The sequence below is a fragment of the Eschrichtius robustus genome, chromosome 18 (assembly GCF_028021215.1).
Source record: "Eschrichtius robustus isolate mEscRob2 chromosome 18, mEscRob2.pri, whole genome shotgun sequence".
Classification (NCBI taxonomy): domain Eukaryota; kingdom Metazoa; phylum Chordata; class Mammalia; order Artiodactyla; family Eschrichtiidae; genus Eschrichtius; species Eschrichtius robustus.
In genome coordinates, this window is record NC_090841.1 from 21,739,431 (window position 1) to 21,883,609 (window position 144,179).

Genomic DNA, 144,179 nt, shown 5'->3' on the forward strand with positions numbered 1-144,179 from the left:
CATTACTCCTCTGCAAAGAAGGAACAGTGAGGGCGGGAGGAGGGCCAGGAATGTTGTTCTGGCTGAAGCCCCTGCACCAGGAACTAGAGACGCCCCCTCACAAACACGCTCCCTCCTCTCATGGAGAGGACAGCCCAGCGGGGAAAAGGAAAAGGAAGTATACAACGATGGAGGCAAGATCATTGCTTTACAGAGTAAGGGGGTCTCTGGGATAAGGCCAGAAGGATGAGCGGGGGCCCTGCCAGCTGGGCAGGTTGCGGAGGGCTCAGATGCATGAAGGCTCAGAGCCTGATATAAAGCGGGTGAGTGCAAGATGAGGGCGGACGTGGGGAAGCGACCAAGGTGGACTTCCCCCTCCTGGCTCTCTAAGGACCAGCTTCCTTCACCTCCATGACTTTTGCACTCAAGGAATAAGGAAATGAGCACAGGACCCAGGAGGTAGATGCTCCAAGGGCAAAGGCCGGCTTGCTCATGTGCCTGCGGCGGCCTCGTACATGTAGGTGCTCTGCAAGTATTTGTTCTTTGAACTCACATCACATCCCTCCAGCAGCTCTCTGCCCCGCCTGCAGCAGGCCACTTTTCCTTTGAGCCTGTTTCTTTTAGCTGCAGAGACCCCAATCCGAGTCACCTTCCCACTTCCTCAGCCTCTGCTGTGAACATTCCAGAACTGATGTTTGCATAAGCCTGATGCTCTCAGAAGCACGGCCCTCTGTAAATACAGTTTTATTATTAGAAGACGATGAATTTTTAAAATGCCAATTCCAGCCTTTTCATTGTGACAGAGTGTAACTCAAGTCTGCATATACTTTGTTCTTTCTTCATCAGAAACCTTGCAGGTCTCAGCTCTGGGCTGAGGACACGACTCTGGGCAGCAGTCAAGGCCACAAGTACCCAGGGGAGACGGGGTGGTCCTGTGAGTGATGGAGCTTGCCCAGTCAGAGCACGGCCGCCCGGCTCCTAGGAATGTTCAGGAATATAGGTCCAGCCATAGCTTGTCAACATTTTCAGCCTTATACTAATTTTTCCTTTCATGATTCCAATTGGAGGACTTGTCCTAATTAAGGTTTATGCCTTATAGCACTGATTCTTAGCCAAATAGGGTTGGGGGCACACAGGGCAGAGCCTGTGGCGTCACACCAGTCTTGGTTCAAATCCTGATTCCATCGCTTATTGGCTGTGTGATTTTGGCAAATCATTTAATCTTTCTGGACCTCATCTGCAAAAGAGGAATGTTCATAATCCCTATTTCAAAGGATGACTGTGAGAGACCACAGGTAAAGCACGTAGCACCCTCTTCTGAAAGAGCAAAACCCCAGATAGAGGTTTCTCTGCCCCCCAACGCCTCCTGCTCCCAACAGAGAACCCAGGGGAAATGGAAAGCCAAGTGGGCATCTCTTGGGGAGAGAAAAATAAGAGCAGAATCAGCCAGCATCTGGGGCACTTCCTTAATACTCAGCGGGTTGCTGATCTAACTGGGAAACAATTTGCCACACACCTAACTGGCCTCCCTTACTGATGGGATCAAATAAGCTTGCAGGGCAAAGTGTGAGGCATGGAGGCCTCTTAAGCCCTTGGCATTGACCCTCGGGCCCTGCAGGGGTATAAAGCGGTTCCTTCTCTTGGATGAAGACTATTTCCCTGCCTCCTCCTGGACTTGACCGGAGAGCTTGATGTGACTCACTTTCATGGCATTTATTATTCTACCCCGTTTCTCACTGTCTGCAGGCAGGTCTCTTCCCCATTAGAAGGCAAGCCAGTGGGAGGTAGGTTGGACGGCGGGCAGAATCTTCGTCTCCTTCATCCTTGTATCTCCTCTTCCTCCACCAACTTGCCCAGTGGCTGCCAAGTAGTGCTAAAAAAACCCAAAACCCGAACCAAACAACTCTCCTAATGAAGGACTGAGCCAAGACCACCACAGTGCCACAGTGCCTAAATTCTCTGCTAATCCCATGCTAGCTTTTATCCATTGATAGTTTTCACGTCCTTTTCCACTTTAAAGCTCTCAGTGATATCAATTATTGCCTCCACCATAAGACTGTTGTCTGTCTCCTCCTTTACCTTACAGATTCTTTGGGGGCCTGTACAACTTTGAACATGAAACTTTGGAAATAATGGACTGTGGAGAATAGGAACTAGGTCTTTAAAAAAAATTTTTTTGAGGGAAAATTCACATAATATAATTAGCTATCTTAAAGTGTACAATTCAGCAACATTTAGTACATTCACATGGTTGTGCAACCACCACCTATATCTAGTTCCAAAAGAGTTTCATCATCCAAAAGGAAATCCCTGGGACTTCCCTGGTGGTGCAGTGGTTAAGAATCGGCCTGCCAATGCAGGGGACACGGGTTCCATCCCTGGTCTGGGAAGATCCCACGTGCCGCAGAGCAACTAAGCCCGTGAGCCACAACTACTGAAGCCCACATGCCGCAACTACTGAAGCCCACGTGCCGCAGCTACTGAAGCCCGCGCACCTAGAGCCCGTGCTCTGCAACAAGAGAAGCCACCACAATGAGAAGTCCAGCACCACAACGATGAGTAGCCCCCGCTCACTGCAACTAGAGAAAGTCCGTGTGCAGCAATGAAGACCCAACGCAGCCAAAAATAAATGAATTAATTAAATTTTTAAAAAGAGAGACAGCTTTGCTTTAAAAAACAAAAACAAAAAAAACCAGAAGGAAATCCTGTACCCATCAAACAGTCACTCCCTGTACCTCCTCCCCACCAGCCCCTGGCATCAATCAATCTGCATTTTGTCTCTATAGTAGATTTACCTATGCTGGATATTTCATTTAAAGGCAATCAGATAACATGTGGCCTTTTGTGTCTGGCTTCTTCCATGTTTTCAAGGTTCATCCACGTCGTAGTAGGCATCAGCACTTTACTCCTTTGTATAGCTGAGTAATATTCTATTGTGTATACATTTGTTTATCCATTCATTCGTTGAAGGATATTTTAGTTGTTTCGACCTTTTGGCTATGACGACTAACACTGCTACGAATATTTGTGGGGAACTGGGTTTTTTTAAACCATTGTATTCTCGGCACAATGGCCCTGCCATAAATATTTATTAAAATCGTTGGATGGATTTCAAAAATGGTTGTGAAAAAACAGGCCAATGTAATAGAATTTAAGGTGGAAGCTTAAAGGGTCCTGTTACCTCGTCTCCAGCTCCAAGGAAAACAGCTCACGCTGTTCAGCGCTTGGCAAATGTAATGGGTGCTGACAGCGATGACGAGACGGGCGGTAGCCATGAAGAGGAAACTCCGGATGATCGTTATAGACCTGGTCCTGGCGGTAGCGCCGGGTTCATGGACTCATAGATTAATTCATTATGGCCACACTGGATAACTTAAAGATCCGTGGCCGGTGTCTTAGATGTTCCTCAGCTCCTGCAGAAATCCAGAGAAAGAAATCAGAAGTTCTGAGATTGGACAAGAACTTGGTATTTGCCCACCTCTGCACCAAGGAGCGGCGGAAGCACCGTCCCGAGAGTGGAGCCGTGACATGCCGGGACGCCAGAGTGACAAAGGGACAGGCCTGTTGGCGGGACGGTGGGCCGGGGCTGGCTCCTTTGAGGGAGGAGAGCAAACTGACCCGGAGCCCAAGAGAAAAGGCTGTGCCAGGCCGGAGAGAACAGCGATATGGTTGTACATCAAAGAGCAATCACATCGTGGAAAGAAAAATGGCTCCTACAGCGGCCTTGTCAGTGGCACCTGAGCAAATCGTCAGTAACTATTTCAAGGTGTCGGTGTGAATATAAAGTATGTCCTGAATTATGGCACATTTGGAAGAATCATGAATGGTACAGTTTTGTTGTTAGGGTGCCACTTCCCAGTTGTGTGGTGAAGAGCTTGAAATAGCCAATGATCCACATTCATTCATTCATTCATTCGTGCATTCAGCAAACATCTACGGCATAACGTCCACACGCAGGGCACTGTGCTCGGTACTCCAGGATGGCTGTCAGGAGCTCATTCATCAGTGAGCAGAGGCAATTTGGTCTTAAAGGCTGAATAGAAATTTACCAGGATGGGCACGGGCTGGGGAGGGGAAGGCATAGGCCTGAAAATCTAACTTTGAGGAAGATGAAAAAATACGTCCCAGAGACAAGGTTTTTCAAGTTCAGATAATGCAATTATCACTTTGAAAATCTTTGGGATGATCTATCATCGGGCAAATATCTGAAGAAAGTGATTTTGGAGTAAAATATCTTTCTTACTCATAATTTAGTAGACAGTGGTTACCTGCCAACGTTCAAAAGGAACTGAAGTGATTTACAATAAAAACTCCTTATTCTCAGTGTGAGAGAAAGCCCGCTATCTGCGGTTTTTAGCAGACGCTGTGGCCCTCGGGGTTCCCGCAGGCAACCCACCTCTACCTGCCCCGGCTCCGGCTCTGCCCGAGGGCTTTCCAGAAAATGGAAATGCTAGGAGGCAATGCCCCAGCAGCCCCAGGCCAATGACAGAAGAGGGTTGAAGGATAAATACTCCAACCTCCTCAGGTAGGACATTCTCCATGGTCTTCGGAGGCCCCCCTTTCCTGGCAGGATTGAATCCCAACCTCATGCCTCTGTATTGCCTTCCTTCCCTTCCCTTCCTCATTTCTCCGCCTACTCACAGCGCTTCCTGGGATCACCTCCCGAATTTGCATTCAAAACTTTGTCTCAGGGTCTGTTTCAGGAGGAACCCAGCTGTTGCAGGTTGAACTGTGTTTCCCAAAAAGACGTGCGGAAGCTTTAACCTTCCCTCCGGACCTGTGCACCGTGACCTCATTTGGAAATAGGATACTTTGTAATTGAATCAAGTTAGGACGAGGTCTTCTTGGATTAGACTGGGCCCTAATCCATTATGACTGGCGTCCCTATAAGAGAGTCATAGACAGGTGCAGGGAGAAGGCCACGTGAAGGTGGAGGCAGCATTGGAGGGATGTGTCTACAAGCCAGCGAACATCAGGGATCGCCAGCAACGTCCAGAAGCCAGGAGAGGGGCATGGAAAGGATTCTCTCCCTCAGGACCTCCAAAAGGAACCAGTCCTGCCGATACCTGGATTTTGGACTTCTGGCCTCAAGAACTGTGAGTGAATAAATTCCTGTTCCTGTAAGCCACCCAGTTTGTGGTCCTTTGTTATGGGTTCCCTAGGAAACAAATACACCAACCTATGACAAATGTGAATGTTTCATTCTTTTGAATTTTCCAAGAGTCTGGGGTTCTTTGACCATGTGCTTCTGAGACCCTTACTGCCAGGGTCCACATTGTCCCTGCTCTGGGGTCAGACTGTGACGACAGGAGGGAACAGGCAGAAAGGACGGGAGGAGGAGGCTAGTGGACTCTGCTGGAGTCTCCTGGGTGGTCACAGCCAGTGAACATAACAGTGTGACCAGGTTTAACAAACAGGAGGGATTGGAAAAGCCTGATGCTTCTGTAACATTTACAGATCTTTTCTATACTCCCCCACAAAACCCTACACTCACATGTAACTGAGCTCGTACAGCTGTTAAATGCTACAGTATGCTGTTTGCCATCATTAGACAGATCACAGCACTAATTAAATACTGGCAGGGGAGTTCATATAACTGTAAAACTTGTTTATGTCAGACTATACATTCCAAATCTCTTGACTGTTTACATTTCTATTCCATTTCCAAGGAAGGAAGGAAGGAAGGGAGGGAGGGAGGGAGGAAGAAAAGAAAAGAAAAGGAAAGAAAAGAAAAGAAAAGAAAAGTAAAGAAAAGAAAGGAAGGAAGGAAGGAAGGAAGGAAGAAAGAAAGAAAGAAAGAAAGAGAAAGAGAGGAAGAAAAAGAAAGGAAGAAAGAAAGAAAAAGACAGAAACTCACTGACCTCTTTTGGAAATTATCTTAATCCTTTATCAAAACCCAATTCCAGTTTTCAAACCTTCAACGGTCTCTGTCTTCTTTTATCTACCTTTATTGAGCCAGCTGCCTCTTCCTTAACTTGCATTCAGTCCTTTTCTGTAAGAAATAAATCTGCTTTTAAGTGTTTGCCCTTGAGCCCTGAAGACAGAGGAAGGACAGAGGAAAATCAGCACAGCCTGATAAATACGCTGCAAGCCCTCTCCTGAGGCTGGGGAGACGCTTCATGCGTGTCTTTGGAACCTTGGAGTTTTCCTCCTGGTCTTTTATCCCCTAGGCCAGAGACATCAGGTACCCAAAGCAAAACCCAGTGCGGGCCTGTGGCTGGAAGTGGCCGTAGCAATTTGGAATCTCTTTTAAGGATTCCCTCCCGCTATTCAGCAGACAAGCGTTGCCATGGTAAGTCTCCGGGGGCATTTTCAACCAGACAGAGACATTCCAACATGTGAAGATGGTTGGTTAGGAAAATCTATCTTGACAAATAGTTGGCGTTTTAATTTGAGGCAGAGTCAGAAGAAACTCTGCCTAGGGCTCCGAGTGACCCTTTGAGCAGGAGAATGCAAGTGATCAAAGTAATCTGAAATGTCTGTAATCAGACTACCAGCTGCGGAGAGCAGGGCCCGGAAGCCCTTTTGGGGAGGTCTCTCCATAAGAAAGAGGCCCGGCTAGTGAGATAGCCTATGAGTGCTGATAAGAGCAGAAGTCAATGGTGTTGATTCCTCCTGGAAAGGGAGACGGGCGCTCTTTTCTTTTACACTCTTACTCACTTATTCACTCTCCCCATCTCCCTCCTAGAATCTTCCTGCCTTTCCGGGTTCCATTTCTCTTAGGCCACATCCCATATTGGATTTTGAATTCATTTGAACCTGGAGTTCAATCCCAGCTGTGTGACCTTGTTCCTTAACCTCTCTGGGCCGCAGTTTCCTCATTTGTTAAATGGAGCTAGTACGGTGGAGGATACTTGTAAACAGTGAATGGGATGGCATCTGTACCTGGGTTAGCACAAAAGCAGCACAGAGCTACCCAATAAACATTGGTTCCTTCCCCTCTTATAACTTTTTTTTTCTTTGTATTCTTTGTGTAAAGAAGAGTGACCACGAATTAGAGAGAGAGAGATGCCATCCTTCAGTTCAGTGGGTGTTTGGCTAAAGCAAAAGCATCTTATGGTAGCTACTGTTCAAATGGAGAGACCCTCACAGGATAAAGGCACGATATCCCAAGAGAGCTGGAACAGGACCAGCAGAAGTATCAATTAATCAACAAAATCTTGCTATGCCACTTCTAGTAAGTCCAGACTGCTGGGGGTAGGGGTAGGAGGAGATGCAAAAGTGTGTCCAATAGCACACTATGAATGTAGTTAATGCCACTGAACTGTACACTTAAAAAATAGTTACAATGGTAAATTTCACGTTATGTGTCTTATCACAGTTTTTTTTAAAAAGTGTCACTAGTGATTTCCTGAGGATTTTATTCCAAAGTGGAAAAAAATAATAATGCAATTAATGCATTAAACGAAGAAATAAATCCATTTAGGATTTATTCATTAATAACAACCAAGGCATCCTTAACCGGGGTGAACTCTGCAAAGAGAAAAACACTCTAAATTTTGAAAGGCCAGTGAGAGAATGAAGAGTCGTTAAAATCCCAAAGATTGCAAACCACCTTTCAGATCCCCTTGAGTTAGGATCTGAGGCACACTCAACACTGGCAAGTCTTTAGGCTGCCTTTAAACACATTTGCTTTTCTCACTAAACATCTCCATATTCTACCCCTGAAGGTAAATTGATCTCCGTGGAATGGCAAAGTTGTTAAACAACTGTGTCTGAGATGTAGTTGTTTTTTGTCGGGGCCGGAAAACCTTTGAGGGCGTCTCCTGCTCTCTAGGCCCCCAGTTCAGGGAACACATCCTCCTCCCCCAAGAAGGTTGCTTCTCACCTACTGGGTGGGCTCTAGGAGGGGCTCGGAAAAGTTCTGTTGTAAAGGTGGCTTGAAGGGTTGCATTAAATTACCACTTAGAATGGCAAGTGCAGTCAATTATTTAATGAATCTTCCACTGCAGGGTTTTGGGCTTTTGTTTTCTTCAAATTAAAAGTGAAGTGGGGGGCTTCCCTAGTGGCTCAGTGGTTAAGAATCCACCTGCCAATGCAGGGGACACGGGTTCGAGCCCTCGTCCCGGAAGATCCCACATGCCACGGAGCAACTAAGCCCGTGAGCCACAGCTACTGAGCCTATGCTCTAGAGCCCACGAGCCACAACTACTGAGCCCGTGTGCCACAACTACTGAAGCCTGTGCTCTAGAGCCCGTGCTCCGCAACAAGAGAAGCCACCGCAACGAGAAGCCCGCGCACCGCAATGAAGAGTGGCCCCCGCTCGATGCAACTAGAGAAAAGCCCGCGCCCAGCAACAAAGAGCCAATGCAGCCAAAAATAAATAAATAATATAAATAAGTTTACTTTAAAAAAATGAAGGGGAAAAAAAGCAATTTCAGTGAGACTCTGCTTGACAGTTTTTCAAGCCTGTGGAGTTTCATTTCCAGCTCTACCCCCAGAAGATAAGCATGTCAATCATGCACAGGTGTCTGCAGTCAGGAGGGGGCTTCTGCTGTTCTGGGAGTGAATGGGACCAGAGGTGTGAGGCCACTCACGGGCTGCAGAAAGGGACAGTAAACACTGAACTTGTGGGGCAAGGTTGAGCCTGCTCTGGCCTCTGGCTCAGGGGCTCCCCTTTTTCTTTAACTTTTTATTTTATATTGGAGTATAGTTGATTAACAATATTGTGTTAGTTTCACGTGTACAGCAGAGTGATTCAGTTATACGTGTATCTATTCTTTTTGAAATTCTTTTCCCATTTAGCTTGTTACATAATACTGAGCAGAGTTTCCTGTGCTATATAGTAGGTCCTTGTTGGTTATCCATTTTAACTATAGCAGTGTGTACATGTCAATCCCAAACTCTCCAACTATCCCTCCCCACCAACCCTTCCCTCCTGGTAACTATAAGTTGGTTCTCTAGGTCTGTGAACCTGTTTCTGTTTTGTAAATAAGTTCATTTGTATCATTTTTTTTAGATTCCGCATATAAGCGATATCATATGCTATTTGTCTTTCTCTGTCTGACTTATTTCACTCAGTATGACAATCTCTAGGTCCATCCATGTTGCTGCAAATGGCATTATTTCATTCTTTTTTTTTGACTGAGTAGTATTCCACTGTCTATATGTACCACATCTTCTTTATCCATTCATCTGTCGATGGACATTTAGGTTGCTTCCATGTCTTGGTTATTGTAACCAGCGCTGCAATGAACATTGGGGTGCAAGTATCCTTTCGGACCATGTTTTTCTTTGGATATATGCCCAGCAGCGGGATTGCTGGGTCATATGGTAGTTCTATTTTTAGTTTTTTAAGGAACCTCCATACTGTTCTCCATAGTGGCTGCACCAATTTACATTCCCAGCAACAGTGTAAGAGGGTTCCCTTCTCTCCACACACATGGGCTCCCTTGATGGGGGAAGGAAATAGTATTTCTCAAAGTCCTTACAAATGATAAGTGCTTTGTATGCCTTATCTTTCTGAGTCCCCACATCAACCCTGCATAGTAGGTACAATGCTGTGCATCTCATACAAGTGGAAAATGGCTCAGATCAAGTAAATAACTTACACAAGTTAACCCAGATGGTAAACTTGTGTAAGTAGGACTCCAGAGACCTCCCCACTTCCATCAAACCACAAGCTCCATTCAGCACCCTCGGAGGAGGAACCACAGCAGCTCGGGAGAGAGGAGGTTTGCAGCTGGGGTGGAGCAAAGAGGGGCTGGAAAGAAGCAATGAAATGCAGTGCTGCTAAAAAAAAACAAAAACAAAAAAATAGCGGCAAAAACCCAGTCATGGCCAAGTCCTGGGGGACTTTGAGTGCTGGAGGGAGGCTCACTGCCCATGTTGAGTCATTAATGGGGAGCCATTGAGGACCGTGAGGAAGGGAGTGCCAATACCAGATCTTTAGGAAGGTTCCTCCAGCCTCGATCTTGGGGACACACCCAAATGGAAGGACCCCCTACATACGAACGAGTTCTGTTCTGAGAGCACGTTCATAAGTCCAACTTGTTTGTAAGTCCAACAAAGTTAGCCTAGGTTCCCAACTAACACAATCGGCTATATAGTACTGTACTGTAATAGGTTTATAATACTTTTCACACAAATAATACATAAAAAACAAACACAAAAAATAAAGTTTTAATCTTACAGTACAGTACCTTGAAAAGTACAGTAGTACCAGCTACATCACTGCTGTTTTTTTAAAAATAAATTTATTTCTTTTATTTATTTATTTTTGGCTGCATTGGGTCTTCGTTGCAGTATGCAGGCTTCTTATTGCGGTGGCTTCTCTTGTTGCGGAGCACGGGCTCTAGGCGCGCGGGCTACAGTAGTTGTGGCACACGGGCTCAGTAGTTGTGGCTCACAGGCTCTAGAACAGAGTCTCAGTAGTTGTGGCGCATGGGCTTCGTTGCCCCACGGCATGTAGGATCTTCCCGGACCAGGGCTCGAACCCGTGTCCCCTGCATCGGCAGGTGGATTCTTAACCACTGCGCCACCAGGGAAGTCCCTCACTGCTGTTTTTAAGCTTGCTTCTGGACATCCTGGGCTTGAAATAAAGATACTGTACTACTGTACTCTATACAGTACTGTACAGTAGAGTACACAAAAGCACAACCACTTGTAGAGGATGCACATACGTGACAACGTACACCAGACACGTGAACTAACTTACGTGACTGGACATGCAAACGCACGTTCGCATCTTTGAAAGTTCACAACTCGGAGGTTCATACGTAGGGGACTTACTGTATTAGATGGTGATGTCGGCCTCAGGGTTAGACTCTCCCTGTGTTCTGAGCAGGTACACTTTCTCCCTTCCTGTGCACATCTCCTCGTGGAGGAGGCGGCAGAGCGAGGTGGTCGAGAGCTCTGCTAAGCTCTGCCTCTTTGCAGCTGTGTGTCTGGGGCAAATTACTTTCCCTCTCCGAGCTGAGTTTCCTCTTCTGTAAAATAAGCATAATACTATGCTCCTCAGAGGGTGGCTGTGAAAGACACAGGAGAAAAAGGTTATGCATCACATGGCAGAGTGTTACACATCTGTGAATGACACTCATTATTATCACTATTAGGACACATCAAAGTGCCCTGCTTCTTCAGTGCAAGCAGGTCTGACCAGAATCAAAACTGTGAAGAAAGGGCAATTAGCCTTTGGTCTCCTTTTATCTGTACCCACAATTCCCAAGCTGCAAAAACTCATTTGGTGGCAAAACCAGCCCTGAAGTCAAGGGAACCTAGTGACAGAATGTATCTCACTTAGTGTGGGACATACCATTTTACTGCTGAAGTGCCTGTGTGCTTGACGATGTGAGGCTTGGCTACGGTGCCCACCTGTTTGGTCATACAATAGTCTGGCAGTTGCTATGAAGGTATTTTAAAGATGCAATTAACACCTGCTATTAACTGACTTTCAATAAAGAAGATTAGCCTCAAATGTAGGTGGGCCTCTGTATTAGTTTGCTCGGGCTGCTGTAACAAAATACCATAGACTGGGGGGCTTAAACAACAGACATTTATTTCTCACAGTTCTGGAGGCTGGAAGTCCAAGATCAAGGTGTTATCAGGTTTGGTTTTTTCTGAGGTCTCTCTCCTTGGCTTGAAAACCTTCTCTCTGTGTCCTCACAAGGCTTTTTCTCTGCGTGCCCCCTCCCTGGTGTCACTTCCTCTTCTTATAAGGACCAGTCATGTTGGATTAGGGCCCCACTCTATGACTTCATTTAACCTTAATTACCTCTTTAGAGACCCTATCTCCAAATATAATCACATCTGAGGTTAGGATTCTAACGTGTATTCTGGGAGGACAAAATTCAGTCTGTAACAGTCTCATTCAATGAGCTGAAGGTCTTAAGAGCAAAAACTGGGATTTCCTGGAGAAGAAATTTTGCTTCCAGACTATAACACAGAAATCCTGCCTGAGTTCCCAGCCTTCTGTCCTGCCCTACAGGTTTTGGACTTGCGAGCTCCCACAATCACCAATTCCTTGTATCAAATCTCTTTATACACAGCATATATATGTGGTATATAATATATGATCCAGAATGGCTAAAGAACATGTGATATACACACACACACATACATATACACAATGGAATATTACTCAGCCATAAAAAAGAATGAAATAATGCCATTTGCAGCAACATGGATGGACCCAGAGGTTATCATACTAGGTGAAGTAAATCAGAGAAAGGTAAATTTCATATGATATCACTTGTATGTGGAATCTAAAATATGACACAAATGGACTTATTTACAAAACAGAAACACATTCACAGACATAGAAAACAAATGTATGCTTACCAAAGGGGAAAGGGAGGGAGTGATAAATGAGGAGTCCGGGATTAGCAGATACAAACCACTATATATAAAATAGATAAACAACAAGGTCCTACGATATAGCACAGGGAACTAGATTCAATATCTTGTAATAACCTATCACGGAAAAGAATATGAAAAAGAATAGATATACATGTATAACTGACTTTGCTGTACACCTGAAACTAACACAACATTGTAAATCAACTATACTTTGGTTTAAAAAACTATGATCTATAATAGGATACATATATCACATGTGGTATATAAAGGATGAGTGCTGTGCACGCCTGACTTCTGGCTTCTCCGTCAGGGCTCTCCGTGCCATGCCGTCCGGCAGCTGAAGGTCCAGGACCCGAGGCCTCAGGGCACCCACTCCTGGAGTGGAGTAGGATTGAAGAGAAGATGGGGGTAACGTAGGTTCTCCAGAGTAGCTCGCTGAATGTAAGTCCTTATTCCGTAGGCACTGGCCCTTTGAACGTGAGCCCCATTCGACGACGTGGAAACTCTTTCCTTTCATTTCCCTCGATAACATGTTTTCTCAGTCTTTAGTGATCAGTCCTTCCTGCCACCTCGTCTTGTCCATTTTCCTTATAAATGATCTCACTCGTGACCCTGAGCTACTAATTAAGTCAGTTAAACACCGTGAGTTTTCTGCCTCCAGCGATGCTATAGAAATCGGGGGTTTTGCCGGTAAGTGACGAATCTGTCTGAATATATTAATTACTGCACGACCTGTTAGAGCTTTGAGAACATCCTAAGAGCACTCTAAGAATACCTTGATAATAAAACATCTCCCTGCCGCCCCCTCTGTGACTCGCCTCTTCGTGGTCGGGAGAATATCTCGCACCAAAAGAAAGCCTCCATCTGTGTAAGGCACTCCAATAGGCACTCAAAACAAGCACTCAGACACAGAGACCGTGTGAATGTGCTTGCATATTTGTATCTGTGAGGGCTGGCCAGGTTATACTGCAGTAAAACAGCCCCCCAAACCCAGCAGCTTAAAAAACAAGTTTCTCTCTTGTTCATGCTACTTATCCCTAGGGGCTCTGTTCTGGGTCATGCTCACATTGGGAGGAATTCGCTGGAATGAATTAGGCCTCCTTCACAGTGACATCAGGGCAGCTGTGGGTCAGAGTCACATGCCAATGAGGCAGAAGAGCGGAGCCTGGAGGTGCTAGGGCACCAGAAAGAGCACCTTTGGGGACAGACAGGCTTGGGTTCAAGTTCCAGCTCCAGCACGTCCCTTGCGTGCGACCTCGGACATGTTCTTTTTTTTTTTTTTTTTTTTTAATGTTTTAAACAACAGATTTATTGAGGTATAATTTACATGCCTTAAAAGTCACCTAATGTAAGTGTACTGTATAGGTTAATGATTGTAGTACATTTACAGTTGTATGATCATCGCCACAATCTAGTTTTAAAACATTTCCACCACCCCCAAAAGTCTACTCGTGCCCTTTTGCAGTTAATCCCAGCTCCTACCACCAGCTCTTGGCAACCACCAATTTATCTTGTCTCTATAAATTTGCCTTTTCGAGACATTTCCTATAAATATACTTATACAGTATATAAACTATTGCATCTGGCTTCTTTCGCTTAGCATACAGTTCAGGGGGTTCATCCGTACCGTGACATATATTGGTGCCTCTCCTCTTTTTGTTGCTGCGTTGCTTCATTTCATGGATGCATATATTTTGTTTATCCATGCACCAGCTGATGGACATTTGGATAATTTCCACTTTGGGGATGTTATGAATAATGCTTCTATGAACATTAGTGCACATGTCTTTTTGTGAATGTATGTTTTCATTTCTCTTGGAGAGAGTCTTAGGATTGGGATTGCTGGGTCAGAGGGTAATTTATGTTAACTATGAGAAACTGCCAAAATGTTTCACAAAGTGGCTATGCCATTTCAGTTCCTATCAATAACGCAAGAGGGTTCCAGTTCTCCACATCTTTGCCAACACGTTATTGTTTGTCTTTTTAATTATAGCCATGCTAATAGATGAGAATTTATTAGTGATTTTTGTATATTTCATTGTGACTTCATTTTCTATTTTCCTAATGAGACTGAATATCTTCCATCTTCTTATGTAGTTACTAGCCATTCATATATCTCATTTTTCTTTTCTTCTTTCTTTCTTTCTTTCGTCTATTCAAATCTTTTTTTTAACATCTTTATTGGCGTATAATTGCTTTATAATGGTGTGTTAGTTTCTGCTTTATAACAAAGTGAATCAGCTATACATACACATATATCCCCATATCTCCCCCCTCTTGCGTCTCCCTCCCACCCTCCCTATCCCACCCCTCTAGGTGGTCACAAAGCACCAAGCTGATCTCCCTGTGCTATGCAGCTGCTTCCCACTAGCTATCTATTTTACATTTGGTAGTGTATATATGTCCGTGCCACTCTCTCACTTCGTCCCAGCTTCCCCTTCCCCCTCCCCGTGTCCTCAAGTCCATTCTCTACGTCTGCATCTTTATTCCTGTCCTGCCCCTAGGTTCTTCAAAACCATTTTTTTTTTTAGATTCCATATATATGTGTTAGCATATGGTATTAGTTTTTCTCTTTCTGACTTACTTCACTCTGTATGACAGACTCTAGGTCCATCCACCTCACTACAAGTAACTCAATTTCATTTCTTTTTATGGCTGAGTAATATTCCATTGTATATATGTGCCACATCTTCTTTATCCATTCATCTGTCGATGGACACTTAGGTTGCTTCCATGTCCTGGCTATTGTAAATAGAGCTGCAATGAACATTGGGGTACATGACTCTTTTTGAATTATGGTTTTCTCAGGGTATATGCCCAGTAGTGGGATTGCTGGGTCGTATGGTAGTTCTATTTTTAGTTTTTTAAGGAACCTCCATACTGTTCTCCATCGTGGCTGTATCAATTTACATTCCCACCAACAGTGCAAGAGGGTTCCCTTTTCTCCACACCCTCTCCAGCATTTATGGTTTGTAGATTTTTTGATGATGGCCATTCGGACTAGTGTGAGATGATACCTCATTGTAGTCTTGATTTGCATTTCTCTAATGATTAGTGATGTTGAGCATTCTTTCATGTGTTTGTTGGCAATCTGTATATCTTCTTTGGAGAAACGGACATGTTCTTTATTTTCTCTGAACCTCAGTTCTTCTGTCCAGTGGGATTAACCACATCTCCTAAGGCTGATGTGAAGATTTAGGAGGCGATACTTGGAAAGCGGAAAAGCACTGAGCTCCATGCTTGGCAGGGAACAAGTGCTCAGTCAACATGAGCATGCTTTTATCCTTTCTGCGGCTCCGATTTCCTCTGAGGCCACCTCCACACACACAGAGACGCACCACCACCACCCCCGGGCAATGAGAAAATCCCGAGTTTTATAAAAATACCATTCTTACCTTAGGAGCCTTTAGACTGGTGTTTTCCAACTTTTTTGATCACAGCCCCCAGTCAGAAAAACATCTGAATAAAACAATGTGTGGGCTGGTGGGGGGAAAATGGGTACAAGCACTGAACTGCACCTCACCAGGGAGAACGTGCAGGAATCACAAACCCAACACCCCTCTCCTGTGTATCCAGAGAAACTCCTTTGCAGGTGTGCCAAGAAGATGAAGGAGAAGGTTCGTAGCAGCACTGTTTGCAAACACCCAATCTGGAACCACCCCCATGTCTACCAGCCCTGGGGCAGAACATGGATCTTGATGCACTCATAGGAGGAAAAGTATGCAGCGCTGAAAATGAATGAATTCCACCAATGGGAATAATCCAGCAAATACTGAGTGGAAGAAGCAGATCCCAGAAGAGCTGTTACGAAGAACTCAGAGACAGGCCAAACTAAACTCTATCTTTCCTGATGTATACATGGGTGCAAAAATTATAAAGAAAGCAAGGGGGTGATTATCATAAAAGTCAGGATAGGATAGCGGCTGCCTCTGTCGGGGAGGAGGGGGAATGAGGGGAGGAGGGTCATTCAGATGGTTTCTAGAAAGCACGGCTCTGTCCTAGTTCTTAACCGTAGTGATGGGAATTCAGGATTTTGCTTTACTAGTCTTTAAAATATATAAATTGTATACATGCTGCTGGGAGTTTAATATATTTCCCAATAAAAATAAAGATTAAAAAGAAACCAAAAATACTTTTTTAGGTCTTACCCCAGTACACACATTTATAGACCTGTGTGTGTGTGTATATACTAGAACAAAAATTTTCCAAAGAAATCTACCTTTATTACGTGAGGTGTAGTCATGTGTTTATTTTATTCAATTTGGTTCTTTTTTTTTTTTTCTTTTTTGGCCGCTCCACCCGGCTTGAGGGATTTTAGTTCCCATAACAGGGATCAAACCCATGCCCCCTGTGGTGGAAGGGTGGAGTCATAACCACTGGACCGCCAGTGAATTCCCTCAATTCTATTTTTTAATGCTAGTTGTAAACTACTCAACTGATTTTAGACACCCCTAGTGGATCATGACCTATAGTTTAAGAACACTGCCTTAGACTAATGATAAATACCAACATCCCACCCTGCTTAGATCAGAAAGGTTATTTGAAATATTTGGCAAAGCGCAATGTGGCAAAGCCAGACCTTGTTCTTGGAAGAGGTTTATTGCTTTTGATCAGCCATTTGCAATTCAATGGCAAAGCTTTTCCTCTGGGGAGCCGGTACAATAAGTGATTGCGGGTTATTGTACTGCAGCATCAGGCACCCTCATCCCCTGATTCAAACAGCCGAGAAAAAAAAAAAAAAAAGGCTGGACGCGACAGTTTGGGGGCTGTGTTTCTGGCGTGGAATAACAATGTTTCTGAGAGACAAACTAAAGTGTATCATCAGGAAATGGGCAGTGGAAACTATTTACAGATGCAGCAGGGAGTGAGAATTGCTGTAGGCATCTCTAAAGGAAGAAGGATGCTGAGATGAAAATCGCATTGTAACACAGCCTCCCACGGAAGAGTGTTTTGTTCAGGTGCTGTCCTGCTGTGGTCGGCAAATTATGTGGAGGGAGTGACTTGGGGGTGAAGGTGGTGCTGGCCCGCCCGATAAGAGAGCAGCAGATAACAGAGCAGCAGATAACAGAGCAGTGTTTGCTGGACAACCAGCAAACACTCCTTTAGTGTTTTAATTACTCCAAATGTTCCTTTCCAGTGCTTCAGAGCCACCATTGCTTTCACCGGTTGAGTGGGACCCTGGGCAGAAGAAGCCAAATCCCCCAACTCAGATCCATGTGAATTGCACATATGCTCTAAGGAGACCAGACGCCTCTGGCCTCATGCCTTTCGGGATCCCTAGAGTGAAGGCCTTGTTGCCCTCTGACTTTCCTGTACCTCCCAAGTTCAGAAACGGTGACTCCCTCACAGGCCAGAGCGGAAGCCTATGGAATGCTGTCTCCAGGGAGACAAAACCCCATCTAGCAAAAGCCCATATGGACTATTTCAAATGGCCTCTGCCTTGGGCTGGTCCCAGGTCCTTCTCTGGAGAGTGAGCAGAGGACGTTAGGCTCTGGCTGCTTGTAAGTACTTTGGGACACATTCCCTTCAAGCCTTGAAAAGATAAGTGGATAAAGCATCCAGGTGTTATTGCCAGGAGAGGTCAGAGCTACATGCTGCCCTGTTCCTGCAGGGAACTACAAGAAGGCAGAACACAGATTCTGGTAAATACCTGGCAGGTAGATAGTGTCAGGACCTGTGACATGAGCTGCCAGGAGGCAAGGACATCACTTGGGCTCCAGAGGGTCCTGCAGTGATGCCAGGGCACCCAGTCATAGGGGTGTCCATCTAATCACTGGGGTGGGTTGCACTAAGACAACGGCAGGAATGCGAGAAAATGAGAAAGGAGAAATGACGAACTCTCACATTCCCCTGCGTTCTTGACAATCACTGAATATTTAGCCAGCATAATAAAACTTGGGGTCCCCTGTCCCTTTCATTCCAGCATTCCTCTTCTGAAGCAGGAAGGAGAAATGGTCTGCATTCTTGGCGCTTTACAAATCCATTATCATCTTACACGCAGAGAAGCAGACCAGCCCCAGGTACAATCAGCCCGTATATTCTTGGCCTTCCTTCTGCATCAGGGTTTACAGCAAGGTAGAAAATTAGGAACCTCTCCCCTTTGAAAGAACCCACAAGGGAGGTTGGCTATGATGACATGAAATGTGTCCCCTTTGTCCCCAGAAAACTGTTAATACTTCTTTGTGTTGTGGATAAGAGCCTGCGATATTGCAGCTCTGTGTGTGTGTGTGTGTGTTTGCATGCACATGTGTTTGCTCACACAACACAGAGAAGAGAGAGAACAAGCTTCTGAGAAAGACCAGAAAGGGATGGAAACACAGTCTATGAAGCAAATGTTGACATGATCAAGACCAGGTATCACCTTCAGGGAGCAGCTTTTATTTCATGGGGTCCTCTTCCCAGTAACCGTGGCTCTTGGCTCTTAGCCCAGCCTGTTGATCAGTAGTGCCTGCTTCTAACCTACTTTGTAGAGAAGATGCATATATACATTTTAGGTAGCCCCTAAAAGGAAAATCAAGGTTCGAGAGGCTGAATATGCCATAAAAGCTTTGTGAAACAAAGACTATGTTTCACAGTAAGTACACACTTCGTGGTAACAACAGAAATTAAGCTGCGGTGGGTTTTTCCTATCCTACTTGTAAATGCGCCCAGAGGGTAATAAGCCATGAACACATCCAATAACTCTAATAATTGAATAATGAATAAGCATTGAGTCAAGACAGACGGTATGAGGGCGCGACGCCAACAGGCAGAAGCAGCACCTCCCCAAGTGGCACAAAGGCAGGTTGCGACAGATCAAAGAGGAAGTATTAGGACAACCCTCTGTATGTAGATTTCCTGTCCTTGGCATTTGTCCAAGACACGTGGTGCAAACGACCTCCTAAATGCACACCTAGCACACACCTCCGACCTCCTTGCAGCTCTAAATGAGCCTGCTGAAACCGTGGTTGTTCTGGTGCGGGCTTAAGATAGCCACTGGCAGCTGCAGGGCGATTGCCTGGAGTACTTAGACCATCACAAAATTGCATGGATTCTGACTTCAGCATCAATCAGCTTCTTCCCTGAGGGGGAAAAAAAAATGTGTGCAGTGGGGGGCAGGGAATTAGGTTATTGAGTTGGAAGAATTAACATAATGGAAGGAAATGAGGAGCTACAGAAAGTGCACGAATTCACTGCCACATATAACTCACTCCTGGAAACATTTTTTTTTTTTTCTTTATGATCCCTGGAGGATTTGACCCAGTGATTTGGGGGCACTTGGGAGGCGCCATTTAAATCTCAGGTAAGGGAAGAGTGGAGCTCCTTCACTGAAGAAAGACCTACAGGTACCAGAGGAGTAAGGAAGGAAGGGCTGGTGCGTGTAATGAAATTCGTAGCTCACACTTCTTGGGGGAGCTCAAGTTGGGGCCACTGCCGAATTACAGGGGCAGTCTCCCTCTCCCAGGAGCTCTCATCGGGGAAGCCATGGCCACCTTTAACAGAAACACCCAGAACTTGCCTCTGGCCATGCTCCTTTGGACCCTGGGAGATGGGGAGGGGCATGGGGCCAGCAAATCGCTGTACATTCTATTCACGTTATTAGCACGTCCTTCAAAGAAGTGACAAAGTGCTAGGATATCAGTAGAAATGGAAGATACGGTCTCTTTCAGCCCACGATGTAAAACTACACCATGAAAAACAGTTCTATGAGCACGCATATATTGATCCAACAGTTCTCTGTATTCATATTACGCCTTTAGCATAGTACTCTGTGCACAGGTCCTCTGTTGAAGGTTGTGTGATGATTGGAGGACAGAGGAGGAGGGGGAGAGGGAGAGGAGGAGGAGGAGTTGCTGCTGAGGATGGCTTGGAATCGTCTGGTGCAATCTTTTCTGTAACAAGGATGGATTAAGTGATCTAGACTACTCCTTGTAATCTACGAGAAACCACTTTGCTTTCCTATTCAGTCCAAAAATTCTATAAACGTGAGTATTGTACCTTTCAGGATTGTGCACATAACAGTCGAATAATAAATACCTATGGACTGATTTTACGAATCCATTTCATAGACTTAAGTGGAAGGACCTGTTCCACCATCAGACAGCTTGTCAACAGTGGCGTGCAAACAGAAATGGACCAGGCTGGGTCCCAGATACAGAACAGGCCCTTGAATAATGAGGCCTTTGGATTGCATTGCTAAATTCACCTTTTCTGCTGAGAGGGGAAGCGTAAGGAAGCACCACAGTGGTGATGTTAGGGATATCAGAGCCATCTCTTCTCTTGAAAAGGAAGAATCACATACAACCACTGAACCACTAGGAGACTGAAAAATGAGCTTTTGTTTTTCCTAAAGAGCTTCAACTTCTTGTTCTCTCTGTCAGTGGAAGTGAGGAAATTTTGAGTGCTACTATCTATTATTCATTCATTCATTCAATGATTTTTTTTTTTTTTTTTTTTACTGAATATCTGCTAGGTACTGTACGTCATCAATGCCAAGCCAATGTAGAAACTGTCAGTGTCCTCAGGGAGCTTGCAATCTAGTAAGAGCCTAAGAAGTCTTCATATTTTACTACAATGCAAGGCAGAATAAGTTAAATGCCCTGAGAGAAATGCAAATAAAGGCTAGTAGGAGTTCTGAGGTGGTAGAGACATGGCGAGAGAAGAATCTATCATCTCCATGATTAATGAGAATGGGGAGAGGCAAGTGGCCCATCAAAACGCTGACTGCCTGGCCTCCTGAAGCCCACTGAGATTGCAGATACAGGGGTGTGTGTCGGCCTTCCTGCCTGCAATCCCTTTCTCTCTCCATCTTGACTCATTATTTGCTGCCTCTTTAAGAAATAGAGTGATTTTGGCCGTCTGCTTGGTGTTTCAGGATCTAGAAGCCTGAAACTACTTCAAGTGGCCCTAACATATGTGCAGTCAGGAGACTAAACCTCTGATTACAGGTCAACGGTGCAAAAGGAGAACAGGGTAACATGATTATACGCTGGCATTTCTGCAGTGTCCAATCTGAAAAGTGCTGGCTGTTTTCTAGGTTATCTACACTATGAGCACTCAGGGTGAAATGTCCCAGTATTATCAAGAAATAGCATCATTGCAAGCCCTGCTATTACATACACTAAAAATATCAAGTCTCATGGTTGGCCGAGAGGAAGAAAAATTATCAACTCTGCTTACAGAAACACACACACACACCTATCAAGGTTTCTCAGTGCCACCTTTGTTTATATTCCTGACTTCTGGTTTTTGCCATTAACCCCAGAAACTTCTTGATGAATTTTTGTTAACAAACCTCAAAGATTGCAGTCTTTATGACAATATGGGTGCTAGGGCCTCTTATGGGATTAAATGGCTGCTTTACCTTGCAATGGTTCATGATCTAGACTTGTTAGAAAGAGCTCTCTGGTGTTGGTGTCTGCTAGGATTTCCTTTTTTACAAGAGAGAGAAAATCAATCTGAGAGGTTACTGTCAACACTGACGTTAAAACGCCAGTGGAGGGTGAAAAATAACAAATAATGCTGAGTACAATTTTCCTCCTCAGATGTCCTGATGGGCCTCAAGAATACACAGCACTCACCCTTCTAATCAAGGATGAGCAGATCGTAGGGCAGTAAATAATATCCAGGAAAGGCATTTTCCCCCTTGATTTTCTTAGTTATATTGATACAAATAATCATACACTCAATGTAGAAAAATAGAAAACACAGATATTAAAAAGAGATAACCAACCAACATTCTATCACCCAGAGAAGATGACTGTAAATATTTTGGTGTATATCCATTGCTATAGATTGAATGTTTATGTCTCAAATATAAATTCCTCTGTTGATATCCTAACCTCCAATGTCATGGTATTTGGAGGCAGGGCCTTTGGCAGGTGATTAGGTCACGAGGGCAAAGCCCTCATGAATGAGATTAGTGCCCTTACAAAAGAAACCTCAGAGAGCTCCCTCTTCCCTTCCGCCATGTAAGGAGACAGTATGTAAAAGACCGCCATCTACGAATCAGGAAGTGGGTCCTTAGCAGACACCAAATGTGCCCATGCCTTGATCTTGGACTTCCCAGCCTCCAGAACTATGAGAAAAAAAATTCTGTTGTCCATAAGCCACCTTGTCTGTGGTATTCTATTATAGCAGCCCAAACGAACTAAGACATCATCAAAACTTTTTCACATATCTGTGTGCGGTTATTTTTAATGGAATTAAATCTAAATTTAATATTTTGTGACCTACTTTTTCCCCTTAATGTATCATGAATATCTTTACACACACACACACATGTGCACACATCATCAGCTTATTATTTTTAATGGTTAAATAATATTCTACTCTCAAGATGGACTGTAATTCATCTATTCAATCCTGGATATCATTGGACATTTAGGCTGCTTGCAGGTTTTCACTTTTAAAAGAAGACCCTAATGAATATCCCTGTACATATATTTGCATACTTGTCTGTTACTTACTTAAGGATAAAGTCCTTAGAATGGAATTACTAGGTATCTTTCCCTTTTTTAAGCATTTGCTAAATATTTCCAAACTGTACGCCAGGATGTGTACCGACTTACACGTTTAGCAACAGTGTCTGAGTCTTTTTCCCTAGGTGCATGAGAGGCACCTTTTAAAATCCTGTGTATCATCTTTGCCCTTGAACTCCCAACCAGGACACACTCCTTTCCTGACTGCAGCTTACAGAAAGAGCTCTGTACCACTCGTGTGCACCAGACAAAGAAAGATGGGCAGGCAGCCATAAACTGGAGGAACAGCTGAGATGGGCTGTCAGGACATAGTGAAATTTTGCCCAAGAGAAAGAAAGAAAAGAGTGAGGTGTCAGCCTCAGAGATATGTGGCTTGGTTCCCTCTTCCCTTCCTTTTGGTGTTAAAAGCAGCAATACTTTCTGTTTACACAGCAAGTTTTCAGCTTTCAACCCTTTTCCAGATTCAAGTATAATTGATATCTGTGCGCTTTGACACAGATGATCGTGGCAAGTCCTCCCCGCTACCTGATTTGGTGCAGGTGTGATTATCCGCCTCACTATGGATCAGGACACTTGCCTAAGTGGCAGGGTAGAGTGTTGAACCTCTGGTCTCCAGTCTAGAGCTCCCTTTAAATATTTCCCTCTTTCACTTAATATTTAAGAGATTGGAATAAATACATTATTAACCCCAGGACCTGTGGTAGAAATTGCCTTTTTGACATAATTCCTGCTATCAACTTTTGCTATGCTTTGACTTTCTCCTAAAGAAGGGTGCAGCACAAATAAAGAAAAACTGAAATCTGGTCCCAGCTATTTTGCAGATGCCATGAAATGAGCTGCATTAATGGAACTTACTTATTGTGTGAGTGACTCTCTGGGGTCATGGTGACTGACTCGTAAGGAGGTACCAATGTTTGGACAGTGCTCTAAGGGGCCCCGTCATGGTCAGTTTTATCTGTCAACTTGGCTAGGTCATGGTACTCAGATATTTGGTCGAACACAACTCTACATAATTCTGTGAAAGTATTTTTTGATGAGCTTAACATTTAAATCAGTAGACTTTGAGTAAAGCAAATTACCCTCCATAATGTGGGCAGGCTTCATCCAATTAGTTGAAGGCCTTAATAGAAAAAACTGATTTCCCCTTAAGAAGAGGAAGTTCTGCCTCCAGACTGCCTGTGGACTTGAACTGCAGTGTTGGCTCTTCCCTGGGCCTCTAGGCTGCTGGCCTGCCCTGCAGATTTTGAACTCGCCAGCATCCATGATGTGTGCACCAATTCCTTAAAATAAATTCCAACCCCCCAGCCCCTGCTCTCTCTCTCTCTCTAATACATAGAGATTATATATAATTATAGCTATATGTAATAGAGAGAGATAATATATAACATATTATATATGTATATAATATGTATACATATTATATATGTAATATTACATTATATATATATATATATATATATATATATATATAAAATCTCCTGCTGGTTCTGTTTCTCTAGAGAACCCTAATACAGGTCCATTGCCAACTTGTGACATAACTTTCTGGTCAGGGTTTCTACCTACTCTAGTGTCACTTTCAAATCCAAGAAGCAAGCACAGGTGAACTCCATTCCTTCCCACTTTTCAAAGACATGTTCAAAGACGAATGAGGACGATAATAATAATAGCATCACAGAAGCTGTGCCGAGTTCATAACCCAACACTAGGAGGCTGGCCCTGGCGTCCCCACTGACAGAGAGGAACCTAAGGCCTGGCAAAGCCGGGCCACCTGCTTCCATCCTTGTAAATGTGACTCCAGTGAAATAATAGATAACGAGTAATGAATAAGCAGCTGGGGCGGCAGGCCTGGGGGTCAGATCCAGGCTCCCCTGACTTGCCTGACCCTCAAGTTCAGACTTTTGATCTCTAGGCCATTCTGCTGTGTTAAAAGTGGTTTGGCATTTGAAAAAATATTCAGCCTCAACTGGGCACGAGCAGGGCTCTAAATTCTCTTCCCTTCTGAGCAAGTGAAAACTGCCCAGAGACTGTTTCAGGTTCTGAACACACAAAATGAGGTTCAGGCAGGAAAGAGAGTCTTTCCCTGAGCAAGGTCGTCAGAGCTGTGAGTTTCTCCAGTTCGAGAATGATTTTGATGCTCAACATCTGCCAACGATCGTCTCCGTAGCTCTGTCTTCATCTCCAGCTCTGATCTCTCTCTGAGGCCATCGCATGCAGAGCTGGGCTCCAGCCCTGCTTAACTCGCCCTGACTCAACTCTTCCCAGGCTCCCAGTGTCCCCATGCGGGCTGCCTTGTGGCCAGGGAGCCCTTGGCTGAAAATATCTCCAGCACACTCCCCAGACCTGCTGCTCTCTTTCCCTCCTCACTGCCACATTCTCCTTGCTTCATCCTCTTCCTTTGCAGGTAGAAAGATCTGGAGGCAGGAGCCAAGGGGAGGAGAAGAGGAGGAAGAGGACCAAGGCTATTCCTTTCCTCTCTTCTTCCCTTGCAAATCCAGACACAGTCAAAACATAATAAGCATCTTTCAGCCACGTGAATAGATGCTGCAGTAACTGTCACAAGAAAACATCAAGATGTTTTAACACTCAAGGGGATAGACCTGTAAGAAAGCCCCGTCCACCGCTGTTTGGAGTCACAGACGGGAAAATGACAATACGACAAGAGGGACCGTGTTCCTATTTAGTTGGAGGCAGATTACAATGTGAAAAACACCATTTGCCTTTCACTGATGACACTTTAAGCGTTATGGAAGCATGTTCACCCAGAAAATAGTCAATATTTTACAGTGTTCTTTCTTATTTTCCTAGGAAAGACATACAGAATCATTCTGCCTCTTTATTTCTCCTCTTTTCTCCCTCCCCTCACCCTCCGCAATGCCAGAAGCAGCTGCTGTTGCCTTGGCAACATTACAGAATAAACTTGTTGCTTTTGGACCATCTGTACCCAACCTGGGCTATGTCGAGGTGGTCTGTTTCCTTTTCCTGTTCATCACCTACCAAAAGCCAGACTTCATAATTCAGATGCTAACCTTCCTCAACAATTATGTGAGGGCTAACTTCTCACGCCCATCTCAGAGTTAGAAGGGCTGGTTTATTCCTTTGAATTCAGGTCTTTCCCAAAGGACCCTTAATAAAATATATGCTTGTTACTAGGGAGATGGGACCCATCAACACACTACAATGTCATTAGTCAGTGTTCTTGCAGAAAACAGAATCTCAATGGACAGCACAGGGCCACCACATGTAAAACAAGTGTTAAAGTAAGATGCTTTTTTCCCCCTCACTATAGACATATTTTTAGTAATTTAAACTATTTGTCCTTATTCCAAGAGAGACAGTGATTATAAAAATATTTGCATCTTAAAACAGATTTGAAAAATACAATATTCCAAAATTACCAATAATCCTGCTACCCACACACATTGTTACTATTTTTGAACATTTTTTTCTCTTGTGCTATATGTTTCTTCAAAAAATAAGATGGATTTGTTTTATAAATACAATTTTATATTCTGATTTTCCTAACTTAATATACATTGGGCATTTTTGCACATTGTAAAAACTGTTTGAAACATGATGTCTTTCTCTCTCCTTTTCCCCATCCCTCTCTCTCTAAGCACTGTTTTATTTATTTATTAAAGAACCTGGTCATTTTTCCTGTAGAGTTTCCTATGCCCTGGATTTTGCTAATTGGATCTCCATGTTGTCATTTATCATGTTCCTCTGTCCCCTGTATTTCCTGAAAATCAGTAGCTACATCTCAAAGATTGATCAGATTCATGTTGTTACTTTGGTAAGAATGCTTTGTTGTGACTTCCCAGGAGGTACCCAATACCTCGCTGTCTTTCTGTGATGTCAGCAGCCAATGATGATCACTGCCCAGATCCATTACTTCATTAGGAATTTCAAAAAGGTGAATATTCTCATTTTACCATTATTTCTTCATACGTTAACTGCTATAAAGAGATACTTCTACTCATTGACTATTTAATTACACTGAGGTACAGTTCATCGAAGAAAGGCAGGATAAATACCTTATTTATTGCCTTTATTTGCCAGTTATCAAAATAATGAATTAAGTGCCAGGCACCATGCAAAGGGAACTAATTAGTTTTTCTGGTATCATTATGAATGTGTGGATTTAAACATATTTGATGTGTTTCAGTCCATTGCAGTTATTATTCTTAATCACGCTCCAACTGTCCCATCTTCAGGCAGTGGGAGCCTCTTCACGTTGCTTTCTGAATCCTGAAAAAGATCCTCGCATTTTTTTTTCTAGTACTTTTTAAAAAATTGCATCCTTACTTTCTGTTGTTATGGGATGTTCCAGGCTCATCTTAAGCATTTTCTGCTCCAGATCTAGAACTAGCCATTTCTTTAAAGAGATCTAGTTTGTTTGCTTTTAAGTGGGAAATTTTATATAGAATCTGGGTTTTAAGGTATTCATTTTTGAGGTCTTTTCTGTGGACAGAATTAAGAAACTTTGCTTTTGCTTTCCACTGTCCCTCCTCATCCTCCTCCTCTCCTTCTTCTCCTCTGCCTGCTCCTTAACATAAAATATACCATTGCAATGATTGCCATTTGAATTCGAGATTACAGTATTTTTTCTAACCTCATCAATCTTACACCTGTGGCTCCTTTCCCTTACATCAATGACACCAACATAATTACTCATTTGCTTCATTAACCATACACACACATCAAATTACCACAAAACTAATGGTTCAAAGCAACAATAAACACTAATTATGTCACAGTTTCTATGGATCAGCAAATCAGAAGCAGCTTAGCTGCACGGTCTGGGTCTGAGTCTCTCGTGAGATTGCAGACAAGATGTTAGCCAGGGCCACAGTCATATGAAGGTACGAATGGGGCTGGGAGATCTGCTTCCAAGGGGACCTACTGACATGGCTACCAAGTTGATGCTGGGTGTTGAAAGAAGACTTCAGTGGGTCTCAGAGGGCTGCTGGAGGGTCCAGATGGCATGATTTCTGGCTTCCCCCAAAGTGAGCTATTCAAGAATGCAAGGTGTAAATGGCAATGCCTTTGGTAATCTAGCCTCAAAAATCACACAGTGTCATGTCTACCACATTCTATTGTTATAAGTGAATCATTGTGTATGGCTCATATTCAAAGGGAGAAGAATTAGTCTCTACCCACTGAAAGGAGAATGTCAAAGAATTTGCAGGCATATTTCTTTTCACTCTCTGGCTGCAACTTAATTTACATTATAAATGTAAAATACACTCACCCCTACCGAAGACTCCCCCAAAGTCTTATTCTCTTACAGCATCAGCTTGAAGTCCATGATCTTGGTACTAAATCAGGTACAAGTGCAGAGAAGACTCCTCAGGTGTCCTAGAGAACAGCTTCTCGAGTACAGTTCCTCACAATCTGAAGGCCTATGATCTAAAAAGAAAAGTTAATTGCCACCTACACACACACACACAACATCCAATGGTAGGGTAAGCACGGGATAACTACCATGGACTATCACCCCACCACCACTACCATCATTCAAAATAAAGGAAAATAGGAGACACACAGAAGCAAAAGATAGGAAAATCCATCAGGGCAAATGTTGAAAGTTCCTTGTTTAGGACTCCAGGTCTGAAAATGAGTCTCCATAGCTTTAAGCTCCAGCCTCTGAGCTCTTGTTTCCACCCTGTAGATCATCCTCTCTTTTTCATAAAAGGTAGCCCATGTTTTCTACTGAAGAGTATTCTCAGCTTGCTTCCTACCAGTAGAAGCTTCAGGGTCCAAAGGCCTCTTATCATTTTATACTAATTCTGCCCCTTTCAATCCAATCCATGTGGTACTTCTGCCAGTTTACTTCTCTTAAAAACTTTATGGATCTCCTATGATTCTGGTTGTAGCCCACTCAGACAAAACCACATTCACAAACTCTTCCAAAATAGGCCCTTCTTGATCTTGGGCTTCTATTCACAGTCTTTTTGAGGCCCTTTAGGCTTTCATTAATACTCTCAGCTTCTGTCCACGGCCCAATTCCAAAGCCGCTCATAAATTTTAGGGTTTTGTCATGGCAGCACCCCAGTCCTGGTATAAATTCTGTATTCGCTATCTATTTCTACATGACAAATTATCCCAAAACTTAGTGGCTTAAAGTAACACTAAACAACTATTATGTCACAGTTTCTGTGAGTTAGGAACTCGAGAGCAGCTCAGTTAGGTAGTTCTGGTGGGAAGTTTCTTATAGGTTGCAGTAAAGAATTTGACCAGAGTTGCAGTTACCTGAAGGCTTGACCAAGGGTGAAGGATCTGCTTCCAAAGTACCTCATCTGCATGGTTGGCAAGTTGGTACTGGCTGTTAGCATGAGACATTAGTTCCTTTCCATATGGGCCTCTCCAGAGGGCTAGTTGAATGTCTTCATGGCATGAAGTCCGGCCCCAGAGCAAGTGATCCAAGAGAACAATGGGGAAACTGGAATTCCTTTGATGATCTAGCTTCAAAAATCACACATCATCATTTCCACACTTCATCAGAAGTAAGTCATCAAGTCTGGTTCACATTCAAGGGGAGAGAGATTAGGCTCCACTTTCTGAAGGTGGTGATATATTTTTAAACCACTACAGACACTACCACCAGCAATACATTTGTTAAAGGTAGTTAAATTTTTTGAACTTCTTCTTGTCTTTGGTGTACATTTTACTATGGATTTATAGTCATCTTACTGTGTTCCAAAGTAACTTAAAATTGTCTTTTCTGTGTGCATATGCCACCAACTTGTAAAATAGTTGATTTGTTTTATTTTGGTTTTGACTTTTGAGGATTTCTTTTTTATTTTTGTTTTATAATTTTATAAAATAATTTCAAAGTTTTGAAGTCCAACTAAAGAACAAGATATATTCAGATAAGTCTAGCTTTATTTTTGCCTCCTCTATCCTCTTCCCTTCTCGCCCCATAAGTAACTTTGTTAGTTTTTAATTCATTCTTCCATTTTTAAAACATAAATAATAAATAGATAGTCCCCATTCTAAGATAAATATTTTCATGTTATGCACAAAATTCTTCACATTACTTTTTTTTTTTAAATACATTTATTTATTTATTTGTTGTGTTTTTTGGGGGGTGCTGTGTGGGGTCTTTGTTCTGTGCGCGGGCTTTCTCTAGTTGCAGCGAGTGATGTGCGGGCTTCTCATTGTCGTGGCTTCTCTTGTTGCAGAGCACGGGCTCTAGACCGCAGGCTCAGTAGTCGTGGCACACGGGCTTAGTTGCTCCGCGGCATGTGGGAATCTTCCCGGGCCAGGGATCGAACCCATGTCCCCTGTATTGGCAGGCAGATTCCCACCCACTGCGCCACCAGGGAAGCCCCTCACATTACTTTTTTTTTAATCTACCAAGATAACATGAATTCATTGCTTAGCAGTATTTGAAGATAACTGTCATTTCTTTTTATGGTTAATTGTCACCATTTTATAAATGTATATAGTTTATTCAACCAGTCCCCTATGGAGGGATAATGTGGAGGTTTCTAGTCTTGTACTATTACAAATAGTGCCACAGTGAATAGCTTTATGCATACGTCTTTCTATATTTTTTCCAGAAACCTATTTTTACAGCTATAATTTATTCCATGCTGTGGCTAGATGTACCTTAAATTACTTAAGTCTACTTAAATAATTTTGGACACATAGGTTCTTTCTATTATTTCCAGTAGTATAAGTGATACAACAATGAACATCCTCATACTTAAATATTTGTTGACATTTCTGTTTATATCATAAGAACAGATTTCTAGATATTTAGTTAGTAGGTCAAAGTTTATGAACGTTCTTAGGCAGTTAATGCATATTGTCAAATTGTTTTCAAGAAAAGGGTACAACAAGTATACGCTCTCAGAGGCAGTAAATCTCAGTATCTGACACTGCAGAAATCTGGGGTCAAATCCTACCTTTACCGTTTACTAGTTAAGTAACCGTGGACAAGTTAATATTCCTGAGCCACAGCTTTCTTGTCTGGAAATGAGAAGAATATCTGATGGGGTTATTGTGAAAAGGAAAATAAGATATTTGACTGTAGATATACTTGACTACAAAGGCCAACTATTTAGCATAGTGCCTGATATCTACCAAGCATTTAAATGTTTATTATTATTATTCACATCACCAGCAGAGGACAATGTCCTTCTCAATGAAGATTCATCAGCCCTGGTTATTATTGTTTAAAAATAAAAAGTGCCAATTTGACACATAAAAGATGCCATCTTGTTTTAATGCATTTCTTTGATTTCTAGTTCTATGGAACATCTATCATTTATTTATGAATTTTTAAATTTCTTCTTCTGTGTACTCTGTTTATATCCTCTGTCTATCTTGTTTTATATAATTTTAGTTCTTTAAAATGATATACAAGAGTTCTTTATTAGGAATACAAATCTTTTGTTGTCATAATTGCTGCAAATATATCCCTCAATATTTTGGGTGCTTTCAATGTCAGTTGTCAGACATTATTTTGACATAGAGTTTAACATTTTATGTAACCAAGTATTTTCCTTTGTGATTACTTCAATACACTTTTAAAATCTTTATGAATACTTCACTACTTCAAAGTTCAATTATATGCTCATCCACATGTTATTTCAGTATAATTGGGGCATATACCTTACATACAGAAAAGTGCATTGATCATAAGTTCACAGCCTAAAGAATTTCCACCCAACAGATATATCCATTGTATTGTTTTCTAGGGCTGCCATAACAAAGTACCACAAACTGGGTGGCTTAAACAGCATAAATCTATTGTCTTGACAGTGCTGGAGACATTTTAGAAGTCTGATGTCAAAGGGTCAGCAGGGTTGGTTCCTCCTGGAGGCTATGAGGGAGAATCTGTTCCATGCCTCTCCCTTGGCTTCTGGTGGTTTGCTGGTCATCTCTGGTGTTCCTGAGCTTATAGATGTACTGCCCCAATCTCTGCCTTCACGTTCACGTGGCATCCTCCCTGTGGGTATACCTCTATATCAAAATTCTCCCTTTTTATGTGAGCACTAGTCATATTGGATTAAAGCCCACACGAATGACCTCATGTTAACTTGACGACCTCTGTAATGACCCTATTTCCAAATAAGGTCACATTCTGAGGCACTGGGGATTAGGGCTTCAGAATATCTGTTTTTAGGAAAACAATTCAATCCACAATATTCATGAAACTAGAACACAGATCAAGAAACAGAATCTACCTAGCTTTCTAAAACCTACCTCATGTCCCCTTCAGTCATAACCCCTTGCCAAGGTTACCACTCTCCCAGTCTCCTGCACCGTGGATAACCTATTCTATGTTCTTGAACTTCATATAAATGGAATCACACATGTATTCTTTTGCACCTGGCTTCTCTACCTCAAAACTGTATCTGTGAGATCCATCCATGTTATTACATTGTTGCATGTAGCAATAGTTTCTTCTATTTTTTTATGTAGTATTTAACAAAAGAAGGGAAAAAAATAATGTAATTTATCCATTTTATTTTTGATAGATACTTAGGTTGTTTCCAGTTTTTACCCATTGTGACTACAGTTGCTATGAAACTATATTATGAATACATTGCAATGAAAATCCTAGTACCAGTCTTTTGCTAAGCACACGCTCACACCTCTGTTGGGTATATGGAGTGAGTGGGCTTTCTGGGTCATTGGGTACCCATATGTTTGGCTTTACTAGATGCTTCCAAGCAGCTTTCCAAAGTGGTTTCCAGCAGTGCATGAGAATTTTGGTTGTTCCATTTGCTCACCAGAACTTTGGGTTGACTTGGACAAAAATTTTTTTGATGAGATGATGACAATGACGATGACAATAGCTTCTCATTAAAGTTATTATGAAAACCAGTCACTGGGCTGGTTGTTTTACTTATATTATCTCACTTCATCTTTAAACTACTTTACAAGGGAGTCATCAGCTTCATTTTTACAGACAAACAAAACTAAGCATCAGTAAGATTACATAATTTACCCAAAGTAACAGTAAGTAGCAACGTAGGCTTTCAATCCAAATTTGTCTAATTACCAATCTCTGAGACTTTCTGGTCCAGATAAAATGTAAATCTGGTTGCTATGGAGGTGAAGGGGAAGCCTTGGGCACCGTAGTGCAGCATGAGAGGATTGGTGTGGCTACCACAGAGGGGCCAACTTAGTGGCAAGAGGCGAACACAGCTCTAAATCTCTACACGAAGGCTAGTTTGTGCCACCCTGTTTTGCAGACATTAACCATGAGCATTTGTTATCAGGGTTATAGCTTCAGACATTTCCCGATGGATGATTATTTTGAGGACTGACTCCGAGAACAGATGGGTATGCTTAATATTCGAAAGTAGAGTGATGTAAACCAGTTTGGGGGTAGAGAGTAGGACAAAAGGTCAGGTCTGGGATTAAGGAAAAGCATCCATAACAGCAGGTCTGTGGCACTGTTCTCACCACTGATGTCAATACGCACTCCTTAGCCCTTCAGCCCGCACTCCCAGACCCAGTGTCCAGGTAATACCAGGAACACCCACCCTTAAGAACATAGCAAGAGTCAAGTCTGCTCTTATCATGTCCTCTGCTTTTGTGACCCTGGATGGTAGGGTGGATATTCATGGGGAAAAATATTTCACGGAACAGGAAGGAAAAACATTCTGAAGATAATCACTCTTCCACCAAAGACACTCAGTAGACTCAAGTATTGAAAGGCTGCTTTGAATCAGGCACTGTGCCGGGTTCTTCCAGATACATCATCTTAGTCTTCACAATAACCTTGAGAGGGAAATAATTTGCTATTATCCCCACGTTACAGGTGTGGGAACTGAGCCTAAGTGAGGTTTTAAGACACCTGTCTGAGGTTCCCCAGAGGTAGAAACAAACAGCATAATAGTTCCATTCTAACAAAGGATGTAGAAAGAAAAAGTTCGGACCTTCTGAATTATGAACTAGGGGAGTATGGTCACTTTTATTTATTTCTTTTAAGGAAGGCAATAAAAGAATACTGAATGTTTTCTTGCTGAACTGCTGAAAGCTTGTTCTGGAAAATGAAAACTTTAGAAAGAGAATTCTGGTATTGTAGGTCAGCAACTCTTATTTATGAACCATATTATGAATGGGTCCAGGGACTCATATCCTATACAAGCATCACACAGATGAGGTTCTAATCAGTTCAAATGTTGTCATCTTCTAACTTTGTGCCAGCTCAATTATTCTAGAAAGTACAAAGTTTCCATTTCAATTGGTGCTTGGCTTATTTGTTTCTGAACACATTGGTTTGGTTTTAAACTCAAGTGAAAACGAACACACCTGGGCTTTGCCCTGGTTTCAGGAAAACTGTGCATTTTTTCCCCCTGTACTTTAATCAGTAGTTGGTTTAATTGCCTGACCAGGTCACAGATGTAGGTGTCCCAGGTGTGCGTATGCTTTGCCTACATTACAACCCAAGTACTGTAGCCAGAGTGGAGCGAGAGCCAATCAGGAAGAAGCAATGGGCTCACACTCTGCGTGTAATTCACACCCAAGACTGATGCTCACCGAGGCTCACTGCGTCTGGGCTGGCTTCCCAGCGGAGAAACAACCAAAGAGAATGAGAAACACAGCACATGCAATTCTCCTGCTTTAGTCCCAAAGACTGACTAAGCCATCAGAGGTTGTTCCCCGCAAACCCTAAGACTCCTCATGTACTGCTCAGGAGCCTTTCCTCCAGAACCAGTGGGTGGGCTTAGCACCTCTACCAGCCCAGTTCTGGAGAGAGAGGGAGTGCGGGCTGAGGACTGGAATGCCCTCTGCCTGCTCCAGCACAGAAATGTGCTGCTGGCGTTCGCAGAGACAAGCAAATGATGTTGTATGTGTGCTCTCAATCTCTATTTTAACGTCTCCAACAATCTAGTGGTTCATTAGCAATTTGCTGCCCACCAATATGCAAATGAATGACAAGCAAAAGCCCTCCGCAGCTGTAATTATTTTGCTGATTTACAAGCCACTCTCCTCTCTGTGTAGGTTTTTCTGTGTGTGTGCATTCATGCATCAGGGATTTCATTATTTTTAGAAGCATACTCTGTACACTTTTATGCTTTAATATTTTCAGGCCTCAGTAATTACAGTATTATAGATATACATACATTTTTCCCCCCTCAACTCCAAACGCATTTATTTGTCAGGAATGCTTTTTCTCTGATAAAGAGTGGAGAGTAAGATTTATCAAGGAGCTGAAATCCAAACTGCAGAGAGAGTCAGAGCACAAGATTGAAAGATGCACGTTTCTGCTGTTGCCAAACCCTTATCTGGAATCGGAGGAGTCTTGTAATATTTGATTTTCTCCCAAGCAGCTCTGGTGAATCAAGCCGCGATCTGCATTATCCATCTGCTTACTTTGGAGCAGGGTGTTTTGGCGGGTTAAATGCTTTACGTTTTTGCCAGTGCATTAAGAAAGCCTCTCGTGTTAAATTAAGTCAATTAATAAATGGAGACACATTAAGCAATCAATTTTGTCAGCCTATCTCCCCAGCATTATGTATGGTTGGCTGTAATCACAAGATAAATGCAATGTGCTGATCTATGGTAATGTTCAATAATACATTCTCCGCCAGGCTCAATTCATCAGGGAGTTTCGGTAGGGGAGGCATTTGTTATTGGCTGTCTCTGCACCTCAAGGATAACATTTCTGTCCTTTTGATTGGCCGCCTCACTGCTGCAAGATTCTAACCGTCTTATTTTGATGATGAATATGAAGGCACACTAAGCCGGGCTGGAGCGTACTGTCTCAGAGGCTGCGCTCCTTCCAGAGCCCAAGGACTTACAGCTTCCTCCGCTGCCTTCCTGTGTCAACAACCCCCCCCCCAAAAAAAAGTTGTGATGCTTTTCTTCACCCAGTGCTTTGGGGCTGTGTTAGATCTCATTCACCTCCGCTTTCAGCATTACAAGGCTAAACGGGTGTTCTCTGCCGCTGGGCAACTTGTCTGCGTTGTAAACCCCACGCACAACCTAAAGGTGAGTGGCTCTCTCTCTCGTTTGATGTTCCCGAGGCTTGGGTTCAAGTCCATCCTCCGGGGGCGTCTGTGACCCTCCCGCGAGTGCGGGGAACTCGCGGCAAAGGCTGGTCCGCTGGCGCCAGGACGGTGTTGGGTACCCGGAGCCGGTGCCTCGGCGCATTCTCCCTCTCTTGGTGGTTGGATGCTCTCGGCGACAGTGTGTTGTTTCCCCGACTGGCAAGAGAAACTGGAGTGAGAGTCTTTTTTTTTTTTTTTTTTGTCCACGCTGTCAGCCTAGGAGGGGGGTGGAGGTCAGAAGTGAGGGCGGTGGAGGGAGCAGGGGACTCGCCCCTCTCTCTCCCAAATATTTGTGGGCAAGTGTTTAGGAGACAGGATTTGAAAAGTTATCCAAATCGCAGCCTGTCCCACGTGCTGGAAAGGCAGGCAAGCACACGGATTTAGGAAGCCCCTCTGGCTGCCGCTGAAGTAACTGGGGTCGGGGTCGCGGGGCAGGAACCCCGAGGCAGGGATCTGGGAGTTGGGGAGAGGGCTCCTTCTTCAAAGTGTTTTCCCCCTGTGCTCAGACTCGGCGTGAGTGGGGATCGGGGGGCGGGGATGTCGGGAGGAGTTCGTCTTCTTTCCTTCCTTCGAGCTAGATGCGCCCGGTGCGCTGAGGACAGGAGGGGCAGATTTGCTCCAAGAGTATCGAAGTGAAACCGGCTCCGAGCTGCCACTGCCCGAATCACCGCAGGCGCTGCGGGTGCCTCTTTGCTGTGGCCGCCGCCGGGCTGCGCTTCTGACGCCGCTGACGCTGCGTCTGTGCCTTTAGGTCAATGCCCTCTAAGAGAACAGCCAAAATGTGGGCTGGAGGGACCGCTTCACATCACCGCCAAGACTGGGGGAAATGAATGCAGAGTCCCTGGCTAGGGGAGGCAGGGAAGACGGGAAGGTAGGGCGGGAGGGGCGGTGCGAGGGCGCAGCTGAACTCCCCGCCCCCCACCCGCCCAGTGTGAAGGTCTGAGCCCAATGGGCTCTGTCCCCAAATAAACGATGGACTCGTTTGGGAGTTGCTTTCCTGTCCTCATTATACCCAAGGCGGAGTGACGGGGGAAGGGCACGTCTGCAGCTGAGCCACGGAAGAGTCTCTGCCAGAATAGATCTGTCATTCTGACCAGTGCTGTTGGGCAGGAGGTATTGCCTGTTGCTCATCGCTGTATAAACTCCTGCAGCCAGACTCTCTTCAGCTGGCGCCCTGCAGGCCAGTGCTGAAGGATGCCTCCCTGCAACAACCCCCACCCCCCACCTTCCCCACAATTCCTGGAAGTCCTCAGGAGGGACAGCTGCCTGGAGCCCCTGGGGCCATATGCCAAGGCCACTCCTGGATGGAGGGGTGATGCACTACTCTAGGACAGCTATGGTTCTCCCGACCTAGCAACCGGCTTCCTGCGGTACCCAAGCTGTGACTAATGCCATCTCCCTCAACCGCTCAGCCTCCCCAATCTCAGTGCCTCCTTCTCTCGCTCGCTCTCTCTCCCTTTCTCCCTCTTTCCCTCCCCTCCTCTCTCTTCCCCTCATTCTCCTATTTTCTTTTTCCCTTCGTGGCTTACTTTTATAAATGAGAATTCACCCCCAGTCATCCTTGGCAAAGCGAGTGTATGATGTACATATTAAAATACGATTCTGAATTTCATTTTATGGCCACTTTTGAGACCGCATTCAAACTTCCATTATTTTGTCACTTTACATTAGTTAGTTCCCTGTGGCAAGAAATTTTGTTTATTCCTGTTTTGCATTTTAAAACCTTTACAAATTTTTTATGAGACTTAGCATTTCCAAAGTTTGAATTTAGATGGTTCGTTGGCTGCAGCAGATGATGGAGGGGAAGAAGGGTGCTAAGATCTTGGTGTGGGGTGGAGTGAAATGCATCTGTGTGTATGTTTCAGTGATGTCAGCCTGGATATTGACAGGTAGTCCTGCTGCCTGGACTCAGGAGTCCAGAGTCAGTGTCGGAGTCCTTGGGTCAGTGCTGACTAGCTGTGTGACCTTGAATGACGTGATGTCTCTGAGCCTTCCCTTCCTCACCTTCAAAATGAACCTATGAATCTTTAGCCTGCCTCTTCCACGACTCTGTGAGGCTGAAAAAGAGATGATACTCGAGGTAGATGTGCTTTATAACGGTCTCCTCCAAAAAAAGATTACATTATCGTACATAATTTGTAGGGTTCCATTAGGAACTTCAAAAGTTATCACTTAAAGCCTTCAGCCAACTTAGTAACATAAAAATAGGTGACATACGCTTTGAGAGGCTATTCCCCATGGCTCACTTTTTCACGTACATTCTCATTTGGCTTTTCATTTCCTATAAAAAGCCACTTAGAGATTTTGCTCAGATGAGTGTCACTGCAGATAAACAAATCAAATCGACGGCCGCTAATGTTACCAGGGGTTGCAGCAGGACACACAGGATTTACAGAGGCTGTACCAGGTGGAGACAGACCTCTGCATCCCAGGTTGCCCCTGGGGAGGTCTCATCCAGCCTCCAGGTGGCCCATCAGGTAAGTTTTACCTGCTTCTCAAACCTGAGGGCTAACAACCCTTTGGAGCTTATAAAGGAACAGTTCTCTAGGAGCATTGCTGCCCCACCACTGATATTAAAAAATGCATAAAACCTCGAAAGAAAGCGCTCCTTCTCAGCATTCCTTTCCATAGACAGACCACAGAAATATGCCTTAGACGTAATACGCTGTGATCCACATAGGAAGAAAAATTCTTTTTTTAAAGAAAAAAAAACAAAAGCTGTGGCAATGTTAACCCAGAATAGCTATTGATCTGCGGTGCTTCCCCGCATTCTGTACGACAGGCTGGTACGTGAAATGGTGACCAAGGACAGAGAGACTGCAACCTTGCTTTCAATTTTCTAGGTTGCATATTGCTACAAAGAGGGCTGGGAAGCCTGTGTTTTTCTTTGTGGAAGCATTTTTTGCACTTTGTCCTTTCCTGGGCTTTCCTGAGAATGCTAGCAGTACTTTAGGACCTGAGGCAAGTGCTGAGTTATAATCAAAATTCACTTACTGAGCAGAGAAAATTGTGTATTTACCATGCTTCTATGGGTCACCTTCATTCTCAATTTTATTATGGCGATTACTCGGTAACCTGGGATTCCTTCAAGCAAGCGGATGCCTTTCCGTCTACGTGGAAGGCAGAAGCCTTCCCGGGGAATGCAGCCAACCCAGTTAAAGCCATTACACTCCTTAAGCCCACCCTACTTTAAAGGGGTGTTTAGAGTCGCTGGCCTGGAATAGGAGGGTCTTCTGCTTCAAGAAGAATCCATAGCAGAGCTGGCTCTGTGGACTGCAAACGGCACTCTGTGTTGCCCTGTGTCTGTCTGTCTGTCTCTGCCTACAGGGATGGCTCCTTAAAGGGATCAGGCCCCCCACTTCTCCTTCCCACCCCATGAAAAGGGACCACCAAGGAGCTGGTGATCTTGGCTGGCTGCCATCTGCTTTCTCATTCATGGAGGTTACTGAAATGTGGCCCACGGGCTGCAGGCTGGCACCGGGGAGGATGTGGGCTCCTGGTCCTGATTCAGCACTGCTTTCTCCCTCGTGTCCGTTGGTTGTTTCCAAACCAAGAAAGCCTTTCTCTCCTGGCCCCTCTCCCATCGACACACGCTGCTTGTACAATGCCCTGCCCCGGGCAGCCCTCCCTGCTTCTGTCCCATCCCCAGAGGTGCCCTTTGAGGGGTGACCTGGCCAGTCTCTGCACCCAGGCCTCTCCAGGGAAGGGTCTGTAGTGGCAGCCAGACCCCTCTGGGGCCAGCGCTCAGCGCTTCCCAAGCGGACAGGCGCTGAGCAGAGGCTGGCTGGGCGACCTCCTCCCTGTAGACACACTGCTGGATAAACCAGGTTCTGAAAGAAGTCTGGCAAAACACATTCTGGCAGACTTCCAAAAGGCCCTCACCACGGCCAATGTCATTGCCGAGACCCCCAGCGCCCTCCCCGGCATCCAGACCCGAGGGCGGAACCTCCCCACCTCTCCTGGGAGGCTATTCATTCCTCCATCCAGCCGGTCCAGTCCCTGGAGCTCTTTTCGATTATTACCCGTTAACCTTGAGTTGACAGACAGACAGACAGACATACACACACTCTCACAGTCATGCACACACACACAGTGGGAAGGGCATACGAGACAATGATGGCTTTAATTTGTGCCTGACAGATACTAAATCTAAAGTTAGGGCATTTTAGTACCATCACTTGAAGCATCCACGTGCCTTTCATTCTGAGACCAACCCGTATGGATGAATGTGTTATGAGTGATGGTGGGGCTGGGAGGTGGTGATCATCCAAGGAGGGAGCCAAGGAGAGGCGGGGGGCAAAGGCAACCCTCACCTCTACCCTTCATGGGCTGATCTTTGGAGATCCCGCGCCTGCCCTGGGGCTTTCACAAACTCTGCTTGACACAGCATGGCAGGCAGCTGAAGGAAAGCTAAAGACATGAACATCGTTTTTAGAGATTTAGAGGTGGCCCTGGAGTATTCAGCCTGAATAACTAGTTTAAGGCAGTTAAAGGCTTCCGATAAGATTGTTTCACAGCCAGGGTGTGGGTTACTCAGCTCTTCCTGACACAGCCACGTCTGAGGGTCGCATCCCCAGTCCTCTGGACATTTCACCATCTTCCTTTGCTGCCCAGGCTAGAGGCTCTTCACAGCTCAAACAGCTCCTTAGACGGGGGTGGGGAGAAAGGATGAGGAAGGAGCCGAGCTGGCTGTCCTCACTCTGTGAGCTTTATCCTAAAGGCTTTCCCTTGCTGCCGCCTCCAGCCCTTTGGTTTCTGTGAATATTATAAGACACTCGACACTGTAGGCACAGAGCAGTCACGCGGCTCTTCTGGTTAACGGTGATTGCAAATGAGGCTCCTGAGTCACGTAACTGGAGGCGCGAGCCCCGAGCAGCTATTTGGTGAGCAGCGTGCTGGTGACGGGGATGCAGAGGAGGCCGAAGCTGGCCCAGAGGTGATGTGAGCCCCTTGCCTCCGTTCTGCATTTATCCGGCAGCCCCAGAGCAAATTTTGTGGCTCTCCCTTCACCACGGTCCCTCAAGCTGCAGGGACTGTTTGGAAGACATGAGAAAACAGAGACTGAAAGCTTTCTTTGAAATCCACAGAGAGGTCAGAGTTATTTGGATGGCTTCCCTGGGGCAGGGCAGAACGTTTCTCTAGCAATTAACAATAAGAAAAAAAAAAAAAAATTAACTGTCTGGGATGGTATTTTACTCTTAGCAAAGTCATCTGGACTCAACCAACTCCGTTCCCCAAGGGGGAAAGGGGGCCTGTTTAGACACAAAGTGCCACATGGAAGGGGTGACCTGGAGAATGGAGCTCCATTCGCTATGGCTCAGAGAGTGATGGGGAGAATGTCAGAACTGGGAGCCTGAACCATCTTAGTTTACAGTTGAGGAAACGGAGGCCAGAGAGGGCAATGACTTGTATTCGGTTCCTACGGCTGCTGTAACAAATCACCACAAATGGGGCAGCTGAAAATCAGAGTGATCTATTTCTCAGAGAAATCAGGAGGCTGGAAGTCCAGAATCAAGGTGTCAGCAGGGCCAGGCTCTCTGCAAGGCTCCAAGGAAGAATCTGTCCCTTGCCTCATCTGGCTTCTGAGAACGCCACGTGTTCTTCGGCTTGTGGCCACATCCCTCCAATCGCTGCCTCTGGGGTCACATGGCCTCCTTCTCTCCTGTGTGTGTACATCTTATAAGGATACAGGTTATTGCATTTAGGGCCTACTTGGATAATCCAGGATAAGCTTCTCATTGCAAGATCCTTAATTTAATCACAACTTTGGTCATATAATATTCACTCTTTTGCTAGTTAAGGTAATATTCACAGGTTCCAGGCATTAGGATGTGAATATATCTTTTCAACCCACTGCTTGACTTTTGCAGAGTCAACCTATTTAGTGACAGAATTTAGGAACCAGAAGTCAGCTCTCCTGATGTCAGACCTAGATCCCCTGTGCTGCCCCAGGCTGCCTTCCGATTAGCCCTAACTAAATATCCCCTGCTTGGGTGCATGCTGTGGAAGCAGAAAATTGCGGGGACCCCCCTTCCTGCACCCCATCAGGCCCAGGCCAGCAGTGTGACCCCATGGGCTGCACCACACACCCACCATCTCCCCTTTGTCAGATCCACGTTTCCTTAGCAAATTGGAGCCTCTCCACCATCTCCCTCTCTTATTCCCCTACCCCCTCCATAAATCTTCTTTCCTTTTCTTTTTTGAATTATTTTAAAAACAATATAATTAACATGGATGCATGCACATCATATTTAAAAATCAAATGTAAAGAGATACACTGTCAAAAGCATAGAGCATAGGGAATTCCCTGGCGGTCTAGTGGTTAGGACTCCACGCTTTTCCTGCTGAGGGCCTGGGTTCAATCCCTGGTCGGGGAACTAAGATCCTGCAAGCCACGAGGCCAAAAAAAAAAAAAAAAAAAAAAAAATAGCATAGAGCATTATATTTTGCCCTTAGTACATATTTTATAAATCCACCAGATCAATATGGGGAGAAGCAATGGGTGTAGGAAAAAAACATGGGCTTTGGGGCAGACAGGTCTGAATTCAAATCCAGGCTGTGCCACTGGCCGACGTGTGACTTTGAACAAATGACTTTGCCTCTCAGAGGCTCCATTTCCTCCTCTTTAAAAAGGAGAAAAGAACGCCCACCTTGTGACCACCTAGAGGGGTGGGATAGGGAGGGTGGGAGGGACACACAAGAGGGAGGGGATATGGGGATATATGTGTATATATAGCTGATTCACTTTGTTATACAGCAGCAACTAACACACCATTGTAAAGCAATTATACTCCAATAAAGATGTTAAAAAAAGAACGCCCACCTTCTATGGCCGCTGCAGGCATAAATGAGTTCACAGAAGGAAAATGTCTGCCACAGAGGAGAGAGTCCGTAAATAGCAGCAGTTATTGTCAACACGGGTCATTACGATAAAAACTAAAAGCCACTCCTGGGAAGCTAGAGTCAACTCCCCAAAACCCCACCTTCTGTCTTTCTCCGCCTCCCCTCCCTCCCTGCAGGCCTCGGTGCTTGCTGTTCCTTGGTATTCGTGAATTGCCCTTGGCCTTGAAGAGATTTTGAACAGGACAATTTCTTGCCTTACGTAAAAGTCAGATTTGTCCTTACTACCTAACTTCAAAGAAAGCCCTGAACCCTGCTTGGGTTCTGAGCCCAGAAGTGCAACGGGAGAGGGGCTGGGGCTGGGAGGACACGTGTGCCTGCGGTGGAACAGGGGCCGATGAGCTGGTGCCCGTCATGGGAGCCAGGAGACGTGAGGCCCCTTTTCCTCCCACCCCGGGACAGGCCCTCATGACTTATGCATGCCTTCTTTTCATTAGAGGCAGCTGACTAAGCACAGGGGCAAGCGGCCCCGTGAGGGGCGCCTGATCCGGAGGGCGTGGGTCTGAGGCTGAGTGACACCACTGAGAGATGCAGCGGGGTGGGGAGAGGTAGGTGGGCAAAAACTGCAAGCCCCCTGGGAGACTGGACATTTTCTCTCCGCCCTTCAGTTCATTCTGCCTTGAGGAGGTAGCTTCCCTCTGAGCCAGGCGGGATGAAGGGGGTTGATGCTTAATGGAGGATGCAGCCCCTGGCATCAAGGGCAGGCGAGAGATGCTCTGACCTTCCTAAGCCAAGAAAGAATTCCTGGATCCCACTGTCATCAGACACTTGTTAAAAAGCACAGAGGTAGGCCACAGGGCTGAGTTCCCTCACTCCAACCTGAGTTTCTACACACACACACACACACACACACACACACACACACAGTCAATGGAGGTTCTGAGATACCAACCTGTTTGTACCCTGAGTGGTCTCTGAATAGCGCAAGATCACAGGGTACAGGGCTTCCCTGGTGGTGCAGTGGTTAAGAATCCATCTGCCAATGCAGGGGACACAGGTTCGAGCCCTGGACCGGGAAGGTCCCACATGTCGCGGAGCAACTAAGCCCCTGTGCCATAACTACTGAGCCCGTGTGCCACAACTACTGAGCCCGCGTGCCACAACTACTGAGCCCACGCACCTAGAGCCCATGCTCCACAACAAGAGAAGCCACCGCAATGAGAAGCCCGCACACAGCAATGAAGAGTAGCCCCCACTCGCCCCAACTAGAGAAAGCCTGCGTGCAGCAACGAAGACCCAATGCAGCCAAAAATATATATGTGTGTGTGTGTGTGTGTGTGTGTGTGTGTGTATAAAGATCACAGGGTACGAAGTCCAGTGGATGGGGAAACCTGGTCCCCAGCACTGTGGAGCAAAGGATGGAGATGAACAAGATCCCTCCCCCCGACCCAACCTGTAACTGACCACTCCAGCCTCAGGAAAGAGGTAAAAGGGAGAAGACAGTGATGGGAGAGAAAAGAGTAACATTCTAGTTGAGGTCCTGGAGTATGGGCTTTGGAGTCAGACTGATCTGGGTTTGAATCCAATGCTGTCACTTCCCTTGAGTAATCTCTTTGACCTCCCTAAGCCCGCATTTCCCCAACTATAAAATGATTGTCCTGAAGGTGAAATATCATGATACACATAAAGCGCTTAGCATAGCACCCAGCACCTAACACATACTCCGTAAATGGTAACTATCACTGCTAGTAAGTGGAGTCCCTTAGAGATGTTACCTGATACACAAGATGTGACCAAGATTCTTTTGCCCAACTTGTATGAGTGATCAAACTTCTACTCAAACTGGATGTTGGGGGAAAGAGAGGGATGGGTCAGCAGTAAAAGGACCTGTCTGTTGAGTGACCAAGATTTTGAGCATGGCAGGTCCAAGCTCAGAGAACCAGAGCCATGCTCCAGTTCCAGGTCCTGGTCTAACAGATGAGGCCCAAAGGGGTGATGCCCAAGGTCACAGCTGATGAGGGGCAGGGTCCACTGCTCTATCTGTGCCACCGCACTGCTGCGGGGGAAGGGGCGTTGGATAAGGATGCTTCCTGTCTACTATGACCCACACACACTGGGCATCTTGCCAAGGGGTCCTTGTCCTCAGGACCTTGCCAAGGTATAAAGCAGCCGGGTAAGAGTGGGGCGTTACAAAGGTAATGTTCCTCATGTCTCTAGTGCTGGCACAAATACACAGTGAGTAGCTGGGATGAGGCTCTAAGCGAAGTCACGCAAGCCAGGGAGCCATAACCCCAGGCTTTCAAATAGCAGGGTGGATCAAGTTCTGCTACAAAAGGCTGCATTTGCATCTTGACCTTGGGCCCAGGATGAAAGCACCATCAGAAACCAATCTGAAACCAGTCTAATGATTTTTGCAGAAGAACAAGGTCCTTGTGGATAATTTAGAATTGTGGTGTAACAGGAAATATCAGTTTTACTTGCAAGATGCTGTATCTCAATAATTCCTTGGTCCTTTAATGTATGTTTGATCACGAACCGGTGATTAGGAGGGAGCTGTGAGCCGCAGAGCTATCTCCAGGCGGCACCGGGGACTCCAGCCAGGAGACACTGGCCTGTGGAAGGGACAGGGCCCCACAGGACGAAACTGGAGAGTGTCCTCTATGGAAGGGAAAGGCCATCGCAGACCACGTTTGGAGAGGGAAGACGGGGTTAGCATGGCATTAGGAAGGCTCCACAGAGACAGAACCAAATCAGATCAATACCAGATTTTACAAAAGACCGGCCAGCCCATCTAGCGATCTGCCCAGCTTTGTAGCCAATGTCATGGTCCCTCAGATCTAATTCCTACGACTTCACCAAGGATGTGCTGGGAAGTCCCAGGCAAGTAGCCACTCAGAACCTCGCGTTCCCTTTCTATAAATTAGAGGTATATTGTGACTTAGGCTAAGCCGGCTACGTATCCTGAAACCCACAGACTGTAGTTTTCTGCTGTCACAGTTATGCACACAATAGTAACAATAATGATCAGAAAAACCACAAAATAGCTACCATTTATTGAAGGCGTGCTATGTCCAGGAACTGTGTTAAATGCTATGCATTTAATTCTCCCTAGGAAATAGTATATTATCATTCTATCAAAGCAAAGGAAAGGTAAAGAGCTTACTCAATCTTACACAACTGTTTGTGGCAGAGCCGTTTAAAATTAAAATCCTGCGCTTTTAAGCACTTCTTGGTATGTCACCCCTCAGTGTTCTCTTTTCACAAGAAAAAACTGGCCATAGGACTAATATTGAGTATATTATATTTCATTTAAAAATACTGAGCTAAGATCCTGTCTCATTCACCCTGTGTCTGCATACATCAAACACACACAGATGCCCCAGCTCTTGGGGGCCGATCCTGGGAGACATGCTCTAGGCTTCCCTGGGCTGCCTGGCGGAATGGAGCCCTGTGGCCAATGGCAGTGACTTTGTCCCTTCCTCCTGCTTCCTGGAATCACTTCCCAAATAAACCACTGCATCCAAGTTTTTATCTCAGGCTCTACTTCGGGGGGAACCCAAGTTAAAACTACCTATGTGTATATGTTTTTGAAATAGCTCACGTTTATTGAGCACTCACTAAGTGCTAAGTGTGATGCTAAGTGATTTATCTGAATTGCCTTTTTAAAAATCCTCAGAACAACGCCGACAATCTATCCCCAAATTACACACGAGGAAGCTGAAGCACAGAGAGATTAAGTAACTTGTCCAAGGATGCATCCAATCAGTGGTAGAGTTTAGCTGGTGCTTTTAATCTTTGTTAAGCTGTCTCTCCCTCTCGGTCACAGAACTGCTTACCTGGAAGCTTCTACAAAGAGCCTAGCCTTCCAATTCAGGCTCGATAAAAATTATGATTTGCATAAAATACTTGAAGGAAATCTTGGCAACAACTTTATTTAAGTGCATGACTCAAAATTATCCTGCAGAAAAGGAAGTTTGTGCTCCATGATCATTTTTTTAAATGGGATACATGGTTGGACAGCAGGACAGAGCATCTGAAACTAGCACTGACCCCCAAATCTGGGACATGTGGTCGTCCTGTCAATTCCTCACTTGCTTCTCAACGACAATGGGAACTAGCTGACCACGTCAGAAATGAAAACGTTCTCTAAGCACTGGGATAGCACTAAACAGGCCACTTTTTCTCTGAGAAAAGAAGAAAGAAATCTTTTTATACAAAAGCAAAAATGTCCTGCAAGAGAATGTGGCTCTTACCCTGTCACACCTGTTCTCTGAGAGATCCACAGGCCTTTGAAATTTCCTTTCCCATTAGCAGCCATACTTTATTACTAAATTTATTTTTTTAAACTAAAATCGAAGAGGAGCGAAATTCTAATGACCATTTTCTACCTCACTTAACTGAGCCTCTACCTTGATTAGGGGAAGGGTCGACCCTTCCCCTAATGCTCTTCAAACATTTCATTTTTCCAAAACTGCCGTGGGAAGAACTGAGTTGAGGGAGGTGTCCGGGGGAGAGGTGAGCTTCTGGGAGGAGGGCGGAACGACGTTTGTGAGCTTTGTTCCCAGGGTACAAGCTGGAGCCACGAGGGGCAGCGTCTATACTGACTGCAGGGGGAGCGAGGAAAACGCTCGGCCAGGCGCTGTGGAGGGGAGGCCGCCAAGGAAATCCCCCAGGGTCACCTCATCCAGCAGCTCTGACATCTGGGGAAAGTCACAGAGGCTGTAGAGGGCTCACGGGGGACACTGACACGAAGGAACTAAAGGAATTCTGTGAGGAAAGTGCCTCAGACTTGAGCGATGTGCCATCACCACCGTTCCCAGCCCCGCATGACGCCCCTCAGGGTGACGGCCTGAAGGACCACAGCGGGGGCAGGGGGCTGGCACTGCGGGCACCTCTGCCGACCCCAGCCCTGCCCGGCCTCCCCGCAAGCAGGAGGGCACACCATACACACAAATAAACTCAAAGGGGCTTAAAGACTTAAATATAAGACGCAACACCATAAAACTCCTAGAAGAGAACACAGACAAAAAAAAACTTTCTCTGACATAAATCGTAGCAATATTTTCTTACATGAGTCTCCCAAGGCAAAAGAAAGAAAAACAAAAATAAACAAATGGGACCTAATCAAACTTACAAGCCTTTGCACAGCAAAGGAAACCATCAACAAAACGAAAAGACAACCTACAGATTGGGAGAAAATATTTGCAAACAATGCCACCAACGAGGGCTTAATTTCCAAAATATACAAACAGCTCATAGAACTCGATATCAAGAAAACAAACAACCCAATCAAAAAATAGTCAGAAGACCTAAATAGAAATTTCTCCAATGAAGACATACAGACGGCCAACAGGCACATGAAAAGGTGGTCCACATCGCTCGTTATTAGAGAAATGCAAACCAAAACGACAATGAAGTTATCACCTTACATGGGTCAGAATGGCCACCACCAAAAAGTCTACAAATAATAAATGCTGGAGAGGGTGTGGAGAAAAGGGAACCCTCCTACACTGCTGGTGGGAATGTAAATTGGTGCAGCCACTATGGAAAACAGTATGGAGGTTCCTTAAAAAACTAAAAAATAGAACTACCATATGATCCAGCAATCCCACTCCTGGGTATATATCTGGAAAAGACAAAACCTCTAATTCAAAAAGATACATGCACCCCAATGTTCATAGCAGCACTATTTACAATAGCCAAGGCATGGAAGCAACCCAAGTGTCCATCAACAGATGAACAGATAAAGAAGATGTGGTACATATACACAATGGAATATTACTCAGCCATAAAAAAGAATGAAATATTGCCATTTACGGCAACATGGATGGACCTAGAGATTATCATACTGAATGAAGTCAGACAGAGAAAGACAAATATATGATATTCCTTATATGTGGAATCTAAAAAATAATACAAATGAACTTATTTACAAAACAGAAACAGACTCACAGACATAGAAAACAATCTTATGGTTACCAAAGGGGGAAGGGAGGGATAAATTAGGAGTATGGAATTAACAGATACACACTACTATATATAAAATAGATAAACAACAAGGTCCTACTGTATAGCACAGGGAACTATATTCAATATCTTGTAATAAGCTGTAATGGAAAAGAATCTGAAAAAGAATGGAGATATATATAAGTGTGTGTGTAACTGAATCATTTCGTCTACACCTGAAGCTAACACAATATTGTAAATCAACTACAGTTCAATTAAAACAAATCAATAACAAAAGACAAAAAAACAGAAGCTGCCTCATGAAGCCCAAGCGATACATCTGTTTACGGTAATTAAATAAATGTCAGTTGGACCCTTCTCAGCGTGCTGGCTGAAGTCGGTGCCAGACACCTGAGGCTCTCCAAGAACCCAAGAGAAATGAGAGCGGAAAGGCGGGCTCCCAGGCACTCACCACGGCTCCACGAAAACGCTCTGCCAAGGATGCTTCCTCAGAACCGGGAGGCTGGAGCCCTCATCTGCGGTCTGGCTCCGTTCCCATGGGGTCCTGGGCGAGTCATTTAACCTTGGCTTCTCCATCTGCCAGGTGAGAGGTGACACTTGCTCTGTGCCTCCCTCCTGGGTGACCTTGGTGTGCGGAGGACAGCTCTTCACTGCTCACCTCATCCACACGCGGTCTCTTTTCAAAGGGGTTTGAGACAATTGAAGCCAAATGGTAGCGTGAACAGGTGAATAAGATGGAAGAAAAATGGAGGACGCGAGCAGTTAATGGTAAAGCTTAACCCATTTATCGTGACAGAAATTTAGTAGAAACGTGAAATTCTACAGATGTATTTTAAGCACCTCTCCGTGTACTGGAAAGATCATGGCCTTTGGACTCAGACGTGCTTTCAAATTTAGTTCCAATAGTCATAGCTGTGTGACCCTTGGCAAGTGAGAACCCCTCTGAGCTTCAGTTTTCTTGTCTATAATAAGACAAACGCTGCAAAGCTGGTGGAGGATTAAATGTGACAAATACATGCAAAAGCACCTAGGTCAGTGCCCAGCACGCAGTAGTGCCCTCGTGGACGTTGATTTCTTTTTGCCTGCCTTCCCTCCTTCCTCTTTTCATTTTTTTTTTCCCATGGTAAATAAGGAAGTCTCCAGGAAACACTTCTGGCATTATTTGAATAGTGGGTTAGAGGAAACTCTCTGAGAATGAGAAAGTTTGAAATTACGAAAGGAAGAGAGCCTTGTCATGCAGGGAAGGGAGAAATCTTCAAGATGGGAAATGACTCAGTTAACTTATCCAAAGTCACCAGATGAGTCTTTTACATTCTCTACATCGTATTTTCGTTATCTGGGTGTAGGATTAATACAATAGGTTCTCTCTACACCTGAGATCTCCCAAGGGTCTGTGGAAGTAGAACAGGGAACACCTGGCAGGATGTTTTTTCCATGTGAAGCTGGGAAGACCAGGGGCAGGGTCACTGTTAGGGAGCGCAAGGGGCGCAACTCCAGACAGACGTGAAACTTTGCAACATCAGGACACCTGGGCGGTCTAGGGGGCGCTAGAACCCGCCAGTCCCCTGTTCCTGGAGCTGGCACTGGACGGCAGACGTCTGCACATTTTCTACTAACCAATTAGAAAGTAAAGATGATAAATGCAGCTCCTTCTTGCACTCTGAGGTCACGTGGGTGTGTCCAGGCCGGCAAAGAGACAACCAGCAAAATTCCGGGCAACTGGCTGGTATCAGGGGTGCGCAGCCGCAGGAAGCAGCCCGTGCCGCCTCCTCTGTGAAGCCTGTCCTGATAACCCCTCTCCCCAGGGAGAATCAAACCTGCCTTGTCTGCCTCAATGATCCCTGAATTGACGTTCATCACAGCCCTCAGACTCTTCCACTCCATGCAACCATTTGCACATCTGTGTCCCTGTCACACACGGTGAGACCCCCCCCAAGGCTCTGTATCCCCAGGCCTAGCGTAAATGACCATCGCACGCTGGGTGCTTGGTGAATGCGGGTCTAATTAATAAATGGAAGGCTCAGGACTGTAAGAACGTGGTAAGGAAGCGGGAGAACTGAGCGGGTTAGCAAGACAGAGGCTCAAGAGCAGGGAAAGAGACAGAGCCTGTCTCCTGAAACCTACGCTAAGCTGGAAACTTAGGAGGAGGACAGTCGGGTTACAAGGCCAGAGCTAGGCGAGCAGTGAAATTTGGCCCAAGCCCCCCAGGTCCCTCCTGCTTGAGGACAGTGTTGGGTTTCTGAGCCTGGACTGGGTCTGGGCTCACAGTTGGGGTCAGTGATACAATCAAGTGTAGTGTGATGCTGAGGGAGGGACTCTGGAGCCACGCTGCCTGGGTTCAACCACTGCCTCCGCAGCTATAAGCTGTGCAACGTTGGACTTGCAACCTAGCTTTTTTCTGCCTCAGTTTTCCCATCTGTAAAATGGGAATCGTAACAGTAGTACTTGCATCCTAGGATTGTTGTAAGGGCTGTTGTTGTCATTACCAGATGCAAAGGGGGCACACTTAGTCCACAGGTCCTGACAGTGATGCAGTGTAAGAGGAAAGAGGAATCTAGTGGGTTCTGACTTCTATCCACTCTATTACAGCTGCTCTAACTTAAACTGGGTAGTTGATCATCTGCAGGTCAGTTCTCTCTCTACATGCTGCTGAGAAATGTTTTAAGGTCCACTTGGGGAGAGTCTGGGAGTCACTACCATGATGGTGCCACGGGTACTTTTAAAAGAACATGGGTTTGGGCTTGGTTTGCTGGTGTATTCAAATGAACCAGTGGGCTTTGTGGTTTAGGCTTTCTGTCTTTATATTCTACCTAAAAGGGACAAAAGAACATTAAAACGCTTCTTTAGATGTTAAAGTTCCTTTTTGTTTTTAAAGGCACATTTACTATGAGCCAGGCACGCTGTTCTAATGACAAATGTTAACTCACTTAATCCTCAAAATAACCCTGTGAAATAGGGCAATAACTATCGCTAGTATACAGATGAAGAAAGAGGCAGAGAGAGGGTAAGCACTGTGTCCGCAGCCACACAGCAGTGAGGGGTGGAGCCAGGAGCATGAACTCAGGAGCCTGGCCCCAGAGCTGCTCCGGTGTCTCCTGTTACGCCTGTTATGCCAGAAGATCTAAGTTTGGGTAAATTCACAGGAAGGTAAGCAGGCCTCTCCCAGCCCAGGGTGGGTTGAGCTGCCTGATGGTCCTGGGGTAGCTCTGTCTTTCCTGCTGGAAGGAAAGGAGAATCCCACAGACCACATCAGACTCCCTGGGTTGACTCCAAGTGGCCCAGCTTTGGAAGGGAAGTTCTGTGGCCCCCCAGAAAAGGAGCTGAGAACCCAAGCAGACAACCCCCATGAGGTCAAGGGCACTGCCTACCAGCTATGGGGCCTGAGCTCCCAGGGAGCACAGCCCTGTAACCTGAGACCTTAGAGGTAGATGGCTTCTTCCCCTTGGTTTACTATTACCTCTCAGATGGTCCATGACTCAGACAGAGGACTGGGGGCCTGGGGGACTTCCTCCTTCTTCTCAGCAAGTGCAGGGAGCCCCCACGGATGCTGGTAAACAGGTGTATGTGATTGCCAGGCCTTCACAATTGGACAGCCTTTCCTTTCCCCTGATAGAGATAAATGTTGATAACTCAGTGATGATGATAAAAATTGTAAAGTGCCAAGCACAGCATGTTTAGTTACAAAAGCCAGGAAATAATTGCTGCAGCCTTGCTGCTAAGAAAACCAGTTGTTGAGTCCAGGATAATTCTAGTAAGAAATTGGCATCCAGGGATTAATTGTTAGAATGTAATGACCGCTACAACCCAAATTAATGAGAACAGAAGGCAGTTTCCAATTTGAATCTCAGGAATGAAACAGACCTTGCCAGGCTGGCTGCTACAGAAAAAGAGAATGGAGGACTTTTTTTTTTTAACCTCACTACTGATTGGGCGAAAAACCAGAAAGCATTTTGCAAGAACAGCTTCTCAGAAGACTAGCCAAAAGTCTGTGAGGACGCCTCGGGAAAACTCTTGAATGATTAGTAAAAGCCTGGCTGAGGTCGTCCTAGAATCCCTGAGCAGGTTTGGGGGCAGCAAGGCAGGGCTGAATCATCACCGCGCTGGGGGAGAGGGAACGGGTGCCAGGCATGGAGACAGACCCGCCCCTGACACTTCAGCTTGACCTTCAGCAGATCACCTCTCCTTTCTCAATCTGCCCCTTCCTGCAAATCTGGGATGGATTGCAGCACTTACCCTGCCAACCTCAATGGCTTATTGTGAGGATCAAACAAGAAAATACCTGGCAAAGTGCTTTGTGATCTTCAAATCACAATGTGGGTGAAGAGTATTATTTGGATAAATTACCCCCTTCCACATCCTTTTGTTTGCTTAGCCCTTGTTGTTCTAAAAAGGACTCAAGGCAACCTGCCTGTTTTTTCCTCATTTCTTGCAGAGTTATAAGCACTCTGTAGAATAATTGTCATGGCGAGCAGTGTTCAGCACCAGAAAAGACCCAGGATGGTTTGCTGGGTCCACTGGACAGGAGTCTGAGGGTCCCGGTGGGAGAAGAACCCCTAGCAGGTCTTCAGAGCATTGAACATGATGGGGAAACGAAGATGGGGTAGCCCATTTGTTCATGTGTCTACTTACTGAGCTCCTGCTATGAGCATGTATTTATTGAGGACCTGCTATGAGGATTGGCTGTATCATGGAGAGAGAAAAAGGACCCTCAAAAGATACCTACTTAACAAATACCCATGGGAGAGGTCCCCAATTCTTCACCAGTTTCCCAGTTCTTATCCATTTCCCTCCCATCTCCATCCCTCTTCCTAGCTGACATAGAGATGCTGAGCAGGGTTCCCCCGAGTTCCTTCAACTAACTGGAAGGCATGCTCATCACAAATGAGGAATCCCAGGATTGCCTGCCAGACTTGAGTGGTCAGAGTAGGTACCGAGAGAGGATGCAGACTTGGTGCTCCTAGTCACCAGAAAATCACAAGTGTTGTCAGAGGGTGTGGTGAAATTGGAAACCTTGTGCACTGCTGGTGAGTCTATGAAACGGAGCAGCTGCTGTAAGTAACAGTATGCAGTTCCTCAAAAAATTTAGCACAGAATTACCATCCGACCCGGCAATTCCACTCCTGGGTATATACCACAAAAACTGGAAATGGGCTCAAACAGGTATTTGCACACCCATGTTCACAGACGCATTAGTCACAATGGCTAAAGGGTGGAAACAACCTGTGTCCATCAACAGATGAATGGATAAGCAAAATCCATATGGTGTGTCCATATAATGGAATACTGTTCAGCCATAAAGAGAAATGAAATTCTGACATACGCTACAACATGGATGAACCTTGAATCTACAATGCCTTGTGCAATAAGCCAGTCACAAAAACACAAAAACTGTATGACTGCACTCATATGAAGTATTTCAAATAGGCCAGTTCATAGAGACAAAAGGTAGATTCGAGGGTACCAGGGACCGAGGGAAAGTGGAACTAGGGAGTTTTTGCTTAATGGTCATAGTTTCTGTTTGGGGTGATTTTTTAAAGTTCTGGAAAGAGATAATGGTGGTGGGCTGTACAACATTGTGAATGTAACTCATGTCACTGAATTGCACACTTAAAACTACCAAACATGGCGAATTTTGTGTTATATATTTTTTACCATACCAAAAGTATACTTTGTTCAAAAAAAAAAAAAGGTCAAGTCCTTGAACTTGCTGGTCATAGCAGGGCCCTGGCTTACCATGGGTAGCTTCACGCCGTGCCTCTCTCCCCCTCACTCTCCGGCCTCTTGGGCCTGGTTCAGCCTTCCTGTTCACCTTGCTCTCTCGCATCACTGGGCCTTTGGAATGCTCCTCTACCCGCCCAAAGCAAGGCTTTTCAGACCACCCAGGCTAGGTCAGGTTCCTTGGTTATATGCTCTCAAAGCCCATACTCTTTCTCTTCAAAGTACAGCCTCCAGTGATGGGATATTCCAATGCTGCCTGACTCCCCCTGGCTCTCCCAGGGACAATGTCTGTTTACATCTCTCCATTTTAGTGCCATTGCCCATAGCAGGCCCTCAGTAAATAAATATATACTGGATGAAGAAACACATGAAAGACTGAGCTAGTGCATCTTCTTCTTCCCACCTCCTCCGTCATCTCTGTCCCATGATTCATTATCCACAGGGCTTAGGTCCGTCTGAAATAATCTGAAGTATTTATTTCTTTATGTATCTGTGGTGTCCCTGCCTTCTCATTAGAGTGTGAACCCCTTCAGAGTAGGGCCCTTTTCTGCCTTGTCCACTGCACTACCCCCAATATAGAACAGTGCCTGCCATATTGTAGGGCTCAATAGATATCCATTCGATCAATGAATAAGCAGACCTTCATTAGCTCCTGCCTGGATTATCTTCTTCTCGATTTCATGGTCTCCATATCAAAGCCAGAGTCATATGGCTACAGATGTTGATTTGTCTGTGTCCCACTTCCACTTTAAGCCTTTAGTGCTCCCCCAGGGTCTGGAGGTATGGTCCCTGTTCCTGTTAGAGCATACACTGGCCTCTCCTGACACACCCCATGTCACCGCTCAAACCTTCCCAGGCTGGAGGGCCTTAAGCTCACTACACAGACCGTTCTTAACTCACGCTGTCTCTCTCCCCAGAATACCCTTCCCTGCTTCTTCGTCTGGTTAGTACTTTCCCACCCATCAAGACCGCTCAGATGCCGTCTCCTTGCAGGATCCCTTCCCCAAACCTCTATCATGATACGGAATTGTTAACCGCTGGGCTCCCCCACTAGACTTGAGGCAGGAGAGCTGCGAGCAAGTTCCGCTCATGTCGGGACAGGGCTCACTGCCCGGCATATGGCAAGCCCTCAGTGAAGAGGGGCTTCACCAAACCCAACTGTTCAGAGTGAACTTGACGAGGACAAGAATGGTCTCTTGATTGAGACCAATGATCGCAATTCTGTAGAACCACCCTTGGACCAGACAAAAGGGCATTTTAAGCCCCGAGCTCTGCAGGTCCCACCTGGCCTTCCTCATGCTGTGCCCCAAGCCTGTGGGGTGAGGAATCTGCAGCCGCAAGTGAATGTTCCTACCTGGAGCTCGCACCTTCCCTTCCAGGCCTCTCTCTGGGTATCCGGAGCTTATCGTTTGCAGATCTGTCCTTCAGAACGTGCCCCAAGCCACCAGTGTGCTGGGCGGCTGATTAAAGAACGTTAAGGCTTCCTTTTTGTGGAGACCGTGGATAGAACTTAGATGTACAGGCTGGGGTGGCCACGTACTTACATCGGGTATGGGATGGAAGCAGGGCAGGCTGCCCAGCCTAGAACCACAGCTGACTCTCTACCACCATGTTTCAGAATTCTGAGGAGTCTGAGCTCTCTAAATTCAAGCTTGGTCTTCTAACGTGTTATGAAGATGTTTACTTATCAAGGTGGAAAAAAAAAAAAAAGTACCTTATCAACCTATTGGCTTAGCTGTAACTCTGAAACATCTCGACAAGTGGTCTGTGGGCCTCTATGTTACCCTTGCCTGGGGTCTCCCTAATGTTAAGGGCAGGCCTGACCTCACCACCAGGAGAGGGGCATCATGGAGTGTGGGGCTCGTGTCTCGAACGCAGAAGCCTCTAGAAATACAAGGTATTTTTTTACTCTAAATAGAGATTTTACATATAACAACACATGATATAGATAGGATTTACTAGCAGGGCTGAGAGACAGAAGCACCTCTCGGTCTTCCCTGAGGAAAAAATGCAGGAAGGGAAACAAGCAAGACTCTTTTGTCTCAAACTAATTGATGTCAGAAGAGGAATTACTGGGGGGGTCGGGGGGAGAAGGAGAGAAGCTTCCAGAATGCTGGAAGTGTTCCACATCTCGATCAGAGTGGCGGTTACTGGGTCATGCACATGTTAAAATTCACCAAGCTGCACACTTGAGATTTATGCACTTTGCACACAAGCAGTTTTGGGAGTCAGTCAGCTGCGGCTGGCCAGCTCCATGCCCTCAAGCAAGTCCCTTATCCTCTTAAACCTCAATTTACTCACCGGCGTAGTGGGTAAGGTCAACTCCCTACCTCAGGGTACTGCAGGAGAGGGAGGACGTGCAAGTGCTTCATCAGTGGTGGTTATTATATTATATCAGCGACATTAACTACTTGTGCATTAGCTATGTAAGCTGGCGCTTAAAATGCTTGAAACTTTGAAAGGTACGGATTTGTTTAAGGTAGAGTTTTTCTAAATGCAACAAAATGAGTTAGTTCTGTCAAAAACTCTCCTCCGCCTGACAAGTCTGTCAATACCACTTATTTTCACTGACTGATTTCTTGGAAACCACACTTGGGTCTAGGTGTCAACTTTTCTGCGCGGTAAGCAGGTTTCCCCTTGGCCAGCAGGCATTATGATGTGACTGGAATTCAATCCTAAGGGAAACTAGAGCCCACTGTGGAAACTGGCTTATTGAAAAAGACTTTTATTACTCTTGCAGTGGACTTCACCTTGGGCCCCCAAAAGAGGCGTGGTCCTGGTTGCATTGATTCATTATGGTAATGTCTCAGCTCTAATCTAATTCCACATGTAAGCTCAGAGGATGTGGAGAGATTTTTCTGACTGTTTTATATTAGGTAAGCCAAGCCAGGATAGCAAGTTTTGAGTCTCACAAAATATTGACTATGCCTTCTTTGTTACACTGCTGTTAAATTATGCTGTTCTCTAAATCCAACTTCCAAAGGAGAAGTGGGCTTCTCCTAGAGTCCTAGAAGCTTCGAGAGCAGCATCCGTACATCATCAAACCTTTACCTGATGCCCGCCAAGGACAAAGGACCATCACAGGTACCATGGGAGGAAATAAAGAGGATCTCGGCTCTCAAAGAGCTTAACTGGCAATCAACCCCCTCAATGACGTATCAGGAATGTGAACTTCAACCATGGAGATGGGCGTGGGTGCAACTAACTGCAGTATGAGTCAGGCCAGGACCAATACTCAAGAGAAGGGTGGGAGAAGGAACCAGAACAGGACACTCACGTAGGCAAGGCACAGTGCGGCTGCTTTGCTTATGTCTCATTTAGTCTCCCCAACAACCGGGCAAAGCCGCTAGGATTATTCTCATTTCACAGATGAGGAAACTGAGGCTCAGAGAAGCTAAGACACAGCCCAAAGTCAAAGTCTCTAACAGAGGCAGGACTGGCTACATTTGTGAGGCACAGAGCAAAGTGAAAATCTAGGACCGTACGTTAAAAAATTAAGAGTTTCACAGCAGTGGCTGTAGTGCATTAAAATCAAGCATGGGACCATTCCAAGTGCAGGGCCCTGTGTACCTGCACAGTTTTGATGCCCATGAAGCCAGCCTTGAATGGAGGAGCTACAAAGAATTGTGGAAGGAAAGAGGGATTAATCTTGGTCGGAAAGATTGATAAAATGAAAAGCTTTATTGATAGGGGTGGCAATGAGCTGGAAGGGGAATGTCACTTTGGTTTCATATAGTCACACCCAAGACCACCCTGGTGGTGCTTTTTAACCTGAGCAAGATGTAGCCAGGAGCTCAGGTATCTCCTGAAGCTTATGAGACTAAAGAGTCTGTCCCAGGAGCAAGCTGCCAGTGCTTGGTTTAGTTCTTTGCTGTCTGCAACTTTCCCAATCCCTCTGAGAACTCTGTGACCTTCTGGACCGGCTCCAGGCCTAGACTGGACATGTCTGCCTAGTTCCCTATCAGTTAAGAATAAGTCGAAAATAACAGAATAATTAAGCATCAGTGGCTTGAACGAATATAGGCCTATTTTTCTCACAAAACAAAGTCTAAGAGTAGATAGTTTCTAGCGTTAGTTCAGATTCTCAAAATGTCAGTATTGGCCTCTCTGTGATTCTCCAGCCCTTTTTGTCAGGGTATCACCTCATGGTTGCAATATGCTTACTGTAGCTCCAGCCATCTTGACCGCATTCAAGATAAATAGAAGAGGAAAGGGTGACACTACACACAATAGGGAAAGCTAAAGCTTTCTCAGGATCCCCACCTCCCAATGGTGGCCCTTGAAGCTGCCATGAAGTACTATTAGCCATGAAATAAAGAGAACTGGCGTTGAGTAGGTCTTCAGCCCGTTGGTTACTCTATGGACAAATCTAGTGCCCGGTGTTCATCCCAGACGACCTGTATGTCTCCCAGAAACAGTCCTAGGGAATCTTCGGGTCACGGTTGGCCTGGGTATCAATCTGGGGGTGCCTGTTATCCCAGGACTGTGGGCAGCTAGGCAGTCTTCAAAGCGGTGACCTGCTGTCCCATGGCACCTCACCTCTTCCCTTTAGGGCACTTACAACTCACACAGAGGATTTAGGTCTTTCCAAGGATGCCCTTTCTCTCCTGTGGGACTATAAACTCCTAGAGGGAAAATCCATGTTCAATTTGAAGAAATGTATTTAAGGATGTCAGTTGTTAGGAACTGAGATTTTGCTGCAATCCATTAATGCATAATAAAGGCTGCAGCACAAGCCACGAGGACAGTGGTAAGAGAAAGCATAGAGTTCCTGTAATAACACAACTTGGAGAGCGAAGGAGGGCTTGCAGAGAAGGCTGTTGACTGATCCATCCATCCGTCCATTTAAATGTTTATTTAACATTAGGTGCCAAGCACTGTCCTAGGCTCTGGGGATATATTAATGAATAAGATAAACAGGTCCCTAATCTCACGGGGCTGATCTCAATCTAGTCCAGGGAGGAAGAAAAATAAAGCTCAAGTAAATAAACAAAGATATAAGGTAACATTACATGCTTTACAGAGAATTACAAGCTTCTATGAATTGGGTCATCCAGGAAAGCCTTCTCTAAACAAACTGCAGGTGACTTCAAATCTGAATGAAGAGAACGTTTCCAGAACCAGCCCTGCAAGGCTTGGGGGAAAACACCTTTCGGGCAGAGGCTGAGGAGAAAACAAGAAACAAAGCTCCAGGGCTGGGGTGTTGGGAGCCAGAGGGAGGCAGGCAGGGACCTCTGAGTGCTGAGGGTCCTGGGCTTTGTCGGCGAGTGGGGGGAGCCTCCGGATGACAGCTGGGTCTTAGAGGATGAGTCCAGGTAGTGAGGAGGGAGCAGGGGGAGGGGTCATCCTATGGACAAAGCAGGATAATGACAAAGCCCAGAGGCTGTGCGTGGCTGGGCAAGTGTGACGTGGGGGAAAGGGAACGTCCTCCGAGACACAAGGGGCCACTGACAAGTGTCCCTGTCCTAGACCCTTGGAAACTGCCTGGGGGAGAGTGAGTGCGGAGAGGTGTCTTAAACTCAGGGCAGAGAATGCCAGTGGGAGACCCTCTAGAGGCGTCGAAATATCCAGAAAAGAAATGACGAGGACACACACCTTGGAGGGGGCTGGGTGGTGGGAAACACAGTCGATCTGGGAGATGAGTAGCAAGTAGAAAACATGACCGGGCTTTCATCTTTGGACGCTCTGCAGGGCCCACCTGGTACTCTACCTGTTACAAGCGTGCTCTGACGGCAGTGGCATGAGTGAACAGATGATGCGAGGCTCAGAAGCTCCAGAGAGGAGCGAGAGGGAAATTAGTTGCAGCAACAGAAAGGGCTGCCTCCTAAGTCACTTTCTGTTTACCAAGATGTTTCATAAAAGACACTGACTTTTTTATTTTCCCCTACTGTTACCTTCGGCAGGAAAGTGAGCTGGGAGAAGTGGTCATCTGGAGCACTAATTTACAGAGGTGTGAAAAGGTCAATTCAGATTTAACGCTGAGCACATCACCCCGACTTGGCTGGGAGCAGGGCTCCCAGCTTTGGTGAAATCGGTTTCCCCTCCTGTGTTTTATGGTGAGCAGCGTGGTGGGAAGCTCTGGCGTGGAGGCTGTAATCCCTTCCCTGCATTTTCTCCATCATCTTCCTTCCCATTTATTAATGTGATGTTCCCAGAGTCGAGATAATGATTTAAAAGCTCTAATTTTGTTACATTCTGAAGCCTGTCTGCCATCAAGGCTGATTGTAATGAGATTTGGGAAGGAGCTGGGCTCTTAGCTGGGGTCAATTCATCTCTGGGAGAAAGTGCTACCATCAAAACGCCCAGGAATTATTAGCACTTAGAGGACAGCTGAAGAGACCTATTAATGCGAGCTGCCTGGGGAGTCCTGAAGTGTGAGGTGCAATTATATTTCTTATTTATTTCCTCCGGCTTCATGTTTCAGGGTGAAGAAAAGATGGGTAGATAAGATCTTGTGAAAATCACTAAATATTTACTGATGCTGTCCCAGCGCCTTGCCCAGGTACCACGTTCTGGCACTCCTAGACGTGAGCACATCAGCACACGCTAGGTCTCGCATCCACTTCTCAGCCCAGCCCTGCAGACAGGAGAGGATGGCCTGTTTTCCATTTTCGTTTTTTCAAAATGAGGAATCTGAGGCTCAGAAAGAATAAGTCCCTTTCTCTGATAAGTGGTAGAGCAGGATTTAAAGCTGGATTTTCCATTCCCGGTGCACGGTTTTTATAAATCCATCACACCCCTTTCTTTACACGCCAGGCTCTGTGTGATGCAGTCTGGGGGTCCAGAGAGATTTTAGCAAGTGGTTTCCAACCCTGCCTGCATGCTAGACTCAGCCAGGAAGCTTTAAAAGAAGAAAAAAAATGTCAAAACCTGGTCCCCACCCCCAGAGATTCTGCTTTAATCAGATGAGGTCAGGCCCAGCCCCTTTGAGCTTACAGAGATGGGAGAGAAGGAAGAATGTGGGAAAGACACTGAATCTTAGGGGGACCGTGGTTACTCTGTTACTATTTTTATTATTATCAATGCTTTAGTGACTGCAAGAAAGGCCAGGTGCCCTGCCTGCTTCTGGGCCTTATCACACGCAATCCCACTAACAACCCTCCGAGGCGGAGAACATAATTGACACTTTCAGGGAACTTAATATGGCACAGTGAGACGAATTAAGGGCTTGGAACTAATAGGAACTGACTTCAAAACCAAGTTCTGCCGGTTTCTATTTGTGTGATTTTGAACAAGTCACTTAAACCTCTTTAAGTCAACTTTGCCTGGTTTGTAAAATGGGATGTAAAAATTGCTTAAGTTACAGTGTGTGGAGATCAAATGGAAGAAAGCGTGTCTTTGAACTTTGTAGAGTCTACTATGTAGGCCAGCAAAACAACGTCCTGATGATACTACAGAGGAAAAAAACTGAGGCTCAGAGCAGGAAGCAATTTGCCCAAGGTCACAGGCGGGTCAGACACACTCCTGATACAAATCCGTATCACCTCCTCTACTGTGGACCTATAGGATTAAACCACCAGATGCACATTTTCATGGTGCCTGGTTGCCCTGAAGGCATCTGCATCTTTAGACCTCAGACTCAAAGGAAGGGTAGGATAATGTGGGCGGAGAGGAGTAGGAAAAGTTTCCTAGCATCTTTGGATGGCTAAGTCTGAGACCAAAATGTTGCCAGTGCTTGGGGGTTCACGGAATAGACCAAACTCTCTGGGGCCAAGAGTTTATATTCAGATAATTGGAAAATTTTAAAGCTGGAAGGCATATCAACTGTAGGTTTCACGAAAGAAAAGGAAATGGGAAAAACTCCAGAGGTAGAAGGAGACTTAAGGTTTCTAAAGTAGCATCTATAAAAAGACTTGCCTTGGAAACTGGGGCAGACTTGCCTTGCCTGTAGCGGTTCTGAAGATCAGCTGAAATAGCGGACTAGCACTTCTCAGCACTGGCTGCATATCAGAATCACCTGGGGAGCTTTCACAAGACTCCAGAAGCAGATTAAGTCAGCAGGCTGGGGGTGGGCCAGGCAGTAAAAGCTCCCCGGGCAAATCAGTTGTGCAGTTAGACCTGAGAAACCACCACTCTGAAGCATCATGCAAATCTGAGCTGTGATTATGTTATTATGCAAGTACCCCCAAGACCATTATGGAATACAGTGCCCACCTTCTACTGAGGTTCAAATAAGAGCTAACAGCGTTATCTACAGCAGAAGGGACCAGTTAAACCAAAGCAGGAGCTGTCTGGCCTGAGGGGGGGATGAAAAGAGTCCCTTGTGGTTGCCTCTCTCTAGGGCAACCCAAGCATAGACTTCCACGACCATGTGACCTCCAGCCTTCATTTGCTCTTTAATAAAGGAAATAAGTAGAACCGCAGGGAGCTAATATTTAAGGCTGGGCTGGAGGCCATGGGGGCAGGAGGTGGAGTTGGAGAGCACTTCAGCTTTCAGACCAGTTCCTCCTGTTTCAGAATGAGGATGAATTTCTATCTCCCAGGTCTGCGTACACCCAGCTCTCACACAATAGATATTTGTCAACTGTACTTAGGATATTGACTTTTTAAAAAAATAACATTTTTCTGATTGTATGAAAAACACGTTCATTTTCAAAATCTGGCAATAAAAATATTAAAAACTTAAATTGCCCATAATCTCACAGCCCAGAGGCAATCCTTATTAATATTAATTAACATTATTTATGCCTTTTTTCCCCCATTCTCTCTCTCTCTTTCTCTCTATATGCTCACTTGATAATGAAAACTTTAGCTCACTTTTTCATGGCATTAATCCCTCTTGAGTAATAATTCAGAACAAGCTTAAATCAGAAAAGATTCAAATTCAAATGCAGTTTATTACATTACAAGAAAAACCCCTTTAGCTCAGTGTGTTTTCACATGATCCAATATGCTGCTTACTATACAGGCATACCTCGTTTTATCGTGCTGCACAGATATTGCCTTGTTTACAAATTGAAGGTTTGAAGGTTTGCGGCCCCCCTGCATTGCCAGATGATGGTTAGCATTTTTTTAGCAATAAATTATTTTTAAATTAAGGTATGTACATTGTTTTTTTAGACATAATGCTATTGCACACTTAACAGGCTACAGTATAGTGTAAATGTAACTTTTATATGCACTGGGAAATTTAAAAATGTGTGTGACTTGCTTTATTGCAATATTCTCTTTATTGCGGTGGTCTGGAACTGAACCTGCAAGATCTCTGAGGTCTGCCTGGACTTTGAAAAAGTAATGAGTGATTACTGGGGAAATACAGTCACCTCTAAGAAATTCACATTAGAGTTGAAGAACAAGTTCCCAAATCCCATTCCAGAAAGACTGCAATTTTTCTGCTCATTGTTCCCCAGTTATGGGAGCAGGATATCAGACGGGTGTGGGTTGAGACCTCAGTGTCTTCAGAAGGTGCCCTGTGAGTAGCTGAGCAGGCGTCAGGACTAACTCTGGGGAGCCTGGGCTGGTAGCTCCAGGAGCCAGACTTCTCTGAGATGCCCTGGGTCCCACGTGTCCCCCGCAGCGGGGCACACATTCCCCAGGAGCGAAAGCATGTAATCCCAGTTAGGAACACACAGGTGTGATGCATTCCCTGACGATGGCCCTCATAAATCCCTCCTGCCTCTTCCCCAGGCCCTCAGCCCTGCTTCCTGGAGGGTGGTGCTGAAAGATAAGAACCAGAAATCAATTTGGCACGTGAAGAAGCACCTCCAGGTATCTTGCAGGGCACACTTGTTCTGTTCTCTCTTCCTACGCAGCTTGCTGAGCTACAAATCGCCCCCTTCACTGCCTTTCTGCCCCACTTCATTGATTATCAACCCAATAATCCAGAACAGGTATTTCCTGGGGGCACCATCTAGGTGATGATATAATTAAGAGGGCTACAGAGCTGTTTAAGTAACACGTGCTTGTAATTTGTATCTTTGTATAGTTAATTAGGACAACAGTTAAAATTCTCTCTAGCAGTTTTCCACCTCAACGTCTAATTATTCTTATGGCACTGACATTTTCTGATGGCCTACTGTGTGTCAGGCACTGTACTAGATCCTGGGGCAATACGGTCCAGGCCTTCAAGGAGCTGAAGGCTTATAGCTGTGGAGACAAGAAATCAAATAAATGTAACAGGCTGTGATTGGGCTATCAGTATCTGTGTTAGTTTCCTAAGGCTGCTATAACAAAGTACCACAGCTTAGGGGGCTTGAGCCTAAGAGATTAATTGTTTCATGGTTCTGGAAGTCCAAAATCAAGGCACAGGCAGGGTTGACGCTGGGAGGGAGAATCTGTCCCACATCTCATTCCAGCGGCCTCAGGAGTTCCTTGGCTTGTAGATGGCGCTCTCCCTGTGTCTCCACATCCTCTTTCCTCTGCATGTGTCTGTCTTTGGGTCCAAAATTATCTTTTGATAAGGGCACCAGTCATATTGCATCAGGGCCCACCCTAACAGCCTCATTTTAATTTGATCATCTGCAAAGACCCTATTTCCAAATAAGGCCACATTCACAGGTACTGGGGGTTAGGACCTCAGCATCTTTTCTGGGGACACAACTCACCCATAATGGTACCTGTATCTACGTACAAAGCACAGAGGGGAACACAGAAGAGGAGCAACAGAGCCTGCTGGGAGAGTTTGGGAAGGAGAGGACTCTGCAGGAAGACACCAGCAGCAGCATGTCAGAGAGATGCCCCACAGCTGGCTGTTCCCCGGTGAGGCCACTCCAAGGACCCCAGAATCTGGGGCAGGAGGAGAAAGAGAAGCCCCTGGGAACCCAGAGACTCTCACAGAAGCGGCCCTGGTGGAGACTCTTTCTCCCCAGGTCATTCAGGATGTGAAGAAGGAAGGGAAGGTGGTGGGAAGAGGGGCAGCGGCTGCTCAGAAGGACTCTGGAATCACCAGGCACCATCACCCTGAGCAGACCTGCCCCTACTACTCGTGAGGCCTGAGGCAAGTGGGAGCCCCCATCTCATACGTCAACACTTTGCAAAGAGCGGCCCCACGAGCCTCCAGCGTCTCGATGAGGGGAAGCAGGCGAAGGTGAAAGGTGCGCTCCGTTACCCGTTCCAAGCAAGCGTAATCAGAGGGTGCGCCCCGGAGGGCTGCCGTCCTGGGGCTTCTGTTGATGTTTCCATCCGGATGAATGCCATTCCTAAAGGGTTTTATAACTCAACTGGTCTAATTTATAACAACACTTTAAAGAACAGATACATGCACATAATTTTCCACTCCACTTGTTAGTGGAAAGAAGTGGCTGTAAACACCTCTCTTCTTTTGCTGGGATGTGAACACCGGATAAGCGTCACTTCGCTGTCTTTATTCCAGTCTGGTCGCCAGGATCCTAAGGTGAAGAGGCTGGCAGAACCAGGGCCAGCAGGTTGCCAGCCCGCAGGGCACCATGCCTGTGGCCTCTCCCCTGCAGCGGAGCAATGGAGCGGCGCAAAACAGACACAAACTAGAGGGGGCTTCAGCCTCGCTCCTCTGTCTCAGTGCAGGCCTAGCAGGGCGGCTGCCGGGGCTTCACTCCTGCCTCCAATCCGCCTGTGTGAATCTGGGTGATGCAGCTAAGTTTCTCTGTGCCTCAGTTTCCTCATCTCTAGCACGGGGTTGAGGATGATTCCTAACTGGTGGCTTTGCTGTGAGAATGAAATGAGATCATGCACGTAATGTGCTTCCCTTGAGGGCTGGCTCCTGGAAAAATGTTACATAAGTAGTACCTGTTGTCATTTTTATTATGAGGCTCCCCATGCTGCCACGTCACCTTAACTGCCGCTGTCACTTGTGTGACAGATGAAGAAACCAACTCCCAGGAAGTTAATTGACCTGTCTAGACTCTAGAGACCCGGGGCAGGCATGGAATTCGGGGCTGTTTTTTTCCTACCGAGTCCTTTGCGATCATAGTGTGAACACCTGTGATCAGCAGAAAAAGCCAGAAAGCATGGTCTTTCCTGGTGGATAAAAGGTAACACTTTCAAATGAATCAAGGCAACCTAAAGGTGCCAGGGCTTATCCAGTGTAATAGTCAAGGTTCTCCAGAGAACAGAACCAATAGGATCTGTATCTATCTATCTATCGATCGATCAATCAATGTATCGAAAGAGAGAGATTTATTTTAAGCAATTGGCTCACACGATTGTGGAGGCTGGCAAGAACAAAATCTGCAGGGCAGGTGGCAGGCTAGAGACCCAGGGAAGGGTTGATGTTGCAACTAGAGTCTGAAGGCAGACTGCAGGCAGAATTCCCTCTTCCTCAGGGTATGTCGTTCTGTTTTCTCTTAAGGCCTTCAACTGATTGGATGAGGCCCACCCATGTTGTGGAGGGTAATCTGCTCTACTCAGAGTCTACTGATTTAAATGTTAATCTCATCCCCAAAATATTTACCTTCATAGCAACATGTGCACTGGTCTTTGATCACATATCTGGGTACCATGGCCTAGCCAAATTGACCCATAAAATTAACCATCACATCCAAAAAAATGCAGCAGTGCAGGCCCTACCCAACAAGCACCCACAGTGATTTTTTATTTCTGCTAGATCTCTGCAGGAAAATAAACTCATGACTTCCCCCAGCAGCCCAGAAAGATCTGAGCAGCATGGGACTGTGGCGAGGAGCCGAGATGAGGATGAAGCCTACACACCGCGGCATTACCTCTGCAGGTGCTGCAGACTGCTCCCCTGTTTCTCTTCGCTTGCCCAGTTCTTGTTCATTCCCTGAGAGGTCACTTCTTCGGGGAAGCCTCCCCCGACACTCTGAAATGGTGCTCGTTTTCCTCTTAAATATTCCCTGGCACCCAGTGACCACACCGTGCCAGGGCACTTCTCCCATGTAACGTCACTGCTGGTTACTTGTCAGTTGCTCACACTGGACTGTCAGGGCTTCCGGGACTACGCTCCACAAACACTTGTTGAATGGATGGATGAGTGTTACGGACTTCACGTTTGTGTCCCCCCCCCCCCCCCAAAATTCATACACTGAAACCTTAGCCTCCAAGGGGATGATATTAGGAGGTGGAGCCTCTGGGGGGTAATTAGGTTTAGATGAGGTTATGAGGCCGGAGCCCCCATGATGGGATTCGTGCCCTCCTTCTAAGAAAAGATTAGCGCTCCCTCCACCATGTGAGGACACAGCAAGAAGACAGCCATCTGCAAACCAGGAAGAAGGCTCTCACCAGACACTGGAGCTACCCACACTCGACCCTGGACTTCGCAGCCTCCAGAACTGGGAGAAATAAATTGTTGTTTAAGCCACACAGTCTATATTTTTCTGCTACAGCAGCCTGAACTAAGACAGATGAGTGAATGAAAGAATGAATGACTCTGGGGAGTTCCCTGGTGGCCTAGTGGTTAGGATTCTGGGCTTTCACTGCTGTGGCCTGGCTTCAATCCCTAGTAGGGGAACTGAGATTCTGCATGCGGTGCAGCCAAAAAAAAAAGAAAAAGAATGAATGACTCTATAAGGCTTCGGAAGAAGGGCTTGTCAGCATAAAGCTGACCAAAGGGGCCTCAGACGCAGGACCCCGGGAACAACAACCTGCAGTGTCTTAGTCCGTTTGGGCTGCTAAAACAAAGTACCACAGACTGATCATCTTATAGACCATAGAGATGTATTGCTCACAGCTGTGAAGGCTGGAAGCCTGAGATCAGGGCGCCAGCATGACCAGGTGGGGGTCTCTTCAGAGTCATATGTCCTCACACGGCAGAAAGGGCAAGGAGATCTCTGGAGCCTCTTTTATAAGAGCTCTAATCCCATTCATGTCGGTTCCATCCTCATGACGTAAGCATGTCCCAAAGGCCCCACCTGCTGTACTAATACCATCACGTAGGGCATTAAGAGTTCAACATATGAATTGGTGGGGGACACAAACGTTCAGACCAGAGCATCCGGGTTCCCCAGCACCAAGGGCAGGGATTTTCGTCTTGCTCCTTACACCGTGGAAGCCAAACAGCCTCCTTCCCACCTGGCCCTCTCCCCTTCTCAGCTGCACGAGAGCATCACAGAGCAAAGAGCTGAGCCCGGCAGTGAACCAGGACCCGGTCCTGGGGCAGACTCACCACCCTGCCGCTGGTCTGGCCAATCTGCTTCTGAGTGCGGACTGTGCCGACAGCAAGGGCTGGGTACCCTCTCACTTCCCAGCAGCCCCCTGGGAGCCCAGAAGGCCTGGGCGGGCCTCCGTACGCTGGCTTCCTTCCACTCCTGAGAATAGGCTGTGGCCTCACACTTCCAGCCAGGAGGGGCTCAGCACCTTTATTTGCTGCCTGCACTTGAGCCCGTGAAGACGCCCCCAAATTTCTCTAATTGTGTTAACTCCCTGTGCCTGTCATCCTCACAGGCTTTTGTGCCCCTAGATCATCAGAAAAACACACAGAATTCCTGCTCACAAGTGCTGGGACCTTAGGCCTTGTTCTCAGCACTCAGCCCAAGCTGCCTCACCTGGATGCCCTGGGGATGGGGAGGTCGGTCTGTCTATCTATCTATCTATCTCTCTCTCTCTCTATCTACCTATCTATCTATATCTAGATATATAGATATACACACGCGCACGCCCATATGGGTCACAGAAAAGCTCGGCAGTAAGGAAGCAGTTCCCCAGGCTCCCAGTGATTCTATGTCATGATAACGATCATTATAATCATTATAATATTAGCCACCCGCTGCTCCAGAATGACTGTGAGGATTAATGGGATGCTGTTAACAAAGTCCTTGGGGAAAGCTCTTTAGCAGGCACTGTTTTTAACCTCTTTCAGGTGGGGGGGGGGGGGAAGAAAGGATAAACTAGGAATGGGACCACATCCTGGCCATCGCCCTGCCATGTCCTAGCTGCAAGGCCTTAGGCCAGTTGTGTCACCTCTTTGACTCTGTTTCCTCATCCATAAAATGGGCTCACAGGGCTTGTCCGTCCTCTCTCCTGGGATTTGGGTGAGGACAAAAGGAGATCCTGTAAGTGAGTGCCCTGTGAAAACTAGCAAGCTTGGGACACATTCCCAAGCCTGACCCTGCATTATATCAACCTCAGGTCATGTTTCTGCATCAAACAGCTTGGGAGTCCCCTGGCAGCTCCTGCTCAGAAGTCCCTGGTCTGCTCGACATGACTTGGCTTGTTTCTTCTCTGTCTCCACGGGTGCTGGGAGGTGTCCTTTGGATGAGTGGCTCTAGGCTAAAAGGAGCACATGGGGAGAGTTAGGCTCCTGTTCTCTGAATATGTCCCTCGGCATCTATCCCTGCCCAGTCGACAGCTGAGGGATCTCTGAAAGTTCAGATGGAGGCTTTCCACAGGGTTCCAGAGCAGAGCTCAGGCCCTGAGCCCTTCTCACAATAAGACCAGGTTAAAGGCTCTCTGGTTCCCCAGAGACAGAATCACCTTCCCTTTGGAAGACTCTTTCCCTAAAATGACCTCTGAGCCCTAGGTCAGTAGAGGTTGATGTACATAAGGAGCGGAAGTTAAACCAAGAGCAGCAAACTCCAGGATAGGATGGCCCTGGGAACCTTGGAAGGGGGAACCTTGGAAGGAGAAACTGATAACAAAAGTAGTTATTTCCTGTCTGCAAGAAACTTCAGGACAGGAAGTGTACCAGGACCACAGTTTCATAGCCTAAGACCCTGAAGTGGTTTCCTGAAATTAAAAAAAAAAAAAAGTCACCCATAAGAGGTGTCATTTAGAGGGCACTAAAAATGCTTTTCCAGAACATCTGTTTGTCCTATCAACAAAGCCTAATTACAGAGTTTTCAAAATCTAGTTAGGCTGAAAACATTTTTTTTTTGGCCGCGCAGCACGGCTTGCGGGATCTTAGTCCCCCGACCAGGGATAGAACTTGTGCCGTCAGCAGTGAAAGCACAGAGTCCTAACCACTGGACCACCAGGGAATTCCCTGAAAACATTCATTTCTCTAAGGAAATGTTCATTGCCTCCCTCATGGCCAGAGTACCAACTACCACCACCCTTCACCCCCTCCAACTAGTCCTGCCTCGCTAAGTTCCAGAAACGATCACCACCACCACCATCATCATCATCACTACCACTACCAACACTGATTAGCAACTCCTCTGTCCCAGACAATGTGTTAAGGTACATGACTCTCTCTTTTAATTCTTAAAATCACCCTATGACAGAACTTCTCTCATTGTCCTAATTTTACATAGGAAGCTCAGAGAGGTTAAGTAACTTTCCCCAGGTTGCACAGCGAATGAACAGCTGAACCAGAACTCCAAAATTCATGCTCTTAACTTCTCTATTTTACTGCTCTTGGGCGTAACAGAATAGCTCCTCAACCCTATTCCTGTGGAAACCAACCAGAGAGATACGGGCATGCCAGCTGTGCAGTTTCTTTCTTTCTGACTCTGGGCCTGGTTTCTGTCTGTCCCAGGCCCTTGCAGGTGCTGTACATGCAGACCCTCACTCTAACTAAAGAAAATGAACCAGAGGGCCCAGGGGAACTTTGTAAAGTTTGTTGCTTCGTATCTCCAGAACTGCCTGTAACTGAATCGGTAGTGACAATTCACAGTCAAATTTTCACAGTAGAATCTGTTCAGAGTAATCATTTTGGTAGAGTATCAATTCTAGATTCCCATCAGTCACACAAGTAGAGCAGCACATTGTTTCTCTAAGGGTTTGTCTCTGACTCCAAGCCTAGAAGTGGAGAAATTGACTAGCTCCACGCAAACACTGGGCTAAAATTCCAGTCCTACATCACTCCCCGTTGCAGCATTTTTCTGTTTCCTGAGTGTGATTTGCTCTGATTCCAGGACACATCAATACCCCATGTCTAAGCCACCAAATCAGCCACTGGTAGCAGAGTCTGAAAAATGCCTCCTGGATTTTAAGTATCCAGGGTGGTTTGCAGCACTACATCAGCCCAACAACACGAGCCAAGATATATGTGTGCTCCTGGTACAAACCATCCTTCACCCAGGCTCTGTGTGGAAGCCGACTCCCATGCGAAGCCGAAGTGCATCCATCCCTTCAGCCAGCTAGCCGTTGCAGAGCATCCCCGATGCACACGGGATAGGGCCGGACCTGCTTGTCTCTCACCTTCACTGAAAGGTGGAGGTTGCGTTGAACAAGCGGAGGGCCCCGGCATCTCCTGGGGGAGGACGCAGAGCTCGGTTTCCTGGGAGGGTCCAGAATGTTGGCTGTGGGCCACTGTGATCTAAGCTGACAGCTCCTCAGCTGCCTTTGCTGAATTGTGCCTTGAGCTTGTTGCCCCAGGACTTTGCACTGGTTTAGGAACTTTGGGTGCTGTGGGTCGGAACTGGCTCAAACAGGGGGCCTGCTGATAGGAGGAGTTCTGAATGGAAGTGGTTTTTTCCTTCTGTTTTTGCTTTGTTTCATTCCTGTCCCTTTCTTTCTCTCTCTTTCTCCCTCTCTCCCTGCTACACACATTATTTTTAAAATAACATTGACTTTTTTAGTGACAAAATCAGCACATGCTCTGTAAGGATGCTTATAAAATACAGAAAACCACTAAGAAAAAAACTGCCTATAATCAATCCCACCCAGAGATAACCACAATTCTGGTGATTGTTCTTCCAGTAAATTTTTAACACAATACGTTTGATTGTATTTTTATAAGAGGAGCATTAAATAGCATTATGCATATACAGTCTTATCTTTCTTTTTTAAAAATTAATATATTGTAAACATTTTACAAGGTCAGTATGAAGGTAGGACCTTTTTGGGTAAGCACCTTGGGCACTTTTCAGCCCAGTGTTCCCTGACTTAAGTCTCAGCCAGGCTAGAGGAAGATGGTCCAAATTACTGATGCCCTTGGCTGAAACTTTCCTTGCAGTCTTGAAGCAGCTGATCTGCCCATGATCAGGAGTCATGCTTGGCAAAATCCCCATGAGACACAGCTCTCCGTCTCTAGTGGGCACATCTGATTTATTTAGGGCATTTGTTACAACATCCAGAGATTTCTCATTCCACAGATCTGCAGGCACGAAAAACATGTCTAGTACTTGTAATGATTTCCAAACCATAGTCTATAAATTTCCAGGGTAGCCTTAAATGTGGAATGGAAATTATGGAGTCCATTTAAAGGTCTCGGTTCTATAGAGCCCCCAACATCCCCAACTCCCTCCACCCTAACTCCCAACAACTCAGCCAATAACCTTAAGGCGGCAGCCACTGAAAGGTCAAAGGTTATGCAGGGCAGCCTCAGGATTTATGTCCGCTTCAGGACTCATTGACCCTCATCGACTTCTCTTATGTGTCAGGACTGAGAAGGGACCATCAATATTGTTACAACAGAGTTGGAAGCCCGCTCATTCCCCGTGAGGGATGTGCTGCGGAAGGCATAAAACGAGGGCACTCTGGTCTCAGAAGCTTCTTATTCAACTAAGCTCTTTCAGATGAGAAATAGGTACAAATCTTAAACATATTCATAATTTGAGAAGTGCAATAAATGCAAGATTCTTTTCTCTATAACTGAATTTAATATATATCTTGGGTTCCCATTCCATCAAGAGTGGAAACAATCTTAGCCAAGTTGAAGATTCCCCACTTTTGCCCAGAGTTGTGTCCACGTTTTGAGGGGCCTATGAAGTGATCTTTTTTTTTTTTTTTTTTTTTGGCCTCACTGCACGGCTTGCGGGATCTTAGGGATCTTAGCTCCCCGACCAGGGATGGAACCCGGGCCCACTGCAGTGGAAGCTCGGAGTCCTAACCACTGGACCGCCAGGGAAGTCCCTAGAGTGATGTACTGATCTATGTTTAACAATCAGTTCTCTGGGGGAAAAGTACGTGTATACATATGTACGTAAGTTTATTATAAACTTATACAAAGGATGTGTGACAATTCTAAAAAATAATAAAATATACAATATTCTTAATTTTAAATTCCATATAGCCACACAGAATGCCTTGGTTTTGCTGAACTTTTGTACCCATAGCCAACCTATGGTTGCAATTCAGCCATCCTTTGACAAGGTCAGATTACTACGAGAAGTCACCACAGCACTGATGAATGTGTATGATTTCCCTGTGAATGTTGGTTGATAGTTTCTTTTATGTTAACAAGATAAAAGTAAACCAGCAAAGGTAAATATCAGAACATCACTCACTCCTCAATGATTTGAATGACTTCTTGGCTGAATCAGGTAATAATTTTAGAATACTACAAGAATATTTCCTCAATTTTTTGCGCTATTTAACACATCAAAAAAACAGCTGTATACACAACACACTTTTAAATGTAATTTGCCTTATTAACATTTTCTCCATTACTTTATTCAATCTACTCTAGACAATCAAAAAAACAGGAAATCAAGCCCTGGTTTCCAGCATTTGCCAATTTCCTAAATACTCTCACCGTGGCTAATTTCAAGCTACTGACCTGACACTATACCTGAAGTTGGGAAGAGATGTTTACCATTATTTAGCATTTCCATCATACAGATAAAGATACAAAGGTTTATAGACATGTAAATAACCTCAAGAACACATATAATAGTAAAATGATTAGGAAGTGATAACTTCTGAGTATTTATTACCTTTCTTTTTTTAATGTAATTTACCTGTCAGTTTACATAATTTAATTTTAGTAATGGCTGGGTTTAACAATCAGCACATAAAATTCCTGAAACTTTAACAATTAGCTCTTGTGAGCTGAAAGACACTGGCCTATGGGCTGTCAGTGATTGGGTTTGGTGGGCGTTCTTTCTAGCCACTGTCATCTATCCATACTGACACCCACTAAGAGTTCTTGCTGACCTCTGGTCTCTGGTCATGGGTCCGAGCAGGTCACCGCTGTGTCCTGATTTCTCTACACACACTGTCTTCTCCAGGTCCATAAGCTCTCAGCTCACTCCTGTGCCTCTATGGACGAACTGGGGATGCAGATTCTAAAACACATTAGAAGACTTGGTAGTATATACTAGTCCATGCCACTCTCACTTCATACCAGCTTACCCTTCCCCCTCCCCGTGTCCTCAAGTCCATTCTCTACATCTGCATGTCTATTCCTGTCCTGGCCCTAAGTTTTTCAGACCTTTCTTTTTTTTTTTTTTTTTTTTTCAGATTCCATATATATGTGTTAGCATACGGTATTTGTTTTTCTCTTTCTGACTTACTTCACTCTGTATGACAGACTCTAGGTCCATCTACCTCACTACAAATAACTCAATTTCGTTTCTTTTTATGGCTGAGTCATATTCCATTGTATATATGTGCCACATCTTCTTTATCCATTCATCTGTCAATGGACACTTAGGTTGCTTCCATGTCCTGGCTACTGTAAATAGTGCTGCAGTGAACATTGTGGTACATGACTCTTTTTGAACTATGGTTTGCTCAGGGTATATGCCCAGTAGTGGGATACCTGGGTCGTATGGTAGTTCTATTTTTAGTTTTTTAAGGAACCTCCATACTGTTCTCCATCGTGGCTGTATCAATTTACATTCCCACCAACAGTGCAAGAGGGTTCCCTTTTCTCCACACCCTCTCCAGCATTTATTGTTTGTAGATTTTTTGATGATGGCCATTCTGACCGGTGTGAGGTGATACCTCATTGTAGTTTTCATTTGCATTTCTCTAATGACTAGTGATGTTGAGCATCCTTTCATGTGTTTGTTGGCAATCTGTATATCTTCTTTGGAGAAATGTCTATTTAGGTTTTCTGCCCATTTTTGGATTGGGTTGTTTGTTTTTTTGATATTGAGCTGCATGAGCTGCTTGTATATTTTGGAGATTAATCCTTTGTCTGTTGCTTCGTTTGCAAATATTTTCTCCCATTCTGAGGGTTGTCTTTTCATCTTGTTTATGGTTTCCTTTGCTATGCAAAAGCTTTTAAGTTTCATTAGGTCCCATTTGTTTATTTTTGTTTTTATTTCCGTTTCTCTAGGAGATGGGTCAAAGAGGATCTTGCTGTGATTGATGTCATAGAGTGTTCTGCCTATGGTTTCCTCTAAGAGTTTTATAGTGTCTGGTCTTACATTTAGGTCTTTAAACCATTTTGAGTTTATTTTTGTGTATGGTGTTAGGGAGTGTTCTAATTTCATTCTTTTACATGTAGCTGTCCAGTTTTCCCAGCACCACGTATTGAAGAGGCTGTCTTTTCTCCACTGTATATTTTTGATTCCTTTATCAAAGATAAGGTGACCATATGTGTGTGGGTTTATCTCTGGGCTTTCTATCCTGTTCCATTGATCTATATTTCTGTTTTTGTGCCAGTACCATACTGTCTTGATTACTGTAGCTTTGTAGTATAGTCTGAAGTCAGGGAGCCTGATTCCTCCAGTTCTGTTTTTCGTTCTCAAGATTGCTTTGGTATTCGGGGTCTTTTGTGTTTCCATACAAATTGTGAAATTTTTTGTTCTAGTTCTGTGAAAAATGCCATTGGTAGTTTGATAGGGATTGCATTATATCTGTAGATTGCTTTGGGTAGTATAGTCATTTTCACAATGTTGATTCTTCCAATCCAAGAACATGGTATATCTCTACATCTGTTTGTATAATCTTTAATTTCTTTCATCAGTGTCTTATAGTTTTCTGCATGCAGGTCTTTTGTCTCCTTAGGTAGGTTTATTCCTAGGTGTTTTATTCTCTTTGTTGCAGTGGTAAACGGGAGTGTTTCCTTAATTTCTCTTTCAGATTTTCCATCGTTAGTGTATAGAAATGCGAGAGATTTCTGTGCATTAATTTTGTATCCTGCTACTTTACCAAATTCATTGTTTAGTCCTAGTAGTTTTCTGGTAGCATCTTTAGGATTCTCTATGTACAGTATCATGTCATCTGCAAACAGTGACAGTTTTACTTCTTCTTTTCCGATTTGGATTCCTTTTACTTCTTTTTCTAATCTGATTGCTGGGGCTAAAACTTCCAAAACTATGTTGAATAACAGTGGTGAGAGTGGGCAACCTTGTCTTGTTCCTGATCTTAGTGGAAATGGTTTCAGTTTTTCACCATTGAGGACAATGTTGGCTGTGGGTTTGTCATATATGGCCTTTATTATGTTGAGGTAAGTTCCCTCTATGTCTACTTTCTGGAGGGTTTTTATCATAAATTCGTGTTGAATTTTGTCAAAAGCCTTTTTGCATCTATTGAGATGATCATATGGTTTTTATCCTTTAATTTGTTAATATGGTTTATCACACTGATTGATTTGCGCATATTGAAGAATCCTAGCATTCCTTGGATAAACCCCACTTGATCATGGTGTATGATCCTTTAAATGTGCTGTTGGATTCTGTTTGCTAGTATTTTGTTGAGCATTTGTGCATCTATGTTCATCAGTGATATTGGCCTGTAGTTTTCTTTCTTTGTCACATCTTTGTCTGGTTTTGTATCAGGGTGATGGTGGCCTCGTAGAATGAGTTTGGGAGTATTCCTCCCTCTGCTATATTTTGGAAGAGTTTGAGAAGGATAGGTGTTAGCTCTTCTCTAAATGTTTGATAGAATTCGCCTGTGAAGCCATCTGGTCCTGGGCTTTTGTTTGTTGGAAGATTTTTAATCAACTTCAATTTCAGTGCTTGTGATTGGTCTGTTTATACTTTCTATTTCTTCCAGGTTCAGTCTAGTCTCGGAAGGTTGTGCTTTTCTAAGAATTTGTCCATTTCTTCCAGGTTGTCCATTTTTTGGCATATGGTTGCTTGTAGTAACCTCTCATGATCCTTTGTATTTCTGCAGTGTCAGTTGTTACTTCTCCTTTTTCATTTCTAATTCTATTGATTTGAGTCTTCTCCCCTTTTTTCTTGATGAGTCTGGCTAATGGTTTATCAATTTTGTTTATCTTCTCAAAGAACTAGCTTTTAGTTTTATTGATCTTTGCTATCGTTTTCTTCATTTCTTTTTCATTTATTTCTGATCTGATCTTTATGATTTCTTTCCTTCTCCTAACTTTGGGTTTTTTTTCTTCTTCTCTCTCTAATTGCTTTCGGTGTAAGGTTAGGTTGTCTATTTGACATGTTTCATGTTTCTTGTTTCTTGAGGTACGATTGTATTGCTATAAACTTCCCTCCTAGAACTGTTTTTGCTGCATCCCATAGGTTTTGGATCATTGTGTTTTCATTGTCATTTGTTTCTAGGTATTTTTTGATTTCCTCTTTGATTTCTTCAGTGATCTCTTGGTTATTTAGTAGTGTATTGTTTAGCCTCCATGTGTTTGTGTGTTTTACAGTTTTTTCCCTGTAATTGATATCTAGCCTTACAGCGCTGTGGTTGGAAAAGGTACTTGATATGATTTCCATTTTCTTAAATTTACCGAGGCTTGATTTGTGACCCAAGGTATGATCTATCCTGGAGAATACTCCATGAGCACTTGAGAAGAAAGTGTATTCTGTTGCTTTTGGATGGAATGTCCTATAAATATCAATTAAGTCCATCTTGTTTAATGTATCATTTAAAGCTTGTGTTTCCTCATTTATTTTCATTTTGGATGATCTGTCCATTGGTGAAAGTGGGGTGTTAAAGTCACCTACTATGATTGTATTACTGTTGATTTCTCCTTTTATGGCTGTTAGCATTTGCCTTATGTATTGAGGTGCTCCTATGTTGGGTGCATAAATATTAACAATTATTATATCTTCTTCTTGGATTGATCCCTTGATCATTATATAGTGTCCTTCTTTGTCTCTTGTAATAGTCTTTATTTTAAAGTCTATTTTGTCTGATATGCAAATTGCTACTCCAGCTTTCTTTTGATTTCCATTTGCATAGAATATCTTTTTCTATCCCCTCACTTTCAGTCTATATGTGGCCCTAGGTCTGAAGTGGGTCTCTTGTAGACAGCATATATATGGGTCTTGTTTTTGTATCCATTCAGCCAGTCTATGTCTTTTGGTTGGAGCATTTAATCTATTTACATTTAAGGTAATTATCGATATGTATGTTCCTACTGCCATTCTCTTAGTTGTTTTGGGTTTGTTTTTGTAGGTCTTTCCCTTCTCTTGTGTTTCCTGCCTAGAGAAGTTCCTTTAGCATTTGTTGTAAAGCTGGTTTGGTGGTGCTGAATTCTCTTAGCTTTTGCTTGTCTGTATTGTTTTAATTTCCCCGTCGAAACTGAATGAGATCCTTGCTGGGTAGAGTAATCTTGGTTGTAGGTTTTTCCCTTTCATCTCTTTAAATATGTCCTGCCACTCCCTTCTGGCTTGCAGAGTTTCTGCTGAAAGATCAGCTGTTAACCTTATGGGGATTCCCTTGTATGTTATTTGTTGCTTTTCCCTTGCTGCTTTTTAATATTTTTTCTTTGTATTTAATTTTTGATAGTTTGATTAATATGTGTCTTGACATGTTTCTCCTTGAATTTATCCAGTATGGGACTCTCTGCCCTTCGTGGACTTGATTGACTATCTCCTTTCCCATATTAGGGAAGTTTTCAACTATAATCTCTTCAAATATTTTCTCAGACTCTTTCTTTTTCTCTTCTTTTCTGGGACCCCTATAATTCGAATGTTGGTGTGTTTAATGTTGTCCCAGATGTCTCAGATTGTCCTCAATTCTTTTCATTCTTTTTTCTTTATTCTGCTCTGTGGTAGTTATTTTCACTATTTTATCTTCCAGGTCACTTATCCTTTCTTCTGCCTCAGTTATTCTGCTATTGATTCCTTCTAGAGAATTTTTAATTTCATTTATTGTGTTGTTCATCATTGTCTGTTTGTTCTTTAGTTCTTCCAGGTCCTTGTTAAACGTTTCTTGTATTTTCTCCATTCTATGTCCAAGATTTTGGATCATCTTTACTATCATTACTCTGAATTATTTTTCAGGTAGACTGCCTATTTCCTCTTCATTTGTTTGGTCTGGTGAGTTTTTACCTTGCTCTTTCATCTGCTGTGTGTTTCTCTGTCTTCTCATTTTGCTTAACTTACTATGTTTGGGGTCTCCTTTTCGCAGGCTGCAGGTTCGTAGTTCCCGTTGTTTTTGGTGTCTTCCCCCAGTGGGTAAGGTTGGCTCAGTGGGTTGTGTAAGCTTCCTGGTAGAGGGGGCTGGTGCCTGTGTTCTGATGGATGAGGCTGGATCTTGTCCTTCTCGGGGGCAGGACCGAATCCGGTGGTGTGTTTTGGGGTGTCTGCGAACTTATTATGATTTTAGGCAGCCTCTCTGCTAATGGGTGGGGTTGTTTTCCTGTCTTGCTAGTTGTTTGGCATGGGGTGTCCAGCACTGGAGCTTGCTGGTCGTTGAGTGGCGCTGGGTCTTAGTGTTGAGACGGAGATCTCTGGGAGAGCTCTCACCGACTGATATTACGTGGGGCCAGGAGGTCTGTTGTGGACCAATGTCCTTAACTCGGCTCTTCCACCTCAGAGGCTCAGGCCTGACACCCGGCTGGAGCACCAAGACCCTTTTGGGAAGTCTGAGGTCTTCTGCCAGCATTCAGTAGGTATTCTGTAGGAGTTGTTCCACATGTAGATGTATTTTTGATGTATTTGTGGGGAGGAAGGTGATCTCCACGTCTTACTCCTCCGCCTTCTTGAAGGTCCCCCCCATCCCTTTTTGTTGCCAAATTATATGCCATTGGATGGATATACTACATTTTCTTTATCCATTTATCCGTTGATGGGCATTTGTTTTTTTTCCAGTCTTTGGCTATTGTGAATAATACTTCTGTGAACATCTGTGTGAAACTTTTTGTGTGGACTTAAGTTTTCATTACTCTTAGGTATGTACCTAGGAGTGGGTCATATGGTAATTCTATGTTTAATGTTCTGAGGAGTGGCCAGAATGTCTTCCAAAGCAGCTGTACCATTTTACATTTCCACACACAGTGTATGAGTGTTTCAATTTCTCCACCTCCTCACCAACACTTGTTATCTATCTTTTTTATTTTAGCCATCCTAGTGGGTGTGAATTGGCATCTCATTGTGGTTTTGAGTTGAATTTCTCTGAAAGCTGATGACATTGAACTCTTTCATGTGCTTATTGGCTATATATCTTCTGTTGAGAAATGCATATTCAAATCCTTAACCCATTTCTTAATTGGGTTATTTGTCTTTTTGTTGTTGAGTTGTAAGAGTTCTTTATATATTCTGGATATGAGCCCCTTATTGAATATATGCTTTGCAGATAGTTTCTCTCATTTTTTGCTTTATCAAATATATTTTCAACATCAAGGAAGATAATTATGTAATTCTTTTTTATCTATTTATATGGTAAATCATATTAACAGCTTTCTAATATTGAATCATTCTTGCATTCCTGATATGAATCCTTCTTAGCCAAGGGGTATTATTCTTTCAACAGGCTACTACCATACTCTATTTGTACCGTTTTATTTAGAAATTTACACCAATATTCATAAGTGAGATTAGTCTAAGCTCTCTTTTTGTGCTATCTTCATTAAATTTCATTATTAATATTTTGATGGTTTTCTAAAAATCAGATTTCCTTTTAGTCTGCTTAACAATTTAAATATGATAAGGATCATCTGTTTGGTAAAGATTTGGTGGAATTCCTCTGTGGAACCACCTGGGCCTAGTGGTTGCATCTTGGGAGGGTGTGAGAGAGGAATGACAGCTCCCTCTATTGCTTCTTAGATTTTCCATCTCTTCTGAGATTACTTTTGTGAACTCATCTCTTCTAGGGAAAATATACATACATTTGCATAGGCTGAAGTAAAACAGTGTTTTATAATTTTTACAAATTTCCTCTCTGCTTATTCTCATTTCATATTTGTACACTGTCCTTTAGTAATGACTCAAGGTGTTCTCTGGGGGAGAGGAGACCCCTCTGTGTGTCCCACCTTTGCCCAGTTACCCCAGTGGATCAATTTAAATGTGAGACAAGAAGTTAGATCCTGCTTGATCAACCCAGGCTCTCCATGCAGGACACTTGGTACATGTTCCACCAAGTCAAGAGCCATTTTCCTCTCCTTCTCATGAATGTTCTTCTCATTTCCCCTTATTCCCTTTGAGTGATTCCCTGAACAAACATATGCTAATCAAGACTTAGGAAGTAGCTTACTGCTAAATTTGAATAAGGTCTGTAATTTGTTAAGAGCATTGCACCAATTTTATTTTCCTGATTTTGACAATTGCAAGATGGTTATACAAATTGTTAGCATTAGGTGAAGCTGGATTCACGGTACATAGGAAATCTCTTAAATCTTTTTGCAACTTTTCTCTAAGTCTAAAATGAGTTCAAAATAAAAATATAATTAAAGAAAATACCTGATAGTGTACACAAAACTTGAATGTATGACTTTACAGCCTAAGATGGAGTATGTGCAATATAAAAAAGTCTTTGCTTTTTACAAATAGATTTGTTTTAATTCATATGTATTTATAGAATATTAATATATTAATAGTAGGAATGGTAATAATGAACTCACCTAAATTACATATAAAGTGATTTTATTTTTTAAAATGTAATATGTAAAACCATTCTATTTGTAAAAGTTCCAACCACAATTTGCTTTCTAGGAATCGATCTGTTTTCAGTGTACAACTATATGCATCTCTAGAAAGGGGTGTATATAATTAGATAAAAATATACATTTTAACTGCTACTAACCTTATATCCCTCTTTACGTCCCACCCCAACTACATGTCAAATTTTTAGTAAGAAATTTGCTTATGTCAGCCTCTTCCCCTTCCCCCTTAAAATCCTTTAGTGGACCCACCAAAGCCTTCGTGACAAGACCCGAACTCCTTAGCAGGGCATCCACAGCTCCATGGCCTCTTCTGTGTCATTTCTCATCATTCCCACCCGCCTTGACCTTGACCACCTGGACTTCTCAGGCTGGCTGAATTATTTGTAGCCTTCAACTCTGTTGACATGTCCTTGCTTTTTGTCTACCTGAATGTCCTTTCCTTCTCCCCACAACCTGCCCTTTGCCAAAGTAGTTCCCATTTGTCCTTCAAGGCTGGGCTCAGCTATCAACTCCTCCATGAAACTTTCCCTGGCTGGACTTCTCTCCTTGTCTCTCCTCTGCTCCCACCACTTCCTGGCTGTATTTCTACCATAGCACTGACCACACATGTATTGTAGTTGTCTGTTTTCCAGCCTGTTCCTCCATCAGACTGTCCTCTCTTTAGAGGGCAGACACTAGGCCTTATTTATCATTTTATCATCAGGATGTATCACAGTTACTGGCACATGGAAGATGGTTGATAAAGTGTGCTGAGGGAATGAATGAATGAATAAGATGACCTCCATACACTCCAGCTTTAGGCAAATCAACAGACACTCTTGATCACCTCTACATACCCACCAGTGACGTGAGCAAGTCAGAGTTGTATAAAGTGCAGCCCCCATTTCAAACTACTTCAAAGAGTAAGTTGCTCCTGCCCAGACGCTACTGAAGAGGCTTTGTGATCCAAGGCTGCTCAACCCAGAACTCCTGGTTCTGCCTTCTTTCGCTTGCCTAGTGCATATTAATTGGGGACGGCAATGTGCTGAATGCAGAACTGGAGCTAGCAGGGCACTTTCATGAAGCTCTCCAAGGTCTCTGCTCTCTGTTTTAAAATAGTGCATCATCCCAGAGAACCCCACCCCCTATCCCAAAACATGAACCGTGGCTCCTAGTGACAGCCAATGTGACTCCCCAGTCTGGTGTTTGAATACCTTGGCTGAGAATCATACTAATAATCCAGAAGCTTTTCCCACTCTCCTTTCTGCTCAGGGACCATACTCCAAGAAGCAAAAGAAAGATTAACTCAATAGTTCCTTCCCTGGCTCACCCCACTTTGCTCTGTAACCTCACCACCCTCATCATCAGGTCAGGGCCTAGTGGCTGGGAAAAAACTAGACTCCTGTCATTCTGCCACTTTATTGAACCTTAAACACTTTTTTTTTTTTTAAATCAATTTTCTGGCTGATTCTTGATACTGGGACATTCTGATAATGTCCCAATCTCCATGAAGAGCGTTCTCCCCTCCTGCTACCTGCATCTTGCAGAGTCATTATGGACCGGCAGAATCTGCTCCAAAACTCTCAGCCTCTCTGCCACTGTGACACTAGGCCAGTGTCTTTTGCTGCTGGCCTAGACCAATGCCTAGAATGTAGGGAATATCAGCAAATGTCATCAACTGGGTGACAAGTGCACTTGACCTTCCCTATATTCAGGATTACATGAGACACTAGGCATGAAAACACTTTCAAATGCTAAAGGGATGGTTTAAGGCAATAGTTCTTGACTGAAGAGAAGGCAAAACAATGAATAATGTAACGTGTTATTAAGTATCTGTTGAGCTCCTGCTGTGTGAAAAGCTCTACGCACACTATTTCCATTATAATTTTCAGTCACTAATATTAGAAAGCATGGCATATTCAATACACCCTGTGTATCATGATCATGTATCCAGGATATGAAACCAATCCAAAGTGAATCCCCATGCTACCCCCGACCCCATCTTGCTCTCAAAGCTCTCGGTAGTGTGGTCACACCTTTCTAATTCGGCCTTATTTCTCATTATTCTGCTAAGGCCTCACCAGTCCATGAAAAGACCAGCTCCTCACCTAGCTCACGCTGTTCCCTGGCCTCCACGAGCACTCTCTTCCCAACCCTCAACCATCCAGCTCTCATCCGTCATTTCTGGTCCATTTCAAGGGCCAACCCCTGCACAAGCCTTTCCCTATAACTCAAGCCATTTGATACTGGAGGGAACGCAGCCTGCATCACTCCACGCTCTCTTATATCACAGAAACATATGGCTTCACATATGGCTCTTGCTGGCAAGCCCCCTGATGGCCAAAACAGCGACGTCTCTGGGCGTGTCCCCTTCAACACATCACATGGTGTCCAGCATACTCTAGTTGCTTCACAGGCGCAAGCTGGTTGATAAGGACCCTGGGAGAAAATGGCCCTGAGCCTACAATCAAAAGTGGACACAGGGGCTTCCCTGGTGGCAGAGTGGTTGAGAATCTGCCTGCCAATGCCGGGAACACGGGTTCGAGCCCTGGTCTGGGAAGATCCCACATGCCGCGGAGCAGCTAGGCCCGTGAGCCACAACTACTGAGCCTGCGCGTCTGGCGCCTGTGCTCCGCAACAAGAGAGGCCGCGACAGTAAGAGGCCCGTGCACCGCGATGAAGAGTGGCCCCCGCTTGCCGCAATTAGAGAAAGCCCTCGCATGAAGACCCAACACAGCCAAAAATAAATAAATAAATAGATAAAATTAAAAAGAGTGATGTTGCCTATTAGTGAACTAAGGGTACACTTTAAGAGTTATCACCCTTTAAAAAAAAAAAAAAAAGTGGACACAGCCAGAACTCGCCCTTCTCGTGGGAGGGTCGCGGAAGCGAGGCCCCATCCCCCCTCCCCGCTGTGAACATGGCACCGGGAGAGGTCACCCACAAAGACAGTGTTCTACCTCATTACCAATTCAGTCCCCGTGGAAACCTTTGCCAGGGCCCTTAATTTCTTGTGTTAAAACAACACACCAGGTGACCCCAGCACAATCTCTAATAGGTAGCATGGGTCAACAATTATTCATTTGTACTACAGCTTTTCGCATGACCGGCTGAGATGAAAACTTGTCCTCTTCCTGGCAAGAGCTATAAATTAGTTTTATGCTACTGCTAAACCCAGAGGCAAAAAGGGGAAGGGATTGGAAGGGGTGGGGAAGGTCAGTGAATAAGGCCTGGCTGCTTCCAGGGACAAAGCTACTTCTTGGACCCTGTGGACAAGGGCGGAGGGGACAACAGAGGACAGTGAGATTGGGCCACAAAAGAAATTGATGCAGAGACTCTGAGACAAGACAGTGAACTCTTTGAAGATCTGAACTGAATCTTAGTTTCCTTTTTATGCCCAATATCTGGCAGGTCTGCTGAATGAATGAATAAATGATTGGATGCATGCAACTGTATCTCTCAACCAGATGTGCACAAAACCAATTATGCCACCCTCCATATGAGTCTTCCATGAGTTCTCTGAGGCCAATGGAGCCAATAAAAATGCTGGTGCTAATCAACATTGTTTGACATGTACTGTATTGTTCCATAAGCTCTCAAATGGAAAAAACACTGTACAAGACCATACATATAATATTTAGGTATTTATGTTTAAAAGGCATTGAAAAAAATACCCACCAAAACATTAACAGTGGTACCAACAGGATAGCACCCTTCTGAGTTTTCTATTTTCTTCTTTATACTATGCAGAATTTTCTGAAATTTCTTTGACCAGAATACATTCCCTTCTGATCAGAGGGGAAAAAAAGTAAAACAAACAAAAAAAATCCACCACCAAGCCATAGTTAACTGGGCTAGAAAAAGAGAACAGTGGTGTAGATCATCTAGAAGATGGGGAAAATCATCCACGCTTGACTTTGGAATATGTTACATGCATTTTTCCCCCAGAAGATTTATCTTCCTAATTATGCTTTGCTCTTTACTTAATATCAGGATTAGTTCTAAGTCCCTGAGCTCCCTTGCCAACTAATGAGCTGAACTGGATGGCAAGAAAAAGTCAGCTTGGAGTCAAATGAAATACGAGCTGCAGATAATCCACAGGCGGATACTTGAGCTTTGGCTGCACACAGAGAGGGGGTAGGAAGCCCTGGGGGGCTCTGTTCCCCTGCTCAGAAGCCAGGTTCCCAAGGATCAAAACCCAGCTTCACTACTGCTAACCCCAAAGTTATAGGGAGAGACCCTATCCTTTTTTTTTTTTTTAACATCTTTATTGGAGTAAAATTGCTTTACAATGGTGTGTTAGTTTCTGATGTATAACAAAGTGGGTCAGCTATATGTATACATATATCCCCATATCTCCTCCCTCCTGCATCTCCCTCCCACCCTCCCTATCCCACCCCTCTAGGTGGTCACAAAGCACCAAGCTGACCTCCCTGTGCTATGCAGCTGCTTCCCACTAGCTATCTATTTTACGTTTGGTAGTGTATATATGTCCATGCCACTCTCTCACTTCGTCCCAGCTTACCCTTCCCCCTCCCTGTGTCCTCAAGTCCATTCTCTACGTCTGTGCCTTGATTCCTGTCCTACCCCTACGTTCATCAGAACCATTTTTTTTTTTAGATTCCATATATATGTGTTAGCATACGGTATTTGTTTTTCTCTTTCTGACTTACTTCACTCTGTATGACAGACTCTAGGTCCATCCACCTCACTAAAAATAACTCAATTTCGTTTCTTTTTATGGCTGAGTCATATTCTATTGTATATATGTGCCACATCTTCTTTATCCATTCATCTGTCGATGGACACCTAGGTGGCTTCCATGTCCTGGCTATTGTAAATAGAGCTGCAGTGAACATTGTGGTGCGTGACTCTCTTTGAATTATGGTTTCCTCCGGGTAGATGCCCAGGAGTGGGATTGCTGGGGAGAGACCCATCCTTTCTGTGCTCTAGTTTCCCGGGATGCAGATTGCTGGTGCTAATGGTCCCCGCCTCCTGGAGCCAGAGGAGGATTAAAGGAGATGATGTGGGTAATGCACTTAGCCCAGGCCCTCAGCACGTGTCAGCCAGGACAATTATGTTGGGGCACGATTTGCATCCATATAATACTTTCTTCCAAATGGATTTCACCATTTAAAACACATTTTAACATCTCCTTTCTATCCTCTAGTTGGAGGGCAGGTGCCAACATTCTCATTTTACAGTTATGGAAATGAAGACCTGGAAAAGTAAAAAGAGTTGCTTTGGGTTTTGGAAGGAGCGGAAGAATTGGGACCACGTCTCATTTCTTTAGGGGCCTTTATGGCCAAGTGCCCCTGTCCCCACCCCATCACACATGGTCGGGTGTTCAACTCTACGCCTCAGTTCCTTTCTTAGCCAACACAAGGAAATTTAAGTTTCCTCCCAAGGCTTGTCCACTAAGACTTGGGAAGATTAGCCAAGAAATTACTGTTAAGTGCTCGGCCAAGATCAAATGCTGTGGAAATGCCGAGTTCCAGTAATGGGGAGAAACTGAAGAGACTTCCACTCACTCTGACTCTTTGTCAGGAGGCTGGCACGTTAGCAGGGCTAGAATTGAGGACTCGTCATTTCTGTGTTTTATGGAGGAAGGCCTTTGTGCCATTATCAATTTATCTCCTTTCCGAAATATTCTCCAGTGTTAGATTCATGGAAGAATTTTTTGGCCACGGTGGAATGGGGGAAGGTACAGGGAGGAAGCTAAAGTCCTTCCAAACCCCCCTGCCTTTGCAAGTAATTTATACAGAGACCAGACCCTTAGATTCTAGAGCGGATTCTAGCTCCTTCCTCACCTCCCACCCAAGGCACCTTCTTTTCCCTCTTACCTTCCCTCCCCTCCCCGTGGGTTCGACATTAAGAAAGGAGAAAGCAGAAAAGACAGGGCAGTTTGCACTCAGATTCTTTCTGCAAGACACCGCACAGGGTACTGCCCTGATCATTCTCCTACAAATCCCTGCCTGACCCCGGTGAGCACGTGCTCTCCCTGCTAGGAAAGTCTGCTCTGTGAAGATTGGGACCACATTGTCTTGTGCACATCCCATGGCACACAGTAACAGCTCAATATAGATGTGTTGAATGAATGAGTGAGTGAATGAATGAATGAATTCACTCCGTGACAGCAGAACGGCATGGCTATCAACGGACACTGCCGAAGAGGGGTGATACTTGTTTGTTTATGTATTGCTACTTAAAACTCGGAGGAGGAAGCTGCTTCTAAATTCCAAACATGAAAACCCAGTTAAACTAAATAGTAGGAAATTACAGGCAGCCATAAAAAATGAAGAATTTATTAATTAAAGCTAAACTCGCTCCTAAAAAATGAATTGAAATACTGTGAAAAGAAAGAAGATAAACCAACTTCCCATTCTGTGCTTAAAAATTCCCTCAGAGCATGACATAAATCACAGCAAGATCCTTTTTGACCCACCTCCTAGAGAAATGGAAATAAAAACAAAAATAAACAAATGGGACCTAATGAAGCTTAAAAGCTTTTTGCATAGCAAAGGAAACCATAAATAAGATGAAAAGACAACCCTCAGAATGGGAGAAAATATTTGCAAATGAAGCAACAGACAAAGGATTAATCTCCAAAATATACAAGCAGCTCATGCAGCTCAGTATCAAAAAAACAAACAACCCAATCCAAAAATGGGCAGAAGACCTAAACAGACATTCTCCAAAGAAGATATACAGATTGCCAACAAACACATGAAAGGATGCTCAACATCACTAATTATTAGAGAAATGCAAATCAAAATCACAGTGAGGTATCACCTCACACCAGTCAGAATGGCCATCATCAAAAAATCTAGAAACAATAAATGCTGGAGAGGGTGTGGAGAAAAAGGAACCCTCTTGCACTGTTGGTGGGAATGGAAACTGATACAGCCACTATGGAGAACAGTGTGGAGGTTCCTTAAAAAACTAAAAATAGAACTACCATATGACCCAGCAGTCCCACTACTGGGCATATACCCTGAGAAAACCATAATTCAAAAAGGGTCATGTACCACAATGTTCATTGCAGTACTATTTACAATAGCCAGGATATGGAAGCAACCTAAGTGTCCATCAACAGATGAATGGATAAAGAAGATGTGGCACATATATACAATGGAATATGACTCAGCCATAAAAAGAAACGAAATTGAGTTATTTGTAGTGAGGTGGATGGTCCTAGAGATTATCATACTAAGTGAAATTAAGTCAGACAGAGAAAGACAAATATGGTATCACTCATACGTGGAATCTAATTTTTTTAAAATGATATAAATGAACTTATTTAACAAAACAGAAACAGACTCACAGATTTCGAAAACAAATTTATGGTTACCAAAGGGGAAATGTCGGTGGGGGGAGGGATAAATTAGGAGCTTGGGATTAACATACAGACACTACTATATATGAAATAGATAACCAACGAGGACCTACTGTAGAGCACAGGGAACTCCAGTCAATACCCTGTAATGACCTTTATGGGAAAAGAATCTGAAAAAGAATGAATACTTGTATATGTATAACTGAATCCCTATGCTGTACGCCTGAAATTAATGCAACATTGTAAATCAACTATACTCCAATAAAATTTAAAAAAATAATAACACACACACACAAAAAATTCCCTCAGAGCTATGCCTCCCCCCTGCCCCTCCTGTGAAGTGGGTCCATGTTACCAGGCTCTGTCTGGGTACTGGGGACCCCAAACGGCTGACAAATCAAGCCGTTAACCTGCAGAATAGGGGAGCCAGATCACCTCTATTACGAAGATGCCCTCAAAGTTTGTTAAAGAATCAGAGACTTAAGAGTAATGTCTGAGGTTCTTAAGGACCATCTATTTGATTCCAAAAGAGATGCCGAGTAGGATCTAAGCGGGCGGGGAAGAGCGGGCCTAGCCCCTTGCTCCTCAAAGTGTGGTCTGTGACCCAGCAGCTTTGGCATCCAGTTAGGAGTGCAGAATCTCAGCCCCGGCGCACACCTGCTGAATCGCAGTCTGCGCTTTCACAGGACGCCCAGGTAATTCGCATGCACACTGCAGTGTTTGAGGACGACGGGTCTAGCCCACTCTCAGCGAAACAGTGAAAGGAGAGTTTTGCGCCTTATGAAACTGCAAGGGATGATATAGGACCGGGGTCCCCAGCTCCTGGGCCGCGGACCGGTACCGGTCAGCAGGAGGTGAGCGCGGGCCAGCGAGCGAAGCTTCATCTGCCGCTCCCCAAGGCTCGCGTTACCGCCTGAACTACCCCGCACACCCACCGTCGGTGGAAAAATCGTCTTCCACGAAACCGTTCCCTGGTGGCAAAAAGGTTGGGGACCGCTGCTACAGGAGATTTATACAAGTGCAGGGCACGTGCCTTCCCTTCTACAACATCCCCTGAGAGCATTGGGAATGGCAGAGAAATAGGAAGCCATCCCAACCTCCTGGGGTGACCCCAGAGGGGACCCGCCCTGCAGGCGCTGTTCAGGCTGTTGCCATCCTAGCCTGCAGAGGGCCGAGCCAGAGCCTGGGGACCATCTCCTTCCCCTTGGGCCAGCTGGAGAGTTTGGGACCCTTGTAGAAAGTGAGCACCCTCCAATGGGGGAAATGGGACCAAAACAGGACCGATGTTGAAATGCAGCCACGGTGAAGTCTGTAAAGAAATACACCTCTGGGGACAATTCCAATTGCCTTGAAGTACGTCGGGCTAATTATCTTTGCGGACACGAATAAACGTGTTCCTTAGAGACGCACGGTGACTGTCATAACTCAAAGATGAATATTGGATGAATGAGTTATTAGGGACTGGCCGGACTGCTAACCTCCCAGGCCCAGGGGGCAGCAATCCTCCTTTCTGCCTTCCCATGTCTGCCCCCCTTAAGCCTAACTAAGATTTGCGTTAAATATGTACGCAGCTACTGGGAGAGCTTTAGAGTCAATAAGACACCGGCCCCCACCTCGCTTAAGGGGATTGACTTGGAGCCATCAGCAGGGGTGGGGAGAGCCTCGCTGCAGAGACAGGAGGAGACATTTACTCAGCCAGGCCGCAGCCCGCAGCCAGGGGTTAGTCTCCTCTAATCCTTGGTCCTGCTGTCGTATTAGTTTCAGCCCTTAGCCCCCAGTCTAGTCTCAGGGAACGGCCTTCTGCCCTGAGGACCACAGGGCTAGGCTTGCCAAACTCCAGGCACGGCTGTGAACACCTTCAATCCTTTCCTCTGGTTTCCAGTCTCCCTGGGAGTGTCAGCCAGACCCCATCTTTTAAGAGCAAGGATCTCTAACGCTCCCTGGATACTCAGAGCCTGTCCCAGCCCCATCCTCTGATCGCCCTAGTTATTAGCATCTGAGGCAACCAGATCACTAGAGGATCAAATGAACACATGGGAACACGAAAGCAAAGGTTTTCTGGGTTCTGCCTTAAGCCCCGTGCAATCCGCCCATTTAACAGTGACCTGGAGACAAGAGGCATCCACACCCACTCTCCCACTCTCTCTCTTTTTTGTTTGTTGTTTGGCTTTTGTTTTTTCACGTATAGCGTGCAGTGAAGTACACAATCTCTAGTATATATCCCGACAGATTTTTACATATATATGCATGCAACTAACCACCACCTGGATCAAAAGTTAAAATATTTCCATCTCCCCCCCTCAGAGGTTCCCTCATGTCCCTTCCTAGTCAATATTCTCCCACACAAAGGTCCCACTGTTTAAACCTGTCACCACAGGTCAGTTATGCATGTTTTTGAACTTCATACACATAGAATCATTAAGTATGTGCTCTTCTGTGTCTAGCTTTTCTTAATCAACATGTTTTTGAAATATATCCATATGTGTAGCAGTCTTTCATTGTCTTGTGATAGCTGGGTAGCATTCCATTGTGGGAATATACTACAGTGTATCCACTGAAAGGACATTTAGGTGGTTTTTAGACTTCTGGCTACTATGAATTAGTCCTTCTATAAATATCCATGTGTATGTTTTTTGATCACACAATGCTCACTTCTGTCAGGGGCTGAATGTAACCAAGACGGGTCTGAGATTTTACTCAAGTTACAGGCTCACAAAGTAGCCTGCCCATTTCATGGATGCTGGCAGAAGACACAACACTCCTGGGTCAGAGATGAAGGGCCATTTCTCACCCACAACAAGAGCAGCAGCCAGAGTATTTGCAGTTTTGCACCAGTTCTTTGAGACCCAGTCCCTAAAGGGTAATTAAGGCCGAGAGGGCCACATGATGCACACACACACAGTAGGGTGTATTACAAATGCTTGGGGAACCCAAATTTTTTTATAATGGCCAGTAAGCATGCCTGCCTTTAGTTCTGGAGGGAGATACAATATCTGTGTCCCAAGACTGTAAGCAAATCTGCCTTTTGCTAGGGAGACACTATCTCTGTATCTCAAGGCTGTTCAGTATACAAACATCCTCGAAAACATAGTCTGGAACAAAGGACGTTCAATGCCTTGCTTACAAGGTGTACAGAAATGCAAGAGCCCAACAGAGAATTGTTTCCCAACAGGTAAATGCCCAGGAGTGGAACTGCTGAGTCAAAGGGGCTAGCCTATGTTTAGTTTTAGCAGATGCTGCCAAAAAAAGGGTCCCAAAGTGATTGTACCAATTTACACTCCCATTAGCAGTGTCTGAGATTTCAACTGCTCCAACACCTGGTATTGGTGATCTGTTTCATTTGAGCCAAACAGCCATACTGATCTGTTTCACTATGGCCATGCCTTTGTTTTTTTTCACATGGCAGATGTTTAGATGTTATTTATAATGGTGGTTCAGATCAACATGAACATTATTGCCTTTACCAAATTTTCATTTGTCAACTATATATTAACAGCCATATGCCAGGTGAGCAGTGTGCAGTGTAGATATGAGGCTCTGGGAAGCAGACACACAGGGCAAACTTCTCTCAGGAAACACATTTTAAAGACATAGAAAGTAGGATGTGGTTCCTAAGCAGGGGGAGCTGGTCTTAGGGGAAGCACTTCTGTTCAGGCCCGGCCACCATGAGGGGCCCGAGGAGACATGCTTGCTCAGTGGAGGAGAAAGGGGTGTGATGGCGGGAACACGGGAGGGCCAATGACCAGACCTGCTCACAGGATCACCTGAACTTTCTAGCGGGGCTGCACTGACCAGAATGCTAGTAGATGATGATGACGATGATGATGATGAAGATAACAGTCGTCAGTTATTGAGTACCCCCTATGTTCCAGGCACCAAGCTAGGCTCCTTACATGTATTAAATTACTCTGTACATTGCAGCCAGCACCCACTGGCCGGTGACGAGATGAAAAGATTTAGTAAAAGGCTTTCTGCTAGTGAAAACACTGGTCTTGGAGGAGAGCTGTCAGGGAGGTTTAAGAGAGATTTGGAAGGGCTTTGGCGTTTTTATGATTCCATCCAATTCAGTTACGTGTCTAGAAGTTACGTAGGGTGAATTTCCTTAGCTTACATCTCGATTAGCTAGCTATTCAATAACAATAATAACAATAATGATGATGGTGATAATAGTAATAACATCTTCTTACTCTGGGCTAGGCATGATACAATGTACTTTGTATTTCATTCAGTCCTTACTTCAACCCTATGAGATATTACAATTCCCATTTTACAGAAGAAGAAACAAGTATGGAGAGGTTAATTAATGAGTCCATGGTCTCACAGCTTTTAGTAGCAAAGCCAGGATTCATACCCCAGTGGGTCTGACTTCAAAAATGTTTTCTTTCTACTCTGCAGCACTGTCTTTCCATCTACCCTTGGTCAAACGACACGCTTCTTATTTTAGGGACAGGCTTATAGGAAGGCCTAATTTGCTAAGGATGATTATTGGGAATTAAGCCTGCCGTTGGAAGATGGATTTGTGTGTGTGTGAAATGACCTGGTTCTCTGCTCTAGATCTGTGCAGCTCTGGTTTTAGTACATGGATACTGAGTTGACAATCATCCTGGGAAGGACTGCTACATCCACGCCTGGGGGTAGACACAGCGTTTCCTGACAGTGAGGCCATTCCCAGTCCCAACCATCCTCAGGCAAGTCCTCAGGGAGGAAACCAGAATTCTGAGCAGAGGTCCTAAGCAGACAGAGAGGGACCCTCTGATTCTTTCACAGCTTTGTCGTCTTGGGCCTAGAAGATTTAAAGGAATACAGGTGTGTAGGCATGAGTTTGTCAGCGCTGGGAGATTTGGAGACAGACTGGGAACCAGGATGGGACAGTCTTGAAAGTCCTAGAGGCCAGGCCTCATGTTTACACAGTAAGCTACGCCTGATCGCAAGCACTGGTCCAGGGTCAAAGTCTGGTCAGAGTGAGCTCAGGTTTGTTTTTGCTGCATTTTACTTTGAATCTGCAAATCAGCAGGTCAAAGATACACCCAGGGTCAGGGACACACGTGAGTGAACACCGCTCTCCAGTGCCACCCTAGTTCCCTACAGACACCAGAAGTTCATGGTCTCAGCAGCCACAGGCTATGAGAAATTTGCCAGGTCAGAGTTGGACAAAACTCTGATGGGGAGACCTGGGGGCAGGGGATGGAGGGAGGGGGGCATGGGGAGAGTCCCTGTCATATCAACATCCCAGTGACACGTGCACTTTACCCAGGTTCTCTAAGATGGAAAAGTTTAAGACCCAAAGGAATTTATCCATTCATTCAAAAACAAAAAAACGTACTGAGCTCTTTTAGGTATCAGATAATGTTCTAGAGATACAACGGTGAACACAACCAAATTCCTAGTCCCAAGAAATATACATTGCAGTAGGGAAGACAGACGGTACACAAATAAATATATGACCTATACTATAATATAATGTTATAATTTGTATAGAACTGATAAACACTAGGAAGTGAAATAAAGCAGAGTAAGGGGATTGAGAGGGTTTCTTTAATAGATAAGTGAAGGACAGGCTCAGAGTAGAGGTAGTTGTGGAGCAGAGATGTGAATAAAGTGCGAGAGTGAGCCATGTGGGTAGCTGGTATTGTTCCAAGTAAAGGGAACAGACAGTGCAAAGGCCCTATGGCAAGTGTGTAGACAGCGTGTTCAAAGAACAGCAAGAGGCCAATGTGCTTACAGCAGAGTAGCAAAGGGATGCAGGGGAAAAAAGATGAGGCAGAGAGTTAGCTGGGGGTCAGAGGATGTTGGTTCTTTTTTTTTTTTTTTTTAATTGAAGTATAGTTGACTTACAATGTTGTGTTTGTTTCAGGTGTATAGCAAAGTGATTCAGCAAAGTGATTCAGTTATACATATAAGAATATATATATATATTCATTTTCAGATTCTTTTCCATTATAGGTTATTACAAGTATTGACTATAGTCCCCTGTGCTATCGGTCCTTACTGTTTACCTATTTTATATATAGTAGTGTGTATCTGTTAATCCCAAACTCTCAATTTATCCCTCCTCTTCTCTTTCCCCTTTGGTAACAATAAGTTTGTTTACTATGTCTGTGAGTCTATTTCTGTTTTGAAAATAAGTTCATTTATATCACTTTTTTGGATTCCACATATATGTGATATGATATTTTTCTCTGACTTACTTCACTTAGTATGATAATCTCTAGGTCCATCTATGTTGCTGCAAATGGTATTATTTCATTCTTTTTTTATGACTAATATTCCATTGGGTATATATACCAAATCTTCTTTATCCATTCATCTGTTGATAGACATGTAGGTTGCTTCCTTGTCTTGGCTATTATAGACAATGATGTCATGAACATTGGGGTGCATGTATCTTTTTGAATTAGAGTTTTCGTCTTTTCTGGATATATGCCCAGGAGTGGGATTGCTGGATCATATGGTAGCTGTATTTTTAGTTTTTTAAGGAACCTCTGTACTGTTCTCCATAGTGGCTCCACCAATTTATACTCCCACTAACAGTGTAGGAGGGTTCCCTTTCCTCCACACCCTCTCCAGCATTTATTATTTGTAGACTTTTTGAGGATGGCCATTCTGACCGGTGTAAGGTGATACTTCATTGTAGTTCTGATGTGCATTTCTCCAATAATTAGTGATGTTGAGCATCTTTTCATGTGCCTATTGGCCATCTGTATGTCTTCTAGAGTATGTTGGTTCTTGAAGGCATGGATAGGGAGTTTGTGTTTCATTCTGATACTGATGGAAAACTATTAAAAGATTTTGTGAGAAAAGTTACAGTCTGTACGAGGCCAAGAATGGATGCAGGAAGACTTGTGTATTCATTTCTCAGGGTTGCCAAACAAAACCACAAACTTGGTGGCTCAAAATAACAGAAACTTATTTTCACACAGTTTTAGAGGCCAAAATGGTAAACATCAGGTTGTCGGCAGGGCCGTGCTCCCTCTGAAGGCTCGAGGAGAGAACCCGTCCCTGCTTCTGGTTCTGGCGGCGCCAGGCATTCCCTGGCTGTGGCAGCTTTGTTCCAACTTCCACCTCCATCTTCACATGGTCTTCTCGTCTGTGTCTGTGTCTTCTTCTCTTCTGTCTCTTCTAAGAACACTTGTCATTGGATTTGGGGCCTACCTGGATAATCCAGGGTGATCTCATCTTGAAATCCTTAATTTATCTAGATCTACAGAGACCGTTTTCTCAAATGAAGTCACATTCTCAGTTCCAGGGGTTACAATGTGGACACACCTTTTGGAGGCCACCTTTCAACCCACTACATCTAGTCAGGAGGCCATCATAGTAGCCCAGAAAGGCGGTAAGGGTGACTTGCCTTAGAGTGGTGGCAGCCAGACGGTGAGAAGTGGTTGGATTGTATTAGGGTGACAGCTCAATGGAGAGGATTTACTCGTTCATCATCTCCACAAATATTTCTCGGGTTCCTACCATGTTCCAAGCACTGCCGGCACTGAGGATACAGCACGGAAGAAACAGATGCAACACTCAACCACCTGAGCTCACGTCACGGTCCAGCAGCAAAACACATAAGTGTGCTATGTGTCACAAAGGAACACGCAACAGACAGAGCTGCCCTAGTCAGTACAGAACACTGGAGGAATACAACTTAACCAGGCCAAAGGGTACCCCGGGGGCGGGAGATGGGGAGGGTTGAGAGCCCTGGTGGAGAGAGCTGAATTTGTGGAGTTCCTGGTCACAATGTCTTTAAAGAACCAGACAAACAAGGATGGCATGTGGCCTTGGGGCAGCCTGGCCATCAGAATGTCTCAGACCACCCAGGACATACCACTGTCCACTCGCAGCCTGCCAACACATCTGCTTCTGAAGTTTGCATTTGCATGTGTAACCATTTTAGCAACCCACCCACTCCCTAACATTATGGCCCCGGATCCTACCATAGCGACACCAGGTACATGAGCAAAATTGTTGCCCACAACCCGAGGTTACCCAGATCAGGTGAGACTGCTCCCAGCATGCGACATACGCCACCCTTGAGTCACCCCCAGGGTCCTAAAGTAATCCTACCCAGATCCCTGCAGTTAATGGGTCTTCAGGTAATTAAATCCTAACCTTTAAATTGCTCATACAGACCCTGGGTTTCACTTGCCAGTTGCAGATACAAAAGTCTGACTACTCAAAAAGTTGCTTTTAAGGAAAGGTCGTTCATCTGCAAGATTCATAAAACTCATTAGCATGCTCAAAACCTCGCAGATAAAAGGCAGAGTCAAAATATAAATGGAAAAGGAGCAGGATTCCTCTGCTGTGTGGTCTGACTGCAGGCCCGCCCCTAACGTTTGCGGGGCTCAAGGCAAAAGTGAAGGCGGAGGCCCACACGCTGCATGTCTAAACACTTAAAAGATCAAGGTAAGAGACTCTTAAAATGTGGCGTAGCCTCCTCCTTTAACAATTACCCCTTCATAACGATCTGGATGGCCACAACCCCCAGTCCGCAACCTGTCTCACTTTCTTCCTAATGAGGCTTCATCCGGCACTGAAATGAGTCCCAGGCAAAGGCAAGTGGACACCCTAGCCCACACAGCCAAGCCCCAAATAGTCCCCCACGGGCCACACCTCATGTCTAATGGTCCGCCTTCTGGATGATGGATGCCAGAAATAGCACAGACTCCCGGAAGCTGACTCAGAGCCATTGGGTAGGGAATTCCAGGATCCCAGTTATCTGGAATGTGGTCTGGAAGGGTCAGTTCAGGGCACTGGGTGGGCACAACCCATTAGTCTCCCCATCTTATGGGGAAGGGGAAAACTGGGGGAGGGCCCATAATCTTTGGTTGGATTGAAGTTACTTCCTGCTGATTGTTAACAGAAACTGGAAGTATGGGGGCATCCAACATTTAATTAGGTCACTGGTCCTGCTGAAGTGCCAGAGGGGAAAGCGGGTCTAGATCAATCTAAGAGGGTTAGATTAAGACAATCTAAGACAGTCTGCTGGATCCAGGGTTGATCCAGCAGACTGTCCTTCCCAAACAAATTGTAAGAAACAATCTGCTATTGATAAAGGGAATGCCTAAGACTCCGAATAATCTCTATACAAAGTAAAAGCAAAGAAAGTACCTCACTGGCATGAGAAGTTCCTTCTTCGAGGCTGTTATTTTACTTCCCATGATGGCAGCTGGGTACATATCAGTGTGCTGCTCCTGGTCAGGTCTCATTGTCCCATCACTGTCGAGTTCTGGGTGAGGAGTCACCAGGAGACCTACTTGACAAGCCAACAGCTATGGACTCACGTGCACGTGCACACACATACACATACACACACCACACCACACAGATTTCTACAGGAAGGAAGGGTAGAGAACAGAGCCTCTGACTGAAGCCAAGCAGCCTTTCCATGGATATAGTGCAGCACACGGTTCCATTTATGAATCGTTCGTTCATTCATCCAAGCAACAAATACTCAGGGAGAGTCTAGTAGATGCCAGACCCTGCACGGTGCTGGCATTGCCCATCACGGGGCTAGGCACTGGGAAAACTAAACCCTGTCTCTGCCCTCTGACTTCCAACCTAGCTAAGAAGAGAAAGCCACGCACTAGTGATTTTCAAAACGAGTTGAAATAAAGAATGAATTGTACGGACAGATCTTGACCACTGCTTGACTTCGCAGGTCAGGGAGGGAGGCAGGATCCCCGTCTTACAGGGGCTGATGGTCTCAAAGTGACAATGCCAGTCGGGACAATGATGGAGGCACGCTGGGCAGCCGTGGGCCAGGATCTATGAACTAAAGAAAGGCCTGGGGTGCTTGAGGACTGAGTCATGTTTTTTGTTTTCACAATGTCGTCCACACATTTCTTCCCAGCCTCTCACACAGCCAGGGTCTGAATTTATAAGACGACCAGCTCAGTCACGAGCCTTTTGAGACCACAGGACCAGTGCCTGTGTAGACATCTGTATGAATCCCTTTCATTGTTTTTCACCCATGGACCTTGGTTTCTCAAAATTTGATCCAGGCAAATTTTTATCTTCCTCTTTTCACAGTAATAACTCACTCTCCTCTTTTTTATTTATGGCATATATAGCTCAGGACTCAAGGCTTCTGTGTGTTTGCTAACAAGTGTCTCCTTGCTCAGTTTACATAATTGTGATTGCCAGTGAGGAAAGTTTGTATGCAGTGATCTACCAGGAGCAAGATTCTGATACTCTTAGAGATGGTACCAGGCCATGGTGAGTCCTTGACTCAGTGGCCAGAGTCAGGAATAGTCAGGGAACTAGCTCCCGGGCTCGTCCCTAAAGTGCGGGATTCCTCTGAAGTGTTTTAAACAATCTTCGTAGCTTGAAAACCAGGAATTTCATCAAGGAGAGTTCATTTCTACCATCTACTATGCTGATTAACAAACTACTACTTTCACCAATGGAAACCTCTGCGGAAATGTTAATTAGCAGCATCTGGTGTGGATCAGAAATATGGATACTAATTGAAGCAATTGTAGTCGTTATCTCTGGAGTGTGGCCTTTCGGATAAAATGTTAGGTGATCACCTTGAAGTGAGAATTCCTGATTAGGGAATTGACAGCCCCTGGAGTGTAGGTTAAAAATGTACACATTCCTATCACATTCTCTCTATGAAAGCGTTTTAAAGAAAATTACAGACATTATCATGCTGCCCACACGAAGCTCTCATTCATTCTGTGTTCTAAGTATAACCGTCCGGGGGGGAAAGGAGCAGGAGACACATTTTCTAAGTAAGACAGTCTATCCCAGGCAATAAAAGCCCCGTTGTTGTTTTCTATCTCCGTGTAACTTATTTCTCAACTGTTTGCTGGAAGCTTTCCAGAGTCCTCCTGGGTTTCGTGTGCACATGCACAGTGATGCTAGGTTTTGCGGAAGAGGGGTGGAGAGGTGGGCGTTCCAGGAAAATGGAATGCGGAACACTAAACTTTCAGCCTTGACCGTCCTTCCGAGAAACTGAGGGGATTTTTAAAGACTACAGAGTGGGAGCTGCAGCAGGTACAGATACTCTCCCTTCTCTGCAGACCTGATTCCCAACTAGGTTCCAGCCTCCCTTTTTTTTTTTTTTTTTTAACATCTTTATTGGAGTATAATTGCTTTACAATGGTGTGTTCGTTTGTGCTTTTTAACAAAGTGAATCAGCTATACATATACATATATCCCTATATCTCCTCCCTCTTGGGTCTCCCTCCCACCCTCCCTATCCCACCCCTCTAGGTGGACACAAAGCACCGAGCTGATCTCCCTGTGCTATGCAGCTGCTTCCCACTAGCTCTGTATTTTACATTTGGTAGTGTATATATGTCCATGCCACTCTCTCACTTCGTCCCAGCTTACCCTTCCCACTCCCCGTGGCCTCAAGTCCATTCTCTACCTCTGTGTCTTTATTCCTGTCCTGCCCCTAGGTTCTTCAAAACCTTTTTTTTTAGATTCCATATATATGTGTTAGCATACGATATTTGTTTTTCTCTTTCTGACTTACTTCACTCTGTATGACAGTCTCTAGGTCCGTCCACCTCACTACAAATAACTCAATTTCGTTTCTTTTTATGGCTGAGTCATATTCCATTGTATATATGTGCCACATCTTCTTTATCCATTCATCTGTCGATGGACACCTAGGTGGCTTCCATGTCCTGGCTATTGTAAATAGTACTGCAATGAATATTGTGGCACATGACTCTTTTTGAATTATGGTTTGCTCAGGGTATATGCCCAGTAGTGGGACTGCTGGGTCGTATCAGCCTCCCTTCTTTGCAGACCTGATTTCCAACTAGGTTCCAGCCTTGACTTTATCCCAACGTTCTGATACCTGCCCTGAAATGTTACTCCTCCCCGCTCTTCTCTCCTGTGTGTGAGATACATCGATAGCATCGCTGCCTTTCCCCTTCCCCCCGGCACTGAAAGCTTCACTTCATTAACTCTCACAAATAAGGGCATGAGCAAACTCAAAGCACATGCCCGTTGTTTTTTTTTTTCAAGCTTTTTTTTTTTTTTTAATGTGGACCGTTTTTAAAGTCTTTATTGAACTTGTTACAATACTGCTTCTGTTCTATGTTTTGGTTTTTTGGCTGCAAGGCATGTGGGATCTTAGCTCCCCGACCAGGGATCGAACCCACACCCCCTGCATTGGAAGGAGAAGTCTTAACCACTGGACCACCAGGGAAGTCCCGCACATGCCTGTCATTTGAAACTGGGTGCAAAAAATCTGCCTTCAGCTGAAATGCATTAATTAGCATGGCACGGTTCCTGGAATCAAGGGGAAGGAGAGAGCAGTCCTCCAAGTGAGCTCGCTGACCAGAGGGAGCAGATGCTGGAGAAAGGGTCACGTGATTTTCCAGGGACAGGTTTCCTCTTTGGATGCCAGGATTTGGAGGGATAGCCATTACCAACCATGGGAGTGTGGCTGATGAAATTAAGGGAGGCATTTTTAAATTCAATTACACCCTCAGTGGAAATGGTCTCACTAATGCTTGGGGAGAGAATTATACCCAGTCCATAAAGCCTAACATTTCTAAACCCAATTTTGCGAATTATTCTAAAGGTTAATTCAAGATCTCTCTTCCAAATGCGAAGTTAAATATGGCCAATGGAAGGAAGACATCCGCAGACTGGCTGAGGGGTTTATCAGCCTGTAAGAGTTTTAATTAATGTAATCACTAATGTTGCATTAACAGTTTAGTGAAGGAAAGTAATTACTCACACATCCACTGTATCAGGTGGGAAGATTAGAATTCATTTTCCAAAACGATTAGCATTTTGCCAATTAAAAGAATCCCTTCTCCCTGCCAGCAGCCCTGTGACCTCGCTCACCCGAAGATCATTTAAATGAAACATATTTTGCATCAGAAGATAGAGCAGGAAGAAATGGAGAATTAAGGCTGTGTTTATTCTTAGCGCCTTCTCAGGGCATAGCAAGCGCAGGGGTCTCCGCGAGTTTATAACGTCTCGCTTTATTTGCATAGTCATTCACTTCAGTCACTTTGGATTATACCCCTGGCTGCTCTGTTACCCTGCAGCAATTAAACAATGGAAAGGCCAGTGGAAGACGATCCCAAAAGGAAGCAAGGGGAGAGTCTGGGTGGAATGACCAAGCCTAGGGTCCAGGGGTTGGACAAGTGCCAGGACTCACTGTTGCCCCATCCTGAGTGACAGCTGGAACCGGCTATGCCGGTGGGCTTGGGCCATCATGCTGCCCGCAGGGGCTCCCTGAAGTGTGAAGCTGTGTCCCTTGGGCCCTCCTACGGACGGTCCCTGAGTGCTGGGTGTCATCTCCGTGCCAAGACTTTGGCAATATGGTCCCACTGCTCTCCAGCCTTTCTCCTCACCATCTCTGCCAGATCCTCTAGTGACAGCCACTTGGAACTTTTCATTTCTTAAAAATCCCAAGGGCTTTCAGATCCAGCTCCTTGGAACCTGTTATTCACCCCATCAGCAAACCTTTTGCCTACTTTGTTAGAGCATCACCCTTCCTGCTTCGCCCAGGGTAACTGGCACTTGGCACTGACTAGAATAGCTACGGCCCCCACTCTGCACACTCAGACCCCTCCGGTCCTGCATTTTTGCAGTGTGTTGTATTATCCTAATCACAGTGAGCTACTGAGACAGGAACTGGTATCGTACTCTGCTCGGTATTCTCAGCCTGTGCTGAGGCGGTGCACATGTCAGCTGCTGTATCCATTCTTGTCGAATGGCTTAATGATTGTGGCCATATATTAGCCCTCCCTGCCTCCCCCCTATCAGCCTCATCAAAGCTCAGCCTAGGAGGCCCAGACTGGTCGGATCAGCTAACATCACAAAGGAGGGAACTGAGACATTTGCGTGCAGGTGGACATTCCCTCTTCACATGTGCTCCTCACTGGTGAAGCACCACTTCCAAAGGGGGCTGACCCTCACTGAGTGCACCTCCTGGGCTTCCTTCTGGTAGGTCTCTGATTGCGTTTAGCCAATGGGGGGCACTGGCAGGAGATTGGAGTCGGGGAAGAAAGGGAGGTCGAGGTGTTTCTTCCTCATGCCCTCCTTACTCTGATTTCACGTCTCTGAGACTAGCTGCACAGAACAGGATGGAGAAGATGGAAGATGGATCTGGAGAAGAGCAGAGAATAACTAGCCCAGAGGCCATTTCTGAGATGGGAATTTCAGGACATTCCGTCATCATGCATCGGCATTGGACACGAGGCCCCAGCCAAGTGCTATGCTGGGGTCTCCAGACCCTTCTGGTGGCCTGTGTTCAGCCCAGAGTGCTGCCCAGGTGTGAGGGTCAGCTGACCAGGACCAAGGCAGGCAGCCATGGACTGAGGGGGAAGGCCACCGAAACGCTTCATCCCAAACCGTATCCAAATGGAAATGCCATACTGATGTAATACTTGATGTGGTTATTAAAGCTGTTTGACAGGCACTGTTTCACTTGATCCCCTAACAACCCTATGAAATAAATATTTTGCTGATGGGGCAACTGACTTGATCAAGGCTGCCGGACAAGTAAACAGTGGAACAGACCAAAGTTGGCCAACATCCAGATGGTGATCTTCCCAGGCTATGATCTATATCACCTTTAACTGATTTGGGCTCCATTCCCAGCTGCACCCCTTATAAGCTGTGTGACCCTGGGCAAGTGACTCAACCTCTCTGTTTCTTCATCTAGAAGACACACATAACATGTTTCTCTCGTTACTGCTGTGACTGCTGTGAGGGTGGGGGGCTTCTCAGAGGCTGGGAGAGGGGACAGCGTTTGGGGCTTTCCATGAGAAGCCAACACCAGGTCCTCTTGAGCGAAACAGAAGAGGCTGATCTTCTGCCGGGCCTGTTGGGAGGACCTGGGAGGGGTCCTTGCATCTGGCTGGTGGAGTGTATGAGCCTGGGCTACTTGTACAATCCCAGGGGATCCTAGGAACTGGCCCCCCTCCTTCACGCATTGACTAAATGATATCAGCCACCAGCAAGCAGGTAGGAACTAAGCCAGATTTAACTTTTTTTAAAAAGTACGAAAATTGATCTTTTCCATGAGAAATTAAATGAAATCATGACACAAAAAGTATCTACTTTCCACAGCGCCTAACACTTAGTAGATGCTACATACTAGTTACTTCCCTTCCCCATATTTAACACTAAAGGCTGAGTCAGACTCACCACTAGCAGGATTCTGGAACACAGCCTTTCCTTCAAGGGGAAGACACTGTCCACCTTGGGACAGGTGGCTTGGCAGGTGTGCAGGATGGGTGACGACAGGCTGCCCAGTAGCGGCTACGCGGGAGCTACTGGAAGGGCCCTGTAGCTCACCCTCCAGGTTGGCTGGGCTCCCGGAGCGGGGGAGAGCGGGGGTGAACAACTCCAGAACAGAGCTAGTCGGGCCCCCAGTGCATGTGTATGTGTCCCTGGGTGCTCTACAGAGAGGGAAGCTCGCCAGGCCTCCACTCTCAGCCACTCTCTGAGCCCGGGGAGACAGAGACTGGCCGCAACAGTGGTGAGTGTGAAAGACAGACCATCACCCATCACCCTGGTCCTCTACATGCTGGGAAGGAACCGAAGCGAGGAGGCAAGTGCCCAAAGGCACCCGAAGTCCAGAGGGGCTTGGAGAGCGAACCTGAGGGCAGCCCAGAGAAGGCTGCCACGTGAACGGCTAATGCCTGAAGCATCCTGAAGACCGGCCACCTCCCCTGCACAGCCCAGATCCCACAGACTAATTAAAGAAAAACACCTCAAAGAATGGGGGAGGGAGCTGGAGGTGGGATTATTGAGGGGAGGGCAGTTGCTGTGTTCAGAGTCATGAGGCGTGAAAATGAATCCCATCTTTCACTTCCCAGCTTTGTAACCTTGGGCATGTTACTACTGAGGACTGTTTCTTCAACGGAAAAACAGGAATCGCAGTCCTCGTGCCAGGGAGGAGCCTTTTCAAAACCATAATTAATTAGATACGTACTAACGTCTGTACCACCTACACGGAGAAACGCAGTGTTTATTTTGCTCACAGCTGTATCTCTAGGGTCTGGTCATGGCAGGTGCTCAGTAAATGCTTACTGATACCTGATCAGAAAGTGTTGTCACAGGTCCTGATGTTTTGAGGGCATTGGTGGGCACGCTGTCGTGAGGAACAAAAGGTCAAGAGAGTCTCAGGGTGGAAGCTGGCTAGTGGTGAGCCCCTGGCAAGCTGTTCTGGAACAGTGAGCCTAAAGCAGGACAGAAGTGTGCCTGGTGGGGCAAAGTCCCAGGAGTCATAGCTCAGGCTCCCTCCCTGGGGACTGTGGTCCAGCTGCACACAATCAGCTCGGGGTCCCATGGTTGCCTGACTACCCAGAAGGGCACCGCAGATAGCACACCCCCTGGCAGTACTGGAAGGACAAATAGGTATTTACCAAAATTTTGTTCTAAAAATAACAGTAATGATAAAATAGAGGGAAAAAATCCATTGACTTCCAGCGCCTGCACAAAAATATCAACTGTATCCAAAAAGCACAAAAAAAATTGATTTCTTTGTTCTTTATGACTAATGACCATCCATGCAAGTTATTTGAAGGGGAAAATTGCCTATTTGAGTATCTAATTAAAGAATCAGAAAGGCATAAATACTGCATTTTCTTGGACTGAGTTTTCAGAATCTCAACCACCCAAGGCAACCACCATGTCCCTCATTGTTTTAAAGTTTTGTTTTTTTTTTTTAAATATACTAATACATTTGGAAAATCTCTTCTTGCAGGAGGAATCTCTTGAAGGAGCTTCTATTTCCGATTGGGTAAATTTACATTCTATCCTGAAATGAAATGACTTGGAGAAGACTTCAGCATCTAAATCTGGCAAAACATTCAAAACAATGAATTTTGTCTCATTAAAGTATTTGTCAAAACAGATAATAACAAGTGTTGGCAAGGACGTGGAGAAACTGGAACTCTCTTAAATGGCTGATGGGGATGTAGAATGGTGCTGCCGTTTTGGAAAACAGTCTGGCAGGTCTCATTTTTTTAAGAAATAGAGCTTTCTCTACCTGTACGGGAGAGTCTGCTTTCCACATTCTGAACACCGGCGGCGGGGGTGGGGGGGGGGGGGAGTCTCAGCCAGGCTGAGAGACTGATCTCACCGCCACTAATGCTCTCCTCTTTCGCCTACAGTATGTGTCCGGCCGACGCGCCGTCACCCAGAGCGCCCCGGAGCCCGGCAGCTTCCCCCCTCACCTCCTTCCCCCGCTCCTCCGCCACCATGCCCGCCAGCCCCACCTCCGCCACCACGCCCGCCCTCACCACCCCCCGCACCAGGAGGCGGGGCTACACGCTGCCCAGGTGACGCCCTGCACGTGCCCCTTGTTCTCCTGCCAGTGGGAAGGCCACCTGGAGGTGCTGGTGCCCCACCTGCGGCAGATGCACAGAGTGGACATCCTGCAGGGCGCCGAGATCGTCTTCCTGGCCACGGACATGCACCTGCCGGCACCGGCCGACTGGATCATCATGCACTCCTGCCTCGGCCACCACTTTCTGCTGGTGCTTAGGAAACGGGAGAGGCACGCAGGGCACCCCCAGTTCTTCGCCACCATGATGCTCATCGGGACCCCCACCCAGGCCGACTGCTTCACCTATCGCCTGGAGCTCAACAGAAACCACCGGCGTCTCAAGTGGGAGGCCGCCCCCCGGTCTGTCCTGGAGTGCGTGGACTCGGTGATCACTGACGGGGACTGCCTCGTCCTCAACACCTCGCTGGCCCAGCTCTTCTCCGACAACGGCAGCCTCGCCATCGGGATTGCCATCACCGCGGCGACGGAGGTCTGCTCCTCGGAAGCTGAGATGTGACGCAGAGGCCCCGGACGGTCACGTGCAGCCACTCCTTCCCCGAGGAACTCTGCCTGGGCCCTTGGATCTCCGAAGGCCAGGACTCCAGGCTCCTTTCTGTTCTTCTCCCTCCTTCTCCCCTTCCTTCCTTTCTTTTTTTGTCTCAGGTACTTTGTGGTATTTGGTATTTGTCTGCCATGGGCATTATATTACGTAAACATCTTGTGATTCAAGATCTTGGTGTGAGGTTTGTCCTGATTTGTTGGCATAGTTTTATAGAACACTTTTAATCGGATTCAGTCAGAATGGTGATTTCTCGCCACCTTCTCCTTGCAATTCCCTTCTCCGCTGCTTCTAAATTGAGCAAAAGTCACCAAGGTCACAAAGCAGACTCTTGGGGTTGAAAGGAGACTTAGTGTCCAAATCATTTCTTCCTTCTCTTTTTAATCTATTTCAGAGTGAGCTAACTCTGAAATGCGTGCCGACAGCAGATTAGGGAACGGGACCTGGCCAGCTCAGAGGTATGTATTTCAGACCAACTAGACACAAGTCTGCCACCTTCCCAGGAACCTCAGGGGCCACGCTGCCTGGACACAAGGAGATGGCGTCTCCTTCGAAGGCCAGGGCGCCGGGCTGAAGGCACCATCACGCCATGTGTCCTCTGGATTGATCCCGGGGCTCGGGGGAGTGGGCAGAGGTCGAACCCTCTTTTGGCAGGCTGTTATGAGCTTGCTTTCAGCCCGAGCCATCTTTTCCTGCTCCGAAATCAAAGGCCTCAAGGGTTTGGTGCTTTCTTGAAAATCTCTTTGCCCTCTGTTGAGCAAGTCATGGAAAAGGATGGGCAAGATGCAGGGGAAGAGAAGCAGCAGAAAAAGCGAAGGATAAAATTAATCTCCCACCTCTGGGAGGGCGTTCTCTCCTGAGAGAGCTTGATTATCAAGTTATAAAATCCATCAGTCCTTTCCCTGGGGTGGGAAACTTTTGTATCAGGCAAAGAGCCCTCTGTGCTCTTGACGGTTCATAGCCAGAACCACGATTCGGCATCAAACACGAGGAACTTGAAGGGTGCAACCAGGTCCCTCTGACCTGAAGGGCTGTCCCCGTCACTCAGACACCTGAGAGGGTCCTCTTTCCTTCCCTTACTTCTAAAACGCTCCGAGGGCCCTGTTCAGCACACACACGCTGTCACTGGTCAGCATGCATCCAGCGCCCCGTTGCAGTATGAATGAAGAGGCCACGAAAATTCATACTGCCTCCAGGTAGATGGCCTTCTCTTATTCGGCTGTCAGAACAATCTGCCAACCTCTTCTTGTGGAAGTCTCTCGTGTTTTTGAAGAAAGTCAGCATGTTTAGTCGACTTTGTCTCTTCTGATGGAAGCTGAATACCTGTAAGCCTTCCCAGTAGGCCCTCTTCCCCCTCCTTTTTGTCATTTTTGTTCTCCCCTCGGCCAATCCCTGGTTGCAGCAGCTGCATGGGGCCCCCAAACCCCACACGACGCTCACCGGTGGACCTTTCGCCAAGCAGACATTGCTCTCGGTCCCGTTCCCTCACCTGGCCATCTCGGCTGGGTCCTGGCAGGCCTCCCAGTGAGGATTTAGTTTCGGGCAGCTTTTGCCCTGACTGGCCATCAGCAATCTTTTCTCTGCCAAAAATAATTGATCCAGAAACACAACACCCTTCCCCCAACAACTGGGTAATCCTGCAGCCACCTGAGCTGCCAACCCGCAGCTCCAGCTCTGCAAGGGCAGGGTCAGTCGATAGAGGAGCTCCGAATGCAGCCCCCTCTAGTTACACAGTAACCGCTGGGGCCTGGGATCTGAGGTTGTGTTCTCTAAGAGCCCTAAGGAGACCAGTAAACTTCGTGTCACTGATTGAGGCAAACGCCAGGTGCGCAGTCCCAAGGAAAGAGTTGTAAGCTCCTTTCTCTTAGTGCTGTCAGAACATCCCACAGGGCACCAGCGTCCCCCGCCTAGAACCGCACCGCCGGCCTGGGAACAAGCTGAGGCTGGTTGGTCCATGTGAGGAGAGACTGGCTCCTTACTTTACCCCCAGGCCCTTCCCCAGAACCTAAGACCCCCTTGGCTGTAAGTCTGATGCCTCCAGAAGCTGCATTCCTTCCACGGTTCCTGATTCTCCACCACTTAGAAAACATTTGTGTAGCGTCACAGGTGCCCCAGATAAACAAACAAACCAAACCTCATTAAGAGTATAATTACCATCCACAGGGCCTTAGGGCTTGTGCAAACACCACCTCTGCCTTCCTGTGGTGCCAAGTTAGGAGAGCCCAACTGAGAATAACTTCAGGCTATTAGTAGTGCACACAGGACTGTATTATGAATAAGTGATCCCAGGTAGGAACGGATATTTTTGGTTCCTAGAAACCTTTAGATTAAAGGGTGGAGGTGTGTTATTTTCATCCATCTATGGTGCTCCCAAGAAGCCCTTCCTCTCTATAGCCATGTGTGAAGAATTGAAGAAAAAGGAGCAAACTAGAAACAATGAACAGGGACTAGAAAATGGTACCAACAAAGTGTGCTGTGTTGAGCTTTAGAGTCACAAAGGGCTCCCTCATCTGAGTCTCTGGCGAATCCTTATCAGCATCCTCAATATACTAAAAAAACAGAAGTTCAGAGACATGAAATGACCTTCCCAAAGTCACACACCAAGTGGTTGGGACCACACCTTGAACCTGGCCCACCGACTGCAAACTTGGTGTTCTTGCCAGAGGAAGACGAACACAGAGCAGTCAGCATGTTCCCACCTCATCAGTGGACTGGGGTCCCAAGGGTCCACTGGGTCTTGCTTCAGGGAGCAGGGAGAGTCTGAAGTAGCTTTGCTTTTAGAGGCATCTCAGCTAGAAGAACTGGTCAACCTGGAAGCAGGGGGAGGGGCGGGAGGGACTCAGGCCCCTTCCTATATCACATCGCCCACTGCAGGTTCCTCATTTTTAGATTCCCAGGAGTCCGCTCAACGCAGAGCCCTGGGATCTGACTGCCTCATGCACACCCAGGTGCTGACTTGATACCCACCCTCTAAGGAGTACAGTCAGCCCTCTATATATCTGCAGGGGATTGGGTCCTCGATACGCCCCACCCCTGGACACCAAAATCCACGGATGCTCGAGTTCCTTATACAAAATGCCATAGTACAATGGGAACCCACAGATGCAGAGGGCCAACTGTATTTGCATTTAAAAAGTAGGCCTAGGGATATATGTGAAAAGAATCTTAAAAAAGAGTGGATCTATGTATATGTATAACAGATTCACTCTGCTGAACACCTACACAACATTTTAAATCAACTATACCCCAATACAAATTACAATTAAAAAATAAAAGTAGGCCTAGGGAGACAGCAGCCCTTAACAGCAAGAAATGAGTTACCAGCATTTGAACTTGAGGCAGGAGGTGTGAAGAGAAGGTCATTCCTGCCCTTGAGGCTGAGCCTGCATAAATGGTCAGTGCAGAATGGAATTCAGGCCATGCAAAGAAGATTGCCTTTAATTATCCTTCTCTCCATGTACTTGCAGCTGGGCTAGACCCCATCACTACCTGTGGCTATTGTGGACCTTTAAGAAACGGATCAGGTTAATAATAATAATAGTACTCATGGCTACCACTTATTGAGGGTTTACTATGTACCCTAGCGAGCTAAGTACTTTGAGCATATTATCTCATTTAATCCCCATAACAACCTTATGAAGCAGGTACTATTATTTCACCCATGAAGAAACTTAAGCTAAGAGGGATTAGACACTTTTAAGGTCACACAGTAAATGGTACAGCTGCGTCTGGAATTCAGCATGTCTTGCTCCAAAGTCCAGGCTTCAGACCAATACCAACTATGTCATTTCTAGAAATTCATGGACCCAAGGCTCAGAAGGACCAGTCATAAATTCTGAATGGCATACAGACCTTTTAGTAGAGTTGTATTAAATGTGCCCTTTCATTTCTTCCCTTTCTCCCTCTTTTCCCAGACCAAGACAGAACGGTGTGCTAGAGCTGGCTTGTGTAACAGTTGTTAAATTTTTTAGGAATTTTACAAACTGTTAAGCACAGCCACTATTAAAAATTAAATTATATAAATTTACAATTAAATAAGTTCTATTAAAAAGAAGGTAATAAATACTCAGAACTCATCACTTCCTAATTATTTCACTACTCTTTTATTTTCTATGCTCTCGAGATTATTTACCCTGACCATATGTGTGTGGTGAACATACTATATAATGATGTGCTACCAACCCCATGTTTGGTGACATCATGGTAACAGCTTGAAACTGGCCACGGTGGCAGTGTTTACCCCATGGAAATTGTCAATGCTATAAGCCAGGGTGTTTCCCACTTGGAGAACTAGCTGTGAAAACATTTACCAGCACACCACTGCCTGGACAGTTCTGATGCACATGGCAGGGTGGGGAGAAGGGACTTTGGAAGGAGAAACAAGATCCTGGTGGCCACACTGACAGGGATAGAGATAACAGCCAAGCTAGCCAAATAGCAAATTTTCGGGAAAACACAAATTGTTCCGGAGAAGGGAGTCTGAGGCCTCTAAGCAACTTCAAGGGCACTCCCTGCCCTATTCCAGATCCTTCCCTATTGCTGTTAGCGTGGGAAGTTCTATCTGATGACTTTCATGGAAAAATTATGGCTTCACAAAACCAACCTATTGCAATCCCAATCCCAAAAGTAAGACGAAACTCAACAAAATTAGAATCCCCCATTGCTTGTCCTTATAGGTCATTTTTCCTACCTCTGTGCATAGACCAAAACCTAAAGAAAGATTTTACTTTGCAATTAGAGATTGGAAATATCCAACATCTGAGAATGACACAGTGGGCAGTAGTTGCAAACATCACATAAAATGTATGACCACAGAAATAGAACCCTCACATCCTCAAAGCTGAAGGACAAAAAAGGGAACAGATCAGGGGATGTTACATGAAGAACAGAGCCTAGCGCTAATCTGGCTACTTCACTGCAACCCAACAAGTAGCCTGTTCACAATCCATAGCCTACCTAGACCAACACTCTTTCCAAATTAAGGGTATGGTTCCCACTAGGATAACAGTCACAAGGAACTCCAGGCTGAGTGCCCTGTAGCAGGCAGAATCTCCAAGGTCAATAGTGAATCAGTTACTCTGATCCCAGTGGCTTCAACGTAAGTGAAAGAAGTGAGGCTTGTTGAAGCCTCCACTTGGATGCAATTTCTGGTGGAAGGGGAAGGGACTGTGGACTGGACATCAAAGAATTATGCTTCGATTAAAGTTCAGCTACAAATAGCATCAAGAGTAGAGTCTCCTAGTAGATTGTTAGACCTTCAGATTATTTGTTCTGAAGATTTCCTTTAAGAATTGGTGAGCTCTCTAGTGTGTTAACCTGGAGAATGGCCAGCCAAGAAAAACTTCACTCGAAAAGAGATCCAAGAAATCTGTCGTAGATAAGCATTGACTTGTTTCCCCCAAATCAGATTATCACATGGGTTACCTACGTGGGTTAGGGTTTGTGTTTTCCAGTATTGTATGAAAATATTTTACCTTGAGTACTGTACTATAAACACCCCCCCGCCCCTTTTTAACCTTTTTTTAGGGTATTGAGATGAGACAGAGAAAGGAAATCGAGAATCACTTTACTTGATCTGAAATGCTGTATATATAATTTTCTAGGCTTTCTTATGACGTTAAAGACAAGAAGCAGCAGCAGATTTAGAATTCTACTTTATCTCTATTCTGTCTCCCATGAAAAATGTCATTAAATTGCATTTGATATTGTTTCCTTGAACCTTTGGAGTTGTTTGTTGTTGTTGGGATTTTCTTCTCTCCATAGGCTACTGTGCGACGTGAGGGAATAGAAATGAAACAGTGCAATTATCAGAAATTCACCAGCTGCCACGTTTGACTTATGTTTCATTATCTTCCTCCCCTTTTCATTTTTGCCTCCATTTTAAAGTCATAATTGGATGTAAGGGAGAAAGTACGGCTGAAGGTGAATAAACGCTGTGGCAGCTAATTTGCCCTCAGTACTATTTCAGCATCTGGTGCTACCCTGAGAAGAGAGACCAAAGCCTCCCTCGCTGGCCTTCACTGCCCACCCCCTTCCTCCCAGTGCCCCTTATCTCAGCTCTCCCCTGCCTCTGCCTGACAACAGTGTCCCTGAAATTTACTTCTGGGCCTATCAGATCAGTTGTCAAGGGAGCCTTCATGGTTTAATTCTTTAGTTTCAGGCCACTGTTAGTTACTCGCAAGATCAAGATTGAGCAAGAGTTTTAATCCTATTGCCTGTCAAGTCATCTTAACCTCTATCTTCTTCCCTACGTTCTTAGTCCCAGAACCTGTTTTCTGCTCTCACAAAGGGTTTATAGAAAGCGCCTTGAATTGATCTGAGTGATCAAAACTGACCACAGGGTCAGCATGAATATTCATGAGCCGGGTTACTTTTCAGGCCACGGCCTTTCTTGGGACAGTTCTGCACACCATGGTGTCCCAAACACTTGCCCTTGCCCTAAAAATACACTCAAAGATGCACAGTAAGGTTGCTGAGTGCCAGAGAGACACTCCACTGAAAGAAGGGGGAAACTCACCCATCGGAAAGTCAGCGGGGGAGGGAGGCCCACCCCGAACCCACTTTGGGATGCGAGGTTAGTTCTCAGACTTGAGTGTGCTTACGAATGATCAACAGAACTTGATTTCTGGGCCCTAGAAACCAGAGATTCTCCTTCAGGAGGTCCAGAGTGGAACCCAGGGTTCTGATTTAACATTCTCCCCCAGAGGATTCTGCTGTAGGTACGTGGCTGAGGATTAGATTCTCAAATCCAGAACCGAGCACACTGGTGCTAACAGGGGCCACAGGAGACAATAAAGGAGCAGATAAAGCCACATGAAGAAGAGAGCCGGTCTTTCTGCGGGAGGACGGAAAGCAGGAAAGGAGGTGACGGGAAGCGATCACAGTTACCTTCAGATGGAGAAGCAGGAAACACTTAAATGGAGTCCAAAAAAGGAGAGCAGAGGGGAATTAGGTAGGGGTTCCCTGTAACCGAGTGGCAGAGGGAACTCTATTCTCCTGTCATTTGGGGGCAGAGATGGTAGGTACAGAGGAGTGAGAGAAGGCTGGGCAGGCAGGATGCCAGAGCCGTGACCAGGGCTGGCAGACGGAAGCCAGCGTGGAAGGGTCCTCAGTGCTGAGTGTCACGCAGTGACAATCCCGGCAGCCTGGTGCTGATGAAGGGACTGTGTAAATCTTCCCCAGGAGCACAGAAGGGGCTTATCTTGTAAATCCCTGCCAGGTTGGGATGGTAATTCATATTTAAATCTCTGCCCCCAGCCCTGACAGGGAGATACCTCGCAAATCCCCAGGGAGGCATTTATTTATCCTGCAAATCTCCCCAGGATGCCTGAACAGGGGTCACCGTTTCAGGGCCCTCTGTGGGGAATGTGAATTATCAGCCCACTTTTGGCAGCCTCTCAGAGCTAAGCCCCATGTAAGCCTTGCCTACGGGGCGAGAGAAAAGTAAATCACTGAACTAGTTTCTTACTGGCCTAGAGGTAGACAAGATAAACTCTGTACACCCTCTGTAAGGGGGCCATTGGGAAAAGCCTCTATTAAGGATAAAGTTGGGGGCATGCATTACCACCCATCCATGAGGTAGTTCAATCTTCCCTTCTCTCTGCCTCTTCCTAGGTTCCAAATCAACTTTTGTTAATACACAGAGATAGACATTTCTTGATTTTTACATCTGACTTGACACATAATTCTGGCAATTACAGAGTTAAAAAACAAAACACAGTCAAACAGGAAATCAAGCACCCCAATACATCGAAATGTTAGGGAATCGTTGACGGAAACCGCTCGCCTTGGCCAGGCACGGTGATAACCGCTTGAAAGACCTCATCAGGAGGTCGCGATGAAGAATGCTGCGCTGCCCAGGAAAGCTAACCAGGAGAATTCGGGAGGGGCCGAAAGGAGGAGGGAGAAGACAACATGCCCTGCCAACCTCCCAGAAACCCTCACGCTCGATCCATCTTGGCTGAGAGATGCACGCGCCACCGGGAAGGACCCTGAGTCAGACCAGCTACGGGCCAAGCAAGACGATTGGCCAGAGACAACCCGGAAACTAACCGCATTACCATAAAACCTGAGACTGCGAGCCGCGTGGACAGCAGTTCTCCTGGGTTCCCTTACCCTGCTGCTCTCCGCTCGGGTACCCCTTCCCAATAAAATCTTTTGCTTTATCAGTATGTGTGCCTCCTCGGACAATCCATTTCCAAGTGTTTGACAAGAGCCCACTCTCAGTCCCAGGAAGGGGTCGCCCTTCCTGCAACAGATATGCTTCCAGATCATTCAGAAGGTGAGCCCACCACCTACCTTGTGGTCCTGCTTCCTGCAAACAATGACAGAAGGTCGAGGTCAGTCAGCAAAACTCAAGGAAGGTCTCCTGAAACTCTGGGTCCATCCCCTAAACATTCAGATCTGCATCTTCACCAACCCGGGAAAGGTGCTCTGTAAAAAAAAGAGAATCAGGAAAACCACTGTCACTGGGGCTGGTTTAGTGACGCGGCCACATCCCGAGGGCGAGGCTCAGTTGGGGAATGGGCTCTAGAGGGGAGAGGGCAGAGGATAAGCCTGCATAGTAAATAAAATAAAAAGTATTTTTATTTGCTAAATCTGGCAAACCTAGGAGGAAAGAGTCCATAAAGTGCATTCGTTTTATTGTGGGTGCAGGTTACTATCCACAGCAGGCCCTCAGGGGCAGTGTCCCCATCTTGCTAATTCTGCCCCTAATCTGGGGAGCCAAGTGTATGGCCAATTCTCTCCGGCCACAGGGCTGGTGGAGCTGTATTCCCTAGGCCCCTCTGCCGCATCCACGGTGGGCTGTTCTCTGGGTGGGCTCTGGTGGGCTGGAACTTGGCCTCTGCTTCTTAACAAGCCCAGGATGGCTTGAGATCCCAGAGTCTCAGGGGCACTTGGGCACAGGGAAGCCATGGCAATTTAGAAATAGTCGCAATGTGCCATTAAGAAGAGTGCTTCAGCGGGCTTCCCTGGTGGCGCAGTGGTTGAGAATCTGCCTGCCAATGCAGGGGACACGGGTTCGAGCCCTGGTCCGGGAAGATCCCACATACCGCAGAGCAACTGGGCCCGTGAGCCACAACTACTGAGCCTGCGCGTCTGGAGCCTGTGCTCCGCAACAAGAGAGGCCGCGATAGTGAGAGGCCCACGCACTGCGATGAAGAGTGGCCCCCGCTCACCACAACTAGAGAAAGTCCGCGTGCAGCAACGAAGACTCAATGCAGCCAAAAATAAAATAAAATAATAAATAAATAAACTTAAAAAAAAAAAAGACTTTAACTGACATGGTTTCAGGAGGAACTTGATAGAAGCTTATATGATTTAAAAAAATGCTTCATGGAGGAAGAAGAACTTGATGTTGTCCCTGAAGAACTTGTAACTAATGTCCAGGACTCCAGCCCTTTCTATCTGCTAGGACAGGGGCTGGCCAGATAATAAATATTTTACGTTTTGCAGACTGTATGCCCTCTACGGCAACTATTTAATTCTGCCATTGTGGCGTGGAAGCAGCCTCAGACAATACATGAATGAATGAGTGTGCTGTGCTCCAATAAAACATTACTTACAAAAGCAGGCAGCAGACTGGATTTGTCTGATGGGCTACAGTTTGTCAACTCCTGCACTGGAATACACAACAATGAACTTTAACACAGATGCAAGGGGATGATCGAATGTTGGAAATGGCAGAAAGGATTCATGCAATGGGAAGAGAGTTGGATGAAGAAGCACTGAATAATGAAGAGAGTAAGAGAGGAAACATCTAGATTAGGTAATTCCTAGGGTCCTTTATCACTCTGAGATTCCATAATTGTTTAGGGTCTTGGTAGAGTAACTATAAACTCTACAGGCATTTTGAGTTTTCTTCCAGATATAAGAATGAAGTTAGAGTCCTATTAGAATCTTAATCTATATATTCACCTCCAAAATTCTAGAAGAGCTAGAGATTCTAGAAGGCCACAGAGAGCCTTCCTCATGATAGCTCCTAGGTTCTCTGAAATAAATGATAAAGGGGACTTTGAGTCTGATGGTCAGTGACCTGTCCAAAACACCAGGATTACTGCTTCATTATAACAACGAGGGGGAATCCTTCAAGTAACTTCCCGGAAGCAGAGGACAATCAAAATACAAGGGTGCTGTCTTGGGAAATCCAGGTTGTCATAAGACATAAAGACTTTGGAATATAATACTATCTAGTGCCACTCAAATACTTTCTTTCCCAGTGTTTTAAGATGCCCAGGATTTGTTTTAATCAGATATGATAAGATGGTAGACACAGAGACAACTACCTTTGAAAGAAAAGCTTATTACTTATAATTCCCCAGAGGAGGGGGGACCCACCATGCCACACAGAGCCACACAAGGAAGCACCAGGGTTGATCAGGAGGCAGGAGTGAGGGGAAAGCGTCATGGGCAAAAGCCATTTTTGGTACTTTTCTTGAGAAGGAATGGGTGAGGCAGAGGAAACACTGAGCAGGTTTAGAATTAGGTATTTGAATCTCAGTGGCCTCTGGGCTACAAGGATGGTCTCTCATTTGTTGGATACTTGGCCCCTGGGGTGATTTAGGTGGGGGGGCGGGGCCTGATAAAAGGAGGAGGGTAGGGGTGTGGATTCAGGATTGGTTGGTTTGCATATCAAGGGCCTGCTCTCAGGCAAGTTGTTTGCTCTCTCTAGGAATTATCTATCTAACCTTAGGAGGGGCTGTCCCTCTTCTGGGTCCTCAAGGCCCCAAGATGTCAAAACATCATAAAAAATAAAACACATGATTAATACAATTTTCCAGGCCCTGGAAAATTTTGTTCTAAATGTCTGGACAGAAGAAACTATAGACTAAAAGAGTTTTAATTCCTTGGAGAAGGTCATGTGGGCTGTAAGAACGGTCATCTTTGTAGAAAATTCTCCCTTCACACTTGGGTGGCTACAGTACCAGCTGTGGAGTGAGACCCAAACTAAGGCAGTGGGAGCAGCAGAGCTTAGAGACTGACAACAGCCTTGCAGGAGAACAGCAGTTCATAAGGAAAAGGTGTTCAGCCTAGGTGAATGGTGCCCTCTGGAGTTGTGCAGTGCACCACCTGCACAGCTGTACACCAGAGGCCTGAGTGTGAACCACCCAGGACACACAGGAATGGGAGAGTATATCAGTCAAGATTTTTAGCTGTGGACAATAAAATCTACTGCAGCCGGTTTAAGCAGAAAATACATGAGGTAGTTCACAGGCAGGCCAGAGAGTCACAAAGTCAGGGACAGAGCAGCCAGAGAAAACACCCAGCCACTGCACAGAATTCTTCCAGCAGAAATACCATTGTGTTGACTTCTGCTTCTCGATACCTTGATGCTAGGAGGCCGGATGCTAGGGTCAGAAACTCTGCCACAGCTGCTTCAGAAGAGTGAAGACACCCCAAAGCAGAATACGGCACCCCAAAATGTGACTATAAGGAGTTCAGGACATGCCACCCCAAAATATGCCACTTTGGTATATTGATTATTTTGAGCCCTAGGCACTCAGAAAATCCCAAACATTGTACAAGGAAAGGCTTTCTCTGAACTCCCCTTATCTGCCTAAAGAAGATCCCCCAGAAGGAACTCAACTGTCATAAATCCCCTCCCCGGGAGTTTCATCAACCAGGGAAGATGGACTCATCAGAGGAGAGAGAACTAGAAGTCGGCACCACACTCAGACAAACTTTGTCACAAACTACCACACCTCCCATCTGTTCTTCTAAGCGTCCATTCAGCGTTCCTAAAAGTCAATTTCTCCCCCTCCCGCCTCAAAGTTCTACACCCCCCTCTCCCTGTCCCTATTAAGGTGGTTTTTAAGCCTGAATTCTAAGCCACCTCTCTGAGTTACTCATTTTTCCTGGGTGTTTCCCATGTATACATGAGGTGTACATGTTAATAAACCGCTGTTTGTTTTTCTCTTGTCCATCTGTGTTTTATTACAGGGATCTCAGCTAAGAACTCAGAAGGGTAGAGGGAAAGTATTTTTCCTCCCCTACAAGGGCCAGATATCCCTGCCACTGTGCTTGCCAGGAGATCAAATCCCTAAATCATATGAGGAGTTCTAAATGCCAGGGAAACTAGGCAGAATTGGTCTTAGCTTTCAGGCTCTCTAAGCTCCAGAAATCAAACTGAAAGGGACCGGAATCTGTACTACACAAGTCAACTTACACTACCTGTCACAGTAAAGAATGAGAGGCTTAGAGTTCCAGGAACACAACTGGGGATTCAAAGCAGCTACCACTGGGCTGATCGCCTGAGTTCTGGCTTGTCCCAGTGCCGGTGTGGGCTGGGAAACAAGGGGTGAATAATCTGAAGTAAGAAGCACCAAAATCCTTGAAGTAGACTGCGTTTTGCCAATAGACCTATTCCTGAAACAATGAACTAAATCACATACTAAGTGCCACATATAATATTTACTACTTAAAGAACCCCATTGTGCATCCTCTGCAAAGTGAATAACTGTACTTCTATATTTCTCTCACGCAAAGCTGGATTTAATATATTGAGCATTCTTATATCAAGGTATTCTATCCCCCTGGAGCCTTTAAAAGAACGGAACGTCACAAATCTCATGAAAGGAGGCCGTAAAGAGTCACAGTTTTGACATAACAGGCATGACATAACTGCAAAATGGAAACTGGCAGTTGGCAGTGCCGCCGTTAAGCTCCCTGCCTTCCAAATTAGGAGCTGGAACTCATCAGCTTGGACACGGAGGGAACGATCTGTGTGATCCTAATACCTGGCTGTGCCCACTTAGTAGCTAAAGTCCTCAGAGTATCAACTCGAACGCAGATCCTGGGTCCCACGTTCACATGTGTGCTATAAATACTCACTCAGGTGCTGGATGGGAGGCATAGGTACTTAACGCTCTCATAAAAAGCAGCACGCAGATGGTAATTAACGCCTCACACTGTCCCCAACAAGCAAAGCAGATTTGCTACAGTGGCAGCAACTCTGATTTCTGATTTCTTTTTTTTTTTTTTTTTTAATTTTTGCCCAGACAGCCGGAGGCCAAAAGCTGTACATTATGAAAGCTTTCTCTGCCAGTTCCCTCAAATCTCAGCGCATAATGGAGATTGGTTCTCCTTAATAGATTCATGTACTCCTTCCCCAGTGCCTTGTCAAATAATAGCACAGTCCAAGCAATAAGAGAGGAGTCCACACTTACAGCCGGCTCATAAGTGCAACAGTGGGGAGGGGGCTTGTTTATTACCCTGTCTGGAGCAGAATCAAATTATTTATGGACCACTTAGATGCAAATGTATCATTCATTTAGCAAACACGCTGCATACGCAGACCGTTTAGCCAAACAATGGATCTATAAGGACATCCCCCACTAATCTTCGAATATCAACTGTGCCTTTTCAAAGGGGATTTGGATTTTCTCTGAATTGATCAAACTTGACAAGTAATTTCTACCTAATGATCTGGCTAGGCTCTTCTCTCTTCACCGTCTGTAGGTGAGAAATCCTATTGTTTGCTAGTGACGAGGTAATGCAAAAGGCTACAGATGCAAAGTTAAGGAAGAGGAAGAGGTGTTTGTGCCCAGGACTACTAGGTCATGGCAGAAAGTAAAACCTTTCTGCAGGATCTGTTTTGTTTGGTTGCCTTGAAATGACAAAACCTTTCCATTCGACACATGCCCCATCCCCCAATCAATTTACGCTTCCTGAGCTGTTGCAGGAGAGGAAGCTGTGAAGAAACCTAAGCCATCTTTGTACAAAGGGAGACAGTATTCTCGCACACCGGCTCACAAGACCGCCTCAGTCCCCGCCTGGGAATTGTAAACCAGCCACTGCTGTTGCAACAACTCTCAGAATCAATGAAAACCACATTAGGGAAAAAGACACCAAATTTGAAAACTCTCCTCGTCCTGGAATTTATTATCGGAACACCAGCTTGATTCAGTTGTAGTAAACAATTGGGTGAATAGGAGAAGACCAAGGTAATAAGCCCAGCAGGTCAGAGATGTAAAATGGGATTAGAAGAATTTTTCTACCGAGGGCTCGAAGGGAGGGGCTAGGGGGCTGTGTTGCCTTTGAATGAGCTCAAAGGTCAGCCTCTACGTATTCTAATCTCATGACTAAAACCTACGTGAGTTTCTGTCCTGGTACCAGGCAGGTGACCTTTAAAAAAAAAAAATCACATTTTTCTTTGTCCATGTCCAAATGGAAAAGTACTTGTGATCTGCCCACTGTCTCTTCAAGGAGCCTTAGCCCCACAGAATCTCCTACCAATCCCAGGAGATCCTTTGGCTTGGTCATTAGAAAACAATAATTAAATTGCCAACACATCCTTTAACTACCCTCCGTTTTACTGGAAGGCCAGTCAACGCCTAGATTCAACTGACAATGATAAAGTGGTAATGATGTGTACCAGGAACATGGGGCCAGATGCCTTTGAAATTTTTTTAAGGAAAAAAAAAAAAAAAAGCCTTGATATTGTTTTGTTTTGTTTTGTTTTTTTAAAGGAAAACATGTAACTGACAAGTGTATTCAACAGTTCCAGGTCCACTGCAGATACTGAATGAACTTTTTTTTTTTTAATTAATTAATTAATTTATTTCTTTTGGCTGTGTTGGGTCTTCGTTTCTGTGCGAGGGCTTTCTCTAGTTGCGGCAAGCGGGGGCCACTCTTCATCGCGGTGCGCGGGCCTCTCACTATCACGGCCTCTCTTGTTGCGGAGCACAGGCTCCAGACGCGCAGGCTCAGTAGTTGTGGCTCACGGGCCTAGTTGCTCCGCGGCATGTGGGATCTTCCCAGACCAGGGCTCGAACCCGTGTCCCCCTGCATTGGCAGGCAGATTCTCAACCACTGCGCCACCAGGGAAGCCCGATATTGTTTTTTATTAATTCAACAAATTTTATAAAATGCTGGCTAGGGTATAATTCTCCAAATGCTAAATAGAACACATGCCAAATGAATAGTAAGTCCCCTTATCTATCCCACCCACCCCTAACACTAGACACACACACACACACACACACACACACACACACTCTCTCTGTATCCAAACTAGTTTCCCACTCACCACTCCTTGCAACAATTCTTAAAACCTGCTGCTTTACTTCCTTAACCGCTAATGTCATCCGTTATCTGTGTTCTAGCTTCATCCCTCACTGCTGTAACTACCTCGGCTCTCTCACATCACAAGCTACTGCTTTATTGCCAAATTCAGTGACCTCTTGTTTTAGAGGGAGTGCTCATGGATTTCCGGGGAATTCCTGAGCCCTACCCAGAGAGGTCCACTGCGCGTCTCACACCCAGCCTTTTCCCAAAGTCAATGCTGACCTGCTTCCTCTACCTGCAAGGGAGCCACCCCACCAAACCTTCCATTCTTGAGTTCCCTCCTCCCGGTCACCTAGACTAGAAAGCCAGAGGCATCGTAACACCTTCCCTTATCCCTCCCCTGGTTTTCCCAGTCTACCTTGGTGTCCACTGATTCTTCCCCTACATCACTGGCTCTCCAAGAATTGTCCTGCACTTCAGAAAACCCCTCCGGGTATTCAAATCGCATGTAAAGAGCTCCACTTCACATCATGTTGTATTTGTGGTTGTCACCTCCACAGTGATTTTAGTGTGGGTGAGAATATCTGACTACTTCATACTGAAATGCATGTCATTGGATTATAAATGACTTTCTTGGTGTCTCTCCTTTATACTACACTTAGTGTATTACAATTTCTGAAATTATGAGAGTAGGTTGGTTAGATTATTTGTGAGCTTCATTTCAGGCGAGGTTGGTAAACACCTCTCTCTTGTAGAGCTAGTATTTAATCTTTCCTTTCCAGGCCCACTGGTCCTTTCCAATTGCTTAGCCAGATACTAAAATTTTCATCCGTCCCCTACCCCATCGTATGTCCAACTTCTTGCCTCTCCAATCCTCCCTCTGATCAGATAGGTGATCATTATATAGCACACGTCAGACTGTGTCACTACCCTCCTTCAATACCTCCCCGCTGTCTCGAGAGGCAATTCTAACTCTTGAGCACAGAGTGTAAAGCTATCATGAGGGGGTCACTGCCACATCTCATGCTGTGTCCCTCCACACGTTCTATGCTTCCGACACTGGGGTGTGTTGACTTCTCTGGTCCTTCACTTATGCTGTTCTCTCCGCTTCAACTGCCTATCCCTCCTCCAAGCATCAGTACAAGAGTCACCCCTCAGCAAAACCTTCCCTGCCCCCAGGTCCCCCACTCCTCTAAGCACGTTACTTAAACCCATTAGAGCACGCAGTTCCTCCCTGCACCATGGTTCTGGTGATTACATACCTCTCCCCTAAGGTGTGGTCCCCCGAGCCAGGACTGTCTCATTTACCTCTGTAGCCCTTCTGATATAGTGTGTGCTCGAGAAATACTTCTTGAGTTCAGTTGAAATAGCAGGTCCTGCCAGAGCTAGAAGCATTTTTGGACAAAGATCATCAGTTGGGCAAGACCCAGGGGAGGAAAGTGTACATAGCCCTATTAACAAGGCTAAATGCAGGGCTTAGAGCCCCCCAGGAAAAGCCTCAGATATTTCCTTCCTGTTATTTTAATTGAAATTAAAGGCACATGTCAATAAATTAATAAGGAATAAATGCAGCATTTTCTTGGGACTTCCCTGGTGGTCCACTGGGTAGGACTCCGAGCTCCCAATGCAGGGGGCCTGGGTTCAATCCCTGGTCGGGGAACTAGATCCCACATGCATGCCGCAAATAAGAGTCCGCATGCCGCAACTAAGAAGCCATCATGCCACAACTAAGAAGTCCGCATGCCAAAACCAAAGAACCTGCATGCCGCAACTAAAGATCCCACATGCCGCAATGAAGATCCTGCCTGCTGCAACTAAGACCTGGCACAGCCAAAATAAGTAATAAATACAATAAATAAATAAGTAAATAAATATTTTTTAAAATGTAGCATTTTCTTAAAAGCCCATACTATCAGGACTTCCCTGGTGGCACAGCGGTTAAGAATCCGCCGCCAATGCAGGGGACACAGGTTCGAGCCCTGGTCTGGGAAGATCCCACATGCCGTGGAGCAACTAAGCCCGTGCACCACAACTACTGAGCCTGTGCTCTAGAGCCCAAGAGCCACAACTACTGAGCCCGCATGCCACAACTACTGAAGCCATCACACTTAGAGCCCGTGCTCCGCATCAAGAGAAGCCACTGCAATGAGAAGCCCGCGCACCGCAGTGAAGACCCAATGCAGCCAAAAATTAATTAATTAATTAATTTTTTAAAAATTAAAAAAAAAAAAAAAGCCCATACTGTCAGGCCAGCTCGACTTCCAGAGCTCTGCTCCATAGCAACCCACCACCATCACCGTTTCTGCCCCAGAAGCCCCTCCCGGTGGTGCTGTTGGAGTTGGCGTGACTCTCCCGCCACTGCTCTTCCAGCCAAGCATGGAATCCACGCTCCTCACTCAGTGGTGGGCTTTGGGCCGATGGGGGAAACACTCCGCGCAGTCAGGTCTAAGCAACACTGAGGCACACGCATCTGCAGTGCCCAGCACGCAGCTCTGCCGTGTGCCCCCGCGTGGACCTCCACGGTCACCCAACCCTGGTCTGGATCCTTCCCCCCACCTGCTATCCCTTCTGTCTCTGTCGTCTCTGTCCACCTGGCCCCCTCTGCCTTCTCCTCACATCACCGGTCTTCCCCTCACTCCATCCTCCTACAGCTCTGACCATCTTTCGGGCTCTGGGACCTGCACGGTGCCCCCTCTCTCTTCAAAGTCTTCATGCTGTTGCTTCTACCTGGAACACTCTCCCTCCTGCCCACTCATCTCCAGTTATCTGGGTAATTCTCACTCTGCCTCGAGCCTCAGGGAGGGCTTTCCTGGCACCTCTGATTTAACGAAAGGCTCGCAGGGCTTTCCTGGCACTTGCAGTGCTTTGCATTTGCCTTCTTGTGTGTGTCTGTTCGCCACAGTATCACCAGGGCCCAACACAGGGTCTGGCACACAGCAGCAAATCAGTAACTATTTGCTGAATTGAAATGAGCTGCATGACTGCGTGGGTCTTCAGGTTTCAGGGGAATATCTACCACAGACCAGACATTGTTCCCAAAGTGTTGGAGAACAGCTCTGAGCAAGGCGGGCAGAATCTCTGTTGTCAAGGGTCTTACACTGCAATGGGAGGAGACAGATTTTAAAAAGACATAAACAGATGAAAAAGGAACATGATTACTTCCAACAGTGATGTTTTTGAAAAAGTAAAATCCTCCCTTTCTCTATTAACTTGTTCAAGTTGCCAAGGTTGCATACATTCCAACTCCCTTGAAGGCCACGATCACCCAATACCTGCACAATATTAGGGTGACGTCAGTAGGGAAGAAGCAAGACCGACGGCCTAGGGGTTGACAGCCAGGGGGCGGGCCACCTTCCCCCATGCCAGCCTCATCTCTCCTGTCCTCTCTGTGTCCAGCTCCAGCTCAGGTCCTCTTCGATTCCAGGGATTCACAATCGTCTCTGTCTCCATTTGTGAACAGGAAGACAGGAACCATCACTTCCTCAACCCTGCACACTGCCCAGCCTACAGTAGGAGCTCAATTAACATTTGCTATCTTTGAAAAAGCTGAATTTGAAGGCTAGTGTGCAAAAGTTTAAGTATGGAGCAAGCTGACTTTTGCAAACTCTGAAAAAATAATTCCACACCTCTTGGCCTTTCTGACAGGATCTACTGGGTCCCTGTCTGCAGATTTGAGGATTGGCTGCTGTGACATCAGTGCAGTTCTGTTGTCGCTCAGCTATCCTAGCTCTTTGGTCCACTGTGCTCCCTTCTCCAGGCCTATCCCCAGGCCCAGTGCCTATGTTGACAATATGTCCTCTAGGGCCCACCAGGGACATGTTCTCTACTCATGCAGGTTTGAGGATGAGAAGCTGGTGACTCTGCTTCCACATAAGCAACCACCATTCCTCTATACGTCAGAGCCAAGCCTGGTGGTATGGGGACATCCAGAATGTGAGGCAAGGCAGGAGCACCTTGAGAGCCTAGATAAGCAGGCAAGCAACTTCTCCAGAACATGGCATCAAGTTGTCCTATTTCTCTGCCCCATATGGGAGGAGGGCCACCAGAGGGAAAGGAGAGGGAGACCTCAACCTTAGAGCTATTATTTTCATCAGCTACGTCTGCAAGGGATGGGACACATTTACAGCTGCAAAAAGAGGACCAGAGAGACATGGCTGACTGCTCGGCCAATGGTCAGCTCAGGCAGGACAACACGGTCAAGGCCCTGCATTGAAAGTGACAGTAGGTTGGAGAAGACCTTGAAAGCTGGCACAGGGCAGGAATAGGGTGAGGAGAGTGAGGCATTCACTTCGGGAGCAAAATTTAAGGGAGTGCCAAAAATTAGTAATCGAGATAAATAATATTTTAATGCAATATTATTTTAAAAATCAAAATTGATGCCCAAAAATTCCATGCAGAAAAAAATTATCAGTATTATAAATAAAGACCAGATGTGACCCTGAACTTTGTACAACCTTGAGAGTCAGTTCCTCACCTGGTCCAGCCTTGATTAGCTGGGCAAGAGACCTAGTGCCCCACATTTGGCGCAGGGACAAAAGGAGGAGGTGTGGTTCCCACCCTTCATAAACTTACAGGTTTATCCTGGTGAAACTAGGATGCGCTCATAACAGTACAACTGCTTGCTGGGCCCAAGGAAGTTGGAGCAATATTTAGGGAGGATAAAATGTCAATATCGCTCAAAGCCCTTCAAAATTCATATGCACTCTAACACAGCAATTCTGCTTCTAAGACGTTACCTTACGGAAGTAATAACAGATATGTGCAAAGACATTCATCACAGCATAGTTTATATGAGAGAACTCTTAGAAGCCTCTTAAATGGCCCAAAATAAGGAATTGATTTTAAAACAATAACGAGATATCCATATAATAAAATATTGGGTTGGCCAAAAAGTTCGTTCAGCTTTTTCCGTAACATCTCATGGAAAAATCCGAATGAATTTTTTGGCCAACCCAATACCATTCTGCCCTTTAAAACAATGCTGTAGAAAAGTTGTTGATGACATGACGAAAAGCTCATGGCACACTGTCAAGTGCGGAAAGTAACTGAATATGTATATATGAAAACCCTTGTTAAAGAGCTAAAAATGATTACCTTTGGGGGCAGTGGGATATATGGTGGTTTATATTATATTCTGTATTATCAACATTTTCTGAAATGAATTGTTCTTATAATCGGATCTCAGCATACTCTATTTTTTAAGAAGCAAGGATCTATTTACAGATTAGTAGAGGCCTGAGAGGAAGGAGACGCATCATTCCGGGGACGGCGATGGGCACAGGCAGTGGGGTTGGCCAGGCTGGCTGGAGCTGGGGACGTGCCCAGCTAAGTATGGTGTCCTCGGAGACACCCATGGAGGAACAGGGGGGCACAGAGCCTGGACTGGAGTAAAGGTTCGCCAGACTCAGAGCAGGAAACAGCTGCCCACGTGGCTGCCAATTCCAGAAAGCCCTGATAATCCTAGATCCTGTACACAAAGGATCCAGTCAACCTGTTCCATCAGAGAGGGAAGGAGCCACGGGCATAATTCAGAGCCGTGATGAAAGTTCCAGCAGCTCCTCTGATTAAAACTGCAAATTCACAATTCTCCACCTAATCCCTTGGTGAAAGGGAAGATTAGCACAAGTCCGCAGCCCTGATAACTCCTACTACCCCTTTAAGTCCCATGTAAAATTTCAGGCATCTCCCTGGAGACCCCAAGCTGGGCTATTGCCATTGCTTTCCCACTAATTGGAAAACTATAATAAGAAAGGAAACATTGCCGATTCCATAATAACCTCAATAATAGAGCAGCTTGCCTTGTGCTCCCTGATTACTCTATCCGTTTACTAAATGCACTTGCAGGGCTTGAAAGGATGAATGATGGAGGTTATTGTGAGCCCCTGATGTCACTGCATTTTTCATTATATTAAAACAATAACATTTGTACCGGGGGAGATCATTTGGTCCAGAAAACCTTCGGACTCCTGCGCGCTGGGATGGAGGCTTTGCAAATCTGAACGACTCCCTTTGGGGACATAAAGACATGCAGCTTTCTGTGCCCACAACGGAATCTTTAAACCACAGCGGGAGGAGGGGGCGGCATGAGCACAGCGGCCTCAGTGAAGCTGTCGCTTCTTCCTCCCTTTTTGTCCCAAACCACTTCGCATCCGGCATCTGCAGTGTCTTAAGAGGCTATGGCTGTGAGCAGAGCAGGCGAGGGGGAGTCCACGGGGCAGGGAGAGGTTGGAGCGGCTCCATGGGGGAGTGGACGATGCGTCCCCACCCCGCCGGCTCCCAAGCCCGTCACAAGGTCCAGAGAGCTGTGCTGTGGCTGTAGCCCACCTGCTGCTCCTGGGGAAGACCCAGCCACCGCCATGCCCTCAAAGAAACTGCATTCCCAGCCCTGGGTGGCCCTTATCAGTCAAATGACAACACAGGGGCCCAAGGACCCCTAATGCAGAATCCACTGATTTCCTAACTATTTTCCCCAACACTGTCCCTAAGGCTGTCCTGCTTTCATTGCTGAGTTCTACAGAGTTAGTGAAGCGAGAGTGAGACAGGGCGGTGCAGAATACTACAAAATACGAGGATGTTTACTCTTCTTCAGTCATTCGACATTGCTGCTTCTTGCATTCACTGCACAAAGGTATTAAAACATTCCAGGGCTTGGTGGCGCAGTGGTTAAGAATCCACCTGCCAATTCAGGGGACACGGGTTCGATCCCTGGTCCGGGAAGATCCCACATGCCGCGGAGCAACTGAGCCCGTGCGCCACAACTACTGAGCCCGCGTGCCACAACTATGGAAGCCCGCGCGCCCAGAGCCCGTGCTCCACAACAAGAGAAGCCACCGCAATGAGAAGCCCGCGCACCGCAACAAAGAGTAGCCCCCGCTCACTGCAACTAAAAGAAAGCCCACGTACAGCACTGAAGACCCAACACAGCCAAGAATAAATAAATTAAACAAACAAACAAACAAACAAAAAACATTCCAGGGCTACTGAAATAGTGGACAATATTACTGGAAATACAATAGAGTGATATGCTTTCAAAAGTATCTGATTCAACACACTAAGGAAAGGCATTAATGAAGTTTTAATGAGACGTCATCTTGCAGTAATTTTACAAGTAATGATTATCTTCATTCCAAAAAACCATGTGAATAACTGTCTTCACAAGCGATGCAGGTAGTTAGGGAGGTATGTATTACTAAAAGAACCAGTCCACTACTGTATAGCAGAGGGAACTCTACTCAATAATCTGTAATGACCTTATGGGAAAAGAATCTAAAAACGAGTGGATATATGTATATGTATAACTGATTCACACTGCTGTACACCTAACACTAACACAACATTGTAAATCAACTGTACTCTAATAAAAATTTAAAAAGAACCAGTCCACAAATAGGCCACGATCGTTATTTTTGCACAAGAGTGGCAGAGGTGTTAACTGTGGGGCTGTCTCAGGCTTTACACAAAGGAATACACTTGTAAACGGGCAGCTGGTTTGAGAAAAAATTACAGGTGCACTTACAGTGGTAACAAAGGAGGGTGCCTCTGACAATGTAAAGTAAATTTGCATGGCATGGGATATGGCAGATGATACCACTTCCCTTCATCTGGAACAAGCACTGGACAATGGCCACACTTGTACTGCAGAGAGGAATCAGGCCCAGAAATAAACCAGGAGCCACGTGGGCAAGGCGTGCATTAGCCTGAAATGGAGAAGAGAGGCAAGGCTGAAGGATGGAGTATAGCGGGGCCAGGGGAGAAGATTCTGCTGGACAGGTGTGTGGCGGCCCTTGGCACTGTCCTTCGTTTGGCCTAATCCCCAAAGCCACCTCACTCTGTAAAACCCTGCATGTTGGGGCAACACACAATTTTTAGGAAGGGGTCTTCCCCATGCACGACAATTCTTTTCCACACCATAATAAGAGCTAAGGCTTATTACCAAGGCAGTCTTTCTCAAGTTTTTATAGGCACATGAATCACCTGGAGATTTTGTTAAAATGCAGATTAGGATTTGCTTGGTCTGTGTTGAGGTCTGAGATTCCTGCATTTCTAACAAATTCATAGATGTTGTGGATTCACCTGGTCCACAGACCACACTTTGAGGAGCAATGTTACGTTGTTACCGTGAGCCAGGCAGGCACTGTTACAGGTGCTTCGTGCATAGTGTGTACTCATCACAACAAACCTCTTAGGTAGGTACCATTTTGTAGATGGAGAGATGTAAGCATAGGGAGGTTTTGCAACTTGGCTAAGGTCACACAGCCAATAAGGAACAGAGCCAGGATTTGATCCCTGGCAATCAAGTGCTAGAGTCTGACTTTTAAAAATCAGTGTTCATTCTTAGAGATATAATTCCTCATACACCCCTATCCCACAGTGAAGTCATATACACAGGTTCTGCTTTCTGCCTGCGGACATTTCTTCAACACAGTTATTTGGCGACATTTACAGAGCGAGTGTTTTGAGCCAGGCCCTGGGCTAAGCTCAAGTTTGTAGAGAGCCGGCCCTGCCTAGAGGAACGGGGGGAGGCAGGCGGGGCAGTGGGACAAGTGATCTGACAGCTCTAATGCAGAGTGACCCACCCTGGGATCGCAAAATGCATTGGATAACCTCGCATGGGTTACACTGTTTTCTTCTCCCCAGGGTGGAAGGGAAGGGAAGGGAAAAAGAGGGAAACTAAGATTTTATTTTTCAAAAGCCTAATACGTGATAAGCCTTGTACATGTAGTACCTCATTTAATCCACACGTCAGCCTAAAATATAGGTGATATTCTCCCCTTTAAAGCTGTATCAGACCCTGTCCAAGGTCACAGAGCTAGCTGAGTAGGAGCTGGCATTTGAACTTGTCTATAACTGACTCCAAAGCTGGTATTTTTCCTGTGTGCCGTTTTTCCTGTTATGTACGTATTGCTGTGAAACTACCCCAAAACTTAGTGGCATGAAACAACATCCACGTGATAATGCTCAAGGATTCTGTAGGACAGGAATTCAGAAAGGGCACAGCGGGGAAGGTTCTCTGCTCCACAACGTCTGGAGGACTCACTTCTAGGGGGCTTCTTGGCTCACAGGTCTGGTGACCGAGTCAGGAAGGATGAGCTTGTCCAGCTGGGACCGTCATTTGGAGTGCCTTCCATGGGGCCACTCATAGCAGTCTCAGGATAGCCAGACTCTACACAGTGGCCCGGGGCTCCAAGAGTAAGTGCTTCCACCAGCAAGGTGGAAGCTGCATGACATGTAATGACCTAACCCTGGAAGGGTTAGGCATCGCTTCACCTTTCTCTGTTGGTACACCATGGTCACGGAGCGCCCCCGGATTCAAGGGAGGGGACACAGACCCCACCTCTTGATGGGGAGTGTGTCAAAGCACTTATGACCGTGTCGTAAAACCACTACAGTCACTTTCACCCAGAGGAACCACCCTCACAGGTGGCCCTTGCCTTTTGGAACCACATCGAAGACTTTTAATAACTCAGCCCATGAGGAAGTCAACTAGCACAACATGGGTCTACTTGGACCCCACCCAAAAGAGTGAGTTACTGATGGCTGGAAGACATCAATGGGATGAGCTCACCTGTAATGCACCCTAGAGGATAGCTTTAAGGACTGCATTCACAGCGAATCATGGGCCTGGCAATGACCACAGACCCTCCCCCATTAATGCCCAGCACTGCTGTTGAATGCTAGTGCAGAGGACATGGGTGATGAGCAGCAACGGTTTCCCACCCACCCACATCCTTCCTGGACCCACCCCCTCACCACAGGCAGCAGTGGCTCCTAGGTCAGCTGTGATGGTTTAAAGGCTTCCACGTCGGCTTGGCGTCATCCAGTACCCCCAAGAAGGCCATGGCTTCCAGGGGACACTTACAGTGGGGACCCTTGCCACCAGTAAGGAGATTCTCTCAACCTCTGTAGGATATGTTCGCCTTCCACCCTCCCTGGAACTTTACGTCACAAAACCCGTGGCTCTGAAAGGCCAACAAGGAGCCACAGGGAGCCGTGCACCATTCAATATGGCAGACAGGCGAGAACACAGCAAGTAACTGATGGGGAGCTGATTAGACAGGAAGCCATTTAATCGATCTGAGCAGGCACTGCAGACCACTCACACAGAGCTCAATCAGAAACAGTCGGCGTGCGAGAAATACCTCCTTCACTAATCATCTGGTGCTCTTCCCCCACACGACATGGACTTGTATTGATTTCGGCTTAACAACCTCGATCTAATATTTAGGGCTTCTAACAAAATGGAGTCTGTCCTCCTTCCTTCCTCCCTTCCCTCCTTCCTTCCTTCCCTCCTTCCTTCCTCCCTTCCCTCCTTCCTTCCTTCCCTCCCCTCCCTCCTTCATTCCCTCCTTCCCTCCTCCCTTCCCTCCTTCCTTCCTTCCCTCCTTCCCTCCTTCATTCCCTCCTTCCCTCCTCCCTTCCCTCCTTCCTTCCTCAACAATTTACTGGATAATCTAGGCACTAGGAAAAGATCAGTGACCAAAACAGACAAAAATCCCTGCCCAGCCCTCATTCTGGTTGGGAAAAGATAAGACCAATGAGTACACTAAACAGTTTATACATTATGCTAAAATGTGGTAAACGCTATGGGAAAATTAAGAAGACTGCAAACAAGTGTTGGTGGGATGGTAAAGTGTTAAACTGAGTGGTAAGGGAGGGAATCACTGTGAAGATGGTATCAGAGCAGGAATGTGAAGGAAGCAAGGAGGTATCCACGGGGCACAAAAGCATTCTAGGCAGAGACAAAAGCCACCTCCGGCGGGGGTGGGGGTGGGGGGTCCTGGCATGATTGTGGGACAGATTGAGCAACAAGTCATTGAAAATGAGGTCACAGAGGTATAGAAGGGCCTAATTATGGATTTTGGCTTTCATTCTGGGGGAAGTAGGGGAACAAGGAATTGTAGGGTCTTCGCAGCAGAGTCACATAATGTAACTTTTCAGAGGTTTACCTCGGCTGCTGTACTGAGAATGGGCTAGAGGGGGTGAGGGTGGAATCAAGGAGACCGCTTATGAGGGCACTGCAGAAATGCACGCAAGACACGACGGTGGCCAAGACCCGAGCGGTATCCGTGCAGCTGCAGAGATGTGGTCAGATTCTGCAGGCATTTGCTGAGTGAACAGAATTGACTGCAGATGGAGACGGGATACGAGAAGAAGAGTGGCACAGAAGAGGACTCCGAAGTTTTGGACCTGAACATCTGGAGGCATGGGGTTTTCATTACCCAAGAGGGGAAGCATGGGAATGGAGCAGAATGGAGAGAAGATGAAGAGCCCTGTTTGGGGCACGTTCAGTTAGAGACGTCCACAGGGCATCCAAGAGGAGATGTCAGGTAGGCAGTCAGATAGTGTTAACACTAACTTTTGGAGGAACCACCCAGGAAGCAGCCATTTCTAAAGGAATGCCTGAATGTTCACAGGTGGTTGCCAGCAGGAGCAGCCTTTCCTAAAGATATGAAGGTAATGATCAAAATAAGATAGCAAGTCAAGGTCAATCAGTCAATCAGCATGCATATCCTGGCCACCTGCCCTGTGGCAGCACTGTTCCAGGCACAGGAGGGACGGAGCAGGAGACTCAGACATGGATATTTCCTTCAGGGTACCTTTAACCCCTTAGCTGAACTGACACTTGAGTTGCACCCAAATCGACGAATTCATAGATCTCCACAGAGCACAGATCATGTGCTGGGCACTGGAGGAAACACAGAGAAGTAGCAAGACACAGCCAAGAGAGTCATCCGTAGTTAGAGGGGAAAGACATAAGCCTATGAAAATTTAAGGAGAGATCTAGGAAAAGTCACAAAAAAGTCAATGAACTAATGTAAAATAAAGGTAGAAAATCCCTAGCAAATGACTTCTTATTCTGGAGGCTTATTGGAGTTCTGAGTACAAATGTGGAGGAAGTGGGTACCTGCTTGAATTTCAGGAAGCTCTCTGCCCATGGTCAAGCTCTAGAACACTCCACCTCTGGTTTGCACAAGGCTTCAAAGGTGTGATGCTTCTCTTTGCCGATAATGGAGCTTAGGAACGATTTCATATGTGAACTCCACGTCAATGGTTTTCAAACATCAGTGTCTTGGGAACTTATAAAAATTCAGTCCTGGACCACACCTGCAGGGATTTTGATTCATTAAGTTATCTTCAGTCAGGTAGTCCCAGGCTCTAACAACTCACCACTGCAGCCACAGATGGGAATGAGCAGGAAAGCTACCAGGTCCCCCAGGATCAGACTTGGGGAGGGAGCAGTCAATAGAATTTCAGGGAAAGCCTTTGCCTTGATATTCATCTATGATACTAGTGATTCACTGATTTACTCCGAACTCATGAGTTCTATTTCAACCACATATTGTTATACTTTTCACTCTAATGAAACAGAAAACAACAAATACGGTTTAAACCCATTTTCTGCAAAATGCAGTGGAGTACATTCACCCAGCACTGCATCAATAACGACGGAATAAAAGCAACCACTTTGGTTGGACTCTTCCTACTTTTGATGCATTCGGGTGTTGTAGTTTTTAAAATCAGGCTGCTTACACTCAGTAACTCGACAACATCCTACCCCAGCCCAGACTATTTTCATGCATCTCTCCTTGAAAGGTTTTTTTTAGTAGTGAGCCCTATGTTTTGACCCCCCTAAGTACGAACCACACATTGAAATATTTTAACTATGGTCCTTTGAAGGGGTGGGGGTGTGACAAGTTCATGTAAACCTATGTCTCCTGGGCTCCACATATTGCACCGAAGCAGAGCCCTGTGGGTTCACTGCTGTAATAACCCTACAGTTTCTAAGATGTCAGAATCAAAGACAAGGTCATGGCAGCCTACTGCTTTCCTTATTTTATGTCTGTTTAAAGAGATCAGTTGACACTGAGTTGTTTACGGATGAAGATCTGCCCAAGATCACGCACTAAAAAGTGGCACCGCTAAAATTTGAATCCAGGTCTGTACGACTCCAAAGTCAATTCCCTTTCCCTTTTTCCCTTGTGGAGGACACACCCAGACCAACCACGTTTGCGACCAGCCTTTTCCCACAATCAGTCAAACTGAGAAGCAGTGACAGTTCTCTCACCTCCTCTGCTTAGGTCAATCCAGAATCAAATTTGATGGCAAGTTTCTGTGTGCTGAAGAGCTCTTATCTTACACACACCAAAAACAGTGCAGACGATATTAAAGGACTCCACCGCATGAGGGGGAGGGAAGGAGTCCCACAGAGCCCCCTCTGGTGAACACTTCATCAGCGGATAGTACATAAAATGTTTACAAATACATTCTTATTCTTCACCCTTTGCAATCATGGTTTCATGCAACCCTCTAAATCACTATCAATAAAATCAGCTGAACAGCATCACTAGTACAATTTTGGAACCTGGCAGGTGGATGGGGGAGGAGTGGAGGAGGGAAGCAGAGAATAATGGATGGAGCAGTCACTGAAGTCAAGAAAACAACAGGCTAAATTGAGTGCTTTCTAATCTAATGTATTTAAGTCAGACTCAACAAAGCTTGGCACTGATCCCTGCTCTCTGTGCTACCGCGATCTCAGCAGATTCTGATTAGCGTATTGGGCGCTTTCTGAAATCCTCTTTCTCATGGCGGTTCAGACTGAGCTTCATGCAGGTTGTTAATGCCGTTTGCCAATGATTGCTTGTTCTCCCCCCTTTCAGCACATATAGGAATTGCTCTTCCTGGTCTCCTGTGGTTGGGTGAGGCCATGAGACCAGTTTGGGCCCATGAATTGTGTTTCTTCCAGGCAGAAACTTTAACTGCAGGTGCAAGAACTCCCCAGGCATTCTTTTCCTCTGGCGTGGCAACTGCCAACTTCCAGAAGGTGGCTGCTCTGTCATCCTGGGTTCTTGAATAATCGCTAGGAGCAGAGACCCCTCGGCAACCTGGGTTAGGCACGTAACATTCGAGTATCTTCCTACACGCCCATGACCTATGGCATGTATCACGCATGAAAAATAAACCTTTATTGGATACAAGTGAACTTATCTGCAAAACAGAAACAGACTCACAGATGGAGAGAACGAACTTATGGTTACCAGCGGGGAAGGGTTGGGGGGAGGGGTAGTTAGGGAGTTTGGGATTGACGTGTACACACTGCTATATTTAAAGTGGATAACCAACAAGGACCTACTGTACAGCACAGGGAACTTTGCTCAATATTATGTAACAACCTAAAGGGAAAAAGAATTTGAAAAAGAATAGATACGTGTATATGTATAACTGAATCACTCTGCTGTACACCTGAAACTAACACAACATTGTTAATCGACTATACTCCAATATAAAATAAAAAGTTTCAATAAATAAATAAACCTTGATTGTTTTAAGTCACTGAGATTTGGGAGTCTTGTTACTGCAGCATGCTCTAGCTTATCTTGATTAATTCAGCAACCAAGCTTTTGAACCAGGAACAAGCAAGGAAACTGGGAGCTTTGAGATTGTAGGAAGGCTTTGCTGGCACCACCTTTGAGGAATTATGTTTCCCTAAAATTTTTGGTGTTCCAAGAAAACCTCTATTTCTGGGGTGCTGCAATATGATGATCTTAAAGCCCTGTTGAAGCCTATTTGAGTTTATAAACCCTCTCATGATTCTAGAGGGTATGACTTTCAATACGTGATATATACCACGACTCCCTGTAGAGATACTCAATAGACATCATACAGACTGAAAAGCTGGGGCAAAGACGGGTCCAGCCCTTGCATCTGTGCCCCCCACTTTAACACAGTGTCAGGATTGCAAAAATGCACTCAGGCTGAACTGCTTTGAACTGGATAGTTTAAATCCCAACCCCATCATTTACTAGCTGTGGGCAAATTGCTTAATCTCAGTTTTCATCTGCAAAGAGAAAATCATACTACTGTCTACTCATAGCGCTGTTGTAAGGAATTCATGAATCGGTATAAGTTAAGGGCTTGGAAGAACGCCTGGCACACAGTAAGCACTATATATATATATATATATATATATATATATATATATATATATATATATATATATATATATATAAAATTAATATTATCAATTACAATTGTATATTAATATACAATTAATATTATCAATTTATTGTTAATATTATCATTAGTCCATTTTTTCCACCATCTGTGAATTTCTTTTTATTAGACAGGTAAATCTGAGGAAGCATATAAAGCTTTTTCCTGGCTGTAAAAAATATTTTTTAAGTGAAAATACTGACTTTAAGCATATTTTTTTCAGTCCCTAAGAATTTGCTAGCCATTCTGCTGCAATCATTCAGATGGTAATGCCTTGGCAGGCATCACCGTAAACACCGTGCAGCCATCAACAGTACACATGCACCGGCCCGGGGGTTTCTATGATTCACAAGGCCAATGTTCGTTATTGGGCTATTGGCCATAAGTGGCTATTATTTTTGGCTCCAGACACCATCATTTTAAGAGTTCTCCTTGCTGCATAGTATTCACAGGTCCCCATGAATATTGGGACATACTGAAACGTTCAGACCTTTCGAGATGGAGGCTTAATTTTTAACTTCCGATTGAACTCAGTGCTCCATTTTGTTGAATGATCATGGGCTTAAGAGTTGTAGGGAAGGAAGCTCAAAGGACAACCAAATGGTGCATTGACATTTTTCAGGGAACGTTCGGTCCCACTTGACTTTCTGAGTAGCTATCGCCAAAGCACCTAATACACTTGGAGGAACTCCCAGAGCTCAGCATGCTCACAAACACAAGCACTTACAGAACATCAAGCTTCCCTTGCTGGCCCTCCAGGTGCTCTCCGAGGTGCTAGGGACCCATCGCACGGCACTCAGAATGTGAAGCCCGTGGCAGCCCGATCTGTGCAAGGAAGTTTTGGCAGATAATCATGCCTGAGCCCTCAGTCCCACTCAACTCCTCCAGTTTTGGTCTCTTGCCCAAATGTGAGTCTGTTCTATGGGTTACACTGAAAAAGGAAGAAAATAAATTGACCCTTATTTTGTCCCTGGAAGGTTTGGAGAGCTCTGCTTACTCATTTTTTTTTTTAAGTCAGATGGATTGAGGTAAAATGTATATCCAATAACATTTACCCTTTTTAGGGGTACACAGCTCTGTTGCTTTTAAACCAAAGATCCACAAACTTCTTCTCTAGGGTCCTCCTGGGGATGCCAGGCAATCCACTTCAGTAGCTCAGATGCACAAATACAGCTCTGGTCTCTCACTTCTGGTCTTGCGTTCTCACCCTTCAATCCCCCAGGCAAGTGATAAAAACCACTTCTGAAAACTTACAAGTAAAGGGCATATAAGCTCTAGTTTTCTATTAGGCCCCAAGAGACTGAAATGGCACCTTCCAACTCAGCAGAGTCATTTATATATGTATTAATCATGCCTTTTTATTTTCTGTATTTCTGATGCTTTGACATCTGGGGTCTTGCTGACCCTAGAGGGACTGACCCTCCCAGGGCTAGCCACTTCCTAGAGACAGTAAAACACTTGCCTGCAAGTGTGCCTTTTATATGCAAACTAACCAATCCAGAGCCCACAGCCCACACCCCCATCATCTCCTCTACTGGGCTGTCACACACTGAGCCTAACCCCCCAGGACCAGGTACCAGACAAATAAAGACAGCACTTGCACCCCGGAACCCTAGTCAACCCTAACCTGCTTAACCTGCCTTGCATTTCCTGTGAAAACCCAAGTAAAGGCTCTTGCCCACATTTTCCCCTCACCCCCTCTGCTCCTGACCTACCCTGATGCTTTCCCACGTGACCCTGAATGGCATGCCCCCCTCCTCCTGGGAACTGTGAGTAAAAAGCTATCTTTCCCATTGTAACTGTCCCCGAGCTTCTGGCCTCACCATACCTGAACAGTAATAAAATCTACATTTAAAACAATAGACATCTGCATATTATAGAAAGTACATTTCACAAAGTACAAGTCCAACTGACTGTGTGAAAGGCTCTCACTGAGAGGCATGCCAGTGGCTACCTGGATGACCTTCAACACCACCTGCACAGCTGACACATGGGCCAATTCTGACTCCCAGTCACGGTGCCATTAAAAATACAAACAGCTCAGGAAATGGTGTGGTAAAAGTTAACATAAAATTCATTCATTCAAATATGTATTGAGCATCTATAATATATCAGGTAGTACTAGAGGTTCAACAATAAGTTGTGGTCCAGACCTCCAAGAGCTTCTAATATAAAAAAATGGTACCCATACATCACCTCATATTCTATAGAATACAGTAGATCTTCAACGTGCTCCTGGCCTCCTAGTTGTGGTGTCATGAGTGGTAGGGGAGGGAAGCTCGGGGGCACCAGCAACAACGCTGCCAGAAAGGAAGCTAAAGTATTGGCAGATGTAAAAGATGAATAAGACCCTCCTGCTCCATGAATACCTTCCCTTGATTCCTGAAACTCTGGCCTTTGGCCTGCCCAGTTACCTCAGTTTTTAGTATTTACCTCAAACTTCCAGGAATTTCTTATTCAAAAAAAAAAAAAAAAAGAAGTGTGACCCTAGTGATGTCTTCTGGGTCATAGCCTGCAAGATTTGGCATATCTGCCTTCCATTCTTTGGCCAAGCAAGAAATGAAGTCAAGCCAAAACAGACTGCTGGCCCAGAAGACATTCATACCAGAGCAGGTACCACTCGGTGGGATGTCCTAGCGAAGGGCACTGGTGGCAGAGGAGGGCTTGCTGGTCATAACTGCTGTATATCAAATATTCCCATTTCTCTGTGTTAAGGCGTAGGGAAGGCTTGTCCTTGCTGGCTCCCTGTGGTCGGATGGAGCCATGTGACAAGTTTTACCCAATGAATGGTAAGCAGAAGAATGTGTGTTAGTCACTTCTAGACCAAGCGTGTAATCGTTGAAGAGAAACCCTGGAGCTGCACTGCCCACTACGGTAGCCACCAGCCACGTGTGGTTACTGAGCACTTGAAATGTGGCTGGTCCAAACTGAGATGTGCTATAAGCATAAAATACTCTTGTGGAAATTATAACACTGGGCTAGATAAAATACATTATCAAAATTAATTTCACCTTAATCACTTTCATTTTGCCTTTTTAATGTGGCTACTAGAAAATTTGAACTTATATATGGAGCTCGTGTTATATTCCTATTGGACAGCGCTGCCCTAGAGCTTTTCTCTCCTCTTCTGCATGACTGGGAATGTGCCAGATAAGATTACTCCTGATGACCAGGGTCCTGAGGTGGGAATGACAATGGTGTGGAGAGCGCCCTCCAGCTACCCTCAAAGGACATACAGCATAAGCAAGAAATAAACCTTTTATTAATCTAAGCAACTAAGATTGTGTTGGTTCATTACCACAGCAGTCTATTCTAACTGATACAAGAACGATGAAGACACTTGGAGCCAGTCTGGGTAGAGGTGGGGTAAGACATACAGTAAGAAAGGGACACAGAGGAGATGTTTCTCATGTCGTGTCTTGCCTATAATCATCCCTGCACGTGTGCAAACACACACACACACACACACACACACACACACACCTGTTTATGTCCTATGGAAGAGGAGCCAGGACATGAAACACTCTTTTTGTCCAGTGACATTTCAAATCCACCAGTAGCAGACAAGGCTGCATGGGTCTTATAAAAAACTTGTCTTGTAAGAATGGTTGACGCTGGGGTTTTGGGCTTGGCTGTGTAGCACCCGCCTGTTTTTACCTCATTCCTATCCATGGAACCACCTCTGATATTTTACTTCTAGGGCTGACAATCATCATAATGCCTCATTCAACCTGCATCCTTGATTCAGTCGGGACCCATGGTGATAGTGTAGGGAAGAATAATCCTGGGATGAACAACTGAAGGGAATTCTGAAAAGGGTGCTATACCAAAGGTGGACTTAGACATTTGGTCTTCAATGAACACTGAGGAAGGGGGATCATAAAGTCCTGTCGTAAAGGAGGTGTGAATGGTGTTTCCAAAAATGGGCTTGCCAAGAATCAGAAATCTAGATTCCCCTACCATTCACCTATCTGCTACCGCCCTCATTCCCTGCTTCCATTACAGGTGTTTATGGCTGTAACGGAATATTTAATTAACAGTGGTTCAAAAGAGGAAATTTCTTTTTCACATAACAAGAAGTTCAGGGATAGTCAGTCCAGGGCAAGTGTGGCAATTCAACAATGGCATTAAGGACCCAGACTCCACCCATCTTTCCTTTCACTTTCCTAAGCAGGTTGCTACATTGCCTCATGGTTGTAAGATGGCTGCTTTAGCTCCAGCATCACGTCTACCTTCATGATGGGAAGAAGAAAAGGGGAGGAACTAGCTTTAGTCCCAACCCTGTGGTACAAAAGGTAGGGCAGATGCCCAGGCCTCACACTTGGGGAAGAAGGGGCATACTTTAGAGAGGTGGGTATGGGGGAGATATACCTTTTTCTCCTAAATCCACAGGGCTTGACTCAGGGTTTCATCAGCTGGTCACCTTTTTGAATTTTTTTTGCTCAGAGGGGTCTCCTTTTTGTAATATGCACAAAAGCACTATTTATGCTGGTAGACTTGGACCTAGTACCCTCAGTCGAAGGGCCTCTGCTTCTCACCCTCCAAGGATGCCCCTAGCCGGCTGTAATGCTCACTTTTCCTATAAAAGTGACCAACAGTTTGGAAAACAGTACCTTGGGGTTAGAGTGTGTAGCCCATGATGGGTTATCCTTGCAATATCTCCAGCCCCATGTTAATCTTAATCCCCACCTCTTTCCCACACCATCACCACCACCACCAGCAGCATCCAGAAACACAACAGGTTCTTACCTCTCCTTATGGCAGCTGATCGGCAATTCATTCCCACCAAAATCTTAGCAGATAATGACCAAGCATTATGCCCCTGGGAGCCCCTGATACTAAGAGGCTACCATGGAAGCAGCAAAGCTTCTCCTAGAGCTCGAGGGCCAAGGGTAGTTATGGGGCTGAGAGAAGAGGTCAGCTCTCTGGAGGCAGGCTGTCTGACTCCTGCAATCCCACTTCCGGTTCCCGTTCCGGTTCCGGTTCCAGAGGCCAGATGGGACTTTCTGCCACCCCCCACTCGGAGAGGGAAGCTGCACCCATTCCGTAAAGACAACTCTCACAAATGGCATTTCTGGCTGGGAAAATTGCCCTGCAGCAAAAAGAGCTGGGGCTAATTTAGTGTTCGCTTCTCATCAGCTGAAATGTTTTTATTTTTGGAGAGAATTGGCGAGCCATAATTATTATTGATCTCTGTGACAGCAATCAGAGAAAGCTTTCGTGTACCCTCAAAAGAGCAGGACCAGAAATAGATGCCAACCTCTCAGCCAATCAGAGCTTCTTCTTGCTCTAAATTGATTTTAGAGATGACTTGCCATTTAAAGAAAAATAATAATAATAAAGTTCTACATAGTGAATCTCGATGTGGCAATCACTCCCCTGTCAGTATTTATGGAGCATTCACTGAGGTCCTAGCCAAATAGTCTTAGAGAATGTCTTACCTGACTTTCAACAGATGGATATTAATGGGATATTTATTTACAGACTAAAATTAAATTGGAGCTGCATCTTAATGTGCAATTTACATAATCAGCTTTGTTCTGAACTGACGAGTTGTTCTCAATAGCTCTTGGGAGCCTTCAGTCACAGCTGCCTCAAAGCCACAGCCACTGAGAATGGAGATTAAACAGTTTCCTAAAGCCAGAAGTCTTGATGAGGATCTATTATCCCATCCTGGAGACCTCGTAATTTCTCTAGACACTGGCAAAGGATCAAAGATCCATGTTCACTTCTTGCCCTCATTCGGGATCAAAAGAAAGACGTTCAATTTGCATTTGGAAACCATTACAGTCATGCTTAATCTCACCCTCACTTCTATAAAGTTTATGGCATTTCAATTTCTTAATGCCTCACATTCCAAACAACACACATAATTACCAACGTACCACACCATGTGCTTGGGGAGCCTGGAGGAAATCTTCCTAATGATGAATTTCATTGTAATACCTGTGCACATAAAGCTGGTTTCCAGGGAGAGCTGATCACAGGCAAGGCACGTTCAGAGCCTGGAGGGGTACAGGGAGTAAATGCTCAAGGGGAGAGCCCAGTTGGCAGAACTGGACCCTCAATAAGGAACTGTTATCTCCTTATCCCGACCCCCCCCCAGAGGGCAGTGCGTTGACCAAATACTTCCTGTCCTTCCAACGCATCTGATCTTAACCAGCTCCCTGGTGAACAGCATTGCTCCTGCAAGAAGTCACACAGCAGATGAACACTTCCTGAAAACTCAAGCTCTTTAAGTTTGCTTTGTTCATTCCTTCAGACAGCCTTAAGAGACAGCAGTTATTACTGGCCCATCACCCTTTACAGATGAGAAAACTGAGTCCTAGAGAAGTTAAGTAATTAGCCCTCAACCCCCTAGTGCATTAAATCGAGTAACCAGAATTTGAACCCAGTCTGTCTGGCTCCAGAATACAAAGTGCTTACCCACCGTGCTCTACACAGTCTCCTGGAGCAAACAACACGGAGAGTTCTACTAGTAAACCTGAGGTTCCCAAATATTAATAGAAATAAGAAGAGGCTTAAAATGAGACTTCCATAACCCAGGGCCGTATTTGCTAACCTTGATTCTTACATTGGGCAAACAAAAAAATCCTTAAAGGAAAGGTTGATGTAAATTATTTATTCATCCATTCACTCATTTATTCATTACAATAGGGCTTGTAAGCCATAGTTAAGATAAAACAGAGAGGTCAAAATCATACCCCATGGGGAGCAAGCAACGTACACCACTGGAATCTCTACAAATTGGGGGTTTTGTGATGTCAACTGGTTATCTAAATAAACTTCAATTCTAACAGAAGGGTTCGTATATGTGAAACATATTCCTAAAATTCACTGAACTCATTAGAGACAACAAATGCGGTAGGAGAAACATACACCTGGAAGAGGGTCTATTGATTCCTCCACCTGCTAAGCACACAACCCTCAGCTCGTGGACCCATGTTCCATGATGGGATAAATGGCTACTGACATCCTGTTCACTCCTAAAAGCCTAACTCAGGGAACTTCCCTGGTGGCACAGTGGTTGGGAATCTGCCTGCCAATGCAGGGGACACAGGTTCAAGCCCCGGTCTGGGAAGATCCTACATGCCGCAGAGCAACTAAGCCCATGTGCCACAACTACTGAAGCCCGTGCGCCTAGAGCCCGTGCTCCGCAACAAGAGAAGCCACCGCAATGAGAAGCCCACGCACCACAACAAAGAGTAGCCCCCGCTCACCGCAACTTAGAGGAAGCCAGTGTGCAGCAACAAAGACCCAACGCAGCCAAAAATAAATTAAATAAATAAATAAAAATTAAAATTAAAAAAAGCCTAACTCAGTTCCACTGCAGACTCCATGCTTGCTCTGTAATGATCCAGGAACAAATAGATGAGAGCAAGAGAGTGGTCTATTTCCCCATGGCATCCAGGAAGGTGAGCTCCGCATACATAAGATGCAAAATTAGGAAAGGTCAAACTCTGACTTCTCACTCGGGGTGCCCTTTCATGGTTTCAGTCT

General features: G+C 45.4%; 1 protein-coding gene across 1 annotated transcript; it reads left to right on the top strand.

Moving 5' to 3' along the window:
* Positions 1-35,478: 35,478 nt before the first annotated feature.
* SIAH3 (siah E3 ubiquitin protein ligase family member 3) lies at positions 35,479-106,640 on the top strand. The gene is made up of 2 exons (XM_068526986.1): positions 35,479-35,693; positions 105,969-106,640. The coding sequence occupies exons 1-2, from the start codon at positions 35,559-35,561 to the stop codon at positions 106,638-106,640; spliced, it is 807 nt and encodes a 268-aa protein (XP_068383087.1). The 5' UTR covers positions 35,479-35,558.
* Positions 106,641-144,179: the final 37,539 nt, after the last annotated feature.

Bases quoted from the DNA above. Each gene is read 5' to 3' on its own strand.
- SIAH3 (XM_068526986.1), top strand. From the start codon at position 35,559: ATGCTTTTCTTCACCCAGTGCTTTGGGGCTGTGTTAGATCTCATTCAC. The intron at 35,694-105,968 runs GTGAGTGGCTCT...TTTCGCCTACAG, and splicing joins ACCCCACGCACAACCTAAAG to TATGTGTCCGGCCGACGCGC.